The sequence below is a fragment of the Tachyglossus aculeatus genome, chromosome 25 (assembly GCF_015852505.1).
Source record: "Tachyglossus aculeatus isolate mTacAcu1 chromosome 25, mTacAcu1.pri, whole genome shotgun sequence".
Lineage (NCBI taxonomy): Eukaryota > Metazoa > Chordata > Mammalia > Monotremata > Tachyglossidae > Tachyglossus > Tachyglossus aculeatus.
In genome coordinates, this window is record NC_052090.1 from 3,405,799 (window position 1) to 3,527,694 (window position 121,896).

Genomic DNA, 121,896 nt, shown 5'->3' on the forward strand with positions numbered 1-121,896 from the left:
TAGAAATTGAGAGATTATCTAAAGGGAGTCAATCACAGTTATCATTATTTTCATTGTTTTGGAAACCAAAGCACCGTTTCTAGCCGTGGATATCTAATTTCAGACATTGCCCTGGGCCTTCAGAGAGCTCAGAATCTTAGAAGTGGGGGAATTGTAAAAATGTGAGTTTAAGTTAGATGCAATGAAAAAGACACAATAAATCACCAACAATAACCATAGAAACAGTGTCTATCACCGATAGGGGAAACAGTCCTTCAACTTGCACCCCTGCCTGGCTAAGACCATCCTTGGTCAAGTAGTTGCAACCTTCCCAATAGTCTAACAACTGTTACAAACTTTTCTACCCACCCCTCTATGCAGGGACTGGTCTTCTCCCTCAGTAGGGATGGACAGAGAAGGAGGTATTAATAATTACGGTATCTCCTAAGCGCTTACTATTTGCCAAGCACTGTTCTAAGCGCTGGGGTAGCTATAACATAATCAGGTTGTCCCACGTGGGACTCACAGTCTTAATCCCCATTTTACAGATGAGGGAACTGAGGTAATTTGCCCAAGGTCCCACAGAGGACAAGTGGCAGAGCCGGAATTAGAACCCACATCCTCTGACTTCCAAGCCTGTGCTCTTTCCACTCTTTCCTGTGCTCTTCTTTAGAGAAGCAGCATGGCTCAGTGGGAAGAGCGTGGGCTTGGGAGTCAGAGGTCATGGGTTCAAACCCTAGCTCCGCCACTTGTCAGCTGTGTGACTTTGGGCAAGTCACTTAACTTCTCTCTGCCTCAGTTACCTCATCTGTAAAATGGGGACTAAGACTGTGAGCCCCATGTGGGACAACCTGATCACCTTGTATCCTCCCCAGTGCTTAGAACAGTGCTTTGCATGTAGTAAGCACTTAACAAATGACCTCATTATTACTATTTCCACTGAGACAAACTGCTTCTCTTTACCCCAAAGAGTCCAGAGCCTCAGTGGAAGGGGAACTCTTAGCCCCAAGGCTGAATCCCAATTCAAAGTGTAAACCAGCTAACCCGACTTTCCTGTTCAGGAAATGCTGCTTTACGATATATTCAGAGAGCAACTGCCTTTGAACTTTCCCTGGGGACAAGCAACCAATCAATTGATAGTGTTCATAGAATAAGCGCTTAGTACAGTGCTTTGCATATAGTAAGTGGTCAGTAAAAAACATTGATTGAATACCTACAGGGTGCAGAGCACCTGAATTAAGTGCTTGGGAGGGTATGATAGAGTTAACAATAATAATAATAATAATAATAATAATAATAATAATAATAATGGCATTTGTTAAGCACTTACTATGTGCCAAGCACTGTTCTAAGCTCTGGGGGGGAGATATAAGGTAATCAGGTTGTCCCACATAGAGCTCAGTCTTCATCCCCATTTTACAGATGAGGTAACTGAGGCACAGATAAGTTAAGTGTCTTGCCCAAAGTCACACAGCTGACAAGTGGTGGAGTCGGGATTAGAACCCACGACCTCTGATTCCCTGGCCCATGCTCTTTTCACTGAACCATGCTGCTTCTCTAATAGACATGGCCCTTGCTCTCAGAGAGTTCAGAATCCAGAAGGGGAGAGCAACTTTAAAATAAATTACTGATGAGTTAGTGGTCAAGTAATAGAATATGCCTGATAGGTACATAAATCTACATCTCCAACCCTGACCTCTCTCCTTCCCTGCAATCTTGCATTTCCTTCTGCCTTCAGGACATCTCTACCTTGTTGTTCTGCTGACTCTTCAAACTAAACCTGTCCAAAACCGAACTCCTTATCTTCCCACCCAAACCCTGCCTCCCCCTATAAACATAGACAATACCACTATCCTCCCTATCCCACAAGCTCATGACTTTGGCATCGTCCTCGACTCATCTCTCTCATTCCACCCACATATTCAATCTTTCACCAAATCCTGTCAGTTCTACCTTTGCAACATTGCTAAAATCTGCCCTTTCCTCTTCATACAAACCGCTACCATGCTGATGCAAGCACTTATCCTATTCCACCTGGGCTATTGCAACTGTCTCCTCTCTGACCTTCCAGCCTCCTGTCTCGTCCCACTCCAATGCATATTTTACTCTGCTGCACGGATCATTTTTCAACAAAGACATCAGTACAGGTCTCCTCACTCCTCAAAAACCTCCAATGGATGCCCATCCGCCTTTGCATCAAACAGAAACTCTTTGCCATCAGCTTTAAAGCACTCAATCAGCTCTCCCCCTCCTATCTCACCTCATTGACCTCCTCCTCCTACTACTACTACTAATAATTTTGGTATTTGTTAAGTGCTTACTATATGCAAAGCAGTGTTCTAAGAGCTGGGGAGGATACAAGGTGATCAGGTTGTCCCATGTGGGGCTCACAATCTTAATCCCCATTTTACAGATGAGGTAACTGAGGTCCAGGGAAGTTAAGTGACTTGCCCAAAGTCACACAGCTGACAAGTGGCAGAGCTGGGATTTGAACCTATGACCTCTGACTCCTATGCCCATGCTTATATATTAAAAATTACTCATTTATTTATATGAGTGTCTGTCCCTCTAGACAGTAAACTCCTTATGGGCAGGGAACGTGACTGCTAAATCAATTGAATTGTACTCTCCCAGGTGCTTAGTTCAGTGCTCTGCACCTAGTAATAAATTCAATAAATTCCTTTGATTGATTGATGACTGAAGTGCTAAGAGAAGTGTGACTAATTCAGTGATTATGCAGTGCGGAGTCCCCAAGAGAATGAGTGTAGAGTGAAAACAGAAGGGGACTCATCCCAGACCTTGTGGGACACCCACAATTAAGGGGTGAGGGGAGAATGGAGATTGGCAAAGGAGACTGAGAGTTATGAAGGGAAACAGGAACTGGATGGCAAACTCCTAGGGAGATGAGATGCTGCCTCTACTCTACTGTATTCTCCTAAGTGCTTAGTATAGTACCTTGCATATGGAAAGTGTTCACTAGAGTATACAGTTGCAAACAGTGGGGCTTCAGCGATTAGCAGCATGGCTCAGTGGAAAAAACCCGGGCTTGGGAGTCAGAGTTCGTGGGTTCTAATCCTGGCTCTGCCACTTGTCAGCTATGTGACTTTGGGCAAGTCACTTCACGTCTCTGTGCCTCAGTTACCTCATCTGGAAAATGGGGATTAAGACTGTGAGCCCCATGTGGGACAACCTGATAACCTTGTATGTATCCCAGAGCTTAGAACAGTGCTCGGCACGTAGTAACCACTTAACAAATACCATCATTATTACTATTATTATTGTTACTGTCATCTCAAGATAGAGCATAATAGATCACAGATTCAAAGCAGACTCGAGTGCTTATTCGTTTTTCCACTCCCACCCAATCCTATCCCTGCCAAACCTGAGCCCAGAATGTGTCCAAAGATTTGCTTCATTTCCTCCAAGTGTAAATATACCCCTTCTTACTGGCCCCAGCCTGATTATGCCAGGACAAACTCCATCCATCCATTCATTCATTCATTTATTCAATCATATTTATTGAGTGCTTACTGTGCACAAAGCACTGTACTAAGCACTTGGACATATTCCCTGCCCACAAGGAGCTCCTCTGCCTCCGACTCTTTGTCCCCTGGAAATTGTTCCTGGATGCCCTTTGGCTCGCCTCTCTGTATGCTAGTTCTATAGGGGATCTGTTGTTCGGACCTGAACAGAAGTATGGAAGTGGGGAAATAGCTGGAGGATACTGATGTTCTAGTTTTCAACTCTTGTTGTTGTTGTTGTTAGCATTTAATAATCAGGTTGGAAATAGTCCATGTCCCCCATGGGGTTCATAGTCTTAATCTCCATCCTGAGACACAGAGATGTTAAGTGACTTGCCCAAGGTCACACAGCTGGTAAGTGGCAGAGCTAAAATTAGAACCTAGATCCTCCGGCTCCCAGGCCCGTGCTCTTTCCACTAGGCCAAGCTGTTTCTTGTGCCCTACATCTGTTTTTAGCACGGGAGCAATACGGATGTGTTTGAGGCTGAAACGAACAAGTCAGTGGGTCTCAGAGAATGTAGGGAATTGCCAATTGTCATCCCAGGGCACACATTAGTGGAGATTCATTTTACAAGCACTATGGAAGATGACCTGGCCAGTTGAGCCCCGAGGAGCTCGGCCACCCCACATGGGCAAGGGCTCCCCAGATCACCCTGGACCAGGGCAAAGCAAAGTCCCAGAGTCCTTTGGAGGAGGCTGTTTCGTGAGTTCCCATCGAGGCCTATTTTTATCCAACTCTTCATCCTCATTACATCTCACCCCATCACAGGCCATCCATCCTTCAGTCCCCATGTGTTTCCCCTCTGCCCCTCTTCTCTGGAAGGGGGGACTGTCCACCCTCTTCAGGCACAGAGGCCTCAGCTCCTACTGCTCTTAGGGAGGGGTTCGGCTTGGCCCTGGGACCCCCCCACTTCTTTCTGATTGTCTGTGAGCCCACTGTTGGGTAGGGACTGTCTCTATATGTTGCCAACTTGTACTTCCCAAGTGCTTAGTACAGTGCTCTGCACACAGTAAGCACTCAATAAATATGATTGATTGATTGATTGTTTGGTTTCTGGTCTTTGTGCTGCTGATTCATATTAGCCCCCTAAGCTGTAAGCCACTTGTCCAGTGTCCTCCATTTGGTGTGGCACCTTCTCTTATATTAATGATGCCAAACAGCCCTCTGGGAAGTTGACGAGGCCAGCTCAGCCTAGAGTGTTTCTCTGGAGGAACCTCTGACACCCACCTCCACCCCCTCACAGACACACACACACGCGTGCACACCCCAAACACATATACACAAACTGCACAAACACTTGCTCTTCCTACCCAGATCTCTCTGAACCCACACACAGAGTGGGTCCCTGAGAGGATGGCAGGAACTTGAGCTGGCAGGGGGTCTGACTCCCCGTGTGGTAAATTCCTTTTCTGAAGGGTAGACCAAGTGTAAGTGGATAAAGTACACCTGGAGCAACATCGACTAAAGCAATGAATCCCTGATGCCCAAATCCTTGGGTTAAAACGTATCTAGATGTAGAGTTAGTATTGCTACTTCTTACACTGGGATTTCAAACTATCATTGGCATGACTGATATTGAGGTTGGCGGGGGATATGACTTGTTATATCTATAGATGGAAAGTTTGGGGAACTAAAATGTATGTGTGCTGTGGGGGATGCTGGAAGGAACAGGAGGACTGAGTGGGGCAGATACCAGCTGTAATACAGAAGTGAAAGAAGCACAGAGGCAGGTGAGGACAGTAGAACAATGATCAGCAATAGGAGAGAAGGACACGGGGACCATGCTATTTGCCCTCCCTTCTGTGTCGCATAAACACTTGGGTCTGTAACCCTTTAAGCATTTCGATTTTCACCCCACCCCCACGGAACATATCCATATGTAATTTGTTTTAATGTCTGTAAACTCCTTGTAGGCAAGAATCATGTTGGCTGACTCTGTTGTCTTCAACTTTCCCAAATGCTTTGTACAAAACTCCGCCAATAGTAAGCCCTTTGCAAATATCATCGATTGATTAGATGGTACTACTGAAGAGAAGGTTCGTAGAGTGTGGCTGACAGTGTCTTCTTAGTGTCTTCTCCAGAGAATTAGTCTTCCTGATGATGTGCCCAAAATATGCTAATCTAAATTGAGTCATTTGGTCTTCCAAAGACCACTTTGGCTTAATTTGCTTCAAAAATCCATTTTTTAGGGGGGCAGTCCATGTTATTCGCAAAAGCCTTCTCCAACACCACATTTCAAAAAAATCCATGCTCTTTCTATCCTGTTTTTTCACTGTCTAGCTTTCAGATCCATACATTATCACTGGAAACACCATAGAATTGACAATTTGTATTTTTGTGGCAATTGTTACATCAGCACATTTCATGACTTTTTCCAGGCTCTCCATACCAAGTGTTCCTAATGTTAATCTTCAGCGTATCCTAACCTTACCTTTATCCAAAATGCAAATGCAAACCCTATCTCTAATCAAAGCACTACCCCAAAATACTCTCTTAACACAAACCCTAACCCAACTCCTAATCACTTACACAAAACGTAACCTTAACCCTAATCCAAGCACTAAATCAAAGACTATATTTAAGCCAACCACGTTTTTAACCCAAGCCCTAACCTGATCCCACTATCGCTCTCCCAACCCTAAATCTAATCCAAGCCCTAAACCTAATCCCAACCTAAAATTTAACCTCAATCTCCCCCTTCCCAAGGCCCTTCTGAGAGCCTACTTAATAAATGCTGTTAGTACTATGCCTGCTATTACTACTACTACTAAATAATAAGAATAATAATTATGATGTTTGTTAAGCACTTACTATGTACCAAGCACTATTCTAAGTGTTGGGGTGGATACAAGGTAATCAGGTTGTCCCATGTGGAGTTCACAGTCTTAATCCCCATTTGACAGATGAGGTAACTGAGGCTCAGATAAGTGAAGTGGCTTGCCCAAATTCACACAGCGGACAAGTGGTGGGGCTGGGATTTGAACTCACATCCTCTGACTGCCAATCCTGGGCCCTTTCCACTAAGCCATGCTGCTTCTTCTATTGCTACTACTGCTAGTAACCCTAACCTTAATCCTAAACTTAACCCTAGTACAAATCCTAAATCTAATACAATCCCACATCTTAACCTTACCCCAATGCCAAATTTAACTCATACTTGGTGTTCAGTAGTAGTAGCATCAGTCTGTTAGTGATTCTGGGGGGTTCTTTAGCCTTTTGGAAGCCGAAAACTGTAGAAGAAAACTAAACATCAAATCTAGATGAGATATCACAATCTGCCACTGGTGGGCAGAAGAAGATAATGTTTTGAAACCAAAAAAGTGGCTAGAATTTGAAAGTCAAAGAGAAAATGTTTAATTTATTAATTAATCAGTCAATCAATTGTATTTATTGAGTACTGATTGTGTGTACAGCACTGTACTAAGCTCTCCATCCCCCCATCTTACCTCCTTCCCTTCCCCACAGCACCTGTATATATGTATATATGTTTGTACATATTTATTACTCTATTTATTTATTTATTTCTCTATTTATTTATTTATTTATTTTACTTGTACATATTTATTCTATTTATTTTATTTTGTTAGTATGTTTGGTTTTGTTCTCTGTCTCCCCCTTTTAGACTGTGAGCCCACTGTTGGGTAGGGACTGTCTCTATATGTTGCCAACTTGTACAGTAAGCGCTCAATAAATACGGTTGATTGATTGATTATAATGCAACACGGTTGATAGACATGGTCCCTGCCCACAAGGACCTGTTCACTCATTTGTCTGTTTACTTGTTTTGATGTCTGTCTCCCCCGTTCAAGACTGTAAGCCCATTGTGGGCAGGGATTGTCTCTATTTGTTCCTGAATTGTACTTCCCAAGCGCTTAGTACAGTGCTCTGCACAAAGTAAGTGCTCAATAAATGCAATTGAATGAATGAAGGAAGGAAGGAAGGAGTTTACCATCTTGAGGGGGAGACAGATATTAAAATAAATTGGGGATAAGTGCTGTGGGGCTGAGGGTGGAGTGAATGTCAAGAATTTAAAGAGTATATATCCAAGTGCATCACAGGAGATAGATGGAGAAGGGGAAATGTGGGCTTAGTAGGGGAAGGCCTCTTGGAGCTGTGATTTTAATAAGGCTTTAAAGGTGGGAAGAGTAATAATGATGGCATTTGTTAAGTGTTTACTAGGTGCCAAGCACTGTTCTAAGCACTGGGGGGATACAAGGTAATCAGGTTGTCCCACGTGGGGCTCACAGTCTTAGTCCCCATTTTACAGATGAGGTAACTGAGGCCCAAAGAAGTTAAGAAGTGACTTGCCCAAAGTTAAACAGCTGACAAATAGTGGAGCCGGGATTAGAACCCATGACCCCTGACTCCAAAGCCCAGGTTCATTCCGGTGAGCCACGCTGCATAAACTAAGGGGAAGGGAGTTTCAGGTCAGAGTGAGGATGTTGGCAGGAGATCAGTGGCAAGATAGACTAGATGGCAGTACAGTGAATAGAAGAGGGAATTATTAGATGAGTTAAGTGTGTGAACTGGGTTTTAGTAGGAAATCAGCAGACTAGGATAGGACAGGGAGAGGTAATTGAGTGCTTTAAAGACAATAATAAGGGGTTTGTGTTTATTATAGAGGGGGATGGGCAACCACTGGAGATTCTTGAGGAGTGGGGAGACACAGACAAAATGTCTTTTATTAAAATAACCTGGGCAACAGAATGAAGGACTGGAGGAGGGAGAGCCAAGAGGTAGGGAGGTCAGCAAGGAGATTGAGGCAGCAGTCAAGGCAGGATATGATAAGAGCTTGGATCAGCAAAGTAGTGCTTTGGATGGAGAGGAAAGGGGCAAGTTTAGCAACGTGGCGAAGATGTTCTCTGCATTTTAAGTCTTTTATTTGGAAAAATATAACTGAGAAACAGAAATGGTGGAAATTTAATTTCAGATTAGCAGAAGATGAACTGAAGCTTAGCTAGGATGAATGAGAACAGGCCATTAACAGGAACTGAGGCCTCCCTGCAAGCAGTGACGAAAGATGAGCTAGCTGAAATATACCTCTGTGGATTGGATTCCATACCAATCGATTAATGGTATTTATTGATCACTTACTGTATGTAGAGTGCTATCCAGTGCTTAGAACAGTGCTTTGCACATAGTAAGCACTTAATAAATGCCATCATTATCATTATTATACTAGGGCTTGGGAGAGTCCAATATCAGAGAATTGGTACACACACTCCCTTATCCATAAGGAGCTTGCAGACAAGAGGGGGAGACAGACATTTAAAGAAATTATAGACAGGTACATAAGTGCTGTGGGGCTCAGGGTGGGATGGATATCGAGTGCCTAGGTGACTGAGAAGGGAGGGGTGGTTTGGGTTGGTGAAGCAACTCGGACCCATCATTGTAGGGGAAGCTCAACTTGCTACTGGGCAGCAGTGACAAGATGGTGAGAACCATGAGAATGGCAACTGCGGTGGGTGGAACTTTAGGAGGAACAGGAGAATAAGAACACCCAGAATAAGAACTCCAGAGGCACAAGACGAGCTGTTGGCAGGAAGAGAGCCATAGCCCCTGACTACAACAAATGGTGAACGAATTACTTGCAGGCCTAGCCCAGCTGAACACAGGAAAAGAGAGACAGAAAAGCAGGTGGCCAAGGTGGGAGGCCACCTTCACTCTATACTTCACTATATTTCACTCTTCACCATACTTCACTCTGCTGCCGGATCATCTTTGTGCAGAAATGCTCAACATAGCATTTGCAGGTAGGAAAATCAGTGAAGAGCCTAAAACAATAGTCCAGTTGGGATAAGTACTGGATCTGGTCCAGGAGGGTGACTCTTTGGATGGAGACAAAGGACACTGGAAGAAAAATCAAAAGGGTTTAGTAACACACTGAATGTGGGGGATGAAAAGAGGGAAAAGTCATGGATAATGCTCAGATTGCAACTTCAGAGATGGGGATAATGGTGGCATTGAAAATTGGGCTGGGAAAGTTAGGTTTTGGAGAGGATTGGGGAGAGAGGATGAAGAGTTCAGTTTGTACATGTTGAGTGTGAGGTGCCAGAAGGGATGGACATCCACAGCCAATACTGCATCCAATAATAAAATCCAGACTGACTTAGACCAAGACAGATTGGACAGTGCTCAAGAAATACCAGAACAGAAAGGCTGAGCCATGCAAAATGTATTCCATGTGGTGAATTAAACTTCCTTTACAGGAGAAATACACTTCGCGGGCAGGTATTGTCACTGTTTATTGTTGTATTGTACTTTCCCAAACACTTAGTACAGTGCTCTGCTCACAGTAAGCGGTTAATAAATACGATTGAATATTAACATGGGGCAAATTGAATTTCCCTCTCTGAAGGAATACACCTATTTTTAGTTTGTAGCCCTGGGCTCTACGATGCTCTGCATCCTCTCAAGCTGGAGGCTTCCCTCTCAGGAGGAATACACTCATGTGTTACACGTGGTGAAGTACCCGGGTCCCACCCATGAAGGCTTCCCACTCTGTGACATGTCGAAGTACTTAGCTCCTGTCCACTAATGCTTCCCACTCGGGAGGAATACACTAATGCATTACTTGCATGTGGTGAAGTACCTAGCTCCCACCCGCGAACGCTTCCCACTGGGGAGGAATACAACTTATGCGTTACCTGCATGTGGCAAAGCCCCTAGCTCCCAGCTCCATGAGCATGCAATGGGACACTCACCTGTCCCACTATCCCTCACTTGGTGCAGGCATAGCAAGCATCCCACATTTTGGGCAGGGGCGACCCACAGCTGACTGCTTCAATGGAGGAGGCAGCAGGTATTTAGTTCCTGTCGTTCCAGGCCATTTGAGCTTCTGGATTCTGTTTGTCTGTTCTCCACCTCCTCCTCCCCCTACAACTCCTCCAAACCTTATTTGGTGGGCACAGAGTGAGGGCACCTTCTTCCATCTCATTCCTGCCCTGGGGTGACCAGCTGCTTCTGTCAGCTGAATGGTACCCTAACCATGTTTCCGAGTTCCGCTTTGTTAGTTTGGGCAGTCACGAGATAATAATAATAATAATAATAATGGTATTTATTAAGTGCTTACTATGTGCCAGGGACTGTACTAGGTTCTGGGGTGGGTACAAACAAATTAGTTTGGACATAGTCCCTGCCCAACACAGGGCTCACAGTCTCAATCACCATTTTACAGATGAGTTAACTGAGGCACAGAGAATTGAAGTGACTTGCCCAAGGTTACACAACAGACAAGTGGCAGAGCCGGAATTAGAACCCATGACCTTCTGACACCCAGGCCCAGGCTCTCCCCACCTCACCCTGCTATTAGCATTTGACCTGGAGATGGAGGGTGCCCCAGTTCACCCTGGTACAGCATGGCACCCCATAGAAGATTATGATGACATGGAGGCAGGAGGAAATGCGTGATTTCAGATGGAGAAGGGATTTTCACTACTGAGGTAGATTTGAGGGTCATCCACATTTGAGGCTCATAGTTGGAGCCATGGGAGTGAATGACATCCCCAAGGGAGGGAGTGTAAAGTGAGAAGAGAAGGGAACCCTAAACAGAGCCATAGAGAACATCCAAGGCTAGGGGGTGGGAAGCAGAAAAACAACCTGTGAAAAAGACTATGAAGGATTGGCTAGAGAAGTAAATGGGGAACCAGGAGAAAGCTGCACCAGTAAAATCCGAAGTTAGATCATGTCTCCAGGAGATGGGAGTGATGATGATGATGGCATTTATTAAGCACTTACTATGTGCAAAGCACTGTTCTAAGCCTTGGGGAGGTTACAAGGTGATCAGGTTGTCCCATGGGGGGCTCACAGTCTTAATCTCCATTTTACAGATGAGGTAACTGAGGCACAGAGAAGTTAAGTGACTTGCCCAAAGTCACACAGCTGACAATTGGTGGAGCTGGGATTTGAACCCACAACCTCTGACTCCAATGCCTGTGCTCTTTCCACTGAGCCACACTGGAGTGGACCACAGTGTTCAGGGCTGCCAAGGAGTAGAGGAGGATTAGGGCAGCAGAGAGTCCGTTAGATTTAGAAAGAAGAAGGTCATTGGTGACTTGGGTGAGAGCCATCTCAGGGGAATGAAAGGGAAAATGGACTCTAGAGAATGAAGAAGATTGTTGGAAAGCAGGAAGGGGAGACAGCAGGTGTACACAACCTGACTGAAGAGTTTGGACTAAACTAAAAGTCTAATTAGACTAAATGTACATTATATCTACTCCATTGCTTAGTGCAGTGCTTGGCACATATTTGATTACCAAACTGATATTGATAATAATCACTCATTATTATTATTCTTACTACTATTATTATTATTATCTGCGAGGCAAGGCAACCCAGGGAAATAGCTCTTCTTCCAGATCATCAGCACTGATGAGCCAGCCCTTTCCTTGAAGAAGGCATGGCCGTGGTCCCCCCAGAAACAGGGAAGATTAAGTGCCCAAGACAGGAGGGAGTGCCCCTCCAACATCTAACCAACATTGAAATCCAGATTGATCTAGAGCAAGACAGATTGGGCAGTGCCCAAGAAATATCTGACTACAAATGCCAGAGCCATTAGAACGAAGATCTTGAGAGCATGGAATCACAAAGAAGACTAGGACCTGGGATCACATTCGTTTCTTTGCCAGAAACGTGGATTTTTTTATTATTACATCCTGGTTAGGAGAAATGTCTGGGCACATTTCACGATTGGGTTGATGTGTCGGGATAAAGGTCAGTTTAATAGAAGCAAGAGAATGCTTATTTAGGATAAGTATCTAGTGTCCTTGGGCTCGGACCCTGCAGAGAGCATGATGGTGGACAAACCATTCTCCACTTGGAAAGAAAAAGGAGAGGAAGTTTGACCGTCAATTTAAGCCAGGCCAGAGTTGGAGTCAGGAAGTCTTTCAGGGTGAGTGAGAACAGATCTGCAGAAGGGGTCAGTCACTTATATAATGACAGGACAGGACCTGGATCAAAGCCAATCAAAGAGAGAATCAGAGAAAAGGAGGAATGGGATCACTAAACTGAAGAATCCATCTTTCCCATTGTACCTGGCACCCTTGTCTATTAAAAAGCTCTCCATACAAAGATTCTCTTCCTTTACTCCTTGGTCAATCCCGGATTGCCCCCATTCCCTTATCCTTTGGGAGACTTCTTTGCCATCTCACTGCTCTGTCTTCACCGGACAGAGCCCTCCCACATTTTCCCCGTCTGCAGAAGGTGTCCTTACAAACTCCCACCCCGACTCTGCCTCTTTTGCCGTCTTCGCCATTTTAAAAATGCATGCAAATTAATCCATAAAACTCATCTGAGTTTAACGTGCCATCATCCCCATCTTTCACTTACGGATTTGTAATTTCTCTTTTAATAATGTCTACCCCATAGCCCCACAGGACGTAGAAAAAGGTCTTAAACAGTTGCACTAAAAGAGTTCCGGATATGAACCAGACATGACTCACATATAAAAGCATCGCGACTAGAAGCTGCCCAATTAATTTCACTCTGTTGTGCATCCGCAACTTCCACATTTCCCATGGCTTCTCCTGCCCCTGGGTCTCTTCCAGCTTCCCTCTCGAGATCTCTTTGGCATGAGCACTGAGCATTTAGTGTGCAGAGCACTACACTAAGCAGTACTAAGCTAAGGATGTTAGCAAATAATCCACTGAGAGAGATGAGCTAGAGGTGCTCAGTGAATAGGTTGGTGTTAGAAGAGCCAAGTGTGTAGATTGGGCTGTAGTGGAAGGATAGGTAAGACATCCTTGTAATGCAAAGATTGGTAAGAGAGGAAAAGCTTCAGCTTTAAAATCTTAGCAAGCTCACTTTAGTTTCTACTTTAGAAGCAGCATGGTGTAGTGGATTACAGCACGGGCCTGGGATTTGGAAGGTCCTGGGCTCTAATCCCGATTCCACCACTTGTCTGCTGTGCGACCTTGGGCGGTCACTTCACTTCTCTGTGCCTCAGTTACCTCATCTGCAAAATGGGGATTAAGACTGCGTGACCCGTGTGGGATGAAGACTGTGTCCAACCCTAATTGCGTGCAACCGCCCCAGCACTTAGTGAAATGTCTGGCACATAGTAAGCACTTAACAAATGTCATCATATTATATTTGATAATATATATATATACTCCTTTGAACTCCTTCATGACAATTGCCTGCCTCAATCTTGGGTTTGGCTAGTCTCTCATTTCAGTCTTGCCCCTTAAATCCTCACATCTTCTTCAGTGCCTGAAAGTGATGCCCCACTTCCTGTTCCTCCACTAGCAACATTTCATTCATTCACTCGATTGTATTTTTTGAGCGCTTACTGTGTGCAGAGCACTGTACTAAGCGCTTGGAAAGTACAATACAGCAATAAAAAGAGACAATCCCGGCCCACAGTGGGCTCAGAGTCTGGTGGGGGGGCCAGAGAGAGGCATCGTCCAAATATGACAGGACCAGGTTAGCTGGCAGGCACCGGCAACTCCCCTTGCAGAAGAGGCAGTTGGTTCAGGACCCAAGCACAAATCTCTCTAGCCACCAACCAGAGATAATAATAATAATTATGGTATGTGTCAAGCACTTATTACGTGACAGGCACTGTACTAAGCACTGGGGTGGATACAAGCAAATCAACTTGGACACAGTCCCTGTCCCACACGGGGCTTGCAGTCTCAATCTTCATTTTACAGATGAGGAAACTGAGGCACAGAGAAGTGAAGTGACTTGCCCGAGGTCACACAGCAGACAGGTGGCAGGGCAGGATTAGAATCCATGACCTTCTGATTCCAGGCCCTTGCTCTGTCCACTATGTCACTGCACCTTTGACAAATCAGTTCCAGTCAAATCAGTCAAATCACTTCTGAAAGTCATTTGTAGGTGCAAACAGTCAGTTTTCCATTTTGCCAAAGTGGAACAGTGAATTCTCAGTGTCCCGTTGAAGAGAGGTGATTGCAGTGGGTCAAACTTTCCAAACCGCTGTTAACGCATCTTCTTTTGCAGATCAGGCAGAATGTTTAGGCACAGAGGTAAACATCTGTGGGCACCAAGGCTGGGCAGGAGGCAACTTATTCATGTGCAACTACCCAGTTGAATGTGTGGTGTATTAAATCCTTACTATAATTGGAGCCCTTTCAAGATCATTCATTCATTCATTCATTCAATTGTATTTATTGAGTGCTTACTGTGTGCAGAGCACTGTACTAAGCACTTGGAAAGTACAAGTTGGCAACATATAGAGGCGGTCCCTACCCAACAGCAGGCTCACAGTCTAGAAGGGGGAAACAGACAAAACAAAACATATTAACAAAATAAAATAAATAGAATAAATATGTACAAATAAAATAAATAGAGTAATGAATATGTACAAACGTATATACATATATACAGGTGCTGTGGGGAGGGGAAGGAGGTAAGACGGGGGGATGGGGAGGGGGAAGATGGAGAGAGGAAGGAGGGGGCGAGGTGATGGAGAGCCTTGAAGCCGAGGGTGAGGAGTTTTTACCTGATGTGTAGGTTGATTGGTAGCCACTGGAGATTTTTGAGGAGGGGAGTAACATGCCCAGAGCGTTTCTGCACAAAGACAATCCGGGCAGCAGCGTGAAGTATGGATCACACCTGGAGAGTTTCCAGTTCTCTGTCAGTCTCAGCTATGGTAGGGAAAGTCAAGCAGAAATACACCCGTTCAATTCCTAGTTTGGGCATCGGCTAGCAAGTGGAAGGCCATCTGCTATAAGTCCAAATTCACCTGTGCTGGGCAGCAGTGGCATGGGAGAGAATCGAGGACAGAGACTCAAGTTTACTGCATGAAAGAAGGCAGTGGTAAACAACTTTGGTATTTTTACCAAGAAAACTCTATGGATACACTACCAGAACAATTGCAGTTGGAGGAGGGCTGTTCTGGGAAAGATGTGTCCATGGAGTCGCTATGGGTCGGAAATGACTCAACAACATAAGACAGGACAGGAATTGGAACAATTTTCAAATCGGTTCCCTTATCTCGCTTCCGAACATGATTTATAGGTATAAAAGAGAAAGCTTCCAATACTATAGATGGAGACAGAGAACAAGCACATTGAATGCCTCATCTCCCTTCTAAATATTCTCTCATTTTTTATTTATTTCCTTATTTTTCCATCACTGTAGACAACACCACCATCCTCCCAGTCTCTGAATCCATGGTGTTATTCTTTACTCCCCACTTCCTTTCACTGAGAAGCAGCATGGCATTGTAGTTAGAGCATAGGGCTGGGAGTCATGAGTTGTAATCCTGGCTCTGCCACTTGTCTGCTGTGTGGCCTTGAGAAAGTCACTTCACTTCTCCGTGCCTCAGTTACCTCATCTGTAAAATGGGGATTGAGACTGTGAGCCCCATTTGGTACATTGACTGAATCCAACACGATTTGCTTGTATCCACCGCAGTGTCTGGTACAGTGCCTGGCACATAATAAGCGCTTAACAAATGCCACAGTTATTATTATTATTATTTCCATAATAATGATGGCATTTAAGTCCTTACTATGTGCTAAGCACTGTTATTTCAAAGCCCCTGACACAATCTAACACCAAATCCTATCATTTCTTCCTCCACAACATTTCCAGAATCCTGCTCTTCTTCTCCATGTAAACAGCTATCATGCCAGTACAGACATTGGTCAAACCCTGCCTTGATTACTGCATCAGCCTCCTCACTCATCTTCCTGACTCCCATCTCTCTTCTTTCCCATCCATACTTTACTCCATTGCCCAGATTATTTTTCTAAAAAATAGTTTGGCACAAGTCTTCCCACTCCTCCAAAACGTCCAACACGTTCCTCTGTACATCAAGCAGAAATTACTGCCTATCGGCTTTAAGACACTCAGCTCTCTTCCATCTACCTAGTCACTTTCTTTTCCCACTACACCCCAGTTTGTAATTCATTCATTCAATCGTATTTATTGAGCACTTACTGTGTGCAGAGCACTGTACTAAGTGCTTGGGAAGTACAAGTTGGCAACATTCAGAGACGGTCCCTACCCAACAGCGGGCTCACAGTCTAGAAGGGGGAGACAGACAACAAAACCAAACATATTTAAAAAATAAAATAAATAGAATAAGTAACAAATCTGTACAAACATATATACAGCTGCTGTGGGGAGGGGAAGGAGGTAGGGCCGGGGGGATGGGGAGGATCATCGTTCCTCTCGAGCTAACCTACTCTCTGTGCTTCATTCTTGTCTCAATTACAGACAACCTCTTGCTCACATCCTCTCCTCACCTGAAACTCCCCTCTCCCTTCATATCCGACAGTCCACTGCTCTCCCCATCTTCAAAGCTTTATAAAATCATATCTCCTCCAGGAGGCCTTGTACAATTAATTTCTAATCTCCCCACTTTATATTTCCAAATGCAATGTCACCCCTTCTGCTACCTAAGACTTCAGTAAACACGACTCCTGTAGTATTTATATACTTATATAAGTATATAAGAAATTATATCCCTTATCTACAGTTGAAGTGTATCTCCTTCTCTCCCACCCCACAGCCCCCAGACTAAAAGCTCCCTGAGGACAGAGATTGAGTACTCATAACAGTACTCTTCTGTACTCTCCTAAGGGTTTAATACAGTGATCTGCACACAATAGGCACTCAGTAAATGATAGAAATAGTGATAATGTTTTTTAAATGCTTACCATATGCAGGGCCACCTAAGCACTGAGAAGGAATACACGGGTGAGAATTAGAAACGGTCCCTAGCCATCAAGGTGGGGCGGCCTCATCACTCGAGAATATAACAGGGAGAGGACACTGGTAACAGACATACAAAGAGAGATGAAACAATAGAAACACAAAACAACATAGAAGATAGGCCAAATTCACAAAATGAAAACAAATGGAGCAGAAAGGGAGCAGGCTCTGCACAGCCTAGAGTCCCAAAGTCATAGCCGCAAGCAAGCCACCATGGTCTTCCATAGGAAGGTTGTGAAGTCCTCTTGGAGTTTTTCCTGCCACAATGGTGATTGATTGATTGAGTCCCAGGGGAAGCAGTTAAGCGTCTCACAGGCAACTTTCCAAAATGTTGCTCTCACATCTCCCTTTGCTGAAAAGGCAGAATGTTCAAGCCCAGAGACAAACGTCTCTTGAAAGCACCAAGGATCCACTCATAAATAAATGCAGCTAGAGCTTAAATGCAGTATTTTAGCTACCTTATCTGCCAAATAGGTTCCCATCTTTCACTTCTGAAAATGATCTGGGTGCACAAATTAGACGGTTTGCTATATTGTGAAAGTGGGACGGAGAACTCCCATAGTGAGGTCCACACAAAACAGAGTTAAATGCAGAATATACAACTTTCCAAAATGCCGCTCTCACAACTCTCTTTCTGAAAGGAAAGCTGTTGCCTCTTCAGTTCTTCTGAGAGGGTATTAAAAATAACTTCCACTACAGCAGAAAAATCATTTTCTACTACTCCAGAAACAAAGAGGTCAAGGGCATTCTCCCCTTTTTGTGGAGGGAGCAGGGGGAAAGGAACAAATCCAACTATTGAATGGAGATCGTTGATGAGTTCCAAAGCTGGAGCAATTTCCGGAATATGATTGGATTTAGATCCAGAGTCTCCCTTGTTGCTTCTCTTGGCAAGACCTTCATGAGGGGAGAAGTTAGTTAGTGGCTTGTACTGGGAATTTACAATCGTATCCCTTCTTCGGTCTGACGGTATATTCTCAAGGTCTCTGCTCGTGCTGTTGATTGTGCTGCCGACTGAAGATAGTTTCCTCTTCATTTTTATCAAAAAAATCTTTGGGAAAGTGAGAGATTTTTGGAAGTGGAGCCAAAATACCCTGCTTTTCTTTACACTCCAAGGTGGTAATGCCACATTAGGTCCCAATACTATTTCTTTGTGTTTTATCCACCTCTAACTCAGCTTTTAATATGCTTTAGCACAATTAGTCAGATGTTTGAACAGCAGAGTTCCAGTTGGACATTCCTGATTAGACCTTTGTTAGCAACTCATCTCACCGCAACAGAAGTGGAAGACCAAACTGGCAAGTTAGAAATGCTTAATTTTTTACGGCTTTTATTAAGCACTTACTATGTGCAAAGCACTGTTCTAAGCGCTGGAGCGGTTATAAGGTGATCAGGTTGTCCCACGGGGGGCTCACCATCTTAATCCCATCTTAATTCTAGACTATGAGCCCACTGTTGGGTAGGGACCATCTCTATATGTTGCCAACTTGTACTTCCCAAGCACTTAGTACAGTGCTCTGCACACAGTAAGCGCTCAATAAATATGATTGAATGAATGAATGAATCCCCATTTTACAGATGAGAGAACTGAGGCACAGAGAAGTTAAGTGACTTGCCCAAAGTCACACAGCTGACAATAGGCGGAGCCAGGATTTGAACCCATGACCTCTGACTCCAAAGCCCGGGCTCTTTCCACTGAGCCACACTGCTTAATTTATTTTCTTCATGGCAACTTCCCTCACTTTTCATAACTTTTCTGGTGTCTTGAGTTCTGATAGCCTGCGTGACAGCGTGCTGCCAGAAGTGGCTTCACTTTTCTAAAGTACTCACTGAGCTCATCAGCCCTACCCAAACTAGGGGCATTGTTAGGGAGGATGGGATTTATCATCATCGTCATCATCATCATTGGATTTATTGACCTCTTACTATGTGCAGAGACTGTACTAAGCACTTGGGAGAGTATGATACAACAGAGGTAGCATATAAATTCTCTGCCCACAACAATTTATCTCTCTGAGACAGACATACTTTTTTTGGTGACAACACAAACCACCAAAGTCATCTTTATACAATTTTCCAGATATCCTTCAAATGGTGCATCTTTATTGCTCTGAAAAAGTGAAGGGCCTGTTCTGTGGCTTCCTCTGCCCAAGAAGGCTCTTCTAAACTGTTGATGCTCTGATTCCTGTGTATATCATATTGGTTCACATGACAGTCTTTCATAACTTCTTATCTTCTGAAGATTTTATAGGGGTACATTAAGGCAATTCTTTGGAGCATTAGGAGTGTTTTCAATGTCCAAACCAAGAATCGATCATATGACATACAAAGCTGAGTCTTGGTTTAAAAACAATTACTTTGGTGCCCAGCATTCAGATATCTTCTCTGTCGCTGTTTCTCTAGGTAACCCATTCCTTAACCACAATTTTCTTGCAAAACGAAAATATAAACCGAATTCACAGGATTATGCAGAACAATAAAAACAAATTGTAAGGCATTTTGAAATATAAAAATTCAAAATTCATTTATTCAATCATATTTACTGAGAGCTTACTGTGTGCAGAGCACTGTACTAAGTGCTTGGAAAGTACAATCCAGCAACCTATAGAGACAGTCCCTACCCAAAAAATCTCTATCCATTGTTCCTGGCTAAATTTCCCTTATTAAGCCTGAGCCTGATTATAGTAGTAGTAAATAATTTTCATAAGAGTGATATTTGTTGAGCACTTACTATGTGCCAAGCACTGTTCAAGCATTGGGATAAATACAATATAATCAGATCTCATGCAGTGCTTTTCCCACATGGGCTCACAGTCTCAGCAGTTTCATTTCCATTTTACAGGTAAGGAAACTGAGGCCCACAGGGAAGTTAAGTGGCAAGCAAGTGATGGAGCCAACATTAGAACCCAGGACCCTCGACCACCAAGCCCAAACTCTTTCCACTAGGCTATGCCGATTCTGGGACGGAGTATTAGCAGTAGCAGCAGTAACCTCAACAACGACAAAAACAACAACCATCGTTGAGTGTCCATTGGGAGCAGGCCATTGTACTAAGCCCCTGGACAGTACAGAATAATGAAATCAAGTACTCCATGCCCACAGGGAACTTACACTCTAAATGGGGAGACAAAGAGAAATACTACTAAAGTCAACGTATGTACATGTACAATTGTACAATTTAGTTATTTCTTCAGATGTCCTTCATATGCCTCACATAGCAATGAATAGAGCACGGACCTGGGATTCAGAAGGTCATGGGTTCTAATCCCAGCTCTGCCACCACTTGTCTGCTGTGTGACCTTGGCCAAGTCACCTCACTTCTCTGGGCCTCAGTTCTCTCATCTGTAAAATGGGGATTAAGACTGTGAATCCCACATGGGGCACGGCCTGTATCCAACCTGATTTGCTGTATCCACCCCAACACTTAGTATAATGCGTGGCAAATAGTAAGTGCTTAACAAATACCACAAATATTATTGTGTTATTATTTTTCCATTTTCATGCCAACATGGAAGTTGTTCATTTTAACCCCAGAAATTAAAAGGAGGCTAATCATGCAGCCTAAGGAACCAAGCCAAAATACTTTCAAAGTTTCACTTTTTCAGGAACCCATATACATCAAAGAAAATCCAAACAGATAAACAGCCAGCCCCTACTGTGGGTACACCTCTTGTCATGCATGTTAAATTAAAATAATATTCTACAAGGCAGAAGATATTGGCCTGCTTGCATTTGTAGCTTGTTTGTGTCTTCTACAGATTCAGTAAATGTTTTTTCTCTCAGAGCTGGACAAATAAGCTTAAAAAGGTATCAAAGCATCGTGTGATCTAGTTCCCTACAAAAGGAAAGTCTTCATCTAAACCATTCAGGGAAGATGAGGTATATTTCTTTTCAAGATCTGCACAACTGAAGTTTTCAATATCTCTAATCAACCTTGTAGTCAGGAAATTCTTTGAGATGCCTAATTGAAATCTCTTTTACAAATTAAGCCCCTGTTTCTTACTCAGTATTCTACAGAATGAAGAAAACCCTTGAATGTATTTAAAAGTTGTTATTGGCCACCCTCCACTTCACTTTTCCAGGATAAACCACCCCCATTATTTTCAAATTTTCTTCTCACAAGGCCTATTACCCAATCTCTAGAATCATTTTGCTTGCTCTTCTATGGATTCTCTCCGACTTTACTATTTCCCTCTTTAAATGGGAGATTAAAAACTGAGCACAAAATTCTAAGGACCTGATCAGTCCTATTTAATAATGTTACATTGTAAATTATACAAAATAATATTGTGTAATAATTATGTTCCCTTAGAGAAGACATAACCTACCATATCACATTACACTATAATCAGTAATACAATATATACATTACAGAATATATAATGTTGCATTATCCATTGTAAAGAGAAAGCGTTTGATCCTCTTCAGAAACTAGGACATTTTCTGCCATCCAGGCCTTTATTTACCTAACTACTTTCCTAACTCGTTTGTGATAGTTGATTTTATATTCCTAACGAACTTCATCCTGGTTTTCACATATTATTTCCATAATTTGTTCATTTCCCTTTGAATTTTATTCCTATCATTTGGAAATCCAATCAATTTATCCTTTGTCATTTATCAATTTATCATTACAATTTTTACTTGTCATAATAATAATAATAGTGATGACATTTGTTAAGCGCTTACTACGTGCAAAGCACTGTTCTAAGCGCTGGAATATTGTACATATTTACTATTCCATTTATTTTGTTAATGATGTGCATTTTGCTTTAATTCTTTTTGTTCTGGTGACTTGACACCTGTCCACATGTTTTGTTTTGTTGTCTGTCTCCCCTTTCTAGACTGTGAGCCCGTTGTTGGGTAGGGACCAGCTCTATATGTTGCCAACTTGTATTTCCGAAGCGCTTAATACAGTGCTCTGCACACCGTAAGCATTCAATAAATACAATTGAATGAATGAATGAATGAATAAGCAAATTCAATGAGCAATATTGTTCGATTTTCCCACTCTGGTCACTGCTAAACTATTAAAGAATTTGGACTCCAGGACATGCCTCCCTTCACATCCACCCCTGGCCCTACCCCCAACTGCTCAACTCTCCTGGGACTGCACAAAGTAGACAAATAGTAATAATAATAATAATAATAGTACTTGTTAAGTGCTTAATATATGCCAATTTTGTTCTGAGGAGACCCTATTGGTGCTGATGGTTTGGGCCGACTTGGGGGAGAGGGGGAAATGGGGAACGAACAGGGGTCCTGCCGCTCCTGTTCCATCCAGCCTCAACTTGACCCCAAATCGGCCCAAACCATCAGCACCAATAGGGTCCCCTCAGAACAAAATTGGCACATATTAAGCACTTAACAAGTACTATTATTATTATTATTATGACTATTATTATTTGTCAACTTTGTGCAGTCCCAGGAAAGCCCCAGTGCTGGAGTAGATACAAGGTAATTTGGTTGGACGCAGTCCCTGTCGCACATGGGGCTCACACGCCTAATCCTCATATTACAGATGAGCTTTCCGAGGTCCAGAGAAGTGAAGTGACTTGCTCAAGGTCACACAGCAGACATGCGGCAGAGCCGAGATTAGAACCCAGGTCCTTCTGACTCTCAGGCCCTACTAAATGCCTTAGGCTTGCCTGCTCTTAGAAATATTTCAAGTTTTCCATGATCTGAATCCTATCTTGGTACCCCTCTGCCACAGGCCGGGATGATCTCAGGGAATGGGGAAGCGCACGGCAGTTAGTACCCTTCAGTTTCAGCTCCCTCAACCAAGTAAACTCCCAGGCAAACCAGCAGGCACACCCAGGGGCACAATCCCAGTACCGGCATGCTTTTCTGGGCTGATTTCTCTTTGCCGCCTGGATAAAACTTCAGGCATAGCTAGTACAACTAAGAAACAAGTGGCTTGACTAAACCTTTTCGACCTGACACCAACGTCCCGGGGTAGGGAATCTGTGCCTGCATAAAATGACAGCAACCACAACATTTTGCAGGGGCAGGTCTCCCAGCCTCTGCCGGGTGGACGCCGTTCTGACTGTGGCCACCCATCAGCTCAGTCCAGACCACCGGCTGGGGCCGGGAGTGGGGACAATAGGGAACGAACAGGGACCCTGCTGCTCCTGTCCCATCCGGTGGCAACTTGACCCCAAATTGGCCCAAACCATCAGCACCAGTAGGGTCTCCTCAGAACAAAACTACTCAGAGTACACTACCCCTACCCAGCTGAGACCTCCAAGGATATATTTGAGTCTAATAGGCTCCCCTTGCTCCCACCCAATCCAAGCAGGCCCTGTCAGTGCTTGTCTCTGTGGGCAACGATTTCTTCTGCTATTTCATCCTCACGTGGCAGTTAAGAATAAACTACAAATAAAACATAAAATAACTGGGAGATTTGTTAAATGCTTACTGTGTGTCAAATACTATATCAAGTGCCTGCACTTATAAAAAGAAAATCAGGTTGGACACAGTCCCTGTCCCACATGGGGCTCACAATCTAATTAGGAGGGAGACCAGGGATAGACTCTCCATTTTACAGATGAGGAAACTGAGGTGCAGAGAAGTTCAGTGACCTGCCCCAGGTCGCACAACAGGCAAGTGGCAGAAGTAGGATTAAAACCCAGGTCCTCTAACTCCCTGGCCCGTGATTTTTCCACTAGCCCACACCACGAGAAGCAGCGTGGCTCAGTGGAAAGAGCATGGGCTTTGGAGTCAGAGGTCATGGGTTCGAATCCCGACTCCGCCACATGTATGCTGTGTGCCCTTGGACAAGTCACTTAACTTCTCTGAGCCTCAATTACCTCATCTGTAAAAGGGGGATTAAGACTGTGAGCCCCACGTGGGACAACTTGATCACCTTGTATCCCCCCCAGCACTTAGAACAGTGCTCTGCACATAGTAAGCACTTAACAAATGCCATTATTATTATTATTACTTAATAATTGTGGCATTTGTTGTTATTATCCCACCTTCGCAACACCACTACAATCCGCCCTTTCCTCTTCATCCACACTGTTACCACATGAATACAATCAATCATCCTATCTTGCCTGGATTACTGCATCAGCTTCCTTGCTGACCTCCCAGTCTCCTGTCTCTCCCCACTCAAGTCCATACTTCACCCTGCTGTCCGGATCATTTTTCTACAAAAAAGTTCAGAACATGTCACCCCACTCCTCAAAAAACTCCAGTGGTTGCCCATCCACCTCCACATCAAAGAAAAACTCCTCACCATTGACTCTAAAGCACTACTGCTGGGAATAAATACTAGATTGAAAATTAGACATGGCCTCTGATCCCCAAGGGGCTCATTATCCAAGAATAAGTAAAGGGTGCGCAGAGAGGGGACTGGTGACAAGATAGAACAAAACAAAAAACAGAAAAACAATGTAAAAGACAAGAACAATAAATACAAAAGAGCAATAGGGCACTATGGCTTCGGGAGCAGAGCTTTAGAATTTCTGGAGAGATGGCATTATAACAACTTCTCTCGTACCTGAAATGTCTGAGACTGAACCTACTTCAGAAAGCAGTGACAGATGTGAGAATCCGTTTCTGACCTGAAAGTGATTGCTTGGGATTTTTTTTTTTTTGAAGAGGCCGGGGAAGAGATGGAATCCCACCTGTGGATTTAGACTCCTGCAGGCTGAAGAACAAAACAAAACAAAAAAAACACATCACGCACACACACACACAAACACACACACACACACACAGTCACACAATACATCCACCTTGAGTTCTGCATTTCAAGGAGAAAGGGGGAACCCACTTTATGAATGCAACAAGCTGAAAACTCCAATAGGCAAGTTTCCTCTAGGAAAATACAAGCAACATGCAGCCATTCAGTGATTCATTCACCACATATTCTAATTCTGGACAATAACTTACTTTATTCTGAGGTTTCCTGACTTCAGAATAGGGGTTCTATCTCCTATTTTTTATGTAATTTGCATCCTTTCAAATGGATCCTTGAGAATTTAAAGGTGGCCGTGTTTCTACCAGCTCTATTGTGTTGTTCTCTCCTAAGCCGCGCAGCTCAGTGGATAGAGCTTGGGCCTGAGAGTCAGAAGGACGTGGGTCCTGACTCCTGCTCAACCACATGTCTGTTGTGTGACCTTGGACAAGTCGCTTAACTTCTCTGGGCCTCAGTTACCTCAACTGGAAAATGGGAATTAAGAGTGTGAGCCCCATATGGGACAGGGACTGTGTCCAACCTGATTAACTTGTATCTACCCCAGTGCTTATAACAATGCTTGGCACATAGTAAGCACTTAACAAATACCATTATTATTACTATGATTACTATTTTTAAGTACTTATTACAGTGTTCTGCACATGGTAAACACTCAATAAATACCATTGATTGACAGTTTAATTTTATGAGATTCTGATTAGAAGTCAAGGTGTTTTCATATGTTCCCCAACTATTTTTTGCTTAGAGACAAGAGAAATTTGAACACAATTTCTCTTCTGGAATAAGCACAAACGATGTCTCAGATGGGCTCCAGGAGTCCTCGGTGGCCCCAGCAGCTCATTCTGAACCAATATTACTACTACTACTAATAATAATAATAGCACTTGTTAAGTGTTTACTATGTTCCAGGCACTGTACTAAGTGCTCGGATGGAAAAAGCAAATCAGGTTGGATGCAGTCCCTGTCCCACAGCAGCCACCTATCAGGGGCTCACGTGGAGCTCACAATCATTATCCCCATTTTACAGATGAGGGAACTGAGGTACAGAGAAGTTAAGTGACTTGCCCAAGGTCACACAACAGCCAAGTGGTAGAGCCAGGATTAGAACCCTGAGAAGCAGCGTGGCTCCCTCCCTCCCAACATCCACCAAGCTAGCTCTCTTCCTCCCTTTAAAGCCCTACTGAGAGCTCACCTCCTCCAGGAGGCCTTCCCAGACTGAGCCCCCTCCTTCCTCTCCCCCTTGTCCCCCTCTCCATCCCCCCCATCTTACCTCCTTCCTTTCCCCACAGCACCTGTATATATGTATATATGTTTGTACATATTTATTACTCTATTTATTTATTTATTTATTTTATTTGTACATATCTATTCTATTTATTTTATTTTGTTAATATGTTTGGTTTTGTTCTCTGTCTCCCCCTTCTAGACTGTGAGCCCACTGTTGGGTAGGGACTGTCTCTATATGTTGCCGACTTGTACTTCCCAAGCGCTTAGTACAGTGCTCTGCACACAGTAAACGCTCAATAAGTATGATTGATTGATTGATTTGGAGTCAGAGGTCATGGGTTCGAATTTCGGCTCCACCACGGGTCTGTTGTGTGACCTTGGGCAAGTCACTTAACTTCTCAGAGCCTAAGTTACCTCATCTGTAAAATGGGGATGACAACTGTGAGCCCCATGCGGGACAACCTGATCACCTTGTATCCCCCCCAGCGATTAGAACAGTGCTTTGCACATAGGAAGCGCATAACAAATGCCATTTAAAAAAAAACCCTGGTCCTTTTGACATCCAAGCCCATGCTCTATCCACTAACCCATACTGCTTCTCTGTCTGTATCCCTGTTTGAACCTGTCTAGTACCCCCAAATCCCTACAACCCTGCCACCGTCCCCCATCTCAATCCAAGGCACCTCCCTGTTGGTGAAGGGGTCATCAGAGATTTGCCTACTGTAGACATCAAGATCGGAGGTCTCAGCAACATTTGACGGCATCCTTGCAGGTATTCTCACTCAGGTAACAAACAGAATTCTGACTTTTGTTTTTTGTTTTTAATGGGATTAGTTAAGTGCTGGCTATGTGTCAAACACTCTTCTAAACAACGGGGAAGGTACAAGTTAATCAGGTTAGACACAGTCGCTGTCCCACTCGTACTCTAGGTAGGAGAAGAAACGGGGATTTAATCCCCATCTCACAGTTGAGGAAACTGAGGCACAGAGAAGTGAACTGACTTGCCCAAGATCATACCTGTATGTGTATATATGTTTGTACATATTTATTACTCTATTTATTTATTTATTTATCTTGTACATATCTATTCTATTTATTTTATTTTGTTAGTATGTTTGGTTTTGTTCTCTGTCTCCCCCTTCTAGACTGTGAGCCCGCTGTTGGGTAGGGACTGTCTCTATGTGTTGCCAATTTGTACTTCCCAAGCGCTTAGTACAGTGCTCTGCACACAGTAAGAGCTCAATAAATACGATTGATTGATTGATTGATACAAGATCAACAAAGGGGAAGCAGCATGGCTCAGTGAAAAAATCACGGGATTGGGAGTCAGAGGTCATGGGTTTGAATCCCGCTCCGCCACTTGTCAGCTGTGTGACCTTGGGCAAGCCACTTAACTTCTCTGAGCCTCAGTTACCTCATCTGTAAAATGGGGATTAAGACTGTGAGCCCCAAGTGGGACAACCTGATCACCTTGTATTCCCCCCAGTGCTTAGAACAGTGCTTAGCACATAGTAAGTGCTTAACAAATGCCACCATTATTATTATTATTATACAGCAAGCAGTTGGCAGAGCCGGGATTAGAACTCAGGTCCTCTAACTCCCAGGCCTGTGTTCTTTCCACTAGGCCACACTGCATCTCCAATCGCCTTTCCTTCAATCAAATGCTTTTCACCCCAGACTGGGCTCATGTTTCACTGGTCCTTCCTCCCCTTCAGTGGCAGAAGCCTTGTTCCTCTGGAGTCCTAACTTCTGGACTCTGAACCTTCAGGATAGCAACATGGCAGAGCAAGTAGAGCACAGGCTTAGGAGTCAGAAGGTCACGAGTTCTAATCCCAGCTCTGTCACTTGTCTGCTGTGTGACCTTGGGCAAATCATTTCACTTCCCTGTGCCTCAGTTCCCTCATCTGTCAAATGGGGATTGAGATTGTGAGCCCCACTTGAGACAGGGACTGTGTCCAACCGGATTTGCTTGTATCTACCCCAGTGTTTGGCAAATAGTAAGTGCTTAACAAATACCATTATTATTGTTATTATTAATAATAATAATAATCCTCATCCAGGATCATCTTCCATCTCCTTGTGTCCTTTTCGGGGTCATGGCTCTGAGACTTTCCTTCATCCCATTTTCCCAGGAACACCACACCCAACCACTCATCTCAAAATGACCAAGGGCTTTTTTGTCCAACCACCAGCTCCCCAGATCCTTCCCAACCCTTCCCTTTGACTGGCTCAGTTATAAATACTTTCACACAAGGCAAAATTAAATTACCCTCAGGAAGGACAGCCTGGAGCACATGCCCTAGGTTCCACTTTCCCCTCCTAAACAAACTAATTATTTTGACTGCCATGGTATGTAGATCTCCACCTACCTGTCTGGCCTCTGGCCTCAGAGATGATGCTATGGACTGTGAAAGTTTATCAGTGCCTGCAGGTGTGGCTGATAAAGACCAGTGCATGACAGGTCTTTCCGCGGGGTGTGTGTGTGAAAATCACCCTCCGTAGAAGTGCTGTTACCCCATTTCTGAGTGCTGTTCACCTGTTGAACTCTCATCTCTCACTGTCTGCTAATGGCCCCCATTTATGACTGCGTCCTAGGAGAGAGGCTGTCACGCAGCTTCCTTTATCGTTGTCACGGCCATGGCAAACGTGGGTGGAGGAGACGTGGCTCAGTGGAAAGAGCCCAGGCTTTGGAGTTCAAATCCTGCCTCCGCCAGTTGACAGCTGTGTGACTTTGGGCACGTCACTTCACTTCTCTGGGCCTCAGTTACCTCATCTGGAAAATGGGGATGAAAACTGTGTTGTCCCACTGTCCCATGTGGGACAACCTGATTAGCTTGTATCTACCCCAGCACTTAGAACAGTGCTTTGCACAATAGTAAGCGCTTAATAAATGCCATCATTATTATTTGAAGGCTGAAAGGTATTCTGGAAGTGTTCTTCCAGAGCTAATCCTTCTGATGGTGGAGATGACGGGCTCAGCTCCAGCTGGCCCCAGCAAAAATTTCCTAATTTATAACCAACTAATACAGAAAGCTTAAATTTCTGTGGTTCACTTTCTACCGTAAGCTCATCTCTGGACTGCAAACCTGGCAAATCACCACATTAGTATAATCTCTCATCCTATCCCAACTCTATTACTGCATCAGCCTCCTTTCTGACTTCCCAACATCCTGCCTCTCCCAGCTTCGGTCCATACTTCGCTCCACTGCCTGGATTATTTTTCTACAGAAACGATCAGGCCATGTCACCATCCCCTCCTCAAAAATCTCCAGGGGTTGTCTATCAACTTCCGTACCAAACAAAAACTCCTCACTATTAGCTTTAAAGCACTACATCACCTTGCCCTGTCTTACCTCCCCTTTCTTCTCTCTGAAGGGCTGAGATTGTCTCTCTTCATTGCTGTATTGTACTTTCCAAGTGCTTAGTATGGTGCTCTGTAATAATAATAATAATAAGAATGATGGCATTTGTTGAGCACTTACTATGTGCCAAGCACTGTTCTAAGCACTGGGGGGGATACAAGGTTATCAGGTTGTCCCACATGGGGCTCACAGTCTTAATGCCCATTTTACAGATGAGGGAACTGAGGCACAGAGAAGTTAAGGGACTTGCCCAAAGTCACACAGCTGACAATTGGTGGAGCCGGGATTTGAAACCATGACCTCTGACTCCAAAGCCCATGCTCGTTCCACTGAGCCACGCTGCTCCTCTACACAGTAAGCGTTCAATAAATATGACTGAATGAATGAATGGAACGTGTCTACCAACTCTGTTTTATTGTAAGCACTTCCTTCGGTACTCTGAACACATTAAGAGCTCAGTAAATACCACTGGTAGATTAATTAATGAGGCTTAACTTCACGTGAGCTTGCGAATTTTCACCTTACGTAAAAAAGCCCTGCTTTATCATTATTATTTCCCTCCTTTCTTTCTCCCAAGCACTTCATACAGTGCTCTGCACACAGCTGGTGCTCAATAAAAGCTATTCATTGATTGAAAGGCAAGTGTGTATCTGGAGTTGACTTCAGAAGGTGAGGGAGATCGGAACGGCTTCAAGAAGTGGTGGGACAGAGAGGAGGGTGTGACTCCACGAAGATGAGAAAGGCAAAAGGTACGTGTCCCTCTGCCTATCCAAATTAAGATCTGTTTCTTATTTATTACATTTAAATTAATATTATTTTTTTTCCAAACCTTCAGGGAACCACAACCCAAATGACAGCCTTGTACAAAAATACCTTCCAAATGGCTAATTTCCATTAGCAAATCTTACTCTCTTCTCCTTAGACTATGCTTCCCTTGGGGGACAGGGACTGTATCCAACCTGATTATCTTGTATCTCCTCCAGATCTTAGGACAGTGCTTTTCACATAGTAAGAGCTTAATAAATACCGTAATTATTATCCAATGGTCTATGCTAGAGACCTGAAGATGAATCTGAAGGTCAAATTTTGGACCTTGCCATTTCACTAAATACCTCATTACTACAAGCAATGGAAAAATGCCTACTTTTTCTCCACTTATTTAGTCTATTTGGATTCAAATTCAATTAGTTAATCAGTGGCATTTATTGAGTGCTTACTGTGTGCAAAGCAATTTTGAAAAATACGATACAAGAGAATTGGTAGACATATTCCCTGCTCACAAGAAGCTTACATTCCAGAGGGGAATACCGGCATCGGTATAAATAAATAAATGTATTAATATAAATAAACAAATAAAATCTAAGGAATATCATTGATTAATTGAATGGTTACTTATATGCGTATTTCACACAGTGGGAACCCAGTAAATGCTTCTAATACAGCAATTCACACTCATTCGCTCCCACGGCTTCAACTACTACTACTACTCTATGCTATACTCTACTACTTCAACTACTAGATGCAGATGATTTCCAAATCTATCTCTCCAGCACTGACCTCTTTCCTTCTTTGCAGTCTCACATTTCCTCCTGCCTTCAGGACATCTCTACTTGGATGTCCCACTGACACCTCAAACTTGACATGTCCAAAACAGAACTCATTTTCCCACTTAAACCCTGTCTTTCCCATTTATACTGATCAATCACTCAGTCAATTAATGGTATTGCTGAGCACTTGATGTGTGACTAACACAGTTCCAGATGCTTGGGAGAGTATGATAGAATAGGCTTGAAAAGACATATTCCCTGCCCATAGGAAACTTACAGGACAGATATATAAATAAATTACAAGTTTGTAAATAAGAGTTGAGGGGCAGAGGGTGGGATGAATACAAATCCAAATGCAAGGACATAGGGAGAGTGAGCAGAGGAAATGAGGGCTTAGATGGGGAAAGCTTCTTGGAGAAGATGTGATTTTAGTAAGGCTATGAAGAAGGGGAGAGTGGTGGTCTGTCAGATTCAAATGGAGAGGGAGTTCCTGGTCACAGGGAAAATCTAGGCAAAGGGTTGGCAGTGAGACAGACAAGATCAAGATAAAGTGAATAGGTTAGTGCTAGAGGAACAAAGTAAATGGGCTGGGTCCTAGTAGATAATCAGTTTGCCCCTCCTATCTTATCTCATTGATTTGAGTGATTTAAAGCCTATGGTATGGAGTTTCTGTTTGATGTGAAGGTGGATGGACAACCACTGGAGGTTTTTGAGGGGTGGGAAAACATGGACTGAACTTCTTTAGAATAAATGATCTGGGCAACAGAATAAACTAAGGACTGGAGTGGGGAGAGACAGGAGCCAGAGGGGTCAGTGAAGAGGCTGATGTAGTGGTCAAGACAGGATATAAGGACTTGGATCAGTGTAGCAGCTGTTGGAATGGAAAGAAAAGGGTGGATTTTACCGATGTTGTGAAGATAGAACCATAGGATTTGGTGACAGATTGAATAGGTGAGTTGAATGAGAGAGAGGAGTCGAGGATAATGCCGAATCAATCAATCATATTTATTGAGCACTTACTATGTGCAGAGCACTGTACTAAGAGCTTGGGAAGTACTAATTGGCAACATATAGAGACAGTCCCTACCCAACATTGGGCTCACAGTCTAAAAGGGGGAGACAGAGGACAAAACCAAACATACTAACAAAATAAAATAAATAGAATAGATATGTACAAGTAAAATAAATAAATAAATAAATAAATAGAGTAATAAATATGTACAAACATATATACATATAGCCGAAGTTATGGGCTCGTGAGCCAGGGAGTACGGGAGCTCTGTCTTGTGATGAATAGACTGTGAATATGCCATGAGTGATGAATGGACTGTGAATATATAGACTGTGATTAATATTCCCCCTTTTAGACTGTGAGCCCACTGTTGGGTAGGGACTGTCTCTATATGTTGCCAATTTGTACTTCCCAAGCGCTTAGTACAGTGCTCTGCACATAGTAAGCGCTCAATAAATATGATTGATGATGATGATGATGATGATAAATAGGGTTTACGTGGGTAGATGAGGAGTTCTGTTTTGGACATGTTAAGTTTGAGGTGTCTGTGGGATATCCAAATAGAGATGTCCCGAAGGCAAGAGGTAATGCGAGACTGTGGAGAAGGAGAGACGTTAGGGCTGGAGAGGTAGATTTGGGAATCGTTCATGTAGAGATGGTAATTGAAGCTGGTGGAGCCAATGAGTTCTCTGAGGGAGTGGTTGTAGATGGAGAACAGAAGGGGACCCAGAACTGAGCCTTGAGAGATTCCCACAGTTAGAGGGTGGGAGGCAAAGGAGGAGCTTGTGGAAGAGAGTAAGAAATAGTGACCAGGGAGATAAAAGGAGAACCAAGAGAGGACAGTATAAGTAACCACTCCCATCCTTTCTCACAAGCCCAAGCAATCGATCATTTGTATATCACTTTTATAAGCACTTGCAACTCATCTCATCTCTCGCATTCAACCCACATATTAATTCAATTGTATTCATTGAGCGCTTACTGTGTGCAGAGCTTGTTACTAAGCACTTGTGACACCTCATCTCTTCTCATTCAACCCACATATTCATTCAGTTGTTATTTATTGAGCACTTACTGTGTGCAGAGCACTGTACTAATCACTTTGGAGAGTATAATCCAACAATAAACAGACACATTCCCTCCCCACAAAGAGCATGCAGCCTAGAGTCTTACGGTCTATTCAGTCCGTCACCAAATCCTTTTGGTTCAACCTTCCCAACATTGCTAAAATCCACCCTTTCCTCTCCACCCAAATCACCACCATGCTGATCCATGCTTACCCTATCCCCCCTCGTACTGCATCAGCCTTCTTGCTGACCTCCTGCTTCTCCCCACTCCAGTCCTTTCTTCACTCTGCTTCCCAGATCATTTTTCTTAAAAGTCACTCAGTATATAATAATAATTATGATGGTATTTGTTAAGCGCTTACTTTGTACCAGGCACTGTACTAGGCTCTGTGGTGGATAAAAAACAAATTGGGTTGGACACAGTCCCTGTCCCAATGTCTCCCCACTCCTCAAGAACCTCAAGAACCAGCGCTTAGAACAGTGCTTTGCACATAGTAAGCGCTTAATAAATGCCATTATTATTATTATTATCCATGCACTGAATCAATCTCCTTTAAGAACTTGCTAGTCACCCCACCCTCAGCCTCTCAGCATTTATGTACATATCCATTATTTATTTTAATGTCTTTCTCCCCCTTAGACTGTACTCTCTTTTTCATTCATTCATTCAATCGTATTTATTGAGCGCTTACTGTGTGCAGAGCACTGTACTAAGTGCTTGGAAAGTACAATTCAGCATCAGATAGAGACAACACCTACCCAACAATGGGCTGCTCACAGTCTAGAAGGGGGAGACAGATTGCGGGCAGGGATCATGTCTGCCAACTCTATTGTACAGTACTCAAGCATTTAATACAGCGCTTTGCACACAGTAAGCCCTTGATAAATACTGTTGATTGATTGGTTGATTAAGTGCTCAGTACAGTGTTCTAGAAGCCCACAGTAGACAGTCAATACATACTCTTGTTTGACTGATCTACTGCTGAATACCTTTTCTAGATGACTGCCTGTTTCCTTCCATTTTGTTCACGCAGGCACTTCTTGGGTTTATGCCAGTTGTTTCCTGAAAAGTGTATCGTAGTGGAAACATAAATTGGAATGCTTTTCACAGGAACAACATTATAAATTGGCCTCTCGTACTTGTGTAATTATTTATTTACATCCATCCTCAGCATTTGTGTATATACGTGCATTTGATATTTCTATGCCTGTTTTCCCAGCTGCGATGGAAGCTTCTCGTGAGCCAGGAACACATCTTAAGCTTCTTGATCTATCTCCGAAGCACTTAGCCCAGTGTACTGCACTCTACAGAACTGAAGTCATTACCATTATTAGCATTAGTTCTTGAACACATATCGGTTACCTTATTTGTACAAAATTACCCCAAGCTGTACAATCAACTAATTACAGATGAGTAATATAGCTATCCCCTCTCAGGATCACAACTGGAGAGTTTCCAGTGCTCTACCATTCTCAGCTATGGGAGGGAGAATCAAGCAGAGGCCTACCCATTCCATTCCTAGCTTGGGCAGTGACTAGAGAGTAGAGGGCAATATGCTACAAGTCAAAACCCACCTGTGCTGGGCAGCAGCAGCGTGGGAGACAATCAAGGGCAGGGACTCAAGTTTACTGCGCGGAAGGAGGCAATGGTAAACCACTTCTGTATTTTTACCAAGAAAACTCTATGGATACACTACCAGAATAATAACAACGATGGCATTTATTAAGCGCTTACTATGCGCAAAGCACTGTTCTAAATGCTGGGGAGGTTACAGGGTGATCAGGTTGTCCCATGGGGGGCTCACAGTCTTAATCCCCAATTTACAGGTGAGGGAACTGAGGCCCAGAGAAGTTAAGTGACTTGCCCAAAGTCACACAAGGTGACAATTGGCGGAGCCGGGATTTGAACCCACAACCTCTGACTCCAAAGCCGGGCTCTTTCCACTGAGCCATGCTGTGGGGCATTATAGGATAGGTGTCCAGGGAGTCGCTATGGGTCAGGGACAACTCGACAACATAAGACGAGACAATACAGCTATATTAATTCATTCATATTGAGTTACAATATACTTGGACTGTGAGCCCCCTGTGACACAGGGATTGTGTCTGACCTGATTAAATTTTATCTATTCCAGCCCTTAGAACTGTGCTTGACATCCTTTAAGAAATACCATCATTAATTATTATTTCAGAGTTTCACAGTAGACTGACCAACTCTCCCTTCATTGGAAGTAAAATGGGCCAGTTGACACTCCCTGGTGATTCCCACCAGGAATCAGCTTTCACGCATTCTTTAAACTTTCCCCATATTCCCCCCTCACTCAATCACTCCATCAAGCAATGGTATTTATTGAGCGCTTACTGTGTGCGGAGCACTGTACTAAGTTCTTGGGAGAGTACAATATAGCAGAGTTGGAAGACATGTTAGTACAGTCTAAGAGAATCAGCGTGGCTCAGTGGAAAGATCACAAACTTGGGAACCAGAGGTCATGGGTTCAAATCCCAGCTCCAACAATTGTCAGCTGTGACTTTGGGCAAGTCACTTAACTTCTCTGTGCCTCAGTTACCTCATCTGTAAAACAGGGATTAAGACTGTGAGCCCCACATGGGACAACCTGATCACCTTTTATCCTCCCCAGAGCTTAGAGCAGTGTTTTGCACATAGTAAGCGCTTAACAAATGCCATCATTATTATTATTACAGTGCTTGGCATAGAGTAAGCGCTTAACAAATACCACAATTCGTATTCCCTGTCCACAACGAGTTTACAGTCTAGAGGGGGAAATGGTCTAGAGGGGGAAATGGACTATTAAACTCTGTAGGGCTGAGATAGAGGTGTGAATAAAGGGTGCAAGTACAAGTGCAAAGTCTGTTTCCCCATTCCCTGTGATTCCCATGTCTTCCCTCCCACAACCTGCACTCTTGCAACTAGTGTCATAAAGGAGGTTAGCATTCCAAAGTCAAAACCAATTTGTAAAGTGTCATCTGTCTGAACTCGAAATATCTTATATAAAGGACGGACTAAGCGCCGTTCCTCATGTCCAATTTGGAATGACTTGTGTGAAACGTGTATACCTGGGAGGGTCTGATGAGGTGTCGCCCTCAGCCTGGTACAGGCCCCGAGGAGAGAGTTCAAAATACCATCCCCACGTGACAAGTGGCAGCAGCAGAGCACAGTGTGATGACTTCCTGCATTGGGCAACCCCGTGATGTTATCAAATGGCTATTCCAGGGCCAGCCCCCACCCCCCACCCGAATCCTGCCCCCTGCCTTGGGGCTACCACAGAGTCTCCTGCAGCCCTGGGGCCCCCGAGCCATGGCTCTGGTGTCCCCAGGAGCTTGGAGGAACAGGGCTTGCTGCATCAATCAATCAACCAATCAGTGGTACTGATTGAGCGCTTACCGTGTGCAGAGCACACTAAGCACTTGGGAGAGTATAATACAACAGAGCTGGTAGATGTTCCCTGCCCACAACGTGCTTGCAGTCCAGAAGAGGAAACAGACATCAATATAAAATAAGTGATTTACAACATATAATTTATAGATGTGTACATAAGTGCTGTGGGATTGAGAGTGGGGAGAATTTCAAAAGCTCAAAGGTCATAGATGCAAAAGCACAGACGAAAAGCCCAGAGGCCATAGAAAAAGTGGTCTTGTTAAATGGCACTATTTTAGGCGGATTTGCTCTGTAATATTTGTCGTATTGGCCCTGTAATATCTGTAGTTTATTTATCATATATGTTATTTATGCATTTATTTAAATTCATGTCTGTCTCCCCCCTATACTTTAACAAATACCATAAAAAAATGAAAAAGTCCCTTCATTTCTCTAAACGTCGGGGAGCTGTGAGATAGCTGATTCCTCTCTTTTCAGTCTCCCTGTCCCCGTCTACGTCCTGGGGCCACAGGAGCTGCTGCCCTGAAGCCCAGGACGTGGAAGCCACTTACTTTGGAGCCTAGACCCTTGACTTCCAGGCCTGAAGTGATGCGATCTGCTTACTTGCTTTAGGACCCAGAGCCGTGAGTGCTGTTTACTCTGATGCCTGATGCTCTCTTAGCTCTCTTCCTCCCTTCAAGGCCCTACTGAGAGCTCACCTCCTCCAGGAGGCCTTCCCAGACTGAGCCCCCTCCTTCCTCTCCACTTCCTCCCCCTCTCCATCCCCCCCGCCTTACCTCCTTCCCTTCCCCACAGCACCTGTATATATGTATATGCAAGTGCTTAGTATAATGCTCTGCACACAGTAAGCGCTCAATCAATACCACTGATCGGTTGATTGATTGATAGATGGCCAAAACCTCATCATGCTACACTCTGCATGCATCACGATGGGTTGCATCACGTGTTACGTGCGGATGGCACTTGGAGCTCTCACAGAATGTAAGACTGACTGGGGCTGGCCTTGACCTGCTTTGCCTTAAAGAGCCCCTGAGCAGAGCAAATTTCAAGCTAAATTCACTGTTAAATAAATTTTACAATTACTTTTATAATTACTCACATTTGTGTCTTTAAAGTTAGGTCAGAGGACCTGGGTTTTAATCCCAGTTCTGCCACTCACTTTGGGGAAGTCACTTAAATTCTCTATTTCTCAATTTTCTCATGTGCAATACAGGGATTTAATACCTGTTCCCTCCTACTTAGACTGTGAGCCCTATGTGGGGGACTGAAGATCTTGTATCCTAGGGCTTAGTACAGCGCTTGGCACAGAGTAGGTGCTTAACAAATGTTTTCGCCATTATTATTATTATTATCATAAAATGAAGGGATGGGAAGAAGCTTAGTGTCTGAGAGGCAAAAATGACCAGTAACAGTACCGTTTGTGGGCAGGGATTGTCTCTGTTACTGAATTGTACTTAACAAGTGCTTAGTACAGTGCTCTGCAGGCAATAAATGTGATTGAATTAATGAATAGTAGTAATAGTAGCAGCAATTACAGAATACCCACTGTGCATTGTACTAAGCACTTAGAAGAAAAGAATAAATAAGTGACTCATTCCTTGCTCAGAAAAAAAACCCACGTTCAGATGTGGAAGGCAAGCATAAAAATATTTACAAATAGAGTAATCAAAATAAATAAATGAATGCGCAATTGAATGTACAAGTACATTTAAAGTACTGAGGAGGAGTATAGATCAGTGCCTAAGTACTACTGACAACTGTTGGTTTTATACCTCTTGGGGTCCTGCAAGTTAATAATAGTAATATAAGACTAATAATAATTGTGGTATTTGTTTAGCATTTACTGTGTGCCAAGCAATGTGCTAAATGAAGTGGGAAATACAATTTAATCCGATCAGACCAATCCGTGTCCTAACTGGGACTTCCAGCCCACGGGGAGGAAGAGTTGTTGATGAAGGTGGAACTTCAGGATGGCTTTGGACTTCGGGAGGGTTGTAGTCTGTTGGATTTGGGGACCGATCTGCCAAGGGGAAAAGGAAGGTTTTGGGGAATGGGTTAAGAGTGGGAGCTGGAAATTCCCGGGGGCCAGTCTGGGGTGTTTTAAGGCGGCCTGCCAGAATGGGACTGGAGGTTCACTCTGACCTACCGGGTGAACACACAGACTGTCACTTCAACTGCTGACGAATCAACCCTCCGTTCAGCCAGCTGGTGTCAAGTAAGCATCATTTCTTACTAGCCTCTCCCTGCACCCCCGTCCTACTCCCCTGGTCTCCGTCGCAACTCATATATTAATGTCTGTCTCCCCCTCTAGACTGTAAGCTCATTATGGGCAGGGAAGGTGTCTGTTATACTGTTGTGTTGCATTCTCCCAAGCGCTTAGAACAGTGCCCTGCACACAGTAAGCACTCCATAAATACGATGGATTGATTGATCTGTTTCCCCCAACCCCCCATCCTGTTCCCAGGACGCTGTGGTCGTCCTTCCCTGTTCCTGATGGTCCCACCTTCACCAAGTCCCCACCCTCCACTGGCCTGTGTTATCCTCCTCCTCCTCCTCCCCCAACTTTCCCTCCACTCCACATCCTTTCCTTGCCTTGTTCCTCCTCCCCAGTCCTGCTCCGCCCCCCAAACACACACACACACATACACACTCACTACTCCTTCTTTCCCAGCTCACACTACCCACCCACTCTCAGTGCCTTGCTGCATCATGGAAGCTACGATGCCAGAAACAGGCAAGACTGCAGAGAAGGAGAGATGTCAGTCACTAATAACCATAGTGTGTGGAAGACATGGGCAACGTGGACTTCAAAGGGAATATGGAGGGGGTGGAAGGGTGCAGTCGGTCACTGGGGGGCAAGAAGCAGGAAGACTCCTCCTTTTCCCATAAATCTGAAGGAATGAGAAAAGAGGTCTCCTCACACCCTTAGCCGAGAGTGATGGGGGAGATGGTGTCCCCTGGAGTGAGCCAAGTCTCCGTGATGGCAGGGCGGAGCAATAACAAGGCTGGGAATACGTTGAGGCTGACGGGGCAACTGCCAGTGATATTCATTCATTCATTCAATTGTATTTATTGAGCACTTACTGTGTGCAGAGCACTGTACTAAGCACTTGAGAAGTACAAGTTGGCAACATACAGAGACGGTCCCTGCCCAACAGCAGGCTCACAGTCTAGAAGGGGGAGACAGACAACAAAGCAAAACATATTAACAAAATAAAATAAATAGAATAAATATGTACAAGTAAAATAAATAGAGTAATAAATCTGTACAAACATATATACAGGTACTGTGGGGAAGGGAAGAAGGTAAGGCGGGGGATGGAGAGGGGGAGAGGAAGGAGGGGGCTCAGTCTGGGAAGGCCTCCTGGAGGAGGTGAGCTCTTAGTAAGGCTTGAAGGGAGGAAGAGAGCGAGCTTGGCGGATGTGCGGAGGGAGGGCATTCCAGGCCAGGGGGAGGGCGTGGGCTGGGGGTCGATGGCGGGACAGGTGAGGACAAGGCACAGTAAGGAGGTTAGGGGCAGAGGAGCAGAGGGTGTGGGCTGGGCTGCAGAAGGAGAGAAGGGAGGTGAGGTAGGAGGGGGCGAGGCAATGGAGAGCCTTGAAGCCGAGAGTGAGGAGTTTTTGCCTGATGCGTAGGTTGATTGGTAGCCACTGGAGATTTTTGAGGAGGGGAGAAACATGCCCAGAGCGTTTCTGCACGAAGAAGATCCGGGCAGCAGCGTGAAGTATAGACTGAAGTGGGGAGAGACAAGAGGATAGGAGATCAGAGAGGAGGCTGATGCAGTAATCCAGTCGGGATAGGATGAGAGATTGAACCAGCAGGGGATCAATCAATCAATCATATTTATTGAGTGCTTACTGTGTGCAGAGCACTGTACTAAGTGCTTGGGAAATACAAGTTGGCAACATATAGAGACAGTCCCTACCCAACAGTGGGCTCACCGTCTAGAAGCAGTTTGGATGGAGAGGAAAGGGCGGATCTAGGCGATGTTGTGGAGGTGAGACTGGCAGGTTTTGGTGACGGATTGGATGTGAGGGGTGAATGAGAGAGCGGAGTCGAGGATGACACCAAGGTTGCGGGCTTGTGAGATGGGAAGGATGGTAGTGCCGTCCACAATGATGGGAAAGACAGATAAAGGGCAGGGTTTGGGAGGGAAGATAAGGAGTTCAGTCTTGGACATATTGAGTTTTAGATGGCGGGCAGACATCCAGATGGAGATGTCTTGAAGGCAGGAGGAGACATGAGCCTGAAGGGAGGGAGAGAGAGCAGGGGCAGAGATGTAGATTTGGGTGTCATCAGTGTAGAGATGATAGTTGAAGCCGTGGGAGTGAATGAGTTCACCAAGGGAGTGAATGTAGATAGAGAACAGAAAGGGACCAAGAACTGACCCTTGAGGAACCCCTACAGTAAGGGGATGGGAGGGGGAGGAGGAGCCCGCAAAGGAGACTGAGAATGAACAGCCAGAGAGATAAGAGGAGAATCAGGAGAGGACGGAGTCTGTGAAGCCATGGTTGGATAGCGTGTTGAGGAGAAGGGGGTGGTCCACAGTGTCAAAGGCAGCTGAGAGGTCAAGGAGGATTAGGATAGAGTAGGAGCCATTGGATTTGGCAAGCAGGAGGTCATTGATGACCTTTGAGAGGGCAGTTTTGGTGGAATGTAGGGGACGGAAGCCAGACTGGAAGGGGTCGAGGAGAGAGTTGGCGTTGAGGAATTCGAGGCAGCACGTGTAGACGACTCATTCAAGGAGTTTGGAAAGGAATGGTAGGAGGGAGATAGGGCAATAACTAGAAGGGGAGGTGGGGTCAAGTGCAGGGCACTGTACTAAGCGCTTGGAAAGTACAATTCGGCAACAAATAGAGACAATCCCTGTCCACAACGGGCTCACAGTCTAGAAGGGGGCAAACAGGCATCAAAACAAGTAAACAGGCATCAGTAGCATCAATATAAATGAAGAGAATTATAGAAAAATACACATCATTAAAAAATGAATAGAATTATAAATATGTACATATATAAAAACAAGTGCTATGGGGCGGGGAGCCGGCTAGAGCAGAGGGAGCAAGTGGGGGTGATGGGGAGGGGAAGGGGAGCAGAGGAAAAGGGGGTCTTGGTCCGGGATGTTCTCCTGGAGGAGGTGAGCTTTCAGTAGGATATGGGGGGCTGGGGTAGATGGGAGAGGAGGGGGCACATCTGAAATCCTGGAACAGGTGTGAGAGAGCCAAGACAGGCTTGAGAGCCTAGGGCAGGTAGAGGGTGGTGGAAAGTGGAAGGGTTTGAGCAAGTATGAGGGTTGGAACAAGTGTGAGGGTCCAGGACAGGCATGAAGTTCCAGGGTGGGGATGAGGACTGGGGCAGGAGTAAGGGCCAGGTCAGGTCTTTGGTCCCAGAGCAGGTGTGAGGAGCTGGGGCAGGTGTGAGAGTCCAGGGCAAGTGTCAGGAACTGGAGAAAGTGGAAAGAGCCGACGTAGAGCTGATAGGAAGGCCTGGAACATGCACTGGGGGCAGAGACAGGTGTGAGGGGTAGGGCAGGGGTGAGGGGATGGGACAGGCATCAGGTGGCGGGACAGAGGTGAGAGGATGGGTGGTGTGAGGAGTTGGGGGCAGATATGTGGTTTGGGGCAGGTGTGAGGGTTGGGAGAGGTGTGAAGGGACAGGGAGGCGGGCAGGTCTGACATGATGGGACAGATGGGAGGGATTGGGGCAGGTCTGAGGGATTGGGGCCGGGGTGAGGGTCAGGGCAGGTGTGAACTGACAGAGAGGATGGGCAGGTGGGAGGGGCTGGGGTGGGGCAGACGTATGGGGATGGGCAGATGTGAGGGGATCAGGAAGCTATGAGGGTTGGGGTAGGTGTAAGGGGATTAATAATAATAATTATTATAGTATTTGTTAAGTGCTTAACTATGTGCCAGGCACTGAACTAAGCGCTGGGATGGATACAAGTAGATCGGGTTGGACACAGTCCCTGTCCCACGTGGGGCTCACAGTCTCCATCCCCACTTTACAGATGAGGTAACTGAGGCCCAGAGAAGTGAAGTGACTTGCCCAAGGTCACACTGCAGACAAGTGGCAGAGCCGGGATTAGAACCCATGACCTTCTGACTCTCATGCCCATGCTCTATCCTCTATGCCATGCTGTTGCTCATGCTGCTGATCTTCCTCCCCATCCCCCCCACCCTACCTCCTTCCCCTCCCCACAGCACTTGTATATATTTGTACAGATTTATTACTCTATTTATTTTACTTGTACATATTTACTATTCTATTTATTTTGTTAATGATGTGCACACAGCTTTAATTCTATTTGTTCTGATGATTTTGACACCTGTCTGCAAGTTCTGTTTTGTTGTCTGTCTCCTGCTTCTAGACTGTGAGCCCGTTGTCGGGTAGAGACCATCTCTATATGTTACCGACTTGGACTTCCCAAGCGCTTAGTACAGTGTTCTGCACACAGTAAGTGCTCAATAAATACGACCTAATGAATGAATGAATGAAAGTGTGAGGGTTGGGGCAGGTTTGAGGAGACAGGGTACGTGTGAGGGGACGGGGCAGGTGTGAGAGGATGGGCAGGGGCAACGGGGTCATGCAGGTGTGGGGGGTCAGGGCAAGCCTGAGGGGACTGGGCAGATGTGCAGGATCGGGGAAGTTGGGCAAGTGTGAGGGAATGGGCCGGTGTGGGGGCTCAGACCAAGTGTGAGGGCACAGGCCAGTTGTGAGGGGATGGGCAGGTGTGAGGGGTCGGGGCAGACATGAGGGAAAGGGCGAGTATGAGGGCTTGGGGTGAGTGTGAGGGCACAGGCCAGTTGTGAGGGGATGGGGTAGGTGTGAAGGGGTCCTGGCGAGCATGAGGGGACTGGGCAAGTGTGAGGGGACGAGACAGGTGTGAGGGGGTGGGCAGGTGTGAGGGGTCAGGGCAGGTGTGAGGGGACGGGACGGGTCAGATGTGAGGGGTCGGGCCAGATGTGAGGGGTCGGGGCAGGTGTGAGGGGATGGGGCAGGTGTGAGGGGATGGGGCAGGTGTGAGGGAAAGGGCGAGGATGAGGGCTTGGGGCAAGTGTGAGGGCACAGGCCAGTTGTGAGGGGACTGGGCAGGTGTGAGGGATTGGGGCAGGTGTGAGGGGATGGGCAGGTGTGAGGGGTCAGGGCAGGTGTGAGGGCACAGGCCAGTTGTGAGGGGATGGGGTAGGTGTGAAGGGGTCCTGGTAGGTATGAGGGGACTGGGCAGGTGTGAGGGGACGAGACAGGTGTGAGGGGATGGGCAGGTGTGAGGGGTCGGGGCAGGTGTGAGGGGACGGGTCAGATGTGAGGGGATGGGGTAGATGTGAAGGGGTTCTGGCGAGCATGAGGGGACTGGGCAAGTGTGAGGGGACGAGACAGGTGTGAGGGGTCAGGGCAGGTGTGAGGGGACGGGACAGGTGTGAGGGGATGGGACAGGTGTGAGGGGTCGGGCCAGATGTGAGGGGTCGGGCAGGTGTGAGGAGATGGGGCAGGTGTGAGGGAAAGGGCGAGGATGAGGGCTTGGGGTGAGTGTGAGGGCACAGGCCAGTTGTGAGGGGATGGGGTAGGTGTGAAGGGGTCCTGGTAGGTATGAGGGGACTGGGCAGGTGTGAGGGGACGAGACAGGTGTGAGGGGTCGGGGCAGGTGTGAGGGGTCGGGGCAGGTGTGAGGGGACGGGACAGGTGTGAGGGGATGGGACAGGTGTGAGGGGTCGGGCCAGATGTGAGGGGTCGGGGCAGGTGTGAGGGGATGGGGCAGGTGTGAGGGAAAGGGCGAGGATGAGGGCTTGGGGTGAGTGTGAGGGCACAGGCCAGTTGTGAGGGGATGGGGTAGGTGTGAAGGGGTCCTGGTAGGTATGAGGGGACTGGGCAGGTGTGAGGGGACGGGACAGGTGTGAGGGGATGGGACAGGTGTGAGGGGTCGGGCCAGATGTGAGGGGTCGGGGCAGGTGTGAGGGGATGGGGCAGGTGTGAGGGGTCGGGCCAGATGTGAGGGGTCGGGGCAGGTGTGAGGGGATGGGGCAGGTGTGAGGGAAAGGGCGAGGATGAGGGCTTGGGGTGAGTGTGAGGGCACAGGCCAGTTGTGAGGGGATGGGGTAGGTGTGAAGGGGTCCTGGTAGGTATGAGGGGACTGGGCAGGTGTGAGGGGACGGGACAGGTGTGAGGGGATGGGACAGGTGTGAGGGGTCGGGCCAGATGTGAGGGGTCGGGGCAGGTGTGAGGGGATGGGGCAGGTGTGAGGGAAAGGGCGAGGATGAGGGCTTGGGGTGAGTGTGAGGGCACAGGCCAGTTGTGAGGGGATGGGGTAGGTGTGAAGGGGTCCTGGTAGGTATGAGGGGACTGGGCAGGTGTGAGGGGACGAGACAGGTGTGAGGGGATGGGCAGGTGTGAGGGGTCGGGGCAGGTGTGAGGGGACGGGGCAGGTGTGAGGGGTCGGGGCAGGTGTGAGGGGACGGGGCAGGTGTGAGGGGTCGGGCCAGATGTGAGGGGTCGGGGCAGGTGTGAGGAGACGGGGCAGGTGTGAGGGGTCGGGCCAGATGTGAGGGGTCGGGGCAGGTGTGAGGGGATGGGGCAGGTGTGAGGGAAAGGGCGAGAATGAGGGCTTGGGGCGAGTGTGAGGGCACAGGCCAGTTGTGAGGGGATGGGATAGGTGTGAAGGGGTCCTGGTGGGTATAAGAATAATAATAATAATAATAATGACATTTATTAAGTGCTTACTATGTGCCAAGCACTATTCTAAGCACTAGGGAGGTTACAAGGTGATGAGGTTGTCCCGCGTGGGGCTCACAGTCTTAATCCCCATTTTACAGATGAGGTAACTGAGGCCCAGAGAAGTCCTGTGAACGTGTCCTGGCGGGTTTGAGGGGACGGGGTAGGTGTGCGGGGATGGGACAGGTGTGAGGGGATGAGACAGGTGTGAGGGGTCGGGGCAGGTGTGAGGGGTCGGGGCAGGTGTGAGGGGATGGGGCAGGTGTGAGGGGTCGGGGCAGGTGTGAGGGGATGGGGCAGGTGTGAGGGGATGAGACAGGTGTGAGGGGATGGGCAGGTGTGAGGGAAAGGGCGAGAATGAGGGCTTGGGGCAAGTGTGAGGGCACAGGCCAGTTGTGAGGTGACGGGGCAGGTGTGAAGGGGTCCTGGCGGGAATAATCATAATAATAACAATTATAATAATGACATTTATTAAGTGCTTACTATGTGCCAAGCACCGTTCCAAGCGCTAGGGAGGTTACAAGGTGATGAGGTTGTCCCGCGTGGGGCTCACAGTCTTAATCCCCATTTTACAGATGAGGGAACTGAGGCCCGTCCCGGCGGGTACGAGGGGACGGGGTGGGCGTTTGGGGACGAGGCGGGCGTGAGGTGGCCCGCGCCGCTGGGGGCCGACCGAGCCCGCCCCCGCTTTTCCAGCGTCCCTCAGGAGTCGGGAGGCAGGGGGCGGAGGGGAAGGGACACCCGATTGGCCGGGCCCGGTCACGGGACGGCGGGCGGCGCGCTGATTGGAGGGGGCCGGCCGGGGCCCCGCCGCTCGGGGCGTGTCGTGCGGGAGAGAGCCAGAGGAGGGAGGGAGGGCTCTTAAATGAGGCCGGCCTCCGTCGGGCTCGCCGTCGCCGTCGGCCGGAGATGCGGCTCAGGGCCCGGGCCCGGGTCCGGGAGCGGGCCTAGCCCCCGCCGGTCCCATGGGGAACACGGTGACGTGTTGCGTGTCCCCGGCCGCCAGCCCCAAGCTCAGCCGGGGCCCGTCGGGGGGGGGCCGGGGGGGGCTCCGGGGTGCGGGACGCCGGGAGGCCGCGCGCGGCCCGGCTGAGGCGAAGGCCCGGCCGGACGGGGAGGAGGACGACGACGACGACGACGACGACGACGACGACGACGAGGAGGAGGAGGAGGAGGCCCCCGGCGGCCGACGGCACCGGCAGGGCCCCCACCTGCAGCACATCAGCGACCGCGAGTTCCCGGACGGTAAGGCCGCCCCCTCGCCCGGGACCCCCCGACCGCTCACTACGTTCCGAGCGCCCCGGGGCCTAGCCCCCATTTTACAGATGAGGTCACTGAGCCCCGCCAGCCCGTTGTTAATAACCCCAGTAAGGATGGTGTTTATTCACTCATTTAATAGTATTTTTTTGATCGTCTTTATATGTTGCCAACTTGTACTTCCCAATCAATCGATCGGTTGTATTTATTGAGTGCTTACTGTGTGCAGAGCGCTGGAGTAACCGCTTGGGAGGTTACAGTCAATCAATCGTATGTATTGAGCGCTTACTGTGTGCAGAGCGCTGGACTAAGCGCTTGGGAGGTTACGATCAATCAATCGTATTGAGCGCTTACTGTGTGCAGAGCGCTGGACTAAGCTCTTGGGAGGTTACAGTCAATCAATCAATCGTATTTACTGAGCGTTTACTGTGTGCAGAGCGCTGGACTACGCGCTTGGGAGGTTACAATCAATCAGTCAGTCAATCAGTCGTATTTATTGAGCGCTTACTGTGTGCAGAGCACTGGACTAAGCGCTTGGGAGGTTACAATCAATCAATCGTATTGAGCGCTTACTGTGTGCAGAGCGCTGGACTAAGCTCTTGGGAGGTTACAATCAATCAATCGTATTGAGCGCTTACTGTGTGCAGAGCACTGGACTAAGCGCTTGGGAGGTAACGATCAATCAATCGTATGTATTGAGCGCTTACTGTGTGCAGAGCGCTGGACTAAGCGCTTGGGAGGTTACAATCAATCGTATTGAGCGCTTACTGTGTGCAGAGCACTGGACTAAGCTCTTGGGAGGTTACAATCAATCAATCGTATTGAGCGTTTACTGTGTGCAGAGCACTGGACTAAGCGCTTGGGAGGTTACGATCAATCAATCGTATGTATTGAGCGCTTACTGTGTGCAGAGCGCTGGACTAAGCTCTTGGGAGGTTACAATCAATCAATCGTATTGAGCGCTTACTGTGGGCAGAGCACTGGACTAACCGCTTGGGAGGTTACAGTCAATCAATCAATCGTATTTACTGAGCGTTTACTGTGTGCAGAGCGCTGGACTACGCGCTTGGGAGGTTACAATCAATCAGTCAGTCAATCAGTCGTATTTATTGAGCGCTTACTGTGTGCAGAGCACTGGACTAAGCGCTTGGGAGGTTACAATCAATCAATCGTATTGAGCGCTTACTGTGTGCAGAGCGCTGGACTAAGCGCTTGGGAGGTTACAATCAATCAATCGTATTGAGCGCTTACTGTCTGCAGAGCACTGGACTAAGCGCTTGGGAGGTTACGATCAATCAATCGTATGTATTGAGCGCTTACTGTGTGCAGAGCGCTGGACTAAGCTCTTGGGAGGTTTCAATCAGTCGTATTGAGCGCCTGCTGTGTGCAGAGCACTGGACTAAGCTCTTGGGAGGTTACAATCAATCGTATGTATTGAGCGCTTACTGTGTGCAGAGCGCTGGACTAAGCGCTTGGGAGGTTACGATCAATCAATCGTATTGAGCGCTTACTGTGTGCAGAGCACTGGACTAAGCGCTTGGGAGGTTACAATCAATCGTATGTATTGAGCGCTTACTGTGTGCAGAGCGCTGGACTAAGCGCTTGGGAGGTTACGATCAATCAGTCGTATGTATTGAGCGCTTACTGTGCGCGGAGCGCTGGACTAACCGCTTGGGAGGTTACAATCAATCAATCAATCAATCGTATTTATTGAGCGCTTACTGTGTGCAGAGCGCTGGACTAACCGCTTGGGAGGTTACGATCAGTCAGTCAATCGTATTTACTGAGCGTTTACTGTGTGCAGAGCGCTGGACTACGCGCTTGGGAGGTTACAATCAATCAGTCAGTCAATCAGTCGTATTTATTGAGCGCTTACCGTTTGCAGAGCACTGGACTAAGCTCTTGGGAGGTTACAATCAATCCTATTGAACGCTTACCGTGTGCAGAGCACTGGACTAAGCGCTTGGGAGGTTACGATCAATCAATCGTATGTATTGAGCGCTTACTGTGTGCAGAGCGCTGGACTAAGCGCTTGGGAGGTTACGATCAATCAATCGTATGTATTGAGCGCTTACTGTGTGCAGAGCACTGGACTAAGCGCTTGGGAGGTTACGATCAATCAATCGTATTGAGCGCTTACTGTGTGCAGAGCACTGGACTAAGCGCTTGGGAGGTTACGATCAATCAATCGTATGTATTGAGCGCTTACTGTGTGCAGAGCGCTGGACTAAGCTCTTGGGAGGTTACAGTCAATCAATCAATCGTATTTATTGAGTGCTTACTGTGTGCAGAGCGCTGGGCTAAGCGCTTGGGAGGTTACAATCAATCAATCGTATGTATTGAGCGCTTACTGTGTGCAGAGCACTGGACTAAGCTCTTGGGAGGTTACAATCAATCAATCGTATTGAGCGCTTACTGTGTGCAGAGCACTGGACTAAGCTCTTGGGAGGTTACGATCAATCAATAGTATGTATTGAGCGCTTACTGTGTGCAGAGCGCTGGACTAAGCGCTTGGGAGGTTACAATCAATCAATCGTATTGAGCACTTACTGTGTGCAGAGTGCTGGACTAAGCGCTTGGGAGGTTGCAATCAATCAGTCAATCGTATTTATTGAGCACTTACTATGTGCAGATCATTGGACTAAGCGCTTGGGAGGTTAAAATCAATCAGTCAATCGGATTTATTGAGCGCTTACTGTGTGCAGAGCACTGGACTAAGCTCTTGGGAGGTTACAATCAATCAATCAATCGTATTTATTGAGCGCTTACCGTGTGCAGAGCACTGGACTAAGCGCTTGGGAGGTTACAGTCAATCAGTCCATCAATTGTATTTATTGAGCGCTTACCGTGTGCAGAGCACTGGACTAAGCGCTTGGGAGGTTACAGTCAATCAGTCCATCAATTGTATTTATTGAGCGCTTACTGTGTGCAGAGCACTGGACTAAGTGCTTGGGAGGTTACAATCAATCAGCCCATCAATCGTATTTATTGAGCGCTTACCATGTGCAGAGCACTGGACTAAGCGCTTGGGAGGTTACAATCAATCAGTCCATCAATCTTATTTATTGAGCGCTTACTGTGTGCAGAGCACTGGACCAAGCGCTTGGAAGGTTACAATCAATCAATCGTATTGAGGGCTTACTGTGTGCAGAGCACTGTACCAAGCTCTTGGGAAGTACAATCAATCGTATTTATTGAGCGCTTACTGTGTGCAGAGCACTGTACTAAGCGCTTGTGAGCCCACTGTTGGGTAGGGACTGTCTCTATATGTTGCCAGCTTGTACTTCCCAAGCGCTTAGTACAGTGCTCTGCTCACAGTAAGCGCTCCATAAATACGATTGATTGATTGGGAAGTACAAGTTGGCAACATATAGAGACGGTCCCTCCCCAACAGTGGGCTCACAGTCTAGTCTGCAGGGCACTGTACTAAGCGCTTGGGAGGTTTCAATCAATCGTATTTATTGAGCGCTTACTGTGTGCAGAGCACTGTACTAAGCACTTGGGAGGTTGCAATCAATCAGTCAATCGTATTTATTGAGCACTTACTGTGTGCAGAGCACTGTATTAAGCGCTTGGGAAGTCCAAGTTGGCAACATATAGAGACGGTCTCTACCCAACAGTGGGCTCACAGTCTAGAAAGGGGAAACAGAGAACAAAACATATTAACAAAATAAAATAAGTAGAGTAAATATGTACAAGTAAAATAGAGTAATAAATACGTACAAACATATATACATATATATGTTACCTCGCCAGCACTTAGAACAGTGCTTTGCACATAGTAAATGCTATTATTATTATTATTATTATTATTACAAGGTGATCGGGTTGTCCCACGGGGGGCTCACAGTCTTAATCCCCATATTCCAGATGAGGGAACTGAGGTCCAGAGAAGTGAAGTGACCTGCCCAAAGTCACACAGCTGACAGTTGGCGCAGCGGGGATTTGAACCCATGACCTCTGACTCCAAAGCCCAGGGTCTTTCCCCTGAGCCACACTCCTTACCCGGGTTGTTGGGTAGGGGCCGACTCCATTGTCGATCCGGCCTCCTCAGGCGCTTAGTACAGTGCTCCGCACACAGCGCCCAGTAAATGCGATGGATTGAGTGAATGAGGCCCAGAGAAGTGACTTGCGCAAGATCACACGGCAGGCAGGCGGTGGAGCGGGTCTATATGTTGCCGACTTGTACTTCCCAAGCGCTTAGTACAGTGCTCTGCACACAGTAAGCGCTCAGTAAATACGATTGAATGAATTGAATTAGAACCCATGACCTTCCGACTCCCAGGCCCGTGAGCTAGCCCCCAGACCATGCTGCTGCTCTTTCCACAGCCTGTCAGAGGACCCCCGGGGTAGAAATGGGGTAGATGTGAGCTTCCAGGTGACCAGGCGGAAGAGACCTAAGGAAAACCCATCCAAGATTCAACCAGATAAAGGCCTGTAAACTCTCACAACTCGAGGGAAACAGAGAGCTGGAGTCTTTGACTGCGTTCTTTTAAAAGTCCTCTTCCATGTTGAATAGATTACAAAAAGGTGTGACTTTGCCGCCAGATAAAACTCTGGTTCGCCCAAATCTGAAATGTCGTGTTCGGTTCTTGTTAGCCCACACCATTGGAAGAGTGTCGTCAGGTAGAGAGGAAAGCCACCTGAAACGATCGGACTCCTACAGCCTGAGAAGGAACATGTCATCCTGAAGGTTGGGGACAGGGTGTTTTTCACCTAATTTCGTATTTGGTCTTGCAATACCAGATTGAGGGGACACACAGAAATGAAGTTGGTGGGTTTAAAACCCACCAAAGAAAACCCACAGCAGTTAGGAAGTAGATAGCATCTGTTACAGCAAGTTTTGCAGGCCTCCAAAAAAGTAGAGTCGAAGATTTTGGTGGCATTCTGGAAGAGTAGGTCAGAATGGGTTACTCGAAGGAAAATTGGGGATGCGGAGAGGGAAAAATTAGGGATGTGGGGGTTTACAACCGTAAATATTAGTTGGCTATCAAGAAAGATCCATGAGCTAGCATTCTTGTGCCACAGGCGGAGACAGAATTCAGATCCAAGTGGGCCACTGCCTCAGTGATCCCTGCCCAGGTTCTTACAGCCCTCCAGGTTATCAGTCAGGAGTCATGCTGTCCCTCACTGGTTCTGTAGGAAATAAGGAGTTAAGGGGAAGACAGTTCAAAAACTATTGAAATAACACTGAGCTTCTGTTACACCTGGTGAAATTCAAGAAGAAAATGAAAAAGCTGATTTCAAGCAGTTTATATTGTCTGGGAATCTAATCTTTTATTTGTAGCTGTTAACACCACCTAGGTAACCAACTTAACCATTTTGGAACAGCTTAAAATTCACCGTTCGCTGGTTCCGGTGAACATTGGAGTGAGTTTGAAAACAGTTGCAAATTTTTTTGTAAACCGGGAATATGTGTTTTCCTTCTGGTGTGATCCGCGAGTCGCTTAATGCAGTGCTGTACGCTCAGGCATTTCTCAGTAAATACCTTTTGATTGTCTATCCTGTATTAATGACCTATTTTGGTCAAATTTTGTGATGCAATTCGGGGATTCTGATAGAAGTAGTCTATAAATAGCAATCCTGCACAGAGCCACATTGTGCCGTAATCAATTCCATGGCTAGGGAGTGGTTACTTAGTCAGTAGTATATAAGGACTTATTGAGTTCAGAGCACTGTACTAAGCTCGTGGGAGAGTATAAATCAGAAGGCATGATCCCTGACCATAAAGACTGTACAATCCAGCATGAGACAGACATAAAATAACTTACAAGTAGGAAGTACTCAAGTAGAGTATGAAAAATGATTAAGTGTAGTGGGATCAAAAATACTGTCTATGATGGTGCAGAAAGGCAATGATAGTACGAAGGATATAACCTAGGAGATAGAAAAATCGATCCGAGAAATCCTTCTGTAGGAGATGGGATTTGAAGTTAGGGAAATCTGTCACCTGGTTGGTTTGAGGGGAAGGAAGTTCCAAGCAAGGGAAAGGATGTGAGCAGGGAGGAGTCCTGATGAGAAGGTGAGATTGTGAGAAACAGTGTGACTGGACTGCCTGGAAGCTAATGGTCAGTTTCTCTCAGTTTCATTCATTCAATTGTATTTATTGAGTGCTTACCATGTGCAGAGCACTGTACTAAGCGCTTTGATGCAAAGATGAATGGGTAACTTTTGGAAGTTTTTGACAAGTAGAGATGTATCAATTTTATTTATTGAATGCTCACTGTAGGTAGAGTACTATACTGCGTGCTCGGGAGTGTACAGTGACACGGAGTTGGTAGACATGTTCCCTGCCCACAAGGAGCTTACGACTCTAGAGAGGCACTCGGGTGTTAAATTATACGGATGGGTCCACAGGTACTGTGGGACTGAGAGTGGGGTGAATATCAAATGCTTAAAGAGAAGCAGCACGGCTCAATAAAAGGAGCAAGGGCTTTGGAGTCAGAGGTTATGGGTTCAAATCCCAGCTCTGCCAATTGTCAGCTGTGTGACTTTGAGTAAGTCTCTTAACTTCTCTGTGCCTGTTACCTCATCTGTAAAATGGGGATTAAGACTGTGAGCCTTGCATGGGATAACCTGATCACCTTGTAACCTCCCCAGCACTTAGAACAATGCTTTGCACATAGTAAGTGCTTAATAAATGCCATCATTATTATTACTATTATTATTAAAGGGTACAGATCCAAGGGCAGAAGGAATCAGTAATAATAATCATTGTGGTATATGTTAAGCGCTTACTGTGTGTCAGGCACTGTACTGAGTGCTGGGGTGGAGATAAGCAAATCGAATTGGACACGGTCCCAGTCCCATGGGGGCTCGCATTCTCAATCCCCATTTTAGGTTACTGAGGCTCAGAGAAGTGAAGTGACTTGCCCAAGGTCACATAGACACGTGGTAGAGTCGAAATTGGAACTCATGACCCTCCGATTCCCAGGCCCGTGCTCTATCCACTAGGCCATGCTGCTCCTCTTGCTGGCCTAGGAATGTGATCCGAGCAGCAGAGTGAAGGCTTAGGCTGGAGGCAGGGAGACCAGTGAGGAGGCTGACTCGGTTGAGCTGGGATTTGACAGATGTCTGGAACAAGGTGGTGGCCGTCTGGAAGGTACAGGAGCTTCTGGGAGTGTAGAGGGAAGAGCCATCGGGATTTAGCAGCAGACTGGATTTGAGATTGAGGAATCAAGAATAATACCAAGGTTGCAGGCTTCGCTCCGAGAGGGAGAGGATGGTGGTATTAGAGGGTGGGAAACTTAGGTGACTTTGGGAGCTGAGTTGAGATCAGTCCCCTGTTACGTTGCATTCTATCCAAATGACATTTGTGTCCTACCGGGAATGCCTATTTTGGCAATTCTTAGGTGTGCGCAGCTCAGTTCCAGGCACTCAGAGGAAACACCAAGAAGTATAAAACATAGTTCGTGCCTGTGAGGGATTTACAATTTAATGGCAAAGAGTTGACGTACAGACAATAGTTTAAAAGGCAAGTAGCTATTAAATAGGTGAGTTTAAGAATCCATAACAGTTAAATGCATGGGTGTTCTGAGGTGGCTGATGGGGTGGCATAATTGGGGGAGTGAATCCTAGAATGCCTCCTGAAGGAAAGCCTTTGAGGAGGGTAGTGAGGGGGTAGAGTGTGAGGAAGCTTAAGTTGGGGGGCTGGGGGTGCATTTCAGGTAGTTGGGTGGAGGGAGCCTCCTTTCAGGAGAGAACCGCAGCCTTTGCCAAGAATCTTTGACTTCTCGGTAGTCCCACCAGACACCGGGCAGTAGTGACCACCCAAAGGAACTCTTCATTTCTCTGATAGGTTTGGCCTGAAAATGTTGATTTCAAACTTTGTCACAATATAGCAGTACCGAGGAGTTAAAATAAGATGTCTGCACTCTAACAGTGAAGTCGTGATTGACTCCATAATAGGTTCCATTGATCAAAGCTACAGTCTTTCTAATCTCTGCTAACAGTGAAGGAAGGAAGGAAGGAAGAGGTGGGGTGTTGCAGAACGAAACGATTGTATGAATTGAATTGAGCCAACCCATAGCTGGGCAAAAGCAATTTACGGTAAAGGAAACTTGCAAAGGAAATTCATCACACTTGAAATTCCCACTTTCATAGTGTTCTATCCCTGTCACTTCCTGGGGTTCAGTAGCCCTTCATTAGATCATGGTCACAAAACATTTCCTTTTAACTATATGAATTCAGAATTTCTAGGACCATATAATAATTTTGACAAGATCTGCTTGCATTGGTCTCCTGTGAAATTTGCTCAGAGCCTGGCTACTTTTGTTGTTGTTGTTGTTGCGGGTGTGGAGGGGGTTTGGGTGTGGTACTTAAGTTTAAGCCCTGGTAACTGTGAGAAACTTTTAAACTCTTTCTCCCTCCTCCCCCATAGCATTATTTTCTGCACTGCAATCCTTAGGCTTAAAAATGCTGAAATAATTTATGTAAACATCAGTTATTTCTTTTGCCTTTGGAAAGGGTGATCTATTTATAAACTAAATCGTTTTCACTTGCAGAGAAGTAAAAGTAATTAAAGACTGTTACCCTACTTTTGAAATAAATATGACTAGCTTCTCAAATTCCTGTGGACAGTAGCATTTCAATAAGGAAAATTCTAACCAATGCTTCAAGCTTCGAAATAGGGTAGGCAACTTCTAGGGTACAGTGCTTTAATACAGTGCTTTGCACATAGTAAGCACTTAACAAATGCCATCATTAATTCATGCTTTCTAAATGATTTTTTGAGACTTGGCCCCTTCTAGAATTGTAAAACCTTAACTCTCTCAGCTGCTCGGTTGAGTCTCACTTCAACTTTGCTAAATGCTAATTATTAAACTTAGTTTTTAAAATATTGAGTAATAGAATTCACCCAAATGTTCAAACTGGTTTACGGGTCTTAGCGGTAACCCGCATTAAGCACTTAATGTGCGCAGAGCACTGTACTCAGTGCTGGGAAAAAGATCCGGGTTTCTTGCGACAGACACGATAGAAGAGATTGAATAATAGACATACGAGACAACATGCAAGTCCAGTGATTAAATGAAAGGGACCTGGAGACACCTTCCTCTACTTAAATCCCACACAGCCCCATTTGCACAAGATCAGGCTGGGAGCCCAGGCCCCGGGTTTTGCAAAAAGGAGACAGGGCTCCTTGGTGGGTGGAGGAAAAGGGGGCCCAGCTAGTGGAGAGAGAGACTTACAGTCTGTTCCGTGTGCTTTTGTTGCGCTAAAACCCTGTTGAAGAATGAGACAATGCCCATCTCGACAGAGAGCAGTGTGGTGTTGGACAAACAGGTGTGTGACTATGGTGTCAGTTAAGATATGTGACACCGATTTTTTCCTTGATGGGAGGAAGGGGCTTGAGAGTACAGCTCCCACATTGGAGAACTGACTGTGCCATTTCTGGGGGACAGAATTATGTAGTAAAAGGATAAATAACGGGCAGGCTCTGGACTCGTGACATAAATGGTGCCCAAAAACTACATCTTGAGTCAGAATCATTTTCTCATAAGAACACTGTTATGCCTGATTCTGGGATCAAGGCCGGAAACCTTGCTTTTACCAAAATTACTCAGAATTGTGTGCTCAATCTAGTACATTAATGTATCGTCTTGACATAAGTCACACAGTAAGGAAGACATTAAGCTGGTCGTGGGCAGCGAACTTGTCTTCACTCTCTCAAGTGCTTAGTACAGTGCTCTGCTTGTAGTAACCATAAATACCATTGATCAGTACAGTATGGTATACAGTATACAGTACAGTAGTTCAGTACTACAGTGTGGTATAATGTCTATTATCCCTGCATATAAATGATCTCGGTTTTTTAAAGCAAAAAATGGGTTCGTAGGTGAGATTTCCTCTCCTTCCTTTAAATTGTTTCACTACCAGTCCGACCCCTTCTCCGGTTACAGCATCACAGGTGGGCAAAGGAGTTGTCACGTTCTCTCTTTTCCCCCTCAGCCACCCCTACTTGCAGCCCCCCAGGACCACCATCTATCCAGAGACCTCGTCATGGAGGGCTGTAGGGGTAGAGAGGGGACGGTGCACTAGCGGTTTCTTTCCAGGCCTCTTTCCTCTCCTGCCTCAGTATTCCCAGCTGTGGAGTCTCAGGACTGCAAGCAGGAACGCGAGGAGGGCGACTCCTGCTTGGGACGGTGGAGAAGGGGTCAGCTTGACTGGGTGCAAAAAAAAAGGGCTGGGCACCTGGTGAGTTTGGGGGTGGGCGGAGGGGAGACAGTGGTGACGGGAGTGGATTTGGAGGTCCAGAGAGGATGCACAAAAGCCAGTGAGTGAGGAAACACTTTTCGGGTAGAAGGGGGACGACAGATCTGATTGCCATGTGAAGACACCAGGAAGCGTCAATACCTCCATCTCCCCTCTGGTGAAAGGCCGTGGGCAGATAAGTGGATTTGGCGCCCTAAGAAGCGAGTACTGTACACTTGGTCCCAATGGGATAAAGCTCAAACGCTCATTTTAGAAATGTCGGCAGTAACATTCATCTGAACTCAAAAATTCCGAGGTCGAGGACTGCTTGTAGGGTGGTAAGGACTGGTTTATGATTGTAGGCATTCCAAAGAAAGCATTTATTATGAAAAGATAGTTGCTTGGTCTATTCAGAGTCTTCGGGAACTGAAAATGATTACCTTTGCATCCTAGCCTGATGTTAGATGCCCGCTTGAATCCAGTGGATGAGGACTGTGAAATCAGAGGACAGAGGATGCCGGGGAGTGCTTATTATGTCTTGTGGGGAGCAATGAATCTTGCTGAAATGCTAAAACCAAGTTTACTGGTTTGGTCCTGAAGAGACGGAGCATCACTCAGTTGCAAAGTATTTGTTGAGCCCCCAGAGGGGCAGAGCAGTGAACTAGATATTAACCCCACTCTCAACCCCTTAGCATTTATGTATTATTTATATTAATGTCCATCTCTTCCTTTAGACTGTAAGCTCGTTGTGGCCAGGGAATGTGTCTGTTAACTCTGTTGTATTGTCCTTTCCCAAGCGCTTAATACGGTGCTCTGCACATACTAAATGCTCAGTAAATGCTATTTAAAAAAACTAGATGTTTGAGCTGTTTATTAAACAATAGGCAGTCCTTCCCCTGCGGGACAGGGACTCTGTCAGATCTGATTATCTTGTATCTACCTCAAGATTTACCACAGATTGCCCCATTGTATTGGGCTTGGGGACAGATAAAATGGTACTGCTGTGGAAGTAGAGCTTTAGAATGGTCAGGAAAGTTAGAATTTGCCATTTTGAGCTTGAGGAGATGGTGGAAGTAGCTGTAATAGCAGCAGTAGCATTGCAAATCAGCATGGCCTAGTGGAAAGAGCACAGGCCTGGGAGGAAAAAGTCCTGGGGTCTAATCCCGTCTTTGCTATTTGCCCACTGAGTGACCTTGGGCAAGTCATTTCACTTCTCGGGGCCTCAGGTTCCTGATCGGTAAAATGGGGATTCAGTCCCTGCTCCCCTCCACCTTAGGCTGTGAGCCCCATGTGGGACAGGGTCTGTGACCTGATTATCTTGTATCAACCCCAGTGTTTATTAATAATGATAATAATAATAATAATGGTATTTAGTAAGCACTTACTATGTGCAAAGCACTGTTCTAAGCGCTGGGGAGGTTACAAAGTGATCAGGTTGTCCCACGTGGGGCTCACAGTCTTCATCCCCCTCTTACAGATGAGGTCACGGAGGCCCAGAGAAGTGAAGTGACTTGCCCAAAGTCACACAGCTGACAATTGGCGGAGTCGGGATTTGAACCCATGACCTCTGACTCCAAAGCCCGGGTTCTTTCCACTGAGCCGCGCTGCTTCTCTGCTGCTGCTTTTAATACACGCTGCTTCTCTGCTGCTTCTTTTAATACAGTTCTTGACAAATAGTCAGTGCTTAACAAATACCATTGGTATTCTTGGCATTTATTACGTGCCCGGGTGGTGCCGTGCACTGTGTTAAGCCCTTGGGAGATACAGAATGAAGAAGTGGCCCACGTTCTGAGCTCTCAAGGAGCTTACAGTTCATTTATTCAATCAGATTGGATTCTCACTGTGTGCGGAGCACTGTACTAAGCACTTGAGAGCGTACAATACAAGCAGCCCTTTCCCCTCTCATCCGGTCCTTCTCTACTGAAATGGGAAAGTTAGTTGGAAGTGTGGTTTTATGGGGAAAGAGTGACTTTTTAATGGTACTTATTTTTAATGGTATTTGTTAAGCACTTTTTATGTGCCAGGTAGTAAACGCTGGGGTAGATACAAGCTAATCACATTAGACACAGTCCATGTCCCCCATGGGGCCCACAGTCTTAATCCCCATTTACAGATGAGGGAACTGAGGCACAGAGAAGTTAAGTGGACTTGTCCAAGGTCACACAGCAGACAAGTGGCAGACCTGGGATTAGAACCCAGGTCCTTCTGACTCTTAGGCCCGTGCTGTATCCACTAGGCCACGTTGCTGTCCTAGATATTGTCTACTGAAATGGGAAAGTAAGTTGGAAGAGTGAGTTTATGATGAAAGAAGGGGAGTTCTATGTCTGAGGTGTTGGCGGGACATCCAAGTGGAAATGTTCGGGAGCCAAGAGGAGACGTGGGATCGCAGGTCAGATGAGAGGTCAGGGCTGGAGAGAGATTTAGAAGCCATCTGCCGAGAGATGGTAGTTTCAGGCATGTGAGCGGATGAATTCTACAAGAGCGTATAAAGTGAGAAGAGTTGAGAACAGCCTTGTAGGGTGCCACAGTAAGGGGATGAGACACAGAAGAGGTGTCTGTGAACAATACAGAGGAGCAATTAAGAGGAAGGAGGAGAAGCAGTGGCGTTATGTACCGATTTATTAATTCTATATTATAAATCATTAATTTATATTCATGTCTGCCTACCCCTCTAGGCTGTAAGCTCATAGTGGTCGGGGAGCATGTTTATCAGCTCTGGTATTGTACTCTCTGGAGCTTAGTTCAATGCTCTGCACACAGTAAGCGCTCAGTAAATACCATTGATTAGCTGATAGGATTTCAGGGAGGAGGGAACGGCCTGCAGTGGTGAAACCAACCAAGACACCAGAGAGGATCAGGATGGAGAATAACCCTTTGGACTGTAGGAACTAATGAGACCCCCCCAACCAAAAAATATCCTGAAGTCATACTGGCCTAGGGAATTCATTTTTCCACACATTTCCTGAATGTGTCAAAAGTAGTTGAGTGGTTGGAAACAGAATCTTTTGCGAAGAGTTTCAAATGACAGTCGCCTTTGAAGATGTGAGTAGAGTCTGAAGCCAGTCATGGAGACTTTGGGACTGAGACCTTGCATGAAGGAATGGATTTTAATGCGAGAGATTTGATTCTCTTCTAAGTAGACTGGGACTTTTGCACATAGGTAACCCTTCGCAAATATTACTATTATTATTATTGTTATTTTGTGACTACGTAGATGAATATCTGAATAGAGAGGAATAGTGGGTATACAGTTGATACTTTGCGGTGTGAAAACTTTAGGCCAAAGCCTTTTTACAGTCTTCCAATGTGTCCAAAACAGAACTAATAATCATATTTATTGAGCGCCTACTGGTATGCAGAGCACTGTACTAAGTGCTTGGGAGAGTACACTGTAACCTCCTTATCTCCCTACCTCCTTCCCCTCCCCACAGCACCTGTATATATGTTTGTACAGATTTTTTACTGTATTTATTTTACTTGTACATATTTACTATTTATTTTGTCAATGATGTGCTTCTAGCTTTACTTCTATTTATTCTGATGACTTGACACCTGACCACATGTTTTGTTTTGTTGTCTGTCTCCCCCTTCTAGACTGTGAGCCTGTTGTTGGGTAGGGACCATCTCTAAATGTTGCCAACTTGTACTTCCCAAGCGCTTAGTACAGTGCTCTGCACACAGTACGTGCTCAATAAATACGATTGAATAAATGAATGCATGAACACACATTCCCTGTCCATAGGGAGCTTACAGTCTAGAGGGGGAGACAGTCATTAATGTAAATAAATTAAATTATGGCTTTGTACATAAGTGCTGTGGGGCTGAGGGAGGGGTGAATAAAGTGCAAATCCTAGTGCAACTCCTCATCTTCCCACCGAAGTCCTCCCCATTTTTCCCATCACTGTAGACAGCAAAAATGTCTTTCCTGTCAAGTCCATAAACTTGGCATTATCCTCGACTCACCTAATTCAACCTACGTATTCAATCTGTCACCAAACCCTGTCAGTTCCACCTTTGCAACATCGCCAAAACTCAACGTTTCTTCTCCATCCAAACCACTGCTACACTGATCCGAGCATTTAGCATATTCCATCTCGACTCCAGCCTCCTTGCTGACCTCCCTGCCTCTTTCTCTCTCCACTCCGTTCCTCACGTCACTCACCTACTCAGATCATTGCTCTAAAAAAAAAGTTCAGTTCCCATCTCTCCAGTCCTCAGAAGCCTCCGGTGGCTGCCCATCCACTGCCATAAGAAACAGAAATTCCTTTCCGTTGGCTTTAAAGTACTCAAACAGCTGATTTCCTACTATCACCCAGCCCACGTGCTTCCCTTTTCCAAAGCCAACCTACTCACTGTACCTCCATCTCACCTATCTCACTGCTGACCCCTTTCCCATATCATTGCTTCTGGCCTAGAACTCCCTCCCCTTTCATATTAGAACAGTTCTGAAGCGCTTAGAATAGTGCTTTGCACATAGTAAGTGCTTAATAAATGCCATGATTATTATTAGTATTATATATGACAGATCACCCCTCTCCCTGCCTTCAAAGCCTTATTAAAAGCGCATCTCCAAGAGGCCTTACTCAACTAAGCCCTCAGTTTCCCCTTCTCCCTCTCCCCTCTGGGTAGCCTTTGCACTTGGATTTGTACCCTTTATAGACTGGATATTCACCCAACACCCAGCACTTAATGTAATTTATTTTAATGTCTCTCCCCCTCTAGATTGAAAGATCCTTGTGGACAGGGAACATATCTACCAACCCGGTGACCCCTCTGCCGCCCGCCTTCTCAACTCCTCAACTCTGCTGACCTCCTCCTCCACTCCCCCCCACCCCACCCACCCACCCACCAACTTGGACACACACTCGATCTCATCATCTCAAACCACTGCACAATCTGTACCCTCACCAACTCTGAAATCCCTTTCTCTGATCACAACCTTTATTCATTCATCCATTCAATTGTATCTACTGAGTGCTTACTGTGTGCAGAGCACTGTACTAAGCACTTGGAAAGTACAATTCAGCAACATACAGAGATGGTCCCTACCCAACAATGGGCTCACAGCCTAGAAGGGGGAAACAGACAACAAAACAAGTAGACAGGCATCAATAGCATCAAAATACCTAAATAGAATTTTAGGTATATACTCATCATTAATAAAATGAACAGAATAATAAATTTGTACAAATATACACAAGTGCTGTGGGGCAGGGAAGGGGGTAGAGCAGAGGGAGTCGGGACAATGTGGCGGGGAGGAACAGAGAAAAGGGGGCTTAGTCTGGGAAGGCCTCCTGGAGGAGGTGAGCTCTCAATACGGCTTTGAAGGGAGGAAGAGAGCTAGTTTGGTGGATGTGAGGAGGGAGGGCATCCAGGGACGTGGGCCAGGGGTCTTTGGCGGGACAGGCGTGAACGAGGCATGGTGAGGAGGTTAGCGGCAGAGGAGCAGAGTGTGTGGGCTAAACTGTAGAAGGAGAGAAGGGAGGTGAGGTAGGAGGGGGCAAGGTGATGGAGTGCTTTGAAGCCAATAGTGAGGAGTTTTTGCTTCATGCAAAGGTTGATAGGCAACAACTGGAGATTTTTGAAGAGGGGGGTGACATGCCTTGAGCATTTCTTAGAAAGATAATCTGGGCAGCAGAGTGAAGTACAGACTGAAGCGGGGAGAGACAGGAGGTTGGAAGCCTCCTCTCCCACACTTCTCCTCCTCATAAATCTGTACTATTCCTCCACAGGAACCTCTGATCTCTCGACCCCATCCATCTCTCTCAGCGCATCACACCCCACTTAGCCTCCATACCCAGTCTGCCCACTCCTGATGACCAAATAGATGCTCACAACACCACCCTCTCCGCTCAACTCAACTCATTCGCTCCCTATCCCTTCGTCGCTCTCATACCACTAACCCACAGCCCTGGATCACCTGCACTGTCCGCCTCCTTCGCTCTTATGCTTGAGCCGCTGAACGCTGCTGGCAGAAATCTGCACATCAGGCTAACCTTGTCCACTTCAAGTTTGTCTTTTTTCGCCTTCGGGTTCAGTTCTTGATCACCTTCTAGTCTTCATCTACACTTGCTCCTTTGGAGAACTCATTCACTTCCACATCTTCAACTACCATCTCTATGTAGATGAAACCCAAATTTACATCTCCTCCGCTGTTCTCTTTCCCCCTCTCCCCCTCCCCCCCCCCCCGACTCCAAGCTCACATCTCCTCCTGCCTTTAGGACATCTCAAGTTGGATGGCTTCCTGCCACCTCAAATTCAGCATGTCCTAAACAGAGCTCTCTATCTCCCCTCCCTAACCCTGTCCTGTCCCGTCACTGTAGATTGCACAACCATTCTTCCCATCTCACAAGCCCTTCATCCTGCAGTCATCCTTGACTCCACTCTCATTCAACCCACATATCCAATCCATCACCAAGTCCTGTCGTTCTCACCTTCGCAACATCGCCAAGATCCGCCCTTTCCTCTCCATCCCAAACTGCTACCACGTTAGTACAGTCACTCATCCTGTCCCGACTGGATTACTGCATCAGCCTCCTTTCCAACCTCCTTCCTCTCCCCACTTCAGGCCAAAATTCACTGCACTGCACGGATTATCTTTCTACAGAAACGCTCTAGGCGTGTCACCGCCCACCCTCAAAAATCTCCAGCAGTTCCCTATCAACTGTTGCATGAAGCAGAAACTCCTCACTTTTGGCTTTAAGGCTCTTCATCACCTTGCCCCCTCTTACCTCACCTCCCTTATCTCCTTCTGTAGCCCAGCCCATACACTCCGCTCCTCTGGTGCTAACCTTCTCACTGTGCCTCGATCTCGCCTGTCTCACCGCGGACCCTGGCCCACGTCCTGCCTCTGGCCTGAAGCCGCCCTCCTTCTTCAAATCCTCCAGACAATTGCTCATCTCCCTCCCCTCCCCACAAGCCTTCCTGAAGGTGCCCCTCTTCCAAGAGATTTTCCCAAACTAAGACCCACTTTTCCTCTTCTCCCACTCCCTTCTACATCACCCTGACTCGCTCCCTTTGCTTTTCCCCCCTTCCCCGCACTACAGCACTTATGTGTCTATATGTATAGATCTATAATTCCATTTATTTATATTGATGCCTGTTTACTTGTATTGCTGTCTACCCCCCTCTAGACTGTGAGCCCATTGTGGGCAGGGATTGACTCTATTGCTGTATTGTACTTTCCAAGCGCTTAGTATAGTGTTCTGCACACAGTAAGCACTCAGTGAATACAATTGCATGAGTGAATGAACTCTGCTTAGTACAAATGCTCAGTACACTGCTCTGCACACAGTAAGTGTTCAGTAAATGCCATTGATTGATTGAGATTATAAGCAGTTATTTGACTAATACAATTAGAAATCATCATTAAAAATGGTATTTAAGCACTTACTATGTGCAAAGCACTGTTCCAAGTGCTGTGGTGGGGGGAATACAAGGTAATCAGGTTATCCCACATGGGGCTCTCAGTCTTGATCCCCATTTTCCAGATGAGGTAACTGAGGCACAGAGAAGTTGAGTGACTTGCCCAAAGTCACACAGCTGCCAAGTGGCAGAGCCGGGATTAGAACCCATGACCTCTGACTCCCAAGCCTGGGCTCTTTTCACTGAGCCACACTGCTTCTCCATTAGAAGTAGCAGCATGGCCTAGTGGAAAGAGCATGGGCCTCGGAGTCAAGGGACCTGGATTCTAATCCCAGCTCTGCTGCTAGTATAAATCTGGATAGGTCACTTAATTTATCTGTACCTCAGTTCCCTCATCTGCAAAATGGTAATTCAGTATCTGGTCTCCCTCCTACTTAGGCTGCAAGCCTCATGTGGGACCTAATTTTGTTGTATCTACTCCAGTGCTTAGTATAGTGCTTGGCTCATAGAGCTGAAAAACTACCACAGTTACAATTCATATGTCAATTCTGTGTGTCCTGCTGATGGTGCAGTATGAAGAGCGCTGCTCTAAGAATCAGAAGACCTGCTTTTTAAAATTGGTATTTATTGAGCACTTACTGTGCGCAGAGCACTGTACTAAGCTCCTGGGAGAGTACAGTTCAACAGAGTTGATAGACACATTTCTTGCCCACAAGGAACTTGCAGTCCAGGATGGGGAGACCAGCATTGATATAAATAAATTACAGATATGTACTGAAATACTGAGTATGGGGTGACCATCAAATGGCTAAAGAGTACAGATCAAAGTGCATAGACGATGCAGGAGGGAGAGAGAGAGTCGGAGAGATTCATTAACTCGTTCAGTCGTATTTACTGAACGCTTACTGTGTGCAGAGCACTTTACTAAGCGCTTGAAAAGTACAATTCGGCAACAGATAGAAACAGTCCTTACCCAACAACGGGCTCACAGTCTAGAAGGGGGAGACAGACAACAAAACAAGTAGACAGGTGTCAGTGCCATCAAAATAAATAGAATTAGAGGTGGGGGCTTAGTCGAGGAAGAGAAGTGTTTCTTGGTCCGGGTCTGCTTGTAGCTGGTGAACTTGGACAGAGACCACCCGAATCCTTTGCACCCTTTCCACTTCACAGGTTCTTGGTCCTGAAGTCTCATCCGTCATTCCTGGTGGGAGATTCTGTCACCAGTGTGGTCTATTACTAAAGCCATTTCATTCCTATTTCTAGACAGACAAGATCAGTCATTGCGGTATTGAAGTGCTTACTACATGCGGCACACTAGTAAGTGCTAAGGTAGATGCAAGCTAAGCAGGTCAGGCACAGCCCTGTCGCATGGAGGGATCACAGTCTAAATTGGAGGGAAGACAGGTATTGAATCCCCATTTTACCTACGAAGGAACTGATGTGTGGAGAAGTGATCGCCCAAGGTCACACAGCAGGTAAGTGCCGGAGCTGGAATTAGAACCCAGGTCTTCTGACTCCCAAGGCCGTGTTCTTTACACTAAGCCGTGCTGCTTCTCAGTTCTGTTTTATTGTTATTGACCGTCCTTTTTAGTAGGGGAGTTTGTATCGCTACACGTTATCCTCTGGTAATAGTAATAATGATGGCATTTGTTAAGCGCTTACTATATGCAAAGCACTGTTCTAAGCGCTGGAAAAGACACGTGCGGAGTGAAACAAATAGTCTCATTCTGGGAGTTTTCCCCTCTGCTGTCAAAGAGCAAATAATATTCAAGTGGCGTGACTGTATTGGGGCGGGTGTGCTTTTGTGACAAGAAGGGGATTAAAGAGCTTTCCCTTTTCTTCCTGCCTCCCCCACTTCATCCCGATGACCGTGGCCTCCGCTCTAGTTGTTGCTATGTTGGAAGTTCAAACCAAGGAAAGAAGTGTTGGGAAACTGGGGCCATTGGTAGTAGGGGAACTGGGAGATGGGTGGGGAAGGGGCACGTTTGGGAGCAGGAAAGCAGCTAGGGTGAAGAAAGAGAAAAAGGCATGAGGGCTTTATGGAAGAAGCTGTACCTGTAGGGGTCGGCTTTACATATCAGGGCTGGTACCTAACTAATTGCCCGTGAGTCTGGGAAAAGGAAACCCACAGTACAGCCATTCACGCCCCAGCCACTTTGCCAAGGTCTGTAAGGTATAAGAGAAGCAGTATGGCTTAGTGGAAGGAGCCCGGGCTTGGGAGTTAGAGGTCATGGGTTCTAATCCCGGCTCCGCCACTTGTCAGCTGTGTGACTTTGGGTAAGTCACTTCTCTGTGCCTGTTACCTCATCTGTAAAACGGGGATTAAGACTGTGCGCCCCACTTGGGACAACCTGATTACCTTGGATCTACCCTAGCCCTTAGAACAGTGCTTGGCAAATAGTAAGTGCTTAACAAATACCATCATTATTATTATTAGGCTCTTTTTTTTTAGACCAGCTTAGTGGGGAAAGGTGGAAGTATCAAAGGTGGAATCTGCCCGGCATCCCAAGCAACAAACATGGCAGCAGAACACGGCCTGGGTGTCTGCTCAGGGGACGGCCTCCCTCTGCTCCATTGGGGCTGTGGTGGAGGGGGAGAGAGCCCCAGGCCACGAGGCTGGAACTCCATCCAGCGATCACGGACTGGGTACAGTTAGTTGGCACAGTCATGACGTCTACCAACATTTTCACTAAGGCCTCCAGCTTCAGATGTTTGTTTCTAAGCAGTACAGATTTGTACAGCTTTATTACCCTATTTATTTTACTTGTACATATTTACTATTCTATTTATTTTGTTAATGATGTGTATCTAGCTTTATTTATTCTAGTGACTTGACACTGTCCACATGTTTTGTTTGGTTATCTGTCTCCCCCTTCTAGACTGTGAGCCCGTTGTTGGGTAGGGACTGTCTCTATATGTTGCCGACTTGTACTTCCCGAGCTTAGTACAGTGCTCTGCACACAGTAGGCTCTCAATAAATACAATTGAATGAATGAATACGGCACATTTATCGTACAGATGAAAACTTAGCGTATGAGAAGTCCTTTCGCATTCCAGAAGCCTCCAAACAGGTCACATGAGAGCAAAGCCGGCCAAAATGCAGCTCTTCTTGCCTTGTGGCTCGTCCATTAGACTGTTTTTCCAATTTACCACAGGTCTTTGAATTGCATTGGTGCCCCACCTGATTTCTAGTAATGCTAGGAACAAGACCAGTGCTTTCTGTCCCATTTCAAAGTAGGCCAAGTTGGTGCCAACAGGGAATTTTGCTGTGAGATTACAGAGGGTTTTCTTGACAGCTGCTATGTGAAGGTGCTGGCATCTCTGTGCCTCCGAGTTTGGCCGTTTGCCAGCCTGCCTGGACTCTGAGGACAGAGAATGGGAACACAAGTTTCCAGCGCTGAGAACAGTGCTTTGCACATAGTAAGTGCGTAACAAATGCCATTATTATTAAGTTGGGGTCCGGAGAAGACAAAAGACTCAGTAATCGAGTGAGTGTGCTGCTGGGGAACACCCTAGTGCCATTCCATGTTATGTTGCCAATTTGTACTTCCCAAGCGCTTAGTACAGTGCTCTGCACATAGTAAGTGCTCAGTAAATATGATTGATGATGATTGGTGATTCCAGGCATTTATTCTTTCTGCAGAGCCTCACTTCCTCCCATTAGCTTGGTACCTAACATTAGGCCTGCCTCCCGCAGGTTGGGGTAGCCATCCACCCCAAGCAGTCATGACCAGAAAAGTCAGGGAATGGTGTGGCTCATCAGATTTTCCTTCTTAGCAATTAGTAGGGAAACTGGCCTCTAAAGTAGATCTAGTACTTACTTAGTATGCAGTGTGGCTCAGTAGGAAAGAGCCCGGGCTTTGGAGTCAGAGGTCATGGGTTCACATCCCGGCTCTGCCAGTTGTCAGCTGTGTGACTTTGGGCAAGTCACTTAACTTCTCTGTGCCTCAGTTACCTCATCTGTAAAATGGGGATTAAGACTGTGAGCCCCACGAGGGATAACCTGATCACCTTGCAACCGCCCCAGCGCTTAGAACAGTGCTTTGCACATAGTAAGTGCTTAATAAATGCCATCATTATTACATGCAGAGCACTGTTCTGAGCACTTTAATCAAAGGTGCCAAGCGTTTGGTACAGTGCTCTGCACACAGTAAATGTGCAATAAATACGATTGAATGAGTGAATGCAGAGCACTGTACTAAGCACTTGAGAGAGTACAATTCAAAAGTTAGACTCTTTCCCTGCTCACAACTGTCCATAAGACCTTGCACTCCAGAGTGGGAGGAGAAACAACCTAAAATAATGTACATAGAGGAGATAGAAATGCTGAAATCATAGAGTCTGTAGAATATGTACCACTCTACATGTCCCTCCTTAGAAGTGAGAGCCCTCTGTGGGACAGGGACTGTGGCCAACTTGATTGTCTTGTTTCTACTTTAACCCTTAGTACAATGTTTGGCACATAATAAGTACTTAAATACTATTGTTATTATTATTATTGTTACCTCCAAAGGGCAATGAGAAGTAGCAAGTTGAAAAGTGCTGAGATGATAGTAGGGAAGATGGAATTAGGGGAGAATTATTTTATGTAGGAAAGTCTCTTGGACTTTCTGAAAGGCTTTTTCCCGGTTAATTTTGAAGAGACGGGGGTTCCGGGCAAGAGGAAGGACATGAGCCGGGGTCAAAGGTGAGAAGTGTAGAATAGGGCCCAGTGAGAAGGAGATTCTGGTAGGAATGGAGCATGCAAGCAGGGATATAGTAGGAGAAGAGAGAGTAGAAAGGTGATGAGAGCCCCTGGAGCGCCATGAAGCCCATGGTTGGTAGTTTTTGTTTGAACGAATAACCTTTGGAGATTTTAGAGAAGAGTAGAGACCTGTGCAGAGTGTTCTCAAAAGGTGGCCCGAGCAGCAGACTGACGTGTGACCGGGAGAGGGTGGAGTCGGGGAGACCAGTGTGGAGGCTGATAGAGTAACTAAGCCAGGATATGATGGCTACCTAGATTAGGGTGGTGGCTCTTGGATGGAGAGGAATGGGTGGGTCTGGGAAATGTGGTGGTGGAAAAATTGACAGGATCTAACAGGCTGGCCGTGAGAAGTGAAAGAGAATGAAGAGTCCAAGTTGTGAGCTGTAGAAACAGGGAGGATGGTGGTGTCACCCTTGGCCAAGTCTCTTAACTCCTCCGGGCCTCAGTTTGCTCATCTGTAAAGTGGGAATTCAATGCCTCTTCTCTTTCATACTTAGACACAGAACCCCATGTTGGGGGGAGAGATTATTCGACTTGATTATCTTGTGCTTGACTCATAGTCAGTGCTTAACGAATACTAATATTATTTATTATTATTATTATGTTTAAGTGTTCTTCAGCTGGGATGGGCAAGTTAGGTGGCAGTGAGCATTTAGTAGGCAAGATAAGGTGTTTGGTTTGACATTCAAAGAAACATGATTATTATGAAAGTTATTTCCAGGTGGGTGGGCTAAATATTTATAGTTAACACTACCAAAAAATAGATTGTCAAAATGTCTCGTATTAAGGTGGGTTTAAAAAAAAAAACTTCTTCTAGATTTAGTAGTTAGGGGGTGAAAAAACCTAATCATGTACCTTGAGGTAATAGTCATTGCATTCACACACATGCGCACACACACTGAAAAAAAGTACATTTAAAAATCAAGGACTAAATTCTCATGTGGTTTGGCACTCTAATTCTTTAATCAAAAACTGCTCATTCTCCTCAAATCAAAATACTGTTAACTTTGACTTACAGGACAAGTTTCATGCAGATTTACCATCCAGTTTATATGCCAAACTTTAGTCATCCCCTCTCCCTATATGGCCTTCTCTGTTTGAGAGAAATTTCAGTTATCTCAGCAAATGGGCAAGGCTCTCAGGAGGGAAATAAAGAGCCTTCTCCCCTTTCAGGCCAAATTTTAAAGTTTAAAGTGTGCATTGCAATCATCAATTTGGCCTCAGCTCTAAAGCTGTGTTCTAAAGAAAAAATGAAACATGAAGGAAAGAGTGGACCGAAACCCCTGCTGACTCTGGCTAGTGGGCCTATTCCTTCACAAAGTGTGGTCTGTAGATTCTTGAGGGTGAGTGGGGCATTGGGGGGGTGGGGGAACTGGGAAATTTTCAGATAGTTCTGTATCCTTTTGACTATCCCTCCAGAAGACTGTTTTATCCATCCAGGTGTTTCCCAGCTAGCTCTTGACACTTTCCTGAGCGTATAGGACCTAATAATAATAGAATTATTAGAATCTTGCCGGTCTTCTCTCCCACTTTTTATTCTTAGATTTTGAGTCCCATGAGGGATAGAGCTGTGTCTTCTTTCCCAATGCTTAGAACAGGACTCTGCGTACAGTTTGTGTTAGTAGAAGTAATAATAATTATCAATACCAACACTCCCATTTTTCACGGCCCCCTCTGGGGAGATAGCTGAGGTTTGAAAAATGACATGTCTACCCTCTTTCCCTCCCCACCCTCCAGAGATGCCCTGAAAAGAGTTTTACCCTCCCCACAAAAAACCCTGAAACTGAAAGATCTAAGGGCTACCGCTCTAACTCCCAGAAGCTGGGAAGTGAAGTTGGGAAATGGGACCTCTGCGTTTCCCAGGCGGCTCTGCATTCAGACCATTCCAGGAACAACCCTCCAGGATCCAGATAAGAGTCCGGATAAGAGGAAGGAAGGGAGCCAGGAAGAGAGTAGGGGCAGGGGCAGAAAGTCAAACAGCCAGGAAGAGGAGGCTCCCAGCGTCTCCTCTTCACCGACTGTTCAAGTACTCTCCTGGACACCAAGCTGAAGATCTCTTCTTATTTGCTAAGGTTCCCTCTTGATGTTTTATGAAAGTGAGTGATTCCTGATAATGTGTATGGGGAAAATAGAATTAATAGTGTCACCCATAGTCTCTCAAGACAAATTTCACCTTAAAATTTGAAAGCTCGTTTAGCAATACTTTTTGTTTATCCTTCCCAATTCTGGCTTGTTGATTCCTAGGGAGTAAGGGTACCCCAGGGGGATTTTAAAGCCCCGGGTTGGGTCAGTACGGTCATCAACTCAGAGGGAGAAGGGGGAAGGATGCTGTGGGATCGGGGTTTTTTTAATTATTTTTTTTGGAGGGGGGTGGGTTATCTGTTCCCACTGATGTGCTTCAGGTTGGCTGGGGCCAGGGAGAAGACTCTGAAGGAGAGCCTGGTCATTGTGGAGAAAGGAGGCAGTAGGGCAAGCCAAACCTTGAGACTCCAGGGGTACAGCTTTAAAAAATTGAAACCCCCAATTTTAGGGAATTACATCCTGGGAAGGTGACTGGCAGGGCATGAAAATGTAGCCTGATACAGAGTAGCTAGCAATTTAATTCTAGCAGCTCTTTAAATCAGTGGTTTAGCTTCAGCTATTGGGCTGGCAGCATTTTTTTTCTCACAAACAAATGAAGAAATGAAGGCATTTATCACTGTTTACTCATCTGGGGAAAAAAATGGATGCAAAGGTTGACTTTTATGACTGAATGATGTAAATATCCCTCTCTCCTCTGACAGTGAGAATATATCCGGTGGCGCAGCTGACAGTACCCAGGAGACAATAGAAATACTTTTTATAGCCCCGTTTGAAGACAGAAGGAAATCATGTTTTAACTCTTGCCTGTGAGAAAATGCACTTGTCAAAGCATCAGTTTGTTGTGGCAAATTGCAGTCAGAAGGAAGTTGACTTTCTCCCCCAGCCCATTTACAGTTTTGTGTTGTAGTAGTGGCCAAAGGCCTCCTCAAATAGTGAGGAGGAACTCCTGGCTGGATGGAACTGGCGGAGGGGAACCTGCCCGAACAGCTCCGTCGTCTGTGCTCATCCCGCCCCAATCAAAGTTCGTTCTCCCCGACCTTGGGGCCTTGAAAAGCGCCTGGCCATTGAAACTCCCAATGGCCAAACAACAACAGCGTTTCTCAGAACCACGCGCTCGCCTTGCTGCAGAATTAGCATAGAGGGCTGACAAGATCAGCGAGAAACCTGGAGGCCTGAAAAGTTTCCCACTAATAATAGCTGCTGCTCTTCACTTGTCCTTTGAGCAGTTAAGTCTGTTCAAGAGCTGTTTGCAAGTCGAGGCCTCACGGGAAGTTGAAGTGTGTTTTACCTGTTATATTCATCCATTGAGGTCTTCCTTCTTAGACTGTAAGCCCCTCGAAGGTGGAGGCGTGACTCTACGTGAGGAATTTTCCTAATGGGCTGGTTGAAAGCTCTGCACCCAAAAAATGCTCAGTAAATGACACTGGTGGTGATACCAACTCTATCGTAGTTTACCAAGTGCTCTTCACGCAGTACGGTGTTCTCTGCACACCTTAAGCACGTAATAAATATGATTGAATGGGTACAGTGCCCTGCACACAGTCAGCTTTCCAAAGCACTTCATGGACTGACAGTTGTTCTGTTTGTTTTTTGGACCCCCTTCCTTCTACACTTCTTAAAAATACTTGCTCCCGTCATCGTCTTCCCGTCTCTTACTGCTTGCTAACTTTAATCACGTATTCTTCTCTGGCTCCTTCCTCTCTGCTTCAGGCATACCCCAAAAACATTACTGGAGCCCATCACCCCCTCTTATCTCCTGCCCTTCAGGAATTTCCAGCTTTTCCTCCTTTTGTGTGTTCTCTTAAGGGCCTGACTTGGCGCTCTGCACACAGGTGCTCAGTTAATACTGAGAAGCAGTGTGGGTTAGTGGAAAGAGTATGGGCTTGGGAGTCAGAGGATGTGGGTTCTAATCACGGCTCCGCCACTAGTCTTCTGTGTAATCTTGAGCAAGCCACTTAATTTCTCTATCCTTCAGTTACCTCATCTGTAAAATGGGGATTAAGACTGTGATCCCCACGTGGGACAACCTGCTTACCTTGTAGCTACCCCAGTGCGTAGAACAGTGCTTGGCACATAGTAAGCACTTAATGAATACCATAATTATTATTATTATTACATTGATACATGCTGTACCCTACTCAATCTTGAGGTATCCACATTGAGGTAGCCCTGGTATTTCAAAAGAAAATTAGAAAGTTAAAGGATTTCCCTTAGCCAACATTAACCTCTGAAGTTCCCTGATGAACCTTCTTAAACCTGGTGCATTTTTAGGTGGGTTTGGGTTGCTAATTTTTTCTTTCCCTATCCCTCCAAAATTCTACATCCATTTAGCTCTGTTTTCTTCTGATGGGTAGTCCCTAAGCTTTATCTTAGCAGATGGCTACTGCCCAAAATGAAGAAGGTCAATCCCAAAATGTAATATTAGTCTTTTGGGACTCTTCTTTTGTTATTCTCACTTGAGGCTGTGGGTGGAAGAAAATTCCATCCTTATAATTACTGTGGAAGGAGTGGATATGCATATTTTCTATTTTAAGCAATATTTGCACATTCTTCTTTAGTAGCCAGACCGAGCAAAAATGTTCTGTAGCTACTTTGAAATACAAAACCATTTTGTACAGTGCTCTGCACACAGTCACCACTCAGAAAACAACATTGATTGTTAGGGGTCCTAGATTAATATACGATTTTTAAGATGGTTTGAGTTTTGGTTCAGAATATCAATCTACTAAAACTCATGGATGAACACCCCACAGTGAGTCTTGGGAGGAAAAGTTAAAAGTTGAAAAGGATACTGGTTGGCCCGTCCCAGTCATGGATGCTGGGCAGCCTGGTAGGCAACCAGGCTTTTGGCCTAACCTACTAATGACACGTGAAGCAGTCTGGCCTAGTGGAAAGAGCTTGGTCCTGGGAGCCAGAGGACCTGGGTTCTAATCCTGGCTCTGCCACATGCCTGCTGTGTGACCTTGGGCAAGTCATTTCACCTCTCTGTGTTTCCTCATCTGTAAAATAGAGATTTCCCCCTCAGAGTCCCATCCGGAGGGGTTCCAGTACTCTACCAGTCTCGGCTATGGGAGGGAGAGTCAAGCAGAGACCTACCCATTCTATTCCTAGCTGGGCAGCAGCGGCATGGAAGAGAGTCGAGGGCGGAGACGCAAGTTTACTGCGCAGAAGGAGGCAATGGTAAACCTCTTTCAGATTTTTACCAAGAAAACTCTTCTGGATACACTACCAGAACGATTGCAGATGGAGAGCAGGATGTTCTGGGAGAGATGTCCGTGATGTGTCTGTGGGTCGGAAATGACTCAACGGCATCAGACAAGACAAAATGGGAATTAAATCCTACTTATACTGAAAGCCCCAGATAGGACAGGGATTGTGAATTATCTCTTATCTATCTCACTGCATAGTACAGTGCTTGGCATTATTATGCATTTGTTTTGGTTGGATAGTACTTTTGGCTTTGGAATAGCAGCTGTTGATTTAGTGAATAAAAAGTGCTCAGACCTTGTCGTTGGTCCCTTTAGCTGGTCAGTGGAGAGGTGAGCCTTAAATGATTGGAATGTGACAAGCGAGGAATCACCTGGGTGCACCATCTACATGTGTTGCTGTTAATACTTTGTGGGGCTTCACCAAAGTAAAATGACTTGGGGGGTTGGGGAAGAGTGGTCCTGTGAAAGAACCTTTTGGATGAATATCCTTTGGGCCTTGTGGTTTCGATGTCCAGGAGTCCAACTAGGGTGTATGATAATGGTGGTGTTTAAAGGTTTATTATGTGCCAGGTACTGTACTGACCACTGAGGTAGCTACAAGATAATGGGGTTAGTCACAGCCCCTGCCCCGTGTGGGGCTCACAGTCTTAATCCCCATTTTACAGATAAGGAATCTGAGGCACAGAGAAGCGAAGTGATTTGCCCAAGGTCACACAACAGTCAAGCGATGGGATTAGAACTCAGGTCTTCAGACTCCCAAGCCCATGCTCTTTCCACTAGGCCACAGTGCTTCCAGATACTTAATTTCTTCATTGTGGGTCTCTTGTCAAAGAGTGACCAAGCAATACGGTTCCAGGTGGTTTTAAAATGCAGTCACCAGTGGTCCCCTCCCTACTACTAGAAAGCCATCCCTGCTTCTAAGTTATTAGTGGGTCTGTGCCAGGTGATTCACGAGGGGAGCAGTGGAGTGTAGGCTGGCCTGAATTCAAAGTAGCATGGCCTAGTGGAAAAGAGCACAGGCCTGGGTGTCAGGAAACCTGGGTTCCATGCGGTACGGCCCTGGGCAAATCATTTCACTTCTCCGTGCCTAAATTAGCTCATCAGTGGGGATTCAAACCGTGACCCCATTTGGGACATGGACTGTGTCCAACCTGATCAGCAAGTATCCATCCCAGTGCTTAGTTCACTGTCCGGCACACGATAAGCATTTAACAAATTCCATAAAAATAAAATGACGTTTGGCGTTGTCAAACAGTATTTAAAATATTTGTCAATTTACTTGCTGTTTCCACTTCGCAGCGGTATGTCAGCCTCAACTTTTGCACCACTAACCTCCTTTAAGGCACTAGCTTTGGGAGTTCGTGGGCAGCAGGAGCGAGGTGGGCAGTTTAGTCCATAATGGGGAGGAGCTGGGAGGGGAGCAGGGGGTGCTGGAAAGGTAAGAGGTGGGGTACCTGGAAGAGTTATTGGGGGTGATCTGTGTCCTCTTTATTTCCAGGGAAGTATAAGTTGGCTCTTCTATTGTAGAACCTTTCTGACACAGTAATGTAGATACATTACGTGTATAGTTGAATGAACCATTCTGGGTAACTTTGGTAAGATTAGGGTATGTGACCTTCATTCGGGAACCAATGCCCCATTATAGCCTTGTTCTTATGAGAAAATCGGTTCTGAGCCTCAGTTAGGGGGTGAGAGATGAAAGAAGAAATGGTGAATGAGGCATGTGACAAAGGAGCCAGATGGGACAGCATCATTGCACCTGGCCCAGAGCATCGTAGATCCTGTGGGTACCCAGGGGATCCCTGCATAGGCAGTAACGTGGGTGGGGTCCCGGAAGCTGCCCCCCGGTCACGGTGTCGCCCTCATAAGCCCAACTCCTCTCCCTCTCCTGACACTATTTCTTCTATTATTGTGGGGGGCGGTTTATGGTATTTAAGCTCTGGGGTCGGTACAGACTAATCAAGTTGGTCACAGTCCCTGTCCCATATGGGACTCACAGTCTTAATCCCCATTTTACAGATGAGGGAACTGAGGCACAGGGAAATTAAATGATTTGCCCAAGGTCACACAGAAGACAAGTGGCAGAGCTGGGATGTTTTCATTCGATGATTTATGTTCTGAAATTGAAGGTTCTCGGGGCATGACTTCATGAATGCTGAGCCTATAAATATGCTATTCAAAACTCTAAATGAGTTTTGGGCCCTCTGTGCTCTATCTAGTAGGCTACACTGCTGTGTGCCCTAGGAGGTGCTGCCTTAATGTCTGTTTTCATTAATTCATTCAATCGTATTTATTGAGCACCTACAGTGTGCAGAGCACTGTACTAAGCGCTGGGGGGGTGCAGCATAACAATAAACATACATTCCCATTTTCATTATACAGTTTGGAATTATGGAATGTTCTTCACAGAGCACGAGTGTCTTCTGAGTCTAGAACCCAATCCACCAAACTGGAGTAAAGCAGAAAGTATGAGAGTAACCGGCAAACCTAGCCCAGCTGGGAAATAACAGGAGAATGCTAGATAAGATGTGTTTACATTCAAAGGTGATTTATGTTCTTCAGTTGAAGGTTCTCAGGGCATGACATCATGAATGTTGCACCTATAAATATGCTATTCAGAACTCCAAATGAAGGCAGAAAATGCTGCCAAGAGCATTGGTTCCGGCTTCTCCCTAACTTGAGTGGGAGGTAAGCTGTTGGGGACGCTTTCCTGCCCTGTGCTTCAGCTCCAGGGGAAGGAAGGGAGTCGCGACTGGCTGGGCCCTGTTTCAAGCAGCGTGGCTTAGTGGAAAGAGCACAGGCTTGGGAGTCAGAGGACGTGGGTTCTAATCCCGGCACCTCCACTTGTCTGCTGTGTGACCTTGGGCAAGGCACTTAACTCCTCCGGGCCTCAGTTACCTCATTTGCAAAATGGGGATTAAGGCTGGGAGCGCCATGTGGGACAACCTTATTACCTCGAATCTACTTCAGCCCTTAGAACAATGCTTGGCACATAGTAAACTCTTAACCAATACCATTAGTATTATTCAAGTGGGGGAACCTGCTCTGGGTGGTAATAGTTTCCTTTTGGACTTCAGAGAGTCCTCTGTAGTTAGGCTAGGGTGGTGGTGTGGGCGGGTTAGGTTATCTTAATAATAATAATGATGGCATTTATTAAGTGCTTACTGTGTGCGAAGCACTGTTCTAAGCACTGGGAAGGTTACAGGGTGATCAGGTTGTCCCACGGGGGGCTCACAGTCTTATCCACATTTTACAGATGAGGTAACTGAGGCCCAGAGAAGTTAAGTGACTTGCCCAAAGTCACACAGCTGACAATTGGTAGAGCCGGGATTTGAGCCCATATCCTCTGACTCCAAAGCCCGGGCTCTTTCCACTAAGCCACACTGCTTCTCCAAAGGGATGTCTCGAGAGCACGAGACTGGCCTAAGACAAACGTCTTCCCGGTCCAGTCTGGTCCGTTTCATCAGTGCGGGTGCTGGACAGTTGGCGTCATCCTCTGCTGGGCAGCTGATCAATTGTCTAAGGGGGCAGGAGAGTGGGAACTGGGGTTTGGCTCCCTGGAGCGACTTAGCCCCTCTCTTTCCCCTCTCCAGTCCGTACTTCATTCTACTGTTGAGATCGTTTTTCAGAAAAACCATGTAGTGCATATCTCCCCATTCAAAAACCTCTGCAACAAACTCCTTACCACTGGTTTTAAGGCACTCAGTCAACATTGTCCCTCCTGCATAACCTCACTGCTCTCTTATTACAACCCAGCCAGGACACTCCTCTAACACCAACCTACCCCCCTGTATCTCGATCTCATCTAGCCTGCGACAGAGGCCTTGCTTTTACCCTCCCTGGGGCCAGGAACTCTCTCCCTCTTCATATCCAAAAGTCCACCATTCTCTCCACCTTCAAAACCCTTCTAAAATCACGTGTCCACCAAGCGGCTTTTCCCTGAAAAGGGATCACATCCGTCAGCTCTGTTGCAGTGTATTTCTGAAGCGCTTAGTACAGTTTGAGTCACCCCCTACTCCCCATAAGTAAGCGCTGGCTCAAGACAGCTGCTGGAGTGTGGAGTTAGCCTTGAATGAGCTCATTGGGGTGAGGTAAAGGGGGGCACTTGGTCACGGGAATCCTCTGGCAGATGGCAGAAAGAGCCAGTGGCCATCAAGACTTGCCCAGAGGTGTCTCATGGTAACGGGTATGAGCTGCCTGTCACGTGAAGGTGCCTAAAGCTGGCTAGCAAACAGGAATTACAGGAACGTCTGGGAATAATGGGGCCATCGGGACCGTCTTGGGATAAAGCCCATGGGGAAGGCTGGCTTGCATTTCCTGTGTTGCTTTATGCAGCTGCAGTCAAGAATTAGAATTTGGTGACTGTTACCACTGTTGTTGCTTAGTAAGTGGGAATCATTTATATCATTTGCTTTTGGTCGTTTGATATGAACACAAATTTGGAGCAAGTAGATTCAGTGTAGGGAGAATTGGTTTTGCATAACATTGGGTAGGACATGTTGCAGCTGTCTTCCCTTTGACCCTACATCTTCCTCCAGTTATTGCCCCATCTCTGTCCTCTCCAAACTCCTTGAGCAGCTTGTCTACGCCCACTGTCTCCTCTTCCTCTCCTCCAATTCCCTCTTTGAACCCCTCCAATCTGGCTTCCACCCCATCCATTCGAAAGAAACTGGCCTCTCACCAGTGACCACCTCCTCTGGCCAAATCCAATGACTATTAGTCTGTCACAATCCTCCTTGACATTTCCGCTGCCACGGACACTGTGTACCACGCCCTTCTGGAAACACTATCCAACCTTGGCTTTATTGACACTGTCATCTCCTGGTTCTCCTGTCTCTCTGGCAGTTCTTCTCGGTCTCATTTGCGGTCCCTTCCTCTGCCTCCCACCCACTAAATGGGGGGGGGGGGGGGGCGGCGGCGCCTTTAAGGCTTAGTTCTGGATCTCCTCCTAGTCTCCATCGACAACCACTCCCTTGAAGAACTCATTTGCTCCCGTGGCTTCAGCTATCATCTCTATGTGATTATTCCCAAATCTACATCTCTAGCTCTTTTTCTCTGCAGTCCTGCATTTCTTCCTGACTGCAGAACATCTCTACTTGGATGGCCCGCTGACATCTCAAACTAAACAAGTCCAAAGCAGAGCTCCTTATCTTCCCACCCAAACCCTGTCCTCCCGTGGACTTTTCCGTCACTATAGACAGCACCGCCATCCTCCCTGTCTCCCAAGCCCATAACCTCGATATTATTCTCAACTCATCTCTCTTTCAACCCAGACATTCAGTCACGAAATCCTGTCAATTCAGCCTTCACGGCATCAAATCCACCCTTTTCTCTCCATCCAAACTGCTACTCTGATAATGCAAGCACTTATTCTATCCCACCTTGATTACTGCATCAGCTTCCTTGCTTGCCTCCCGTCTCTCCCCACTCCAGTCCAAATATCATTCCACTGCCCAGATCATTTTTCTACAAAACCATTCAGTCCAGGTTTCCCTATCCCTTGAGGACCTCCAGTGATTGCCCATCCACCTCCGCATCAAAAAGAAAACTCCTTACCTCGTGTTTTCTGAATACAACCCAGCTAGATTACAACTTCTCCCCTCTAATGCCAACCTACTCGCCATACCTCTGCCTCATCTGTCTCACTGCCAACCACTTTCCCACATCCTGCTTCTGGCCTAGAATGCCTTCCCTCTTCATATCCAGCAGACAGTCACTCTCCCCATCATATCCTTATTCAAAGCACATCTCCGAGAGGCCTTCCCCAACTAAGCCCTCATTTCCTCGTTTTCCATTCTCATCTATAGCTCCCTTGCACTTGAATTTATACCCTTTATCCACCCTCCTCTCCGCCCCACAGCACTTATATACGTATCCTTAATTTTATTTATATTAACGTCTGTCTTCCCCTCTAAACTGTAAGCTTATTTTGGACGGGAAAAGTGTCTACCAACTCTACTATATTGCACTCTCCGAGTGCTTAATATAGTGCTCTGCACACAGTAAGCGCTCAATAAGTACGACTGATCGATATGCTTCCAAACCCCGGCCCAGCCTGATTTCTGCACTGTAACGTTCTTGGTGCTCTTGCAGTTTTATATAATTTAAAGCAGTGAGGTAAAAATGAGTGTCCAGGGTGTAAAACGCCTGCTAAAAATGACATAAACAATGATTAGGAAGTCTTCTGGAGAAGCAGCATGGGCTAGTGGATAGTCAGAAGGACCTGATTTCTAATCCCAGCTCACCCCTTGTGTGCCGTGTTACCTCGGGCAAGTCACTTCACTTCTCTGACCCTCAGTTACCTTATTTGTAAAATGGGGATGAAAACACCCCCATGTGAGGCAAAGACTGTGTTCAACCTATCTTGTATCTACCCCAGCACTTAGTACAGTGTCTGGTACACTTAAAAATGCCATTAAAAAAAAAGTGCCAGTCATGGTGAAATCTTCAGACCATCTCTCCTCTGATCCATTGAATCAATGATGTATTATAACATGATTTTTTCCATAACCCAGGGTTTACTGACTTATTACTCACCAGCCACGTATGAGCCAGTCAGCATATATGCACACCCACTGACTTGACACCAAGATGACAAAGCTATTATTCATTCAATTGTAATTTTGGAGCGCTTACTGTATGCAGAGAACTGTACTAAGCGCTTGGGAGAGTACAATACAACAGTAAACAGATACAGTCCATTCCCACAACGCGGTTGCAGTCTAGACAGGAGGAGACAAATATAAATAAATTACAGATATGTACATAAGTGTTGTGGGGCTGGAAGGGGGGTGATGAACAACGGGAGCAAGTCATGGTGATACAGAAGGGAGTGGGACAAGAGGAAAGGGGGGAGTGTAGTCAGGAAAGATGTCTTGGAGGAGATGTGCCTTCAGTGAGACTTTGAACGGGAAGGGAAAGTAATTGTTGGTTTTGACGGGGGAGGGCATTCCAGGCCAGAGGCAGAATGTGGGCAACATATAGAGATGGTCCCTACCCAATAACGGGTGCACAGTCTAGAAGGGGGAGATAGACAACAAAACAAAAGAAGGGCATCCAAGTAGAGATGTCTTGAAGGCAAGAGGAAATGCGAGACTGCAGAGAGGGAGATCAGATGTAGATTTGGGACTCCTCCGGATAGAGGTGGTCTTTGAAGCCATAGAAGCGAATGAGTTCTCCAAAGGGAGTGGATGTAAATGGAGAAAAGAAGGGGACCCCCATAGTTAGGGGTTGGGAGGTAGTGGAGCTGTTTAGCTAAGAATCCAAGGCCAAAAGCTGAACAGAAGCGGGTCACCCCTTTGAAGTGGAAAAAGGCTTAGGGGAAGCCAAGATGGTGGCCTTGAGCCTCACAAGGAGATGAACTCGAGCCAGTTGTCATCCCCATCATGTCCTTCTCACGCTCACTTCCCTCCCCAGATCTGGTGCTGCCTGCAGGGCCACATATTGGCTAAGGCTGGACAGGAGATACCAGCACAAGGGGCAAAATCATCCATTGGACTGGGGTCTGGGTACACTTATGGCAGGCTCCCAGAGGTGACTGATCTCCAGGCAGCTGAGTTAATTGGTGAGGAGAATGAAATTGAGATGTGACTCTAGTTCTTTCTCTCTCTCTCTCCCCTCTGTCTGCCTCTCTTCCTTCTCCCTCTTCACCACCACCTCCATTTTTGTCAGTCAATCATTGGTATTTATCAAGCACTTGCTATGTGCAGAGCAATTTATGTAATCGCTTGGGAGAGTACAGTAACGACAGAATAGGTAGACACAATTCCTACCAATAAGAAACTTACAATCTAGATGGGGAGACAGACATTAAAATCAATTACAGGTAGAGGAAGTGACAAAGTATAAAGTACTTTATAAAGTACTGGCGATGTTGTGAAGGTAGAACTGATAGGATTTAGTGATGTCTTAAGTACGTGGGTGGAATGAGAGAGAGGAGTCAAGGATAATGTCAAAGTTACGGGCTTGTGAGACAGGAAGGATGGTGGTGCCGTCAACAGCAAAGGGAAAATGAGAGAGAAATGTTCCAACAATACTTCTAGCTTGTTCAAAATGGTACTACTCGAATTCCCACCCAAACCCTGTCCCTCACCCTCTGACTTTCCCATCGCTATAAACAGCACCACCACCTTTCCTGTTTCACAAGCCCAACCTTGGCATTATCCTTGACTTCACCGTTCTCATTCAACCCACATATTCAATCTGTTACCAAATCCTGTCAATTCAGCCTTCACAACCTCGTTAAAACCCTCCCTTTCCTCTCTATCCAAACTGCTACCACTTCAATCCAAGTGCTTATCCTATCCCGCCTTGATTACTGCATCAGCCTCCTTGCTGACCTCCTTGCCTCTTGCCTCTCCCCATTTCAGTCCATACTTCGCTCCGCTGCCTGGATCATTTTTCTACAAAGCAATTCAGTCCTTGTTTCCCTGCTCCTCAAGAACCTCCAGTAGTTGCCCATCCACCTCTGCAGCAAACAGAAACTCCTTACCGTTGGTTTTAAGGCACTCAATCAGCTTATCCCCTCCTATCATAGCTCCCTGATTTCCAACCGTAACCCAGCCCGCATACTCCTCTCCTCTAAAGCCAACCTCAGTCTTACCTATCACGCCGCCAGAAGTAGTGTGGCGTAATGGAATGAACGCAGGCCTGGAAATCAGAGGACCTGAGTTCTAATCACAGCTCTGCCGTGTGACCTTGGGTAAGACACTTTACTTCTCTGTGCCTCATATTCTCCTGTTCTCCCTCCTGCTTATACCGTGAGCTCCATGTGGGACAGGGACTGTGTCCAACCTAATTAACTTGTACCTACCGCAGTGCTTTGAACAGTGTTTGACACATAGCATGTAACACACACACAAACAAAAACCCTCACCCACATCTGGCCTCTGTCTCTGGCCAGCAGCTCCCTCCGTCTTCATATTCTACAGACACATTCACTCTCACCTTCAAAGCGCATCTCCAAGAGGCCTTCCTTGACTAAGACTTAGTTTCCTCCTCTCCCTCTCTCTTCTGTGTCACCTATGAAAAGGATTTGCACCCTTTATTCCCCCCTCCCTCAGCCCCATAGCACTTCATGCTTGTATCTGATCCTTTCCGTCTCACAAGCCCATAACCTTGGTGTCATCCTTGACACCACTGTCTCATTCAACCCACATATCCAATCCGTCACCAAATCCCGCCAGTCTCACCTTCACAACATCGCCAAGATCCACCCTTTCCTCTCCATCCAAACTGCTACCACGTTAGTACAATCACTTCTATCCTGGATGGATTACTGCATCAGCCTCTTTTCTGACCTCCCAACCTCCTGCCTCTCCCCACTTCAGTTCGTACTTCACTGTACTGCCCGGATTATCTTTCTACTGAAACATTCAGGGCACGTCACCCCCTCCTCCTCAAAAATCTCCAGTGGTTGCCTATCCACCCGCATATCAAACAAAGACTCCTCACTATTAGCTTTAAAGCTGTCCATCACCTTGCTCCCTCCTACTTCACCTCCCTTCTCTTCTTCTCCCAGCCCAGCCCACGCACTCCGCTTCTCTGCTGCAAGCCTCCTCACTGTGTCTCATTCTCATCTTTCCCACCATCAACCCCTGGCCCATGTCCTACCTCTGACCTGGAATGCCCTCCCTCCTCAAATCCACCAAAAAATCACTCTCCCCCCAACCCCCCTTCAAAGCCCTCCTGAAGGAACACCCCCTCCAAGAGGCCTTCCCAGACTAAGCCCCCTTTTCCTCAGCTCCCTCTCCCTTCTCTGTCACCATAACTCATTCCCTTTGCTCCTTCCCCCCCTTATAATTCTATTTATGTATATGGATGCCTCTTTTCTTATATTGATGCGTCTCCCCCCTCTATCCATTGTGGGCTGGGATTGTCACTATTGCTATATTGTACTTTCCAAGCACTTGGTACAGTGCTCTGCACGCAGTGAGCATTCAATAAATATGATTGAATGAATGAATAATTTATATAATGTCTGTCTCCCCTTCTAGACTGTAAGTTTGTTGTGGACAGGAAATGTGTCTGTTTATTGTTTTATTGTACTCTACCAAGTGCATAGGATAATAATAATAATAATAATAATAATAATTGGCATTTGTTAAGCGCTTACTATGTGCAAAGCACTGTTCTAAGCGCTGGGGAGAATACAGGGTGATCAGGTTGTCCCACGTGGGGCTCACAGTCTTAATCCCCATTTTACAGATGAGGTAACTGAGGCCCAGAGAAGTTAAGTGACTTGCCCAAGATCACACAGCAGACATCAATCAATCAATCAATCGTATTTATTGAGCACTTACTGTGTGCAGACCACTGTACTAAGCGCTTGGGAAGTACAAGTTGGCAACATATAGAGATGGTCCCTACCCAACAGTGGGCTCACAGTCCAGAAGGGGGAGGCGAAGTCGGGATTCGAACCCATGACCTCTGACTCCAAAGCCCATGCTCTTTCCACTGAGCCACGCTGCTTCGTGCTGCACGCAGTAAGCACTCAATAAATACAATTGATTGAGTGATTCCTGTCCTCCAGGAGCTTATAGTTTAGTTGGGGGGCAGATATTAAAATAAATACCCAACCTTAACTTCATACAGTGCTCCAAACACAGTAAGTGCCGAGCAGTTTTTTGATGTGTCATGTGTTTTCACTACATGTTAAGGGTAGAATTTGATGGCAGAATTTTGGAATATTCTTCCAATAACATGAGCCAGTCTGGATGCAGAGCAGCATAGTGTCAGAAGAAACAGGCACTCAGTGTTAGGTGAAGTGAATATTAAAACCTAAGTTTTCCTTAATTCAGCATTCTGTAAGGATTCTAATTTCACTTTATAGGAGAATTGTGTACGTCGCTAATGAGAATGCCAAAAGAGGGGGAAAGGCTTGCTTTTCTGTTCTGCTGCCATCCCTGTCCTTTTCCTGTCTTTGGAAAATCCTTAGTTCCCTTGTTGGTTCCCACAGGATTGGTATTCCTTCAGCTTTCTGTGAATCTAGCAGCAGTAAGTCGGTGCATTACTTGTGATTTCTTCTCTCCATTTCTGGTGGAGTTTCTGTGGAATGGGCATTGGGAGGACACTGGATTCCTGGTCCAGGTCTCAGTTTACAATGCTGCAGGTTTTCTCCTGAGGTGTCCACTGAGTGAAATGGTGTACCGGTAGAAATGAAACTAAAGCAAAATAACTAGTAACTTTTGGTTTGCGCCAAGATTTTTAGATCCCAGCCCAGCTTGAGAACATGTTTGATATTTCCTCTCATCTCTTAGACCAGAGAGCTTCTCCATCTCTGCCACCCTCCTCCCCCTCGGGTGGTAACTGTTGCAGCCATACAAATGTCCCTTGAGGGTGTTAGCTATGGTTAAGTGCTTGCCTTGTGCTAAGTACTTGAGCAGACACGAACCAAAACAAGTCGGAAGTGTTCCCCGTCTCCCATGGGGCTCAGCTGAACGTTCGATGTTCCGATCATCAACTTTGGGGTTCCTAGCTAGAATCTAACAGTCTGATGCTATGTTCATTATCCTATTGGCTGACGGGATTCTTCCACATAGAAATTCCTTTCCAACCAAACAAAATGGCAATAGGAAAGGAAAGAACGGACTGTCTCTTCTTTTCTTTTTCTAGATGGGGCCTTGGGAAAGGGGCAGGGAGACGGTTGGGCTCAGGGAGGGTTTTCAGATCTAGAAAATAGCTTAAAATCAAATGATTTCTGTTCCACTATCCATTCAGTGTATGCTCTTATAAAGATTTGTTTTCCTCAAAGAAGCTGCGTTTTTTTAAGAAAAGTGTCCAGTAACTTCTCTTAATCCCCTGAACTACAAAACTGTTATTTGACTTTCTTTTCCTTTTTTTTTGCCTCAGATTTAACTGTGGAGTCGAATCCGTCTGACCACCCCAGAGCAAGCACAATTTTCTTGAGCAAGTCCCAGACTGATGGTAAGTCTCCATACTTCCATTTCAGAGAGGAGAACATCAGAAACTTGTAGTGGGTACCTACACACCCTCAATTACCCAGTGAGGGTTCACTTAAAATCTGTAGAGAAGCAGCGTGGCTCAGTGGAAAGAGCCCGGGCTTTGGAGTCAGAGGTCATGGGTTCTAATCCCGGCTCCGCCGCTTGTCAGCTGTGTGGCCTTGGGCAAGTCACTTAACTTCTCTGTGCCTCAGTTCCCTCATCTGTAAAATGGGGATTAAAACTGTGACCCACGTGGGACAACCTGATAACCTTGTATCTATCCCAGCACTTAGAACAGTGCTTTGCACCTAGTAAGCACTTAACAAATACCATTATTATTATTATTATTATTATTATTATTATTATCATCATTGACCAATGCCATGGTAATACTCGGGATGGTATTGGGAAATTCCCTACCTATTTATGTTGTCATTGCATTATTGCCTATCAGGGCAAACTTCTGATGTGGCAAAGCTCCGCTCTTCACTTCAACAAGTATTCTGTCGTCAGTGTCTGTTCAGTAAATTGATGATGATGATGGAATGGGGGAGAGTACAATTTGGTGTTTTAGGAGATAAGCAAAGTATGGAGCTTAGCAGGAATCCGTTTGCTTCCCTACTCCCTGGAACCTTTCCCCGAAAGGTGACTATGCTCTGCTTTTTAACTTTTTTTTTTCTTTTTTTCCTGTTTTTTTTTTATCTTTTACAAAAAAGAACCGACAATGAGCCATGGTTCTCTGGGCTAGGACCCTCAGCAGTAGTATTCATTAATCACTTATTGTGTGTAAGACCCTGTACTAAGCAGTGGGGAAGAATTAGGCCCAATCCCTGGCCTTCAAGGGACTCAGTGAGCTAAAAACATGAGGGGACTGATGACAGACAGTTGTATGAGATGATGATGATGGTGATATTTGTTAAATGCTTACTATGTGCAAAGCACTGTTTTAAGTGCTGAGGGGATACGAGGTGATCAGGTTGTCCCACGTGGGGCTCACAGTGAGGTGCAATGTCAGACTAGGTGCCAAGCCCCAGGAGGACCCTTGGGATCCAATTTTAGCACCATTTAGATGGTGATGATGGTATGGGTCGGGACCGTCTCTATATGTTGCCAACTTGTACTTCCCAAGTGCTTAGTACAGTGCTCTGCACACAGTAAGCGTTCAATAAATACGATTGAATGAATGAATAATTGTAGTATTAAATGCTCACTGTGTTCCAGGCACGGTACTAACCACTGGGGTGGCTTCTGTCCCCTACATTCCACCGAAACTGCCCTCTCAAAGGTTACCAATGACCTCCTGCTTGCCAAGTCTAATGGCTCCTACTCTATCCTAATCCTCCTCGACCTCTCAGCTGCCTTCGACACTGTGGACCACCCCCTTCTCCTCAACATGCTATCCAACCTTGGCTTCACAGACTCTGTCGTCTCCCAGTTCTCCTCTTATCTCTCCGGCCGTTCATTCTCAGTCTCCATTGCGGGCTCCTCCTCCCCCTCCGATCCCCTTACTGTAGGGGTTCCTCAAGGGTCAGTTCTTGGGCCCCTTCTGTTCTCTATCTACACTCACTCCCTTAGTGAACTCATTCGCTCCCATGGCTTCAACTATCACCTCTAGGCTGATGACACCCAAATCTACATCTCTGCCCCTGCTCTCTCTCCCTCCCTTCAGGCTCATGTCTCCTCCTGCCTTCAAGACATCTCCATCTGGATGTCTGCCCGCCATTAAAACTCAATATGTCCAAGACTGAACTCCTTATCTTCCCTCCCAAACCCTGCCCTCTCCCTGACTTTCCCATCACTGTTGACGGCTCTACCATCCTTCCCGTCTCACAGGCCCGCAACCTTGGTGTCATCCTCAACTCCGCTCTCTCGTTCACCCCTCACATCCAATCCGTCACCAGAACCTGCCGCTCTCACCTCCACAACATCGCCAAGATCCACCCTTTCCTCTCCATCCAAACCGCTACCCTGCTGGTTCAATCTCTCATCCTGTCCCGACTGGATTACTGCATTAGCCTCCTCTCTGATCTCCCGTCCTCCTTTCTCTCCCCACTTCAATCTATACTTCACGCTGCTGCCCGGATCATCTTTGTGCAGAAACACTCTGGGCATGTTACTCCCCTCCTCAAAAATCTCCAGTGGCTACCAATGAACCTACGCATCAGGCAAAAATTCCTCACTCTCGGTTTCAAGGCTGTCCATCACCTCGCCCTCTCCTACCTCACCTCCCTTCTTTCCTTCTACAGCCCAGCCCACACCCTCCACTCCTCTGCCGCTAACCTCCTCACTGTGCTTCGTTCTCGCCTGTCCCGCCATCGACCTCCGGCCCACGTCCTCCCCCTGGCCTGGAATGCCCTCCCTCCGCACATCTGCCAAGCTAGCTCTCTTCCTCCCTTCAACCCGTACTGAGAGCTCACCTCCTCCAGGAGGCCTTCCCAGACTGAGCCCCCTCCTTCCTCTCCCCCTCCCCACCTTCCCATCCCCCCTGCCCTACCTCCTTCCCCTCCCCACAGCACCTGTATATATGTTTGTACAGATTTATTACTCTATTTTACTTGTACATATTTACTATTGTATTTATTTTATTTTGTTAACATGTGTTGTTTTGTTGTCTGTCTCCCCCTTCTAGACTGTGAGCTCGCTATTGGGTAGGGACCGTCTCTATACGTACCAACTTGTACTTCCCAAGCGCTTAGTACAGTGTTCTGCACACAGTAAGCTCTCAATAAATACGATTGAATGAATGAGGTAACTAAGGCACAGAGAAGTGAAGTGACTTGCCCAAGATCACACAGCATTTGGAAGAAAAATAGGATCTTTTACTTCTAAAAAAGGAATGTGTCTATCAAGACTGTTTTTATTGTATTCTCCCAAGCACTTAGTATGGTGCTCTGCAAACAGTAAGAGCTCAATAAATATTATTGATTCATTAAAAACAGGTTGGTTACCTTTCAGCCTCCAGGTAAATGGCTTACCTTCACTGTATTGTGCGCCAACTCTTCTGAAAGATTAGGGGTTGTCGGTTATCACACACCCCTCAGAATCGCTGATAGAAGGCTCAGGCTTCTCATGTGGGACGAGAGTGGAAGAAGAAATTGAAGGAAAAGTTTTGTTTCTTGCACCATCCATTTTGGCATAATAGTAATATTTGATAAGTGCTTCCTGTGGGCTTAACACTGTACTAAACGCTGGGGTAAAAGAAAATGAGATTGGGCACAGTCTCTACTCCAAAGGAAACTCACAATTTAATGGAGAATAATTATGGCATATAAGTGCTTACTATGTGCTAAGCACGGGGGAAGGTGCCAGATTATAAGACTGGACATGCTTCATCTTGGTCCTGGGAAACATGATTTTTCTTATCCCCATTATCAGATTGGGAAACTGGGGCCAAGAAAGGCGGGGTTACATCCAGGGTTCCCCAGTAGGCCAGTGGCACAGCTAGGAGCTGAAACCAATCAATCAATCAGTCAATCATATTTATTGAGCGCTTACTGTGTGCAGAGCACTGTACTAAGCGCTTGGGAAGTACAAGTTGGCAACATGTGTCCGTGACTCTACTAGTCAACGCTGCCTCCCAAGCCTCATGAATGGGGTGGTTGACACGGAAGGCACTTTCAAGAACAGTGCTTTGCCCATAGCGCTTAATAAATGCCATCATTATTATTATTAATAGCACCTATTTCAGTATTCCTGGGCTTATTGTTTTCCTGTTGGGTAAGGCAAAATCTGTTCAGCCCTAATGCATTGATGTTATTTTTAATAAGTGACTTGGGTGCTGCTGTGAAACAGTCCTTCTGGCTAGAAATTGGTTGTTGGACCCAGGAGGAACTAAGCAAACCATTTATTCAGAGGTCTGCTTGGGAATGGGGAACATGACAGAAAAGTGAATCGGGAAAAGTTTAAAAAGGAAAAAAAAAAAAGCTAACCTCATTCTGCAGATTGCCTTTCTGCTCTTTGCTCCTCACCAGTAGTTTCTGTTGTTTGCCCATCTATTGAGGTTTTTAAAAAAAAAAAAAAATTATAAGTTTCACTTCTCTTTCTGGGCCCTTTCTGCAGGTGGAAAATATTATACTCCTTGGTAATTTTAAAATTATTAATGTGTTGGAAACGACAAAATGTAAGCGCTCCTCTTTTCTGAATGACTTGTTCCTCTTTAGTTTGTCAAAACTGAGTGGTTAACGCTAATTTTTTTGACACTTGTCAAAATTATTCATTACTTTGTTTTTTTGTCCTAGTGAGAGAGAAGAGAAAGAGCAACCATATAAATCATGTAAGTAAAAATTAAGCTAAAAAATAGAAGTATTTTGAAAGGGCAAAAGGAAATCCACAGGAGCAAGCATGTTTGTACTGTAGTATTAACTAGTAGAAACGATTTTATGGCAGTTCTTATAGCACAAGGAAAAAAAACAAAAAAAATTCTCACATAGTAGCCAACAAATTCATTTGAAAATAATTTTTAACCCTATCGCTAATAATTATCTGTGAATTGAATTTCATTAACACCTAGGAGTAAAATGTAGGTTGACCAGCTATCTCACAACATTTCCCTAGTTCAGATGAAAAATAATTGGTTTGTAATACGTGACTTAAGGCGAAAAGCATTTTGTGTTTATCGGCTAAGACCTCAGATAAAGTTTCTTCTTTTCAGCTGCGAGATGTATAGCCTGTTCTGTAACCTATTTGCTACATGTTCAACAGTTGTAAGGAGACCAGAGGTGTTGGCCTGTTTTGCCCCCTACCAGAGCCTCACAGAATCATCAGAGAAATGCCACCTGCATTAATCAAAAATCTGGTCAAGGTTTGTAGGTGGCCTGTAGGGTTTTTCAGAAATTGCCGGAACAATCAAAATTTTGAATTTCTAACGAGTTCATTCACCTAAATGCTCCGTGCCTTCTTGTTTCCCCATCTGTAAAGGGATAATAAAGCCTATCTTGAAAGGATGTTGAAGCTGAAATGAGAACGTTAATGTAAAAATGTGGAGTCATATATTGTGCTCTCCCAAGTATGTACTACACTGCTCTGCAGACAGTAAACAGTAAATACCATAATTGAAATGTATGGGAGAAAAGTGCTCAAGGTGTAAAATACATATTCCAGCACTACTTAAAATATAGCCCGTTCATAAGTGATCTCAAAAGCTAATTGTCTTTTCCATCTAAAACTGAATCATTTGTTTCATTCTAGCTTAATCTTCCTGGGCTAGTTAGCAAGATTTGACTTGGGCTATTTATTATAATAAAGAGTATGACAACTGAACTGAAGTATGCATGTAACAGAATGGCATTAGCCGTCTTTATTATTCGCACAAAACAGAGCTGTGGTGATGTGGGTTTTTTTTGTTCTGGTTTTATTAGTGTTTTTTGGCACCCAAGTGAAGTAGTAATTGACTGATTCCTTAAATCCAAACAAATAGTCTATCACTTTTCCTTCAACTGCGTATCTGTCATACCTACTGTTAACGACTAGTGTTAACCCATCACATCCCTAAGAGAAGTTCTTGAAGTGGAATAACTTACCTTTGGTTCAATGACTAAGGGAAAAGAAAATCCCTCTTTAAGCTAAATTTGTTTTTCTTTCTCCACCTCTCTTCTCCCTTTTCCCCAACCCATTTTCAGATTTCTCCAGGGCAGCTTACTAAAAAATATAGCTCGTGCTCTACCATTTTTATAGATGACAGTACGGTCAGCCAGCCCAATCTTAGAAGCACAATAAAATGGTAAGTACAGCTAGATTGCCACAAGGCAAGATGGGCAGCCTCAGACACTTCTGTCAACAGTGGCAGAGATAGAAAGAAAAAACCGTCCTCAATTTGTTGCTCTTTTGAATTGTGGCTGCTCCTGTATGATGATAATTGTATGTGTTAAGCACTTACTATGTGCCAAGCACTGTACTAAGGGCTGGGATGGATACAAGCAAATTGGGTTGGACGCAGTCCCTGTCCCGTATGGGGCTCACAATCTCAATCTCCATTTTACAGATGAGGTGACTAAGGCACAGAGAAGTGAAGTGACTTGCCCAAGGTCACACAGCAGACATATGGGAGAGCTAGGATTAGAGTCCATGGTGTTCTGACTCCCAGATGCAGTGCCCTTTCCAGCAAATCCCTAATTTCAGTCTAAACTTTAAAACGTGCAAATTGTCTGAAATTGGAGCAGACTTCCCTGATTCTGGAGAACAAATATTCTCCCTTAGTTTTGACCAGTGTAGGTTTTAACTCGAGTGGATTAAACACAAGAGTAGCCTCAGATCCCAAGTAAATTGCAAAGACTGCACACCGAGGGTTCTTGTTAAGCTTCTTTATCAACGAATGTGTCCAATCCAATACAGAATTTTGGAACAGTTCAAAATACAATTCAAAACGTTTATCCCCAAACCAATTTTTCCTTTGATCTGCTTTTTAATTTTAAACCCTTTTTGGCGTTTTGATGAAGATGCTAATGGTCTCAAGGAAAGGAAAACTACCCAATTATTGGGTATCCACTATTAATGTACAAAAATTATTAGTCCTTTTAGCCAAAGAGTTGGATTAATGTTACTTTATTTGCTTGCCTTGTTTAAAGAGGAAGATGTGTGCTCATGCTATAGGGATTTATCAGATATTAGTACAGTGCTTAGTACTTAGTGCAGTGCTCTGCACACAGTAAGCGCTCAATAAATACAATTGAATGAATGAATGAATGAATATTAGGTTATACTTGATCTTTGAGCTCTGCTTGGCCTCCCTGCATAGAAAGTGGTCTGTTCTGTCCCTGAAAGTGGCTTAATTACACGTAAAAACATTCAGGAAATTCTGCTGTATTTAAATGATTCTTGATTGATTAATCTTTTGTAGAAATCTTCCATGCAAGCACATTGTGGACAGGGAACATGTCTACCAACTCTGTACTGTGGTCCCCCAAGCTCTTAGTACAGTGCCCTGCACACAGTTGAACACTCAGTAAATACTGTTGATTAGGTACAGTGTCCCTCCACGGGCCTTGAAGTTTTATTTAGTGGTAGTTGTAGTACTGCTACTAGAGGAGCAGCATGGCATCGTGGATAGAGCATGGGCTTGGGAGTTAAAAGGCCATGGGTTCTAAACCCGGCATCGCCACTTGTCTGCTGTATGGCCTTAGGGTAGCCACTTCACTTCTCTGTGCCTGTTACCTCATCTGTAAAATGGGGATGAAGACTGTGAGCCCTATGCAGAACAGGGACTATATCCAAACCACTCTGCATGTATCCACCCCAGTGTGCAGTATAGTGCTTGGCTCATAGTAAGTGCTTAACAGATACCATAATTATTATTATTATTATTATTAGTAGTAGTGGTAGTAATAGTAATGGTATTTATTGAGCGCTCACTATCTGTGGGAAAGCACCCAGCGCTTAGAACAGTGCTTGGCACATGGTAAGCGCTTAACAAATACCACCATTATTAGCAGAAGGAAGTGACTTGTTTCGAACATTTCCAAGCACTACTATTGGAAATCAGAAAAGCTCTACTATTTGTAAAGTCTTTTGTTTCCTTCAGATGTGGGAGAGGGGAGCAAGATTAAATTTATGTTTTAGCCATTTGAATAAACTGCCGAGCTTTTGAATGGCTTGATTCCGTACTGGTCAGTGATAGAGCGTCACCCAGCGACAGTCCCCTGTGTTATACTCTGCAGATGGTGGTAGGGTTCCTTTCAGAAATAAGAAATAAGTTGTCAAAAGTATATTGTTCCACCTTCACCTAATATTGAACTCTTTGTTCAGTCCATTTTTTGCAGCCCTTAGTTTAACAGAAGGGATATCAGAAGCTGGTCAGTAGAGGGTTGTCATTTAGACATCACACTAGATACCCTTTAAAACGTTTTAGATATGCTAAAGACCCTGGTCTGATTTATTCATTTTTGCATCCATCCCAGCACTTAGCATAGTCTTTGCACATAATAAGTGTTTAATAAACACCATAACAGAGTACTTTCTCAGGTGCTGTGAACCAAGAAGCATTAATAAATATCACTGAGTCTTCTTTTCAGAGCAATTTTAGTTTATCTTCAGTGATTAGAAAACATGATGTTCCTCCGAAATGTTTTTTTCCTTCTACTTAACAAGTGGCCACATCTTACCAACTCCCACTAAAGCAGGGGTTCAGGAAAAAAAGCTAATTTAATTCCTCCTCCATGATGATGGAGCTGGGGTAGTTAGCAGATAATCAGGTTTGACACAATTCCTGTGCCACGTGGGGGCTCACAGTCTAAATAGGAGGGAGAATAGGTATTGGTAAATATTTATTGAGAACTTACTGTGTGTAGAGCGCTATATTAAGCACTTGGGCGAGTACACTATAATACACATTCCCTGTCCACAACGAACTTACAGTCTAGAAGGGGAGACAAACATGAAGATATATAGATATATATAAATTACAGATATGTAGATAAGTACTATGGGGTGGGGAGGGGAGATAAATAAAGGCAGAAAGTTAGAACAATGCAGAAGGGAGAGGAAGAAAAGGAAAAGAGGATTTAGTCAGGGAAGGCCTGTTGGAAGAGATGTGCAGTCAATAAGGCTTTGAAGTGGGGGAGAATAATTGTCAGATATGAGGAGGGAGGACATTCCAAGACATAGGCATGACATGGGCAAGAGTAGCAAAATGAGGTAGGATGGGGCAAGGTGATTGCTTTAAAGCCATTGGTAGGGAGTTTTTGTTTGATGTGGAGGTGGATGGGCAACCACTAAAGGTTCATGAGCAGTGGGGAAGCGGACTGAGTGTTTTTGTAGAAAAGTGACCCGGGCAACAGAGTGAAGTCTGGACTGGAGTGGGGAGAAACAGGAGGCAGGGAAGTCAGCAAGGAGGCTGCTGCAGTGATTAATGCCGGATAAGAGAAGTGCTTGGATTACACTTCTGTTGAACCGAAGGGATTTAGTGATAGAGTGAATATGTAGGTTGAACAAGAGAGAAGTCAAGGATAATGTCAAGGTTATGGGCTTGTGAGACAGGAAGGATTGTGGTGCTGTCTTCAGTGATTGGAAAGTCAGGGGAAGGACAGGATTAGGATGGGAAGATAAGGAGTTCTGTTTTAGACATACAAAGTTTGAGGTAACAGGAGGACATCCATATCTTGAAGGCTAGAAGAAATGTGAGGAGAGAGAGAGAGAGAGAGATCGATCGATCAGGGCTGGAGATGTAGACTTGGGTATCTGCATAGAAGTGGTAGCTGAAGCCATGTGAGAAAAATGAGTTCTCCAAGGGAGTGGGTGTAGATGGAAAATTGAAGGGAACCCAGAACTGAACCCTGAGGGACACACATAGTTTGGGAGTGGGAGGTAGAGGAGGAGCCCATGAAAGAAACTGAGAATGAGCTGTCAGAGAGATAGAAGGAGAACCAAGAGAGGACAGTGTCAGTGAAGCCGAGGTTGGATAATGTTTCCAGGAGAAGGGCATGGTTGACAGTGTCAAAGGCAGCCGACAGGTCGAGGTGAATTAGGATGGAGAAGAGGATGTTGGATTTGGCAAGAAAGAGATCATTTGTGACCTTTAAGAGGGCGGTTTCTGTGGAGTGAGGAGGATGGAAACCAGATTGGAGGTGGTCAAGGAGAGAATTGGAGGAGAGGAACTGGAGACAGCAGGTGTAGACAACTCGCTCAAGGGGTTTGGAGAGGAATAGTAGGAAGGAGATGGGGCGATAACTGGAGGGAGCCGTGGGGCAAGGGAAAGGGTTTTTAGGATAGGCGAGACATGGGGATGTTTGAAAGCAGTGGGAAAGAAGCCATTGGAGAGTGAAAAGTTGATGATAGGTAGAGAAGAAGGAGGGGGGAAAGTGTTTTGATAAGATTCAGAGGGATGGGGTTGGAAGTGCAGGTGGAGGGGGATGGATTTTGAGAGAAGGCAGGAGATCTCCTCTTGAGATACTACTGGGAAAGTTGCAAGAATTGATGAAGGGGAAAGAGGAGGGAGGAACTGGGGTGCAGAAGGGGAGATTTTAGTCCAATCGCACCGGATAATTTCAATTTTATCAGTAAAGTAGGGGGCCAGGTCATCACAGGCAAGATATCAGGGAGGTGGAAGGATAAGAGGGATTGAGAAGGGGGTTAAACATCTGGAAAAACTGGTGAGGGTAAAGGGCATTGGTTTCAATAAGGATGGAGAAATAGTTTTGCTGGGCAGAGTAAAGGCAGTAAGGATAAACTTGAAGTGGACAAGGTCGACCTGATATCTAGATTTCTGCCAGCAACACTCTGCAGCTCGTGCTCAAAAGTGAAGGAAGCAGACTAGAGGTGATACAGGGCTGTGGATTAGTGGTATGACATCATCGGAAGGATAGGGGAGTAAGTGAGTTGAGTTTGGTAGAGAGGGTGGTGTTGAGAGCATCAATTTGGTTATCAAGGGAAGGTAATTTGGGGTATGGAGGCTAAATGAGGCAGCATGGCTCAGTGGAAAGAGCACGGGCTTTGGAGTCAGAGGTCATGGGTTCAAATCCCAGCTCCGCCAATTGTCAGCTGTATGACTTTGGGCAAGTCACTTAACTTCTCTGTGCCTCTGTTACCTCATCTGTAAAATGGGGATCAAGGCTGTGAGCCCCATGTGAGACAACCTGATCACCTTGTAACTGCCCCAACACTTAGAAAAGTGCTTTGCACATCGTAAGCGCTTAATAAATGCCGTTATTTTTTTTTAATGGGACATGATGAGTTGATAAAATTGGATGAGGACAAAACAGCACGGATTTGTGGGGTGCAGGTGTGTGGGAGAGAAGGCAAGTGAGGCGGTTGTGATCAGATAGAGGGATTTCAGAGTTGGTGAGGGCAGAAATTGTTCAGTGGCTAGAGGTGATGAGATAGAGTGTGTGTCCAAGTTTGCAAGTGGACGAACTGGGGTGGAACAGGAGGTTAGTAGAATTGAGGAGTGATAGAAAGCAGGCAGCAGAAGTGTCGTCAGGAACATCTATGTGGATATTAAAACCCCCAAGGATCATTATAGGTCTGGAGAAAGAGGGAAGGAATGTGAGAGAGTGGTCAAAATAGTTCAAAAAGCTGGAGGTGGGGTGGGTGGGGGCAGTAGATTACTACTAGAATCTGGAGTGGGTGGTAGGAGGCAGATAATATGGGCTTTGAAGCAAGGGAAAGAAAGGGATGAGGGAGGTGGAGTGAAATAGATGAACTAACATTGGGTTTGCCTTATTCATTCATTCATTCATTGTATTTATTGAGCGCTTACTGTGTGCAGAGCACTGTACTAGGTGCTTGGAAAGTACAATTCAGCAATAAGGAGAGCCAATCCCCGCTCACACTGGGTTTACAGTCTAGAAGGGGGGAGACAGACCTCAAAACAAGTAAACAGGCATCATTATAAATAGAATTATAGATATGTGAACATCAAAACAAGTAAACAGACCCTGCCCACCTGGAGTTTACAGTCTGCCAGGAGTGACAGATAAATTATGGATATGTCCGTAAGTGCTGCAGGGCTGAGGGTGGGGTAGATAAAGATGCAAGTGTGGTGCTGAAGGGAGAGAGAGTTTGGGAAATGAAGGCTTCGTGGAGGTCAAGTGGGAAAGGAATGGTGGGGAGGAATAGGCCAGCTGCTCTCAATGCATGTCCCTCCCGCCATATTGGCTAAAAGAGCCGCTCCTTTGGCATGGCTCTGCACCGTTCCCACCCACACATAGGTTTCCCGAAGGAGGAAGGACCACCTTAGAGGCCAACGGAGCAGCAGAAATCACCGCCCACGTCAGAGGCCCTCAGGCTGCCGCCAGCTCCAGCAACTGCTCCCGTTCGGGTCGGCCTTGGGGTTCCCACCTGCTGCCTAAGCAGAGTGGCAGTGCCAACCCTGCCCTGCTAGCTCTCCCTGCTGCTAAAAACCTTCTCGAAAGCCAAAATCACGGTGTGCGTGTGATGTTATCCTAAATTAATTTGGTCAGATTTAAACCAGCTTATGCAATAATACTTCCAAGTCCTAGTGGGCAGGGATTGTGTTGTACTCCCCCCAACGCTTAGTACAGTGCTCTGTGCACAGTATGTGCTCAGTAAATACCACTGATTGATAGATGTCAGTTAATAAAACACTCTTTTAAAATTCATTGTGAAAAGTTAACCATCCGCACTTCACAGTAATATTACTAATTTTATTGGAGTCTGAAGCATGTATTTCAAGCGCTTAGTACAGTGCCCCGCACACAGTAAGCGCTCAATAAATACGATTGAATGAATATGTGATCCCACCAGCCTCTGCACTGTAGGCGTACCTCCAGACAAATAGATGTTTTCTGTATCAATCACCCCCAAATAATTTGGATTCATTAAGCAAATGTTTTTACTTGCTATGTAGTTATACAGGGAGGTATGAAAAGGATAGCTATTTTCAGGCTCTACTGTGGAATCTTCAGACAAAAATAGATTTACTAAAGGACGTGGACTAAAACAGAAAGAAGAAATTAAGTTGCAAAGGGAAATGTTAAAAATCTAATGAATAATTGAGCTGTTAATTGATAGTAAAATATCATTTGTCTCGGAAAATAGAAGCCGATTATCTCTAAAGTACTCCTGAAAATTTTATCGTACTGAAATCCATAAAGGAGGAAAAAGCTTTAGTTAATAAAGATAATGAAATGTATTGTAAGATATGAAATAATATGTTTTTCCCTCCACAGTGTGACATTAGCAATATACTACCACATAAAGAACAGGTGAGCACTTTTAAAGCTATAGTTGTTCCAACTTTCTAGTACATTGCATGTGTTCGGTTTTAGACCAGTGTTTGAGGAAAGCACAAAAGTTAGTTGTCCAGTGAGGGTTGAAATTTCTACAGAGTCATCTTGTTGCAGAATTGAGAAATGTCTCGTTCCTTTGCTTTTGGTGGTAGAGTCCTATATAGAAAGTTAACAGTGAGGTTCTTTTACAGTAAGCCAGTATCTTGACTTTTCTATGACTTGCTTTTGTACCTGCCAGGAATATGCATATTCATAATAAAAGCAGTGCTCTAAATTTACCACAAAAGTCTCATAATGTAGTATTTCAACACTAGCTTTGAGGTTAGGGAAGTTAGCTGTTGTTCATGAACATTATAAGTTAAAAGAAAAATTTCAAGGAGCCCATTATTTTGGAGCCCTAGATTGGTAAACCTTTGAATGTCAAGTTTCCGCTTTTAAAAACGAATTGCTTTCTGTCCTGGAAAGCTATTTGATTTTTCCTGAATTGTGTTGAGACAGGAGGATCAGATGTAACTGGAACACAGTGGACAGAACACTCCTTGATCACTCACTAGCGGCATTCCATCAACCATAGTCTCTTTGCTGTAAAAGTTCATTTTAATCGTCAACCACTACAGTATCACTAAACCAGCCAGTAGCAACATAGCTGTGTAAACCCACATTTGGCTATTCCGTATCAAGGTGCACGTAAAAATTTTTGGTAGAGTTTGAAAGTTCAGTGGCTTTCCAGGAAGAGTACTTGTGTATAAATATTGTTGGTTGAGAACATGGGTAGGTGAAGTCATTGCTTCCTCTTGAAAAGGGCTAAATGCTCAGGATGAGGCAGCCAATCTCTTGGTAAGTCTGCTTTACTCTGAATAGAAATGTTGTCTCCCCCAAACCACAAGAACTGTAGTGCCAGAGCCAAAAAAAAATTAATTTTGAAGATCTGTCTATATTATCCCTATTAAAAGTTGACCTTTTTTTGCAAATATTTTATTCAGGTGGTAAGTATCTGAAATTAGTAAAACTTTATACTCTTGTTTTATAGAGATTCAGATAGATCCTTGGATATCTTTGATGAGAGATCACATCCACTAACAGTAAGTGTCTTTTTTTCTTGAGATGATTTTTTTGTCTGTGTGTATGTGTGTATAATCTTCTTTCGTGCCTCCTGAGTTTACCTAAATTCAATAGAAAGGAAACCGCTTTAGCAAAGTGAAGTTCTCTCCCTCCAAATCTGGCTTCTCAGTAATGAACCTGCTAAGAGATGCCTAGTTAATAAATATCAGAAGATGAGGTGTGTGAAAGGAAGAATTGAGGATGGAGCTTCAGGGAACCAAGAACCAAAGCTAAATACTTAATGCCCCAAATAAAAAATGCCAGTACAGCATTAATCATGTTTTTAAAAGGGGTCGTACAGTTGATTCTGATACTTAGGGCAGTAGAATAAAGTCTTATTAAGGGTGAGAAGCAGCATGGCCTAGGGGAAAGAGCACAGGCCTAGGAGTCAGAAGGACCTGGATTCTAATCCCAGCTCTGCCACGTGTCTGCTGTGGAACCTTGGGCAAGTCACTTCACTTCTCTGTGCCTCAGTTCCCTCATCCGTAAAGTGAGGATTGAGACTATTAGCCCCATGTGGAAGAAGGACTGTCTCTGACCCAATTTGCTTGTATAATAATAATAATAATAATAATGTTGGTGTTTATTAAGCGTTTACTATGGGCCAAGCACTGTTCTAAGCGCTGGGAAGGGATACAAGGTAATCAGGGTTGTCCCTTGTGGGGCTCACAGTCTTCATCTGCATTTTCCAGATGAAGGAACTGAGGCCCAGAGAAGTCAAGTGACTTGCCCAAAGTCACACAGCTAACAATTGGAGCCGGGATTAGAACCCACGACCTCTGACTCCCAAGCCTGGGCTCTTTCCACCGAGCCACGCTGCTTCTCTACCCCAGTATCCACCCCAGTGCTTAGTACAGTGCCTGGCACAGAGTAAGCACTTAACAAATACCACTGCTATTATGATTGATTGCCCAGTTCTACAGATAATCAAGGAAACCTGCAAATGAGGCTTCATTTCAGGTGTTTAGATTTCAAATAAAAATATATAAACGATCTGTGGCTCAGTGGAAAGAGCATGGGCTTTGGAGTCAGTGGTCATGGGTTCAAATCCCTGCTCCTCCAATTGTCAGCTGTGTGACTTTGGGCAAGTCACTTAACTTCTCTGTGTCTCAGTTACCTCATCTGTAAAATGGGGACAACCTGATCACCTTGTAACCTCCCCAGTGCTTAGAACAGTGCTTTGTACATAATAAACACTTAATAAATGCCATTATTATTATTATTATCATTATTATTAAATGCATGACTTTTTTAAAAAAAAGGACATCCCAATAGGAAAGCAGCCTGGCCTAGTGGATAATAGAAAACGGGCCTGGGAATCAGAAGGACCTGGGTTAAAATCCTGACTCTGCTCTGCTGCTCTGGTGGGCAAGTCACTTCTCTTCTCTGTGCCTCAGTTAGTTACCTCATCTGTAAAATGGGATTAAGATTGTGAGCCCCATGTGGGACATGAACTGTGTCCAATCTGGTTTAGAACAGGGCTCGACACATAGTGGGCATTTAACAAATGCCATCATTGTTAATAGAAAATTGTATCTTTTTTATGGTATTGGTTTAGTGTTTACAGTGTGCCAGGCACTGATGAACTGAGTGCGGGATAGATATAAGGTAATCGGGTTCGACACGGTCCCTGGCCCACGTGGGGCTCACAATCTATGGATCAGTGAAATATCACTGAGTATACATTGCTATGAAGTAGTTCAGAACAATGAGCAGTTTGTTTAAAGTAATGTGGCTGACTCAGGATGAAACTTAAACGCGAAGAATTTGCCTATTTTCCCTACCTGCCATTTCATGCAAGGGAATAATTAATCCATCCTTGAATTCAAGATGTATCTAAGGTAAATATAATAAATAGATAATGGACATCAAAACTATTTGAGACATCTTTTCTAGTGGATATTTATCTTTGATTAGACTGGAAAAAAACTGGTTTCGCGAGTATCATCAGAGGCTTATGGATACGGTTTAGATTTCTGGAATACTTCCCAATCCAAAATATAAGTAGAGGTGAAATTAATCATAGCATTAAGGAAAAAGAGGGAGGTAGTTGATTGTTCTTCAGAGACAGTGATAAAGGGAAGCGCCCATTTATTATAGTGCATTAATAGGATTTACCTAGCACCCTATTAAGTGCTTCTGATAGAGCACTACAAAGAGAAAGTATCCTCCCAGCCTACAAGAAGCTTTCACTTTTGCAGGGAAGGCTGGCATAAAAATATTGACAGAATGTAATCAAAATAAACAGTCAAGGGTTCAGTGGCATACACTTAAGTACCCCAGTGCTGATGGTGGCAATGGTATCAAAGGCAGCTGAAAGGCCGAGGAGGATTAGGATGGAATAGAGTCTGTTGGATTTGGCAAGAAGGAGATGATTGGTGACCTTTGATAGGGCAGTTTTTGTGGAGTGAAGAGGGAAAAAACCTGATTGATTGGTCAAGGAGAGAATTGAAGGAGAGGAAGTGGAGGCAATGGTTATGGACAACTCTTTCGAGGAGTTTGGAAAAGAATGGTATGAGGAAAACAGGATCATAGTTGGAAGGAGCTGTGGGGTCAAGGGAGGGTTTTTGTTTGGTTTGGTTTGTTTTTTTAGGATGGGGAGACATGAGCATGTGTGAAGGCAGTAGGGAAGAAGCCAGTGGAGAGTGAACAGTTGAAGAGGGAGGTCAGGGAGGGGGCAAACATTCTGATAAAATGCAAAGGGATGGGATATGAGGTGCAGGAGGGGGTGAATTTTGAAAGGAGGCAAGAGATCTCTGGAGATACTGCTGGGAAAGATGGGAGAGTTGAAGAGGGGGCAAGAAGAGGGAGGGACTGGAGAGGAGCAGGGGAGATTTGAGGGAGATCATTCATGCCTGATGGTTTCAATTTTCTCAATAAAGACCATGGCCAAGTCATTAGGGGCAAATGATGGAGGGGGTGGAGGTATGGGGGTTTGAGGAGGAAATTAAATGTCTGAAACAACGGGTGAAGACAGTGGGCACGGGAATCGAAAAGGAGGAAGAAATAATGTTGCCAGGGAGAGGAGAGGGCACAGTTCAAAGCAGACAAAGATGAACTTGAAGTGGGTGAGGTCAGCCAGATATCTGGATTTCCGCCAGCAATGCTCTGATGTTTGTGCACCAGGGAAGGTGAAATCGTCCAGTGTCAAAGGCGTCAGAAGCCAGACTGAAGGTTAGGACGGAATATATCTCTTTGGAGTCGACTAGAAGGAGTTCATTGGTGACCTTAAAATGCAGTTTTGGTGGAGTGAAGGGGTTGAAAATCTGATTATAGTAAGTCTAAAATCAATCAGTGGTATTTATTGAGCACACATGTGTAAAGGGCACTGTAATAAGTCCTTGAGAGAGTGCAATACAACTGTATTAGTAGGCATATACCCTGCCCACAGCAAGTTTACAGTCGGGGAGACTGGCATTAATGTAAATAATTTATAGATATATACACGTAGTATATATGCACATATGCCATTTATAAATATATGACTTGGGGTTGAGGTTGGGGTGAGTACCAGATGCCTAAAGGGTTCTGATCCAAGAGCATAGGTGACACGGAGGAAAAGCAGGGAAACAGAGGTCTCTTTGGAAAAGATCTCTTGGAGGAGATGTGACCTTCCTAAGGCTTTGAAGGCAGGGAAAGTGGTGATCTAGCAAACATGAAGAGGGGGAGAATTCCAGGCTAGAGGGAGGATGTGGAATAGGGGTTGACAGTGTGGTAGAAGAAAACTTAGGGAGAGAATTTAAGCTTATTATGGGCAGCGAATTTGTCTGCCAATTCTGTTGTACTGTACTCTCTACATGTAGTAAGCCCTCAAAAAATACCATTTATTGTACTCTCCCAAGTGCTTAGTACAGAACTCCATGCACAGTAAGCACTCAGTCAATACCCCTGATTGAGAGGAAGTAAAGACAGTAGTGTCCAAAACCAGTTTCAGAAGTATGAGTAGGAATTGGAGCAGGGAGATGGTGCAGTAATGGGAGAGGACTTTGTGATCAGGCATTTTTTTTTAAGAATGAGGGAGAGTAGAGTATGTTTAAAAGCAATAAGGGAAGAAACAATCATGAGAGGAGTAGAATGAGAGCAGGGAGGTGAGAAGGAATTGGATCAGGAGTATGCAGGGGGGATTTAGTGAGCAGCGGAGGACTTCGTCTTGAGAAACAGCTGGGAAGCAGCAGAGGATGAAGCAGCAGTAGAAAGGTTAGAGAATGATGGGGAGACATGAGGAAACTTGGGGAATTTTATCTGATGTTTTCAATTTTATCACCAAAGTAGCTGGAGCCATAGGTAGGATTTGGTCACTTTGATACGTATATATATACTATTTTCCTTATCCGTAACTGATTTTAAATGCCTGTCTCTCCCTCTAGACTGTGAGCGGGGATTGTATCTACCAATATGATTGTATTGCCCTTTCCCAAGCACTTAGTACAGTGCTCTGCACACAAGTAAGCGCTCAGTAAATACCGTTGATTGAAAGTGAAGCAGATCAGCAAATGAGAGCCAAGTCTTGGTGAGAAGAAAGGAAGATGTCCAGGATGAAATGGATTCAGTCCACGATCAAGAGGGGGGTTCCACAAACCCCAGTGGACTTTAGTCATGGTAGGGCAGGGAAGGAAAGTAACAACCGTGGATAGGGAGGCAGAGGGTTGGGAATGAGCTGCTGAGGGCATTTGGAAGCAAGGGAAGCTTCGTGGGTGGTGGGAGAGGTTGACTGGGGTGGGGAGAGAGAGAGGGGGACCCATGCAAGGTCCAGGCATGGGATTCAGGCTGATATTAATCCATGATATTTATTGAGCGCTTAATGTGTACAGAGTAAGCGCTTGGGAGTGTACAAGAGATTTAGCAGACATGCTCCCTGCCCATAACAAACCTGTAGTCTAGAGGGGGAGACAGGCATTAATATAAATAATTTACAGTATATAATTTAAAGATATGTACATATGGGGGTCAGCTGCTGCAGCCTCAACATCTTAAAAGCCCTGAGAGCTAGCTCTTAAATACTCCAGCTCCTTTCTGGGAGGGGTGAGACGGGGTGGGGCAGGAACTATAATAATATAATTAATAATTATGGTGTTTAAGTGCTTACTTTGTGCCAGGCACTGTTCTCAGCACTGGGGTGAATACAGTCGAAGCGCATTGGACACAGTCCCTGTCCCACATGGAGCTCACATTCTCAATCCCCATTTTCCTGATGAGGTAACTGAAGCCCAGTGAAGTGACTTGCCCAAGGTCACACAGCAGACAAATGGGGGATCCGGGATTAGAACCCATCACCTCCTGACTCCTAGGCCAGTGCTCCTCACACAGTAAGCGCTCAATAAATGATTGAATGAATGAATGAATGCTCTAGCCACTACCCTATGCTGTGGATTTCAAGCAGCAAGTTGGCCACTCTAGGCATGCGGACCAGATGTCCGCTGGTACTGGCTGTCTGGTGTAGGAGTCCACGGGCCTAAGAATCATTGAGTTAGGTTCTTTTCACAAAATCTGCTTGAACGAGTCTAATCTAGTCTTGAGGGTAGGGAAAGTGTCTACCAACTCTGTTGTGTTATACTCTCCCAACTGCATAGTACAGTGCTCTGCACACAGTAAGTGCTCAGTAAATACCCTTGATTGATTGATTGAGTCCCCTTGAAGGGTACATAAGGGCTGTTGGATTGACCTGCCGTTGTTCCTGCCCACAGTCCCCTCCATCCCTCCTTCCATTGGTTCCTTCCTGTTCAAGAGAGCATCAAGGTCCAGGGGCACCCAAGGAGGGGGTGAGGATGCCGCAGTCCACAGGCTGCCAGGTGGTTCAGTCGGAGCGGCCTGGCTCCGGCCCCACTTGGCGGAGGCCCTGGGTAGACTGCCAGTTGCGTACTCCCCTGCCCACAGGGACAGACAGACGGACAGTGCCGGTTGTGGGGCCGTGTGCCGGAGAGGCTCCCAGCGTCGCGGGCCATCCCCCTCAGCCTGAGACTCTCGGGGAGGGTTTGAAATGCCCCCTTCCAGCAACCTGCCGCGGCTCAAAAACAACATTGGAGTCCAGAATGGCAGGTCACAGACCCCCGCGGTAGTACAGGCCACAGGATTTCCGGGTCAAGCACCGGAGTGGGTCCCGTGTCATCAGAACATTCGAAGGCCTTATGCCATACGGGCCTCACGGTCTAAGAGGTCAGAAGAGCCGGGCATTCGTGTGGCCTTGTGGAAAGGACATGGGCCGGAGAATCGGAGGACCTAATCAGTCAGTGGTATCTATCGAGCACTTACTGTGTGCCAAGCACTGTGCTAAGGGCCTAGGAGAGTACAGCGCATCAGAGTTGGTAGACACATTCCCTGCCCACAACAAGGTTATACACTCAAGGGACCTGGGTTCTAATCCCAGCTCTGACACTTGCCTGCTGTGTGACCTTTAACTTCTCTGGACCTGTTTCCTCATCTGTAAAAGTGGGTATTCAGCACTCGTGCACCCTTCCCCATTAGACAGTGAGCCCTACGTGGAACAGGGACTGTGTCCAACCAGATTATCTCGTAATAATCAGGGCCCATAAGAAGCACATATCAAGTACCTCAAAAATCAAAAGATATCCTCCCAACAGGACTGCACCTGGATTTCTCAGCTCCCACCTATCCTCTCCTTTCCCACTCAGTGAGTATTTTTGAGGGAAGTTTCGATCTAGAAAAGTGTACCAGGAGCACAGTGAAATGTGTGGCCAATAAGCCTCGGGTTTCTATGTGTTTCAGCTTCACCTGGACTGAAGCTGTTGCAACATGAATTACAAAGGCTTTATCTGGCTAAGTGGTCCTGCTGACAATTTAATAGCTGAAAACTGCTTTATCATCCCATATATCTTACTGTTGTTTTCCAGGGATGAAAAATGGTTACAGATTGAAGATTTGATGAGAAATGCCAGCTTCAGTCCTGTCGGCCTGAGTTTTACATTGTAGATATTAGCGTAATTGCTTTTGCATTTTCTTTCTTGGGGATTACCGGTTTTTCCTTCAGTTCAGACATAATAAACAGTATCTGGTAAAGATTAGAGTAGAGGGGATAAGACCTGCCAATGGGTGCCCTCAAAAACATCAAGTCTGCAGTTTCTTGTGTGTAAAAAAATAAAACAAAACAAACAAAAAAAAAACCTAGTCAAGGTAAGCAGGCTGGCTGGCTGCCTGCCTTAATGCTGGCTTGGCTTTATGCAGGCTCCAGCAACAATCATGGTAATGGTATTTATTGAGCGCCCCGCTGGGTACAATCATTCTACTAAGCACTTGGAGAGAGTACAACAGCAGCACAAATAGGATCATTAGAATAAATTGCTGATTGTACACTTGAATATACATGTAGTCAAAAATTCTAGGGGAAGGTTTGTCAGTCCTGGTTGATTCAGGGTGTTGGCAGTTAGTTGGGCAATGCCTTGTGGAGATGGTGGGACCTTAGGACTGTGACAGTGGGGAGAGCTGTGGGCTGTTGCATTAGGGCTAAGGTGGGCCCGGGGGGGGCGGGGGAATGGCACAAGCCAAGGGCTAGAGGTGGGAGAGTTGAGAGCGAGATGCAGCTAGAAGGTTATCCGGTGGTGGTGAAGAGAGCGAGCTGCTGAATAGCCGGGAGAAGACAGCAGGGATTTAAGGGCTAAAGCCTCCAAACCCATCCCAAGGAGTTCTGCCTCTGCTGCGGCCAGGGAGAGGTAGAGCGGAGCTGGGACATTAGTAATATCTGGAAAAAGTGATCTGTAGTAGCGAGGGGAGAGGCTGGAGACAGGGAGACCAAAGAAAAGGCTGATAGAATGTGTGTTTGGTACTTGCTAAGTGCTTACTGTGTGTCAAACACTGTTCTAAGGACTGGGGTGGGTATAAGTCAAATAGATCAGGCACAGTCCCTGTCCCACATGGGGCTCACAGTCTTAAGCAGGAGGAAGAACAGGTTTTTTTTATGGTTTTTGTTAAGCACTTACTATGTGGCAAGCACTGTTCTAAGCACTGGTATTGAATCCCCATTTTACAGGTGAGGAAACTGAGGCACAGAAGGGAAGTGACTTGCCCAAGCTCTCTCACAGCAGTTGGCAGAGCCGGGATTAGAACCCAGCTCCCCTGACTCCTAGTTCCATGCTCTTTCCACTAGGCTACGCGGCTTCCCTTTGGTTAATTCGCAATCTGACAAGAGCTTGGATCAAGGTGGAGGCGGTCTGAACGGATGTGGGAAATGCTGGGTAATAGGATCTGGCAGAATTCAGCAGTAAGTTGAATGTAAGCGCTTAGTACAGTGGTCTGCACGCAGTAAGTGCTCAATAAATGCGATTGAATGAAAGTGAGTGATAGCAAGACTGTGCTAAAACTGAAACCGCCTGCAGAGCTCGGGAGAGGTGGTGTCCCGTCCCGCCTTCAGCAGGTCAGTAAATGGGGACGGTGACTCCTGGGCGGGGGCCAGCCCTCATCCCACCCAGAGATTGGGTCTGCAAGGAATTAGGGTGGCTTTGGACCCATTTTGGATATCGAGGAAGCCTTGCCGTCTCTGGAAATGGGACCCAAGTGTTCCCACGGTCATCTGTGCGACGTGGGAGTGCAGAGCTGGGGGCTTGCTTAAGTTTGTCTCTCACCTAATGAGTGAGCTGGAAATGGCCCAGGATATGTCTGGGTCCCGAAAGAGCGAAGGGGTGGGATTTGCGAGAGCTGAGGGAGATAAAATGTAGCAGACAGGGAAAGAGGCACAGCCAGAGTGCAGAAGCGAAGAACAGAGATGCGTGATGGGCAAAAAGAAGGAAGAGGTGGTCAATCAATCAATCAATCAATCAATCGTATTTATTGAGCACTTACTGTGTGCACAGCACTGTACTAAGTGCTTGGGAAGTACAAATAAAACATTGGTTGAGAAAGTAGGAAGGGATTGAGGAGACTACCAGAAGAGATATCTACCTTATTATAGGGCTAAAGAAGAGAGAGTTTTCTGTGAATGATGATATAAACAAAGTGCGGAGCTGTTCTGGGTGTTTTTATTTTGTGATGAGAGATCATCATCCAAAGCATTTATTATTATGTGCAGAACATTGTGCCTGGGAACATAGAACAGAAATAACACCCTGTCTCCAAAGCCTGCAGCCTTGGTATTATCCTTTTTTATTTTCTGTTTTAAGGCTTTTTTTTGTTATTATTGTTGTATGTAAATGCTTACTATGGGTCAAGAACTGTTCTAAGTGCTGGATTTAAGCACTTATTACATATCAAGCACTGTTCTAAGTGGTGGAATAGATACCAATCAGTCAGGTCAGACAGTCCCTGTCCCACATGGGGCTCACAGTCTAAGTAGGAGAGAGAACAGGAATTGAATCCCCATTTCACAGTTGAGGAGACTGAGGCACAGTGAAGCTGTGACTTGCCCAGGGTCACAGCAGGCAAGTGGCAGTACTGGGTTTAGAACCCAGATCCCCTGACTCACATGCCCATGCTGCGTTCTGGCTTTTTCGTTTTGTTTTTTTGTTCAGGGTGATGTTTTTTTAGATGGTGTTTAAACGCTCACTATGTGCGAGGCACTGTACAAAGCATTGGGGTAGATGCAAGCTAATCAGGTTGGACACAGTCCATGTCCCACAAGGGGCTCACAGTCTTTATCTCCATTTTACAGATGGGATAGCTGAGGCTAGAGAAGTTAAGTGACTTGCCCAAAAGTGACACGGCAAGCCAGTAGTGGAGCTGGGATTAGAACCCAGGTCCTTCAGACTCCCGGGCCTTTGCTCTTAAGCCTTGTTGCTTCTCCTTGACTGCTTGATCCTCTAGACTGTGAGCTTGTTGTGGGCAGGGAATGTGTCCGATGTTATCTTGTACTCTCCCAAGCGCTTAGTACAGTGCTTTGCACATAGTAAATGCTCAATAAATACAATTATTAATAATGATAATAATAATCATCTCTTCTAACTTTCACTTTGATGCTAAAACCTGGCTGCTTTTCTTCCCCAACATCTGATTCACCCCTTTACTCATCATATGCCAGGTAGGCTACCGTATCAGCCTCCTCATCGATCACCCTGCTTCCAGTGACTCTCCTCTCCGGTCCATACCTTTTTGATGCGGGGAGGAACGGGGAGCCATTGAAGACTTTTCCGAGGGCAGCAGCACCATGTTTTAGAAAAACGGCCCGGGCAGCAAACAGAAACTCCTGACCATTGGCTTTAAGGCTGCCTCCCTCTTACCTCCGTGTTTAGTCCAGGGGCAAGAGCCTACTCAGAAAATCAGAAGGCCTGGATTCTAAAACCAGTCCTTCAAACTGTAGCGGGTTACCATGGCCGAAAAATGCATGCGTGCTTTGCACGGAACTGCTCTTCCTACTCACTCACTTGCACTCTGTTTCCTAGTGGGAACAGAATTGGCAGGGGCTTGAAAGAGCGCAAGAGGTACTGCACAAGCTACGAACACTGTGATCAGTGAGTTCTCAGGCCCAAAGCCTCAGAACAATAATAATAATAATAACGGTGGTATTTGTTAGCACTTACTATGTACCAGGTGCTGTACTAAGTGCTGGGGTGGATACAAGTAAGTTGGGTTGGACACAGTCCCTGTTCCATGTGGGGCTCACAGTCTTCATTTACAGATGAAGTCACAGAGGCACGGAGAGGTGAGGTGACTTGCCCAAGGTCACACAGCAGACAAGTGGCAGAGCTGGGCTTAGAACTCAGGTCCTCCTGTGTCCCAGGCCTATGCTCTGGCCACTTGCTGCTTCTCAGAAACAAGACTTCCACGTTGTTCCTCATGGGAAAAGTCCATTTAGCCATCTGACCTATTCACTCTCTTCTACTCCACCCCTGCTCATACTCCGTTCCCCACCAACAAGCCCACCCCTCTAGGCCTGGTTCTCCTCTCCCACCTCTGACCCCGACTCCTTCCCCCTTCATATTCACCAGAACTTAGCTTTCCCCATCTTTAGAACCCCACCTCCTCCAGGAATCTTTGCCCAATTCATTTTTTCCTCAGGTTAGATCTTCCCAACTTTCCTCTCGGCGCTTTACCACTCAACCTTAGAGCAGTTCTTGGGGCATAGTAAGCACTGAGCTGAATATCACAATTATTCCCCCTTCCGTGGTACTTTTTATTCAGAGCAGTTTATGTAATAATAATGAGCCCGTTGTAGGGATTGTCTCTCTTAGTTGCTGAATAGTACTTTCCAAGCACTTAGTACAGTGCTCTGCACACAGTAAGTGCTCAGTAAATATGATTGAATGAATTATGGTACTTGTTAAGTGCTATGTGCCAAGCACTTTTCTAAGCACTGGGATAGATATAAAGTAGGTTGGACCCAATCCAAATTATTATTTATGCACTTTTCTACTGATCAGTTTACATAGCTTGCTGTTGATCACTTCTTCCTCCTGTCTGTAAATTAGCACATGTGTCTTCCCTGTGGGATTGTAAGCGCCTTGAGGACAGGACTTTAGTTTCCTACATTTAGTGGGCTACATCAAGGGCTTAATACAGTGCTCTACCCACAGACGCTCAAAGAATCCTGCCAATGGATTGTGGAGGTTGGTGTGGTTTCTGGGTTGGCGCACAAGGGCAGAGGAAGCAGTAGGAGGAGGTGATCCAGGGCTGGGAATTGGCTGGGTGAAAGCAACAGAAGGCACGGGGTGTGCGTGGCGCTCAGCAGGTCCTCAGCAAAAGCGTTACAACTACTAATGGAGAGAGCGGGGCTTCCGGGAACACAGGTCAGGGGAAGAGGTTGGGGTTGATCAAGAGACTCGAGGGTTGAGGTGCAGAGAACACTTGCGTTAGAAGGCTGGCAGAAACTACTGATCCACTTTAGAGCCCTGCCGTTTACCCATCCTGCGGGTGTCTGCTGCAAATTTCGGGTCAGATTGTTGGTATTAGGAGGTGGGAGTATGATGGGTGGGGAGAGGGTCCCCTGATGGCTAATGCCGTCCGAAATCCCAGACATCTGCAGCCCCCTCAGAGGGCACAGACCCCCTCAGTCTCTTGGGAAGTAGATCGGAAGTTCTAAGGATGCCCACAGAATCAACTCTGTCTTCCGGCCTCCTCCAGACGTGATTTGGTAAACTGGGCCCCAGCTCACCCAGGTTGGATAAAAAGAAGGCTGCATTACTGTCATTGTAATTAATATTATTAATAATAACGTTGGTATTTTGTAAGCTCTGTCTCTCTTAGATGTTTTGTCCCTTCTAGACTGTGAGCCCACTGTTGGGTAGGGCCCGTCTGTATATGTTGCCAACTTGTACTTCCCAAGTGCTTAGTTCAGTGCTCTGCACATGGTAAGTGCTCAATAAATACGATTGCTTGATTGATTGTTTTAATAATAATAATGATGGCATTAGTTAAGCGCTTACTATGTGCCAAGCACTGTTCCAAGCGCTGGGGGGGAATACAAGGTAATCAGGTTGTCCCACGTAGGGCTCACAGTCTTAATCCCCATTTTACAGATGAGGTAACTGAGGCACAGAGAAGTTGTGACTTGCCCAAAGTCACACAGCCGATAAGTGGCGGAGCCGGAATTAGAACCCATGACCTCAGACTCCCAAGCCCGAGCTCTTTCCACTGAGTCACGCTGCTTCTCCAGTTGTTTTACTTAGAATTGCAGTCCGGTAATCCCATCCCTTATAAGATCTAAAATTGTCTTGTCTTCGCCAACCTAAAGTCTCTCCATCTTTCAGCGGGAAGATCTACCAGATGATTACTTCAAGCATGACCCCGATCACAAACATATTTACCGTTTTGTCCGGACACTCTTTAGTGCTGCACAGTTAACGGCAGAATGTGCAATAGTGACTCTGGTAAGGCATCTAAGGGAGTTTGTTGGGTATTTTTTTGTGTATGTTCCATTTCCTTTGCTAGCCTTTGACTTAGTACTTTTTTTGGAAGCCTGCATTTATCTAGTGTTGATGACTACATGCATATTACATGATGGGAAAAAAAAACAAACCCTGCCAACATGCAAGAATTGCAGGTGTGCTCAGGTTTTCAGCAGGGGATCTGCAGAAAGAAAGCAGGTGGTCCTAGTCCCTATCACCCACTTGCACTGGCTATCGGAACCATCAGCAGAACTCCCCACCCCTAGGCAGGTTGGAAATTAGCTGTCCTGATCAGTATGGAAGGATCTTAATTATTATTGTGTTTTTTTTTTTTACAAGGAATCCATCTCCCTGGTATCAGTCTTACACAACAACTTTTTTTTTTCCAGTATAATGAAGTGACATTGGAGAGGTAGAGCTGAATTTCCCAATTTCCAGAGATTGCTGGCAATGACAAGGGTTCAGCCTAATTTTGGCCTTTGCCACGTGTCACATTTTGGGTCTTGGGAAAAGGATAAGGAAATTTTAGTGGGGGAGAGCTCCGGTAAGAGAATCCCAAGTTAAGGACGTAAATTGTAATTGAACAGAAAGGCTGGGAATTCCATTTATTGACTGAACGTTCTTTCGGATGCTGCTTTCCTCCTTAGATAGACACCTCCAATTCCTGCCGCAAAGTACTAGTGTTTTTGATGTTCTGCTGCAGTGTAGCCACGAGGAGGTGCCAATGGCCACCAGTTTTCACACTCAAAACTTTAGGCAAAGTTTCCGTTCCTGAAAGCGGAGACAGATGAAGTTTGCTATCTATTTAGACCTATTTTTCCCCCTTATTTAAAAACCCAGTACAATGGGAAAAAAAAAACACCTTAAAAACCCAGTACAATGGGAAAAGAAAAAACCACCTTAAGGACTGGAGAGATGTTTTGATTCAAACTTTGATGCCTGATGTAAATTTAGAGGACTGTTTCTGGGTGGTTTTTAAGACTTGAGCCTAAGTAGTAATAATAATAATAATGGCATTTATTAAGCACTTACTATGTGCAAAGCACTGTTCTAAACACTGGGGAGGTTGCAAGGTGTTCGGGTTGTTCCACGGGCTCACAGTCTTCATCCCCATTTTACAGATGAGGTAACTGAGGCCCAGAGAAGTGAAGTGACTTGCCCTAGGTCACCCAGCTGACAATTGGCAGAGCCGGGATTTCAACCCATGACCTCTGACTCCAAAGCCCGGGCTCTTTGCACTGAGCCACGCTGCTTCTCTAAGTGTATTGTAACACACAAAACAGATTTGGCATTCGAACGTGCCATGGCTTTTCACTAGTATGAGAACTGAACTGATATCTGTTTTTTTCAGGTTTACTTAGAAAGACTTTTAACTTACGCTGAGATTGACATCTGCCCCAGTAACTGGAAAAGAATTGTTTTGGGAGCTATTCTTCTGGCTTCTAAGGTTTGGGATGATCAGGCTGTGTGGAACGTGGATTACTGCCAGATCCTGAAAGATATCACAGTTGAGGACATGTAAGTGTATAAGGTTTTGGCAAACTTTCTGCCCTTTTTTTCCAGAAACTTAATATCCATAGAAGATGTCTACTGCCTATGTCTCTGCCACAGGGCAGAGAGCTGAGGAATTCGTAAAAGAACTGACCTTCTGCCTTTCCCAGTTTGGAAGAACTGCTGATATTTAATTGGTGACTAATATCGACTGACCCAAACTCTCATCTTTTCTTTTGTTAATTGTTTTGGCTAAGCGCTTACTATATGCCAAGCACTGTACTCAGTAGGACTAAATAGGTAGATCCAGGCTAATCAGGCAGGACGCAGTCCCTGTTCCACATGGGGCTCACAATCTTAATCCCCGTTGTACAGATGAAGTAACTGAGGCACCCAAAAGTTAAGTGACTTGCCCAGGGTCACACAGCAGACATGTGGCAGAACCAGGATTAGAACCCAGGTCCTTCTGACTCCTCTAGGCCACCACTGCTTCATCGCCGTCTGCCTCCACCTCAGATGCGGTGACTTGCTGAAAGCTGCCCCAAAATATCACATTTTACAAACCCTCTACTCATACTACAGTCTCCCTTTTTTCTTAAAATGGTTCTCAGCCCGCTAAGTGGTGGCCACGTTCTCCCTCATTTCAGAGTGTTAACAGTGGAATGTGAATCTGCCCCAGCCTGGTTGGAACCTGGGTCAAACACCTCTGTGGTGACTGGGTGGGCAAAAGAGCCAAATCTGCAAGGGTGACCGTCCCCCCACCCCCAGTAGACCACACCTGGCTGCTTTAGGGCTAGGCGGGTTGTGGGGAGAGCCGGGAATTGACCCCTATTTGAGATTTCCACTCCCCTCTCCCCATTAGATTGTCAAACCTGAAGGCAGGGATTATGTCAATTATTACACTGTCCCAAGTCTCCCGTGCAGTGCTCTGTGCATAGGGAATTTGAAGAATCAGGCCTGGAAACACCTCACGGGCAGCTGTGTATTGGCTGTTAGTGAAGCTTTCTTCATCTGTGTATTCGTTTCACATGTCACAGCAGTTTCTGCATATGGAAGAGACCTGGGGTGGACCATAAATTCCTTTCCTGATAAATCAATTTCATGTTCCTTTGGGCATTGGTGATGGTAGCCAAGCCAAAGGTTATTTGGCATTGTTATAATAATAATATCTATCAATCAATCAATTATATTTATTGAGTGCTTACTGTGTGCAGAGCACTGTATCAGAGCATCAGCTGAGTGCAGTGCACTCTACTAAGCACTTGGAAAGCAATTAATGGTATTTATTGAGTGCTTAGTGTATGCAGAGCACAGTACTAACCACTTGGGAGAATTGATAGACCTATTCCCTACTCACAACGAGTTTACAGTCTAGAGGACAGCAGGGGAGTGAACAGACCAGCGATGTGGTCTCTGCTCAAAGTCACTTTAATCAGAGTAATTGAATGTACTCTAAAAATGCCGAGGTTGGTACATATAAGCACCTAAGTGCTAAAGGTGGTTAGGGGGTTTGTAAGACTTGGGGTCGGGGAAACATAAGCAGGAAGGTTTGCTGGACCTTCCAGCAACAAATGATTTTTGGACAACAAAAATCATAGCAAACTGGTCAAGATAACTACTCCAATGCCCACAAAAAAGGCCCAGCTTTTTTCAAGGAGGACTCTTTGAGGACTGATGCTCTGTATGTACCTCTTTGAATTGGACAGCTATTTAACGGACACTAATAATATCCTGCTTAGTAACGTACTACCCGGGCTGAGCATTTGGTCCGTTAAGAAGTTGTATTTCTCTGTGGTCATCGTCGCTTTGTCAGGCCTTTGGTGCCTAACTGGGAAGCAGCATGACTAGTGGATAGAACCCGGGACTGGGAGTCAGAAGGTCATGGGTTCTGATCCCGCCTCCGTCACTTGTATGCTGTGTGATGGTGGGCAAGTCACTTAACTTCTCTGGGCCTCAATTCCGTCATCTGTAAAATGGGGGTTAAGACTATGAGCCCTATGTGGGGCAGGGACTGTGTCTAACCTAACTCTCTTATATCTATCCCAGCGCTTAGAATGCCTGGCACATAGTAAGTGCTTAACAAACACCATTATTATTATCATTATCTGGTTAAATTAAACTACTTACTATTTTGAAGTCTACACGTTAATCTGGGTCCTAGTCATTAATTTTTGGTTAGACTCTTGAGCATGCTCTTTGCTTTTTACTAGACTTCCACTAGAAATTCCTTCTATTTTCCTTCTGAGCCACTGATGATCAAAAATGTTTTACCAAGTGGGTGAGGGCAGAGCAGCTTCTGCTCCTTGTTGCGGTCTTGGCTCTTCTGTTCAGCGACCACCGACAGCACCCATTCTCCCTACCAGCCAGCTCTCACCAGGCGGGAGTGTGAGAATGGATCATTGTCAATCAATCAGTCAGTGGTATTTGAGTGCTTACTATGTGCAGAGCACCGTACAAAGCGCTTGGGAGAGTACAGTACAACAGTTGGCAGACACGTTCCCTGCCCACAACGGGCCGACAGTCTAGAGAGGCAGACCGTTCCAGGCAAACCATCAACATGACTGCAAAATCAACTCAGGTGATACTTGTTCTGCTGACTGTAGCTCATTTCTTTTCCCCTCTTAACCGTGAGCATGTGGTCAGTACATATCCCGAATGGCCCAGGACCAGAAAAAGTGCCCTACTTTTATTTTCCTGGGCGCAGGGTTTGAGAAAGTTTCTCTGTGGATTATTCACCCCCTTGAGTTCAGCCTCCCCACCAACAACATCGTCTTCAGGCTGAAAGACATCTCCGTTGGTGCAGGCCCCAGCTTTGGTCCAATCTTGAAGAGCTGAGGACCTGGGTGAAGGAACGGATCATAATGCTAGTTGTTTATGCAGCACCACTCTTTCATCGCTGCCGATAATGTTCCCACTCAGTGGTTGCAGCGTGCCAGAAGGTGGGCAGGTGAGAAGGTATACTGGACAAGTTCTTGTATGCAGTTTACACGGTTCAACCCAAACCTCCCCAGAAATTAGGCTTCTAGGGCTAGTCCATCAGTTGTGAAGAGCACCTTTGGTGGTTTTGCGGGAATCGTAAAAACGATCGGCTATTGTAGGTGACAGAGATCCCAGCAGCTGGGAAAGCAGCTAGCCTGGCAACAGCCCATCAGTGATGAACTGTCCACCCTCATCTTGGCCGTAGATTCCCCTTCCCTAACACAACCGCAGGCAGGAGAAGGCAGGCTGGGGCCTAGGGGCAGGCCCAAGGCAGTGCCCCGTGGGCATCCCTTACCACTCCCTTGCAACGAGCCATCCGGTTGCCCCAGCTGCTGCTGCTGCCAGACAGATCTACAGGAAGCCCCAGAGTGGCAGGGACTACAGTGGCAAGGGGTGCAAGGAGATTGGCTTTGGAACTGTGCCAGCCGCCGTGCTCCTGAATCACCCCCGCCGGTGGCCTTCCTGAGCCTGCCACAAATCTTTCTCCCTCTCCCGCTTCCCCACACCTCTGGAGAGGGGTGGGAATGCAGTCGTAAAGTAATGGTGGACCGTGGAACTGAGGGAGTAGCAAAGTAGCAAACTGATGGGGGAAGAGGAAAAGGTGGTGAGGCCCAGACAGAGACGAAGGAGGAGCCCCATTTTCTCCTGCCCTGCCTGCGCCTGGCTGTTTGGTTTTGTTCTCTGTCTCCCCCTTTTAGACTGTGAGCCCACTGTTGGGTAGGGACTGTCTCTATATGTTGCCAATTTGTACTTCCCAAGCGCTTAGTACAGTGCTCTGCACACAGTAAGCGCTCAATAAATACGATTGATGATGATGATGGCTGGAGTTGCCTGGGGCCGGGGTTGTCACTGTGGGATGTGATTCGTAAGGAGCCAAGCCACCTGAGAACATCTCAAGGCCCTTGGTTCCCTACCTCCCTCGTCAAAGCTGTTTCCAGCAGCTTGTAAAATGAAGAAATGAAACTGAGAATTCACGCGCTGTTAGATTCGGGGAGTTACTGTTCCAAAACCTCTCTCTTTCCCCTGTACCTGGGAGGAGCGTTTGGCTTTCAAAAGAAGAATGAACGGGAGCCACTGCCGATCCATGAATTGAGTGGGCACGTAAATGGAAGCTATTCATTCTTTCGGCCAGTTCTTTGTAAATAAAATGAGGAAAGCTCGGGCTAGAGGTGTGATGCTTTGCTTCGGTGATTAAAATACTATTAATAGACTTTTTAATTCTATGAAGCACTATATTTCGGCACCATTAAAATATATTAGCGTAATGGATATAAAAGAAGTTGTGAAGGGCATTTATTCATGGGGTAAATGAAGCCCTGATCATCTGATGATTAAAACATTATCTGATTTACATTTCTATAGGCTTATGACTGTAAGAACAGGAAATTAATTTGGGCAGTCGGTTTAAAAAGATTCAAGCTTGTTGAATGACAAAACAGTAAGCCCCGATCGCATTAGAACAGCCCTCCGCATCTGCACCGGTTCTCCCAAAGGTCCCCTCTGAGTAATACAGGTCGGCCTTAAGAGAAAATCCATTTTAATGATCTTTGGACCCAGCCGTCCAACTCCATACAGGTTGGTTTGGGTTCTCAGCACCGCCTTTCTAAGAACAGCACTAGCTCCTTCACCTGGGCTTTGCCTTAGGCCAAATTGCTTGTGGCCCTCGCATGCCCAGTATCCCTCAGTGCGATTGCTTCTGTTGTGAGGCAATCCCCTCCTGACATCTTCCGCCATCCCCTCGTTTGGGAGTGTTGTGCGGATGGAGTTCCTTAAGCGTTTTTAGCCAGGACAGAGAATTGTCTGCCCTGTGGTGTGGTGTCCGTCCACAGCCTGAGGTTGCAGCCTGCCACGGGCTCCAGGGTTTGGCCAGGGGCTCCTTTGGTAAACTGCCTTGGGTCCGTCTCGAGGTGATTTTTACCTCTGCCCTTGGGTCTCTCTACCCCTGAAAGGAGAATCTCTTCGTGGACAGTGGACCGCTTCTGGGACAGAGTGAGCAGGATGAGCTAAGATAAGCCAAAACTCTTATGGGGCCCTTGTGCTGTAGCCCCTTGCTTTCCTCGGGGAGAAATTCCTTCTCCCACCCAATGGTGCTTATTTATTTATTTGCTGGAGATGAATCCTTTTTGCCTCAAGAGGATTTTTCCCCCCCTCAGATAATAGCAGCAGCTCTTCATAAATCCATTTGTTGCCGTGGTGACATGCTTCCTCCTTTTGTTGGGCTGCCTCTACTTCAATAAGCCCCTTCCTGTTATCAGCCCGGTGAAAATGTCTGCAAGTTCTTCAGAGCTAATAAACAGCAGACATCATTCCTTTCATCTGATCACTGTAGTGGGGTCTTAGCGGAGAGGGAGAGTGGCAGAGGAATTGTACAGCCGCATTAATGGAACCGTGAAGAATGAGCCTCTAAGTCAGTAGCAGGAGTGCACAACCGCGCCGTAACCTTTTCCCCCTGCCCAAACCCAAAGTGCTGGGTGTCAGAAAGGACCCCGAAGAGCCGGACCTTACTGGACCAGCTGGGGGGAAGCCCGTATTCACTTCCAAGCCGAATTTACAACTGTCCCGGCCTCCACGGCTGGCATTTCTGGAAACGCCGGGCTGGGTTGCCTCGAGTTCTTCAACCAATTTTGTTTCTTCCCCCGTCTCTTCTAGGAACGAGATGGAGAGACACTTCTTGGAGCTGCTGCAGTTTAATATTAATGTTCCCGCCAGTGTGTATGCCAAATACTACTTTGATCTCCGCTCTTTAGCAGATGACAACAATATGAGCTTTCTGCTGGAGCCCCTCAGCAAAGAGCGAGCGCAGAAATTAGAGGTAATGAATGGTCTGAGGCGCGGGGGATTGGATTTTCCGTATTCTCCCAGACAGATATCTGGTGCTACTCATATTAAGTGACTCGGCAGAACTCAGAGCTTTTCAGTGAGCACATTGAAGTGTGCATTTCCTTGACCACGGCTCCTTCTAAGCCAGAGGAACAGGAGGATGCTTTAGAGCAGAAGTAGGGGGTGGATGGGAATGGGGTTCAGATGAGCCTAAGCACATTTTGTCACTGAAATGGGTTGTGCTTTTTTTTTTTTGAACCTTCCACCCACCTGTGCTGATCCCCTATTGTTTTTCTCAAGGTTTAGTCTCTTATTGAGCGTAGACACTTGTAGAGGTTTCCCTCTTCAGGAGCCCCTTCAGTGCTGTCTCCAGACTCTCCTCTTCTGAAGAGGGCTTCTTGTAACTGAGCGTGGCATAGCAGAACCCAGTGCTTGGCTAAAGGTGCAGTGTCGATATTGGAGCGCTTTGCTAAGTCTTCCCTTCTTGTCTGTTGGAACCAGGCTATCTCCAGACTGTGCGAAGACAAATACAAAGACTTGTCGAAAGCTGCCATGAGACGATCTTTCAGTGCCGATAATTTAGTTGGTATTCGTCATTCTAATGCCATCCTCTCCTGAGAAGAGTTGAGGAGCAGGGCAGCCTGAAGCTAGCATCAGGAAGGAAGCGGGATACCTCACCACTTCCTGCCTGCGAGCCAGCAGGTAGGGAAGATCGCGAGAAGAGAGAGGTCGCTTCCCAAGGACCCCCCCCCCCCGGATCCGAGGAAAACGCCGCTGGAAAGCCGGGACTTGTCAAAGCGGCAGTCACTCCTCTCCTTTTCAGTGTATCCAAAAGGGCAAAAAGAAACTTACAGATGGAAGGCTCACACACACACACCCCTCCACCCACCCCAGCCCCACACACGCACAGATGTTTGCTTACTGTGTAGGCCTATAGCTGTGAACTGTGAGTTTTTTAAAGTAACAGTTTTAAAACCTAAAAATGAAACACTAACCATGTGACTCTAGTTCAGATGTTCTCCCTCCCACTTTCCTGGCTGCCTAAAGCCTGCGGTGTGTCTTTTCCAAGTCAGCACGGTGTTTAATATTCAAGCCGGGACTCTCCGAAAGCCCCTCTGGAGTAGATACTGGACCACTGATGGACGTCGACGAGTTTCCCTCCCCGTTTTGTTGCAAATAAAGCTGCTAATGACCAGTGGCAATCATCTTAAATTAAGGGTTTGGTGTTTTGCCATTAACACTCCAGGAAATTGGGTCTGCCCAGATTGGCGTTTCAGTCTACCTTGGATTGGAAGCAGAGATAAAGTAGGTTATATTGATTGATTTGTCCTTTTTCAGAGTGGGTCCATACTACATTTCTTTTGAACTATGGTGCTTCTGACTTTTGGATTATTTTTTGTTGTTGTTCCTGCTCTGAAAGAGGTGCAGCCTGTTGGATGTTTCTGATCTGTTCATGAGCAGGGAGGAAATAATTTCAGTAGCCCAAAGTGACACAGTGACGATGCTCTGTGTACTAAGGCACGGTGACATGGGAACTCTCGTACTGAAGAGCCATGAGGATGGCGTTAAGTTGGCAGTACAGTGCTCTGCTTTGGTCCTCTGGACTTCCTGCTACTTCTGGTCCTTGGGAAAAATGGATTGGGGGTGGGGGTGGAGAAAGGGGTGGGGGGTGGGGGAGAAACAAATGGATTCATGATTATCCTGTAAAGAATTGGAAGATCTGAAAGTTAGCGATAGTGGCGGATCATTCCGATCTAAGTAGACTTTTCAAGAGAATGAAAATGTATGTGGAGCTTAGGTGCTCGAGTTATGTTTTTCTGTTGTTGTTTTTTTTTAAACACAGCCCCGTTTCAAGTTCTTGATACTGGGAGAAGGGCCTCGTAAAATCCCTAGGCCAGCTGGAGTTTTCAGACTTTGTGAAATGGGAGGGAGGGCCTAGGGGTTCTGGAGGTTGGCTTCCACACCAGCTGAATTTTCAATAGCAAAAATGACTATCGGACAACACTCCAGGGCCTCTCTCTTCCCCGAGCCCTTCCGTCCTGTGCTGGTCCTTGGCAGTTTTTCCT

General features: G+C 45.8%; 1 protein-coding gene across 1 annotated transcript; it reads left to right on the forward strand.

Moving 5' to 3' along the window:
• Positions 1–46,127: 46,127 nt before the first annotated feature.
• Positions 46,128–121,467, forward strand: CCNYL1 (cyclin Y like 1). The gene is made up of 10 exons (XM_038766759.1): positions 46,128–46,450; positions 85,904–85,978; positions 90,234–90,268; positions 91,614–91,714; positions 98,616–98,651; positions 99,706–99,757; positions 112,403–112,522; positions 113,892–114,058; positions 119,660–119,822; positions 120,332–121,467. The coding sequence occupies exons 1-10, from the start codon at positions 46,171–46,173 to the stop codon at positions 120,446–120,448; spliced, it is 1,146 nt and encodes a 381-aa protein (XP_038622687.1). The 5' UTR covers positions 46,128–46,170; the 3' UTR covers positions 120,449–121,467.
• The last annotated feature ends 429 nt before the right edge of the window (positions 121,468–121,896 follow it).

Coding starts and splice junctions, on each gene's coding strand:
- CCNYL1 (XM_038766759.1), top strand. CDS start 46,171: ATGGGGAACACGGTGACGTGTTGCGTGTCCCCGGCCGCCAGCCCCAAG. Junction 98,652..99,705: donor TACTACCACATAAAGAACAG/GTGAGCACTTTT, acceptor CTTGTTTTATAG/AGATTCAGATAGATCCTTGG. Junction 112,523..113,891: donor AATGTGCAATAGTGACTCTG/GTAAGGCATCTA, acceptor TGTTTTTTTCAG/GTTTACTTAGAAAGACTTTT.